The sequence below is a fragment of the Micromys minutus genome, assembly GCF_963924665.1.
Source record: "Micromys minutus genome assembly, chromosome: 12".
Taxonomy (NCBI): domain Eukaryota; kingdom Metazoa; phylum Chordata; class Mammalia; order Rodentia; family Muridae; genus Micromys; species Micromys minutus.
Window position 1 is genome coordinate 61,382,870 of NC_137981.1, and position 121,896 is coordinate 61,504,765.

At 42.2% G+C, this 121,896-nt stretch overlaps 2 protein-coding genes across 2 annotated transcripts in view; one reads left to right on the top strand and one right to left on the bottom strand.

The window, feature by feature from the left end:
* The window catches only part of SAP18 (Sin3A associated protein 18), a gene marked incomplete at its 5' end in the record, with an annotated part of 3,549 nt that extends 1,333 nt beyond the window's left edge, over positions 1-2,216 (bottom strand). Inside the window, 2 exons of the mRNA XM_080926414.1 lie at positions 1,869-1,978; positions 2,088-2,216. Of these exons, the coding sequence (XP_080782540.1) occupies positions 1,869-1,978; positions 2,088-2,216 (239 nt within the window). The remainder of the gene's footprint in view (positions 1-1,868; positions 1,979-2,087) is intronic.
* Positions 2,217-66,814: 64,598 nt separating this feature from the next.
* On the top strand, positions 66,815-121,415 carry LATS2 (large tumor suppressor kinase 2). The gene is made up of 8 exons (XM_080926209.1): positions 66,815-66,988; positions 79,289-79,828; positions 108,771-108,903; positions 110,577-111,871; positions 113,420-114,002; positions 114,572-114,754; positions 116,493-116,599; positions 119,282-121,415. Exons 2-8 carry the CDS (start codon positions 79,490-79,492, stop codon positions 119,762-119,764), a joined length of 3,123 nt encoding a protein of 1,040 aa, XP_080782335.1. The 5' UTR covers positions 66,815-66,988; positions 79,289-79,489; the 3' UTR covers positions 119,765-121,415.
* Positions 121,416-121,896: the final 481 nt, after the last annotated feature.

Consider the following 121,896-nt stretch of genomic DNA (forward strand, 5'->3'; position numbering starts at 1 on the left):
TGAATTCAATCCCTAAAACTCCCAAGTAATACTCCAAAAGATGTCCTCTAGCTGTGGCACTTACACAATGCACATACAACACAAAATAACGAAAAATTTTTTTTTTAATGATGGAATTCTTAAGCCAAGGACATGAAATTTTAAGACAAACTGCAATCATTCTGCAGTCCTTTTACAACTTAAGTCATTATTAACTTAAAAACAAGAACACTGATGCAACAGTATCAAGGAGAGAGCCATAGTACCCAGTGCATGTTTCTGTGAAGGTTAGAAATCTCCACACCACCATACTCAACACATGAAAAAAACACCTAGGAGGATTCCATTGTCCCCATTTTCTATTCCAGGTATTTCTCAATATTCCTGCAATAGAACTCAGTTTTTTCACACTCATAAGCACTGAGTTCAACTCCAAGCACCAACATAGCAGCTTACAGTCATCAGTTCCAGAGATCTGATACCCACTTCTGATCTCAGTAGGCACCAGACATTTATATGGTGCACACACAACATGAAGGTAAAACACCCATATACATAAAAAAAATTAAAATTTGAGAGATAAAATATTGAAAGACAAAAATAAAATATATAGTTCATTCACAATATGTATAATCCAAGCAAAATCTTATTTTTTCAGAACAGTATGTAGTTCACTGTGCAATCAAGTAAGTTGTAAAACTCCCAATAAAGTTACCTTCTTTTGTAATTTTGCAGCTAAATTTTACTTTGCCAGAATTCATATTCTTTTCTGCAATTAGCTCTGAAATTCTACATTTTGTCCCTAGTGAACTTCAATGCTGGCATAAACTGAGGTGAAATAACTCTGATTTTCTTTTGAGGCAGCTCTTAGAAAGATGTTACACAACTTTTAAACAAGTCTGGGTTGCCCTAGCAGAAGGGTGAGCTTTTACAGTCGAAAGTCCCACGAGCATATGCTGAAGGGTATGTACGGCAAACTATTTTTTTTTAAGTAAAAAACTTGATCATTCCAAGATTTTGATATCCATGTGGTTCTGGAACAGTCTCTACAAATAGGATGTAAGAAAAGTATTGGAAAACTTATGTGTTGGGAAACAATTTTAGTATTTGCAAAGTGGCTTACATTAAGCTGTTAACAGAGTCAATCACTAGCTCGTGATTCGGGTGGGGGCTTATTTTTGAGACAGGGACTCTTTGTATAGCTCCAGCTGACAAACTCAAGAGATACTCTGGCAATAAGAAATTACTGTTTGCTTAACAGGTGCAGAGTTCCGAGTTGTGAAGGGTGAGAAAAGGTTTTAGAAATAGATGTTGCATAACCTTCAAAAGCTTAAGTGGAAAATTTTGTGTTATATCTTCCCACCGCAACAAAAAAAAAAAAAATATATATATATATATATATATTAAAATTAGCCTTTGATGCTTTACTAAAGCCATTACAGAGTCAAACCGACAAAATATGAAGGACAAGCCTGTAACAGTCCTAGCTGAGTGGGCTGCAAGGTACTCAGAGATAAAAACACTTGAACAGCGTCCTCAGTGAGCGAACACCAAACGCTTTTAAACACCAAGTGCCAGAACAGAAAGGACTCGAGTTTGATGGTGCTTTTTAATATTTTGGTGCTATCAGACTTGAGGCTTCATATTGCCTACGATCTGAGCACATAACATACTCACTAGACAACTCCTAGTCATCTACCATCTTACTCTACGGCTTTTTAAACTACGTATCATGTTATACCAGGTGGCCATATGGTGAGGGCAACGCTGGTCAGTTCACTCTAACCCAACGTTTCATCCCCACTCCTAAAAGCATTACAAGGCGAGGAAGCCCGCCCTGTCTGTCCCTAAGGGCGCAGCCCGCAAGGCCCCGGTCCCGCGCGGCTCACCAGGTGTAGATCTGCAGCTCGCTCGAAGGCACGTTCCCGCGGGAGAACTCGTCCATTCGGTGGTGGCGGCCGTTGTTGGTGGTGAAGACCCTCAGCAAGAGCGGGCATGTCTGAGGAGAAGCAGGGAGTCAGCCTCGGGCGCGCCATTTGGCCTTCCCGCCCACCCGTCCGCAGGCCGCGCCCGCCCGCCCCTGCCCCGCAGCCGTCCGCAACCCGCACCTTCTCGCGGTCGATCGGCTTCTCCGGCTCCTTCTTAATTTCCTCCTGGGTAACGCGCGATTCCACCGCCATCTTCCTCCTTCGGCCCGGGAGACGCTCGCCCTGACCTCCGACCCCTGCAGCGAGCATGAGCTAGTCGTCTCTCGCGAGGAAAGGCACGAGGTTTTATAGTGGACGACTGGCTGGGCGGGGCGTCGCTCGGCGCAGGCGCACTTCCCAATGTGTGTGGAGACGCACGGGCGCATACGTGATACCCTGGGGAGAGGGGCGGGAGACACGCATGCGCAGTGGTCTATGGGCGTCTCAGGAAAAGTTCCTCGTCTTGTTTTCCTTACGTGTTCACTGCCCAAGTAAGCTTAACGTGACATTTTCATACGTAATGATGAAAATGTGTAGCGAACAGGAAAAACTTAAGAAAATTCATATGACATGTAAAAATATGAACAAGGTAGTCATAGTGATAATAAACCGACTGGGCTGGTAAGGAACTGCAAGGGCAGCAGCAAAATGATACCTTTTCTGTAGGTGATGGGGTGAAGCTGTCTGTTTTGGGGCTGCGAGGAACTGCAAACCCAGCGGCGTGGTGGTGCATGCCTTTTTTGGAGGAGAAGGAATGTTTATTTGCATGAAAAATTATTTGAGGAATGTTTTACTACACATAGATGCTTTTGAATTCAGTATTGGGCAGGATTCCAGTAATATGTCCATTGTAACCACAGAAGGTAATGGGGAGTCTGCACACACACAGACACATGACTCTTAGAGATAAATATTTTCGTAACCTAACAGAATAGTTTAGACGTATCAGACCTCATGGGAAGTTCTGCAACCTGGTAATACATGGATGCATATTCCAAAACAGGAGAGGGTGGGGTTCCTGGCACAGTTTGTATTTGAGGGTTTACAGTCAGACACTCCCAGGATGCCCGTCACTTTTTTTTTTTTTCAGGACATCACATGTTCTGGTGCCTTAAAGAAAAAAAAAAGTGTCTGCCTTATGAGGCAAGCTTGCTTGGGTCTGGGGTCCAGCCACCTTTGTCCTTTATGAGCCTTCAGGGTAACAATTACTTCAATTTCATCACAGCATCTATCGCTGCCATTTTGACTGCTTTCACTCCAGGCGGTGCATGCCTTTAACCCCGCACTCGGGAGGCAGAGACAGGTGAATCTCTGTGAGTTCAAGGTCAGCCTTGTCTACAGAGTGTCAGGATAGTCAGGGCTATGTAGAAAGAGAGCCTGTTTCAAAACAAAAACACGAAGTACCAGTGGGAAAGACAGATTGAAAAAAAATCTTCACAATATGCTATAGAGAATAAAACATAAACCCCATCGCTCCATTTTAAAGCAGTTGCTTTAAAAATGAAATCTAAAATAACAATACATATAAAAAGTTCTGAATCTCATTACTAGTCCAGAGAGCTTGCTAGACATCTGGTAACTGCTTTTAATAGATTGCTTTAAAAACAAATTGGATGTAGTATATCGACAAAAAGTAGAAACTGACCAAAGCAGCTGTTGGCCTTGGCACTTCTGTACTCTGGAAAGAAGGTAAGTGCGCGTGCGCGCGCGCACACACACACACACACACACACACACACTTTGGATTCTTTAGGGTTATTTTCTAGTCATTCCCTAGTCCTTACAATCCCCTTTTGCTATTTAGACTCTAGAGAAAATCTTTGCTAGGAGTATGTCCTGAGACATTATGGGATGCTGTCCACTTGCTGTTCTTACAAAGGACCAGTTTGCAGCACCTGTAACTCCAGTTCCAGAGGCTATAATGCCCTCTCTTGGCTTGCTTGCTTGGCACTACATGCATGCAGTGCACAGACATGCAAACAGCCAAATCACCCATACACACAATGTAAAAATAAACAGATTTTAAAGAATATAGAATGCTCATAACTTCAGACAGAGGCTGCTCCTGTAGAGAGGACCAGCAGGGCCTTACATCCTTTATCTAGGACCTCCTTCCCCAAACTGCTATGCTCCTAGTGGTTAACAAACAGGATTGGACAACACGATTAACTCTCTGCCTGAATTCCTGTTTTGTACCTTCACTAATCTGCTAAATTCAGAGGCCCTCTGCCTTGTAGAGACCTGTGCTTCTGCACCTTATAAGTTGTTTTTCTTACATCTGGGATGCTGCTGGATCCCCATCCCGCATCCTCTGCTGAGGAGCCAGATTACCTAAAATTCATCTCAGGATACCTGTCTGCCAAATCTGGAGTTGTCATTAGCCATAAGGTGGATCTCTGGGAATTTGAAGCCAGCCTGGTCTACAAAATGAGTTGTAGAATAGCTGGGACTACACAGACCTATCTTGAAGAAGGAAAGACACACACACACACACACAGAGAGAGAGAGAGAGAGAGAAGGAGGGAGGGAGGGAGGGAGGGAAAGAGAGAGAGAGAGAGAGAGAGAGAGAGAGAGAGAGAGAGAGAGAGAGAGAGTGACCAAAGAACAAAAGAAATAAAACAGAAAAAAAAAACCCCACAAACAACAAAATCCACACCTATGACTTTATAAAAAAAAAAAAAGGTCAAAGAGCTCAATTCGTAGAGTTTCTGCTTAGCATACTCTGGGCCCAAGGTTTGATCTCCAGCAATACAAAAACTAGGCATAGTTAGTTGCCTTTATTCCTTTATCTAAGCATTTGGGTGGTGAAGGCAGGAAGATCAAGAGTTCAAGTCGTCTTTGACTACAAAGTAAATTTGGCGCTATCCTAAGATATATGAGACACTGCTTCAGAACACAGAAGGGAAGAAGGACTATTCCAAGGGACAACAGCTAAATTACTTTACTAAATACAAGTAACAAGCAGACACACAGCAGAATGAGTAGCCACAGAAAGAGACCTTTTGAGACAAGGTGTAGCCATGTGGCATCAGGTGGCCAAAAACTTTCAGTGACCATCCTGTCCTTTAAATGGGGCTTAATGGACAATCCTAGTAGAAATGTGGAAGACTTTGTTGCTGAGTATGATTTGAACTGTGCAGACGGAGCCCAAGAAGTTTCAGTAAAGAAGAATTTCAGAATATGGCCTAGTGACTGATTTTGTGGTATTTTGGTGAAGGCTGTGGCTGCCTTTTGCCCTGTCTGAAGCATCTACCTGAGTCTAAAATAAAGAGATTTATATTAATTGCATTGACAAAGGCAGTCTCAAAAAAGCCCAGCAGAGACTTTGTTCTCTGGTTAAGTCTCATGAAGAGCATTTTGAACAAGTGTAGCAAGCTTAGAAAGGAAAAATATAAAATATATGGTTCAAATACGCAAGGTGCACCAGGAAGTGAAATAGAACTGAATCCTATGTTCTGGGAGATAACAGATTAAGGGATTTGGTGTCAAGATCCTAACCAGCTAAATTTGGATCCAGACATGGTGATACACGCCTTTAATCTCAGGAGACAAAGCCAAACAGATCTCTGAGGTCAAGAACACCCTGGGACAAAGCAGGTTCTAAGTGAAGAAAGCATAAATCCAGGCAAGGTGGTATATGCCAGAATTATAGGAGAAAGTGTCATGCAGATCTCTGAGTTCAAGGTTAATCTAAAAAGCAAATTCCAGGAAAGCCAAGCTTAGGCAAACAGGGAGTCAGAAAACAAAGCTGGTAATAGAATAAGGGGAGGCACGTTCCATCCCCAGAAAGCAGCAGAACATGGCAGCTTCAGTCATGAGGCTCTGGCTTTAGAGTCTAGAATAGAAAGGACCACTAGGACAATTGATGCTGGTTATCTGGAGCTAAGAAATTAGTTGTGATTAAGAAGAGACCAGCATCACTGAGGTGAAATCTTTTGGGAAGTGTTTTCTGAGAGCATAAAGAAGCTGTGTCCCAGAGATAACCAGAGTTGTACCTCCTGCAGCAGCTGTACTTGGTAATGTGTAAGAGTCACCCAGGTGGTACTCGTTGGATGGTCTGCACTCTCTTCTAGAAAAAAAACCCACAGCACCCAGAAGCTCTGGGTGTTTATAAGGTTGAACAAAAAAGTGAGGTTATTGCATTCAGCTGAAGAAAAAGGTAGGGTTTGTGGTGAACAGCTGGATCAAGGAGACAAGTTTAGCTAACCTTGGTAGGAGCAGGCTCTGTAGAGGGAACAGGTTGTAAGTATCTGGGGAGAGAAAAATATGGTGGACACTTTCTGCACACACTGTCAATGCTTGCATTTGGTCCCCCAAAGGAAGCACTGTCATTTGCCTCTGGGTTTCACCCAGGAGGAAGACTTTGCCAGTCCTCCATGGATCTCAGGTTCTTGGCATGGCCACGACTATTTCAACAACAAACTTTCACTTATGACATGACTCACCAGGCCCTGACCCTGCAACAGACTGATCCTCTTTTTATTTTTGTTTATTGTTAATGGGAGTATCAAGTACAGCATGCAGTTCAACCAACTTATTTTTTTTCTTCAGCCCTAAGTTCCTTTTATATCACTTTTATTCATTGAAAAAGTATTTTAAGATTTTTAAAAAATGGTTTATGGTTATGCATGTAAGTGTATGCCAGAGATGTTTGGGTCCTCTCAGGAGCCAGAAGAGGGCATCAGATCTACTGGGGCTGGAAGTGAAGTTATGACTCACTCAACAGGGCCTACGTCAGGTCCTCTGGCAAAGCAGGGAGATTTCATCACCTCTGGGCCATCTCTTCATCCTTTTCTTGCATATTTTTTTATGAAGTAAGGAATGGATAAAGATACATGCTTGTTCAGGGATACCCATGATACCCATGTTCAAAGAGCAGCACCAGGATTCTCACAAATTCAAGATGACATAGGAACTTCCTGGCCTGTCAGGGCTACATAGAAAGACCATTTCAAACCAACAACAAACAAAAATAAGAAAGAGAGAGAGAAACAAACAAACAAAAATCCTACAATTTTACAAAGAGGCCTAGTTGTTTGTCCCACAGGATTTTCAGCAGACAGACTTTCAGAGTACAGCCTGCCTAAGTGTTCCTTAGCGACTTTCCTTTCTTCCCTGAACCTGCTGGAAATTGGTTATTAGAGTAAAAGAAAAAGGGGCCAGATTTAAATTTGAACTTTGGGGCAAGAGATTGTCACATTCCCAGGTCATGTCTATTCACCTTCTTCTGTCCTGATGATCCACACCTGCCTCTGCATAGACAGGAGATACACAGTCCTAGTGGTCTAGGTCTTTTTGCCTCCTAGGTGCTGATATTGCTAGTGTGGACCACAGGGCAATGGTGTGGAGGTGATATGATAGGAGGCCCTTGGGTTAATCACTGAAGGCCCTGTCTTTGAAAAGATTAAAGTAATTCTTATCAGTGTCTTAAGGTTTCTCTTAGGGATGTTGTTTCAAAGCCTGGGCCTGCTGTCTGCTTTCATTACTTAGATATGCTTACTTGTTTCTAGACATGCTCTATGTCCAGTCCATCCATGACCAGTCATGTGATGAGATGAGCCCTGGGGGCCCTCACCAGAGCTGAGCTCAGGCCAGTACCAGGCCTTTGAACCTAAAACAATGAGTTATGTAAAGTTCTCTTTATAGCAGCCTCCCCAGGCACTCTGCCATGATTTTGGGGAGACAGAACAGATACTGATCTCATCCTTTAATTAAAAGAGTCCCTAGTATTCTTCAAAGACAACCAATAGTCTCGTTGTTATTGTCTTTAATAGCCACATTAATTTGCTGACTTAAGCATTTTTAAATTTTATTTATCTATTTTATACATGTGAGTACACCGTAGCCATCCTCAGACACACCAGAAGAGGGCATCAAATCACATTACAGATGGTTGTGAGCCACCATGTAGTTACTGGGAATTAAACTCAGGACCTAGGGAAGAGCAGTCAGTGCTTGTAACTGCTAAGCCACCTTGCCAGCCCCAACTTCAAGCATTTTAATGTGCTTATTTGGCCAATAGTCACTTCAACCTTATCCCAGAACTTCTTGACATCACCTTAAATCTCAACTTCCCTGTAACTAAGCATTAGGAGAAATTCCAGCTCATTCCTCCTACTTGGCCCAAGCCCTCCTGTCATAGAGAAATGCACAGGGAAGCACAAGGCAAGACCAGCCATATTGTAGCTCTGATATCCACAGTAGGTCCTGGTTCTGCTTGCTAACTACTTCAGGTTAGACAATTGGCAATCTCTCCCTCTCTTCCTCCTTCTTTCCCTCTCTCTTTCTTTTTCTGGCTTATTGAGACAGGGTTTCTCTGGGTAGCCCTGACTGTCCTGGAACTTGCTGTGTAGACCAGGCTGGCCTCAAACTCACAGAAGTCGGCTTGCTTTTGATTCCTGAGTGCTGGGACTAAAGCTGTGTAATGCCATTGCTGAACTAACTCTTTCTCTAATTTCCCCATAGTTTGTCTTCCAACCTCAGGCAGCTGCAGAGTTGATAATACCAGCAACAGTTGACTTCTGAACTTGTGTGTAACCGGAGATAATTGTATGCCATTACTATTGTCCCCCAATCTTGAAGCAACTGTGTGGAAAACTCTCATATTCTGAATTAATAGGGCCAGAAGTGCAACATGTTTATTTTGGGGAACAAATAATTTTCTTTTTCTTTCCTTTTTTTCTTTTTTTGTTTTTTTGTTTTTTTTTTTTTTTTACATTTCTCTCTGTCTTAGCTATGTCTGTGTGTGTTTGTGTGTGTATATGTGTGTCTGTGTGTATGTGTCTATGTCTGTGTGTGTATCTGTGTGTCTGTGTGTTTGTGTGTATCTGTGTGTGTGTCTATATGTGGTCTGTGTGTATGTGTTTGTGTGTGTGTGTCTATATGTGGTCTGTGTGTATGTGTGTGTGTCTGTGTGTCTAAGTGTGTGTCTGTGTGTGTGTCAGAAGTCAGAGAACAACTTACAAGAGTCTATCCTTTCCTATCATGTGATCCCTAGGGATTGAACTCAGATTGTCAGTCTTGGTGACAAACACCTTTACTCACTGAGCCATCTTGCTGGGCCTGGTTTCAGAAACATGGAATTTATGGAATTTTCATTTTGACTCACACCCTTCTTTCCTTCCCTCCTTCTTCCTCCCTCCCTTCCTCCCTCCCTTCTTCCCTTCCTTCCTTCCTTCCTTCCTTCCTTTCTTTCTTTCTTTCTTTCTTTCTTTCTTTCTTTCCTTCCATATATACACTATGTCTCCTGGCTGGCCAGGGATTTACACAGATTCTCTCCCTGTTGTCTCCACATCCACCACACCTGGCCACATGAACATCTTAATTAAGTTTTGTTGTTTTCAAGGCAGGACTTGCTTCTTAGCCCAGCCTTGCCTCAAACCCTCTGTCCCCAGCCTTACCTTCCAAACACTGAGATTACAGGTATTTGCTGCATTCCTACCCATGTTCTCTGAATAGCAAAATTTTGACTAACTTTACTAAGGCTGTCTGAGAAGATTTGGATCAGTGTGCTGACAGAGCATGACTGTGCAAGGCGCTCCTCTATTCACTTTAGATATTCTCCAAGGAAGCTCCCTGGTTCTAGGACACAGCCTCTTTCTGAGAGAAGCCCAGCCTGCTTGCCTCCCAAGCGGCCCTTTTCTGCCTTGAGGACACCTCAATGTCTGAGACCCTGGGAACTTTCAGCAGCCACCTTTTCTTTTTACCATAATGCTTAGAGGTGGCCTCTGCAAGGTCCAATTGGATACGGTATTGTTTTTGTTTTCCCAGAGTAGTTTGTTTTTGTTAATTTTCCATGTATTTATTTATGTGTGTGTATGTGCGCTATGGTGTATGCACATGGAAGTAAAAAATGAGCTTTCTGGGGTGGAAGGGGAGTTTTCTCTTCCCCTGTCCTGGAGATCAAATTCAAATAATTAAGTTATTACTTCTCTATTGCTATGATTAAACAACCAAGGCAACTGATTGAAGAAAGCATTTATTTGGGGTTATATTGAGGGATAAAAGCTCACATGGCAGAGCAACATGGTGGCAAGAAGCAGGCATGAGGCTGAAAAAGCAGAGGAACACTGTAACCATAAGCAAGAAGCAGAGATGGAAAACTTGAAATGGCCTGAGTCTTGAACTCTCAATGCTTACCCACACTGACACAGCTTAACAGCAGTTGGAATCACTGGGGGATGGGTCTCTGGACATGCTGCAGGGTCATTATCTTGGTCATACCTTAGTACCACTCATTCCCAATGTGGAGGATTGTGGCCCATAGGAGTGAAGAAAGTGCTGGCCGAGATTGCAAATGCCATTTATCCCAACATGTGAGAGGTAGGGGCAGGCTGACTTCTGCTGTTTCAAGGCAAGCCAGCTTTACATTACAAGTTTCAGACCAGGAAGAGCTACATAGTAAGACCCTGTCTTAAATGAAGCGAACACTTGCAAATTGGTGAAAACTATGTCTTTATTTTATCTAACTCTCTATTAAGACTGACTTTCTTTTTTGTGTAAATATCTTGGAAGCATCAACAGTTCCTTATCACCCATAGAAATTCTAGGTATTGTCCCATGACATTATAACTGTTGCCATCATTCCTGGAAAACTACCGACAGCCATTGCTGCTGCAGGCCACTGAACATGTCAGATCTGCTAGCAGAGCCTGGTGCATGCATATGTGATTATAAAATTTTTTAAATTTTCCTCTTTTCTTTTGAGACAAGAGCCTAGGTGTTGGAATATATACAGCCCAGTAGGTGTGGCCATTCTCCTGTCTCAGCCTCTTAAGTGCTGAGATTACAGGTACATGCCATCATATAGAACTAAAAATTTTCTCATTGTTGCTACTTAGTCATGAACCTATGACCTCCCATATCCAGTGCTATAGAGCTGCTTGCAATTTTGAAAAACACTGTGAGGGGAGTCCACAGGCTCTGCTGGTTGCTAACAGAGCTCATGGCTGGCTCAAAGGGTCCAGACTGGGACTCTACTGAGATTTACTCAGGAACTTGGGCACCTTGGAAAGCATGCCCAAGTCCTCTCCAGTCAGACTTCAAAATTATTCTGAAGTTGAAGGAGCTGAAGAGAAGGGGCTGAGGAGACCAGCTTGATAGAAATCAACACTTCTTGGAGGAGCTAGAGCAGGAGAGGAGGTCTGGCCAAGTCCTCTTCAGTCACGTCCTCTGGGTTCCGCAAACCTCCCATCTGTGTCTGGTGATTTGCTAATATTTCATTGATACATTTTGTTTTGAAAAACAGTTTTCAAATTCCTTAGTTTTGAAATGAGTCTCAGTGTTTTCAGTGGCATAAAAACAAAAGTAGATTTATTGCAGATGCATTGCATAGTTTTCAGTAAGACTCAATCTTGGCCCATTGTATAGAAAGTCACAGTGAACTTGGTTCCATGGCTGAAAAACCAACTAGAAGCTGCTCCAAGCTCAAGATTGCGGCGCGCTCCTCGACCAGTGAGGAAAGACGACCACCACCAGAGGATTCTTCTCAGATCACGCTTTATTGTGGGAGCCTCTTGATTGAAGGGGAGAGAAGGAAGCGAAGGGCCCCGAACTACCCTATTTGTCCGCTTATATAGGGAGAAGCGCATACGAGCTTGCCATGATTGGTTGTCACCAGTCTGCTGACACCAGAGGCCTCGGGATTGGCCGGAGATAGGTTATGTACTGCACATGTGCAGGGTGCAGCGCCTTAGCTGACAAGAGCATTACTATATATGGAGTTGTTTACCTCAAACCGTGAGGGAGCCAGCACCATCTTGTAATGGTGTCCGAGTTCGGCTCCCCACACAAGATGAGTAATGTGTTTAACTTAAAGAAGGAAGAGGAGGAGTAATGAAAGGGAATAAAGTAGCAATGAACATGGTTGACAAAATAACTCTGTAATAGGATGAAGCTTTTTTTGCCCAAGACTGGTGTAGCTGGATCTTGAATAGATCTGCTCCCAGCTTCCTGAGGAACCACTACACTGATTTCATTCCCACCAGCAATGGATGAGAGCTCTCTTTCCCCTACATGAGCTGTCATTTGTTTTATTGACCTTGGGCATTTTGACCATTTGAGACAGGGTTTCTGCTGTCCTAGAACTCCCTCTGTTTACCAGGCTGACCTTAGAAGCACAGATATCTGGCTGCCTCTGCCTCCTGAGTACTAAGATTAAAGCTGTTCACCACCACCTGGCTTAAACCATGTTTTAAAAAACTGGGTTGGTTATTTGTTCTCTTGGTGTCCAGTTTTGGTTTTGTTGTTGTTTTTCTTCACATATTTTAGATATTAACTCTGTAATGAGTATGTAATGGGAAAGATCTTTTCCAAATCTTTAGGTTTCCACTATGTCTAAATGACAGTGTCCTTTGCCTTACAGAAGCTTTTCAGTTCCATAAGGTCATGTTCATTAATTGTTGATCTTAGTGCTGTGCTAATGGTGCCCTGCTCAGAAAGTCTTCCTGTTCCAATGAGTTCAAAACTATGCCCCACTTTTACTTCTTTGAGATTCATGGTACTTAGCTTTATGATATGGTCCTTGATCCCTTTGGAATGTAAGTTTTGTGATATCTATGGATCTATTTACATTCTTCTACATCCAGTCATTTAGTTTGATCAGCACTATTTGTTGAAGATACTGCTTTTTATTGAGTGTATTTCTGGCTGCTTTTCAAAAAATCAGGTGTTTGTAATATGTGGACTTGTGTGTGAGTCTTCAGTTACATCTATCAACATGTCGGTGCCACACTGTGTTTACTGTCGCTCTGTAATACAACTTGCAATGGGGATAGTGTTGCCTCCAGCAGTTTTTTATTATTCAGGATTAGTTTTTTTATGGGCTAATTTTGTATCCTACTATTTTGCCAAAAGTGTTAATCAGCTACAGAGGTTTCCCTGCATCTGTGGGATCTACTTAATCACGGTAAAATTTTTAAGATGAATTCTTAGATTCTCTTCCCAAGTATTGTATTGAGAATTTTTACATTTATGCTCATAAGGGAAATTGGTCTGTAAAATTTTTTTTCTTGGATCTTTGTATGGCTTAGGTATCTGGGCAATTGTGGCCTCATAAAAATAATTATTTAGTACTCTTTTCTATTTCTATTTTGTAGAATAATTTGAGGAGTACTAGTAGGAATTCTTGGAAAATATGGTAGAATTCTGTGCTGAATCTATCTGGCCCTGAACTTTTTACAGTTGGAACATTTTCAATTTCTGCTCCTGTTTTACTAGAGGTTATGGCTCTGTTTAAATTGCTCATCTGATCTTGATTTAACTTTAGTAGGTTAAATATGCTAAAAATTTCTTCATCTCATTTAGGTTTTCCAGTTTGCTAGAGTACATTGTTTTAAAGTATTATACTAAAGTTCTCATGATTCCCTGGATTTCCTGGTGTCTGTTGTGATGCCCCGCTTCTTGTCTCTAATTTTATTAGTTTGGAACTTCTCTCTCCATCTTTTAGCTAATTTGGCCAACGGTTTATCAATCTTATTGATTTTCTCAAAAAACCAAGTCTTTGTTTCATTGAGTTCCTGGATTTGTTTATTTATTTGTTTGTTTCTATTTTATTGATTTCAGCTGTACGTTTGATTATTTCTCAGTGTTATTTCTTCTTTTTGATCTAGAGCTTTCAGGTGTGTCAGTAAATTACTAGAGATCTCTCCAAGCTTTTTTATGTAGGTGCTTAGTGTTATGAACTTGCATCTTAGAACCACCCTCACTGTGTCCCATGGGCTTAGGGATTCTGTGTTTTCATTTTCATTCAATTCTAAAAAGTTTTAAACTTCATTCTTAATTTCTGTCTTGGCCCATTTTTCACTCAGTAGAGGTATGCTCAACTTTCATGAGTTTTATTCTTTCTGTTTTTGTTGATATTTAGTTTTAATTCATGGTGGCCAGATAGGGTGCAGGGTATTGTTCCAATTTTTTTTATATCTGTTGAGATTTTTCTTGTATCCAAGTATGTGTGCAATTTTAGAGAAAGTTATGTGAGCTTCTGAGAAGAAAGTTTAGTCCTTTGTTTTGCAAGTGAAATGTTATGTAAATGTCTGATCCATTTGATTTATGATGTTGCTTAACACCAGCATTTCTCTGTTTAGTTTTGCCTGGATGGCCTATCTTTTGATAATAGTGGGGTACTGAAGTCACACGCTATCACTGTGTGAGGGTTGATAGGTGATTTTTAGCTGTAATAGTTCTTCTTTCATGAGTGCAGGTGCCTTGTGTTTGTTCCATAAATGTTTAAAATTGAAATATTCTCTTGGTGGATGTTTCTCTTGGTGGATATAGTGTGAATGAATATGTAGTATCTTCCCTGTCTCTTCTGATTAGTTCTGGTTTACAGTCTATTTTGGTTTTGCTTTATCAGATATTAACATAATATGTTCTTCCATCTTTTTTCCCCAGAGGTGATGTCTACCCTTGATGGGAAGTATATTTCTTGTATTCAGCAGAAAAATGGATCCAGTGTTCCAATTCAATCTATTAGTCTGTGTCTTTTTATTCTGAATTGAGACCATTAATATGAAATCTCATCAAAGAGCAGTGTTTACTAATTCCTGTTATGTTGTTGTGGTGGTGGTCTGGATTTTTTTCATGCTCTTTTGATTATTTGTCATCTGGGACTATTTATTCCTTGTGTTTTCTTGGCCTTCTGTAGATCTGGATTTGTAGACAAATGCTGCTTAAATTTGGTTTTGTGTAGAAATTTTCCTTCCCCATCTATTGTAATTAATTGTTTTGCTGAATAGTGTTCTGGGCTGGCATCTGTGGGCTCTTAGAGTTTGTAGAACATTTATTTTTCCAGGTCTTTCTGACTTTTATAATCTACACTTAGAAGTTGGGTTTTAGGGCTAAAGAGATAGCTCAGCAGTTAAGAGCACTGGCTTCTCCTCCACAGGACACAGCTGGCAGCTCACAACTATCTGTAATCCATCTCCAAGTGATTTGGCAGCTTCACACAGACATGCAGACAGACAAAACACCAATACACATAAAAAAGGAAGTTAGGTGATATTCTAATGGGTCTACCTTTACACATTACTTGGCATTTTGTGCTTTGATTATTATGTGTCATGGGGAATGTGTCTTCTTTTTTGGTCCAGTCTATTTGGTGTCACATATGCTTCTTGTACCTTAATAGACACCACTTTTTTTAGGTTAGGGGAATTTTTTCCTATAATTTTGTTGAAAATATTTTCTGTGCCTTTCACCTGGGTTTCTCCTCCTTCTATTCCTCATATTTACAAATCTGGTCCTTTTAGAGTATCCGAGATTTCCTGGATTATTTTTTAAGATTTATTTATTTAATGTATATGAGTACACTGTAGCTGTCTTCAGACACAACAGAAGAGAGCATCAGATCCCATTACAGACGGTTGTGGGCCACCATGTGGTTGTTGGGAATTGAACTCAGGACTTCTGGAAGAGCAGGCAGTATTCTTTTTTTTTTTCTTTAAATTATTTATTTATTTTATGTATGTTGAGTACACTGTAGCTGCCTCCAAATGCACCCAAAGAGGGCATCAGATCCCATTTCAGATGGTCATGAGCCACCATGTGGTTGCTGGGAATTGAACTCAGGACCTCTGGAAGAGCAGTGAGAGTTCTTAACCTCTGAGTCATCTCTCCAGCCCAGCAGGCAGTATTCTTAACCACTGAGCCATCTTTCCAGCCCTCCTGGATGTTTTGTGTTTGGAGTTTTCTAGAACTAACATTTTTATTTGATTGGGATATCCATTTTGTCTACCTTGTTCTCAATGCCTAAGATTCTGTCTTACATGTCTTGTACTTTGTTGGTGAGGCTTGCCTCTGAGACTTTGGTTTGACTTCCTAAAGTTATCATTTCCAGTTTTATCTCAGTTTGGGTTTTCTTTAGAAAGTCCATTTCTACTTCCACAGTTTGAATAACAATTTTCTTTATTTCATTCCACCTTTGTGTTCTCACTTCAGTGAAGGATGTAGTTGTCTTCTCTTTAAGGTCCTGGACATATTCATAAGAGATATTTTACAGTCCTGTGTTCCCCTTCAGCTATACTGCGTTTCTGGGGGCCTGCTCTGTTGTATGTGGTAGCTACTTCTTACAAAAAGAACCACACTGCAATTATTCTTCTGTGACTTGTTTGTTTTACTTTAGCATCATACACTTAATTTATGTGTGTTTAACTTTCTAAAAGTCAAATAATATTGCACTGTATGTGTCTTCCACATGATTGTTGTATGTTTGTTTTGAGACAGGGTCTGTGTATTCCTGGCTGTCCTGGACCTCACTCTATGGACCAATCTGGCCTCAAACTCACAGAGATCTGCCTGTCTCTGCCTCCTGAATATTGGAATTAAAGGTGTGTATCATCTTTATCTATTAATTTATCAGTGTATATTTAGGTTCTTTCTATATTTGGTTTGTATTTGTTTGGTTTTTGAGACAGGGTTTCTCTATGTATCCCTGGCTGTTCTGTACCTCAGGTTGGCCTTGAATTTACAAAAATATGCCTGCCTTTGCCTCCCAAGTGCTGAGATTAAAGGTATTCACCACCACGGCTGGCTCATACTTGGTTTGTATAAATATTCCTTCAATTAAAATAGGATGCAAATGTTTTTTCAAGATCCTGGTTTCAATCAATAGGTCTGCAAACTACTTAACTGTTTAAAAGAACAAATACTCAGAAAGACAAACACCACATATTCTCTTATAAGTGGATCTTAGGTTTTACTTCATACATACGTGTATATATGTATTTGTATGTGTGTGGGTGTCATAGTTATGGTTACTATCACTGTTAGAAGACACTATGTATATGACCAAAGCAACTTACAATATAAAGTATTTAATTGCTATAGTTTTAAAGGATTAGTCCATGAACATCATCAGGGGAAGCATGGCACTGTGCAGGCAGGCATAGTGCTGGGGCAGTGGCTGAGAATGCACATCTAACCTGTAAGCTGCAGGCAGAAAGAGTGAAACAGGGTCTATTGTAGACTTTTGAAACCTCAAAGATTGCTCTCAGCCCCCAGAACACACTTCTAAAAAGATCACACTTGAGCTGGAGAGATGGCTCAGTGGTTACGAACACTGGCTGCTCTTCCAGAGTCCCAAGTTCAATTTCCAGTAACCACATGGTAGCTCACAGCCAAGTGTAATGTGATCTGATCCCCTCTTCTAGTGTGTCTGAAGACAGCTACATTGTACTCACATGGTGGCTCACAACCTTCTATAACCTTCTATAATGTCATCCATTCTATAACTATTCTATAATGAAGATGTACATGCAGATAGAGCACTTATACATAAAATAAGTAAATAAATATAGAAGAAAAATCACACTTTCTCCAATAAGGCCTCTGTACTGGCTGGTTTTGTGTGTCAACTTGACACAAGCTGGAGTTACAACAGAGAAAGGAGCCTCAGTTGAGGAAATGCCTCCATGAGATCCAGCTGTAAGGCATTTTCTCAACTAGTGATCAAGTGGGGAGGGCCCAGCCCATTATGGGTGGTGCCATCCCTGGGCTGGTAGACCCGGGTTCTATAAGAAAGGCAGGCTGAGTGAGCCAGGGGAAGCAAGCCAGCAAGTGACATCCCTCCATGGCCTCTGCATCAGCTCCTGCTCCCTGACCTGCTTGGGTTCCAGTCCTGACTTCTTTTGGTGATAAACAGCAATGTGGGAGTGTAAACTGAATAAACCCTTTCCTCCCCAACTTGCTTCTTGGTCATGTTTGTGCAGGAATAGAAACCCTGACTAAGACAGCCTCACTTTCTAATTCTTTCCAAGAAATTCTATTAACAGGGAAGCAAGCACTCAAATATATGAGCCTATGGAGGCCATTCTCATTGAAGCCAACACATTCCACTCCCCCGATCCCCATAAGTTTGTAACCTTATCATAATGCAAAATGCATTCAGTCCAACTTCAAAAGTGTCCATTGTCTTTCACAATCTCAAGACTGCTTACAAGTCTATATAGTCTCTTCTAAGACTCAAGCTAATATTTTTAGGGTAACAACCTGTAAAGGAAAAAATTTAAAAAGCAGATAATGTCAACATACAATGGCAGAGAATATACAGAACCATTCCAAATATGAGGAAAGGGAGCACAATGAGAAAATATTGTACCAAAGCAATTCTGAAACCCAGCAGGGAATTCCAAATTCCACATCTCTATGTCTGATGTTAAAGGGCTTGTGAGATGGTTCTTCATATCTCCTAACTCCTTTCCAGCTTTGCTGACTGCTATATACTTCTCTTGTTTGGGATGGTTCCACATCCTCTGCAGCTTTCCTTGCCAGGTATCTCATGGCTCTGGCCTCTCCAATATCTTGGGGTCTCCAAGGCAATCTAGGATCCACCTTCACAGCTTCACATAGTGGTTTCTCTGAGACTCCCTCCATGCAAGGATTCCCTTTCCATATGCCCGGCCTCAGCAGCTTTCCTTAACCATAGAGGAAGATTCTCAGTCCTTTTACTCTGCTATCCTTGATAAAACTGGAACCCCATGACCAAAGCTGCCAAGTTTTGTTGCCTACAGGACAGAAATCTGGACCACTCTTTGGATTGCATTTTCATAAGCTTTCTTTTGTTTAGGCCTAGGAAATCTTCCAGGTATTTTCCTTCCTTCCTTCCTTCCTTCCTTCCTTCCTTCCTTCCTTCCTTCCTTCCTTCCTTCCTTCCCCTCTCTCCTCTCTCTCTCTCTCTCTCTCTCTCTCTCTCTCTCTCTCTCTCTCTCTCTTTCTCTCTCTCTCTTTCACAGGTTGCAGGATTAGCTGGGTAACGTCTTGCCCTGAGGTTACTGCTCCCTTTATTTCTTGTTAGTGTCAGGATTCTTTTTTTCTTTTTTTTTAGTTTCTGATCTTCTTGAGCACAGGAAAGAGCTTCATTACACTTTCCAATACTTTTTTTTTTCTCCCTAAACTCTGCATTTTGTATTCTGTTTGCCCTGCTTATACCTTTTCTTTGTCAGTCAGAATGAAAGCGATCACTGATAACCACACAATACAGTCAATACTAGGCTGTCTTAAAACCGCCTCTGCCAATGACACTACTCCAAGATTCTTCAACTTAGCTTCTGGTAGACTTTTTGGACAAGAACAAAAAACAGGCACATTTTTTCCCAAAATATTACAGGAATGAGCTCTACACTCGCTGTTACTGTTCTCTAATGAAACACCTTGAGCTGGGCCACCATACTCCACAAGGCCTTAGCATTATTGTCTTCCACACTCCTACTAGGATGGCTCTGCTTAAAGCATTTAACTGCTTTTCTAGTCCAGAGTCCCAAAGTCTTTTATAGTCCTCCAATAAACAGCATGGTCAGGCCTATCACAGCAATACCCAACTTCTTATACCAACTTCTGTCTTAGTTAGGGTTACTATTGCTGTTAAGAGACATCATGACCAAGGCAACTTATAAATAAAACATTTAATTGGGGGCTTGCTTACAGTGTCATTAGAGGGTCAGTCCATGAGCATCATAGCAGGGAACATGGGAGAAGGCAAACAGGAATGAGGCCAGAGCAGTAGCTGAGACTCACATTTGATCTGTTAGCTGCAGGGGGGGTTGGGGGGGAGAATGGGGGTATGTGGAGCCTTTGAAACTCCAAAATGTTAATTCCACAGTTGCAAGGAGAAAGACCACTGACCCAAATCCTGGCCAAATTAATTAAAGCAAGCTTTTTTATTCCTGTTACATGGGCTTCTCTCTCTAAGGTAGGGTTCAAGAGCTAAGCATTGGACATGAGGAAGATAAGGGTTTTTATTAGGAGTAGTTGGCATACAAATGGGGGATTTGGAAGGCTAACAGGCAGGGCAACAGAAGTTGGTCATAACAACCTCCTAAAACAAAGACATGTTTGCAAGATGGGCATAACAAGGTGGTCATATCAACGTGTTGAAACAAAGTTGTGATTTTCATTTCCTGGAACAGGCAGTCCAGAACCATGTTACAGGTGAGGCATAGCCCAATCTTGGAGAAACAAATTTAGACATGAATAGGGAGGAACCCAGTTTGTCTTTACTATATGACCAAGCTTTAGCTTTCAAGACCAAGAAGGAGGCAGGCTGGTTTATCATCCTCCTCCCCATGCTCATTGTCTTTTGTGCTCCTGTCAAATCCTTGATAGAGTCTTAGCATTTTTTAGCTGGAACAAAGTGTGTATGCATCAAAAGATGCATGACCCCTTCATGTTATACCTGTTTTGTTTGTATAGAATGAATAAGTCTTTACTTAGTCCTATTTCTTAGGGAGTTTCCTTTTCATAATATCCCAGCCTTCTATTGAGGAAAAGGAATGCTGTATTCTCCTCTGTAACTGCTTCTTAACTAAAATTAGGATGCCATTGTCAGGACCCCGGAAGGCAGGAATGTTAGTCAAGGGCCAAGAGGGGAATTAGGGCAAGGAGATTTTCATCAGAAGCTTCTTGTAAACTGACCCAACTGAAGAGACAGGGAGCAATATTGATTGGACTGCCCTACATCTGTTTTCAGCAAGTCCAGGGCTTTTTAGTTTTGTAGAACTACCTGGGGCTAGTGTGGAGTAGACTACTTTTGGAGCAGGTTGTACTCTGTGGCTGATGCTGGATGGTGTCTACTAGTCAAATAGAACTCTGTCGAGACAGATACAGACCAGGGACAGAAGTTAACATTACAGAACTTAAAGTAAATTTTTATTTGAAACCTCCCCCTCAGGAATAGGCAGTAGGCAGGGACGCTTAGGTTGTTGATTGACAGGAGCACTTATCTGAAGTCCATTTGACCTGTGAGAAGTGGTTCTAAGTCTTAAGGCTTATTTTTTGTTTTTGATTCCCTGAAGCTTACATTACCATTGTTTGTAATCTGTATTGAAATCCATATTGTAGAAAAAGCAGCTAACTGGTATCTGCAAAACAGCTGGAGTAAACTCATACCTTTGAGTCATAGCAAAAGCATGAACATTGGTTTTATTTTGTTTTTTGTCCTGAGAGCTGGATACATAAATTGGGCAAAGATGTTTATAGCATGATGAGAAGCATCTTTAAGTCCATATTTAAAAGGCAACTAGAAGAAATTTAAAATCTTGAGTTTATGACTAATAGTGTTTTACCAGCTTATTAAAACTTTATTAATCAGTGTTAAAATTTTGAGGTTCTGAAATCTCAGTATAACAATATCTAATTGTTTACAAATATAATAATAGAGGCAGAAAGAAATTTGAAATATTCTCGGAACAGTCATTGCTAAGCAACTTCCTTTGAATAAAGGAATAGTAAAAGTTACATTGAAACCTGTTTTGTGAGGCTTTCCCTCCTTAGACCTGGCTTGTGCTGCCTGAGTTTCCTCAGCTTGTTAGCCCACCCATCTTGTTCTCCGCTGCCTCACTAGGCCCATGCCTCACCTGTGGGCAACTGTAACCACAGGCTTTTCTATATCTGTCCCAGTTCCTGAGTAATGACCCAGAGACTATATTTCTTTATAATGCTTTGGCCTTACTGCTAGGCATTGTTTCTCACTGGCACACAGCTCAATTATCCCATTTATACTAATCTAAGTTCTGCCATATGGCTGAATCTCCCTACCTGACTCTTTCCCAGAGTTTCTCTTTGTGTCTGGAAGCCCCATCTTACGTATTCTGCCTTTTGCTATAGGCATAGGCTTTTTAAGTCAACCAGAGGTGGCTTAGGCAGGCAAGGAAGGACAGAGACACATCTTCACAGTATACAAAAGCATCACTCCAACAGGCAACAACATCAGGTCAGACTGAGGCTTTTTGGTCTGTAGATTTTCCCCTGTTCTTAGTCTCTTGAGGTAGCTCAGTTTTTTAGCAATAGCCTCTCTCAGGATGGTGTTTAATCGTTGTCTTCAGGTTCACTAATGTGACTACAGCACTGGAATGGTTGGAAGAATTATTCACTATCTTACCAGCCCCTTCCCCCAACCCCACCTCCACAGCCAGATTTGAGGTTTTGAAGGCTGTAGGCTTTTCCAGAAGGCACTGTAGTCCCTGGGTGGCACTCTACAGGGACTGCCACTGTCTTTGCCCTGTGAGGTGTCATGGCCATAGCATCTCCTCTCCAGCCTCCTCAAGTGACTCCATGAGCCAAATGCAGTAAAGACGGGGGAGATTAAAAAAAAAAAAAAAAAAAAGCCACCAATCCCTGAACTCCCCAAGCTCAGGATTTGAAATTCCACCAACCCTCACTCTGGAAATCTCTGCTCTAGAAAGCTCTGCTCCCTAAGAAATCTTATATAAGACTTGCCTACTGTTCCATTTGCTGCTTTTCCCTGTGGCAGAGGTAGCCATTCCTGGAATTTGTCCTCCCAATGTGAGGTTATTTGTGTGACATGATTTCCTGTAGCCGGAAGGCTTTTCACTGGAGCAGAACTGCTACACTATCCCTCTGGAAACCCCTTCCCAGCCGAACAGATCTGTAACCCTCTGTAGGGCAAACCTTTTTCTTCAGAGCAGCAACACAAACAAGCATGCCTGTCCAGGTTCCAGAAGTGACTTCTGAGTCTCCTCCCCACATAGGGGACTGCATGACTAAGGCTATGTTTGGGTAGCTTCTCTGCGTGGCATGTTTTAGTTTCTGGTCTTTCAATGTACCTTTTACTTTCTTTGTGGATTTCTTTATGTGTTTGGGATAAAGTCCATTTTTTTTTCTTATGCAGATCCTTTCCTTCACAGCTATCACACAGGAAGCCTCTGGTCTGCTATCTTACCTGGAAGCTGGATCTTTTAAAATGTGTATTCAATTTATTATACACAGTAATGGGTACAGGAGGGTATTACATTATGTGCTTTGGTTTATTCACTCACCTTCCTCTGCTAGTCCCTTCCTCTACCGGAAGAGTCATCCATCCATCTACTTTTATCTTTTAAATCTAGACTCTACATATGAGGAAAATGCTTTATCGGTCTGGTTTATGAGATTAGACATTTTTTTAAAATTCCAATTATTTATAATTAGCATGTAAAGTATGGCTTTCATTATTGCGTTTCCATAATCCTTTGTTTCATGGATTCCCTTCCACTTCTCTCTTCTGCTGTCTCTCCTCCTTGCCCTTAACAGCCCCTTACACTTTCACATAACATGGGTACTGTTACTCTTTCCTCTCTCTGCTTCTGTAAGAACTCCATTTCCCACTCTCCTGTGCCCATTTTTAGTTTCCTTACCTATACCTCTGGGTTATAGAGAATGAGAATGGCCCACATAGGCTCCATCAGTTTGTTTATTTCTTTGAGACAAGGTCTTACCATGTAACTCTGGTTGGCTGGCCTAGAACTTTCCATGTAAGCCCAGGCTGGCCTCAAACTCTTAGAGATCCACCTGCCTCTGTTTCCCAGGTGCTGCAATTAAAGGCTCACACCATTACACCCAGCTTTTTAGTGTCAGCCTTCAGGTTTTGATGACCTTAAGGGTCCTTTTTGTGATCCCTCCCCTGAACATGGATATTGGGATTTTTACCACATTGTATTTTTAAACATCTACAAATATATTTTATTTGTTAAATCCCTCCATATATTCATAACTTAGATGTTCTTTAAAAACCGATTGTTTTTAATTTTCTTTAAGTTGATTTTTCTCCCTAGGGCCCCAAATACATTTTAGTATTTTGAGTTTTCTTTATTGGCTTTAAAAAATAGCCTTCAGGGCTGGAGAGATGGCTCAGCGGTTAAGAGCACTGACTGCTCTTCCAGAAGTCCTGAGTTTGATTCCCAGCAACCACATGGTGATTCACAACCATCTGTAATGGGATCAGATGTCCTCTTCTGGTGTGTCTGAAGAGAACAACAAAAAATATAAGCCAGGACAGTCCCATTGTTCTGTAAATGTTTGCATCATAATGTGTTGGAAACACAATTCTTTCCTCATTTGGCATTCTTGGTTCTCTTTTTACAAATTGATTGATCACATATGGATGAGTTCGTTTCTGGGCTGCCTATTCTGTTCCATTCATCTATGTGACAGTAATAACAAAAGTTTAATACTAACATATGGTTTTAATTTCCACAGCTTTGAAATAGATTTTGAAACCAGCAACTGTGCTGCACCCGGTTAGTAACTGTCCAAGACTGTTGTCTGTTTGGGACCCTTTGTGATTCCAAATGACTCTGAAAGTTGTTTTTTTTTTTTTTTTATATATAACTGTAAGTTAGTATTGGGGCATTGACAGCGATTTCATTGATTTCATAGATTGCATTAGGAGTATGGACATTTTATCAATATTAAATCCAAGTCCATGAATATAGGTCTCTTTCCTGTTTTAAGCATCTAAGTCTTTCTCCTTACTTAAACACATTCCTAAGTACTTTAGTCTTTTTTATTTTAATTTTAATTTTTTTATTAAAGATTTACTTTAATTGTGAGTATATGTACATGCATGCAGGTACATACAGAGGCCCAGATCCTCAAATTCCCTGGATCTGGACTTAGAGATGGTTCCCAGTTGCCTGATGTGGGGTCTGAGAGCTGAACTTGGGTTCCCTGGAAGAGCTGTACATAGTCTAACTGCTGGGACATTTCTCTAGTTCCTTCTTGATGTTTTCCTAACTTTGTTTTCATCATTAGTGTGCAGAAATACAACTGAATTGTATGTTAATCTTGTCTTTTATGATTTCATCTTATCTTTTGCAACTTTAAAAATAATCTGGCTCTTCCTGTAAGTGGCCAGAGGTGACCTGTTAAGATGGTTCACTACTCCCTTGACCCAGAAAACCCTACAAAATCATGCAAATCCAGAGGTTCAAACCTTCATGTTCATTTTAAGAACACCCAGGAAACTGCCCAGGCCATCAAGGGTATGCATATCTGAAAAGCCACCAAGTATCTGAAGGATGTCACTTTCAAGAAGCAATATGTGTCATTCCGACATAATAATGGTGGAGTTGGTAGGTGCGCCCAGGCCAAACAGTGGGGCTGGACACAGGGATGATGGCCAAATAAGAGTGCTGAGTTTTTGCTGCACATGCTTAGGAATGCAGAGTAATGCTGAACTTAAGGGTTTAGATGTAGATTTTGTCATTGACCACATCCAGGTGAACCAGGCACCTAAGATGAGCTGGCGAACCTACAGAGCTCATGGCAGGATTAACCCATACATGAGCTCCCCCTGCCACACTGAGATGATCCTCACTGAGAAGAAACAGATTGTTCCAAAGCAAGAAGAAGAGGTTGCACAAAAGAAAAAGATATCCCAGAAGAAATTGAAGAAGCAAAAGCTCATGACACGGGAATAAATTCAGCATAAAATAAATGCAGATAAAGTAAAGGTCTTCTGGTGGTCTTTATAAGCAGAGTGTCTTAGATTATCTATTAATCAGCCCTGTTTGATGGGCCCTGTTGGGAGAGATGTGCTTTAACATGCGGAAGAACTTTTTATTAAGCAGTGAAATAGACTGTTAACAACCACATGACTGTAAATATGATTGTCTAGATTTATTAAATTAGCATTTACTGAGAAACTTATGCAGAAGATTACAGGTATAAAATCTGTTTCATCCACAAACGGATATATATAAGCTTGCCTTGGGAAAGGAATTCATTACAATTGATTTCTAATTAAGCTATAATATAGCTTAGGATATATTTCTGTTTTTTTTAGAAAGGACAATATTTCTGTGTTTCATTTATTTTGTTATAGTCCTGGTTGTCCTCCAACTTGGTTTGTAGACAGTCTGGTCTTAAACTATATCCGCCTGCCTCTACCTCCCAATTGCTGGAATTAAACTTGCATCACCACTAAAAAAAAAAAAAATCCGTAGTTTAGTTCTAACAGGGTGTGTGTGACTGTGACTGTGTGTGTGTTCAGAGTTTTCTAACAATTAAATCATGGTATCTACAAACAGATATCCTGGAATGTGGTTGATATACTCAGTGACATTCCATTGGAGAAAACAGATTTTTCCATTTCCAGGATGTATCAATTTGCAAATAGCTTCTGGGTTAGGGGTGCCTAGGTTAGGGTAACTTTATGTGCACCTCCCTTCTCAGTGGTGGTATGTTTGTCTGGTTTGAACCTGTGCAGGTCTTATGTGTGTTCCATGGCCTGGAATGTGATTGATACACTCAGTGAGATTCCTGCAAACATATTGGTTTTTTTTTTTTCCAATGTAGATGGGTTCTTTTCCTTACATATTTACTCTGACTAAAACTTCCATGTTGAATAGAGGTGGCAAGAGCAAGCAAGTGATGTGTTTATAAAAAGATAAAAAAGAGATATGCCCTGGTTTTTAGCACCAATGTTATGAAAAGATAAAACGAGTGAAGAGTGTGGATATGCTATATGGAGGTGTAGTGAGGTATGGGGGAAAGGGGTGCTTCTGGTGGACTCATGTTGGACATCCCTTCCCCCTGAGGGACCAGCCGCATGATGATATAGTATAGAATAGAGTTTATTCAGGGAAAGGTGAGGGGAGATAAGAGGGTAGTAGGGGCAGAAAGAGAGAGGAGAATAGGAGTAGAGGAGAAGAGGCCAGCCATGAGCACATGGAGAGAAAGGGAGAAAGGGAATGGGGAGAGAAGGGATAAAGGGGTAAGAGAGCAAGAGGGTAAGAGAGGCAAAAGAACAAGATAGAGGAGGAGGCAAGCAGCTCCTTTTATAGTGTCAGGCATACCTGTTGTTACCAGATATCTGTGGGGTAGAGCTTAGACGGTATGCTAACACATACCTCTCATTACTAATCATAAAATGAAGCCAGGTATTTTCTTCTAAGATGTTCACTGTTCACTTCCCATGTATGTATTACGTTGAGGTAATTTCACTTACTTTCATACAACTGGGAGTTTGATTCTATCAAATACTTTTTCTAAGCCTAGGGAAGGTTTTTGTTCTCTGTCTCCCCACTGTTCTCTCACCATGTTAACTGATTCTTTTCTGTACTGAAAAAGTCTAAGTAATTTTATGCCAAAGCACTGACTTTTCCAGAGGCAAAATCCACTTGGTGACAACGGTCCTTTCAGTGCTACCGAGTTCAGCTTGCCTGTGTTTGTTGAGTTGTGCTTGGCACTTACCAGTGACATTGGCTGAAGATTGTTTGTTTGGTTTGGTAGAGTCTTTGGCTTTAGTGTTGGGGTCATACTGACATCATAGAATGAACCTTAGAGTGTTCCTTCCTCTACAACTTTAGAGGGATCATTCTGAGAAATTTAAATGTAGTAGAGGGGGCTGGAGAGATGGCTTTGTGATTAGGTACACAGACTGCTCTGCCAAAGGACCCAAGTTCCGTTTCAAGCACCATCACAGTGACTTAAACCACCTGTAACTCCAGTTTTAAAGGATCAGATGCTCTACTCTGGCCTCCCTGGGCTCAAGTATGCATGTTGTACAGGCTCATACATGCTCATAAAAATAAAAAATAAACTAAAAATAATAAATGTGTCAGAATTCACCAGACAAGACATCTGCTTCTGGGCTTTTGTTGCTGTTGTGGGTATTTTATCACCAATTCAACCTCTTTATTCATTATAGATATGTTCAGATATTTTGTTTCTTCCTGGTTATTTCTTAGAAAACTGCATCTGCTGGAATTCCTCCTTCCTCCTGAAGTTATCTAATACTGGTGTAAATTGCAGAATGTTTTTATAATCTTTTTAATTTTTGTGGTATTGGCTATGACACTTTCGTTTCCATGTGTGGCTTTAGTTATTGGAGTCTGTGCTCTTTTTTTTTTTTTTTTTTTTTTTTTTTTTTTTTTTACTTAGTCTAGCAAAAGTCTAGCCAGCTTTACCTTTTCAGAATCTCTTAGCTCTGTTGATTTCTTCCTAATGATTGTTGATTTTGTATTTCTACTCAAATCTGTATTTCCTTCTAACTATCCTCTTCCTTGACTGATCATTCTAGCATGTGAGTGTACAGTCTATGTTAGTTCTGTGGTGTCAGCTAACACCACTACAATCATTTCTTAAAATTGTTTGTGCCACACCACATTAGTCTGACATTCTGTGTTTCTTCCCCCCCAGCAAAATATTTTTATTAATTATTTAGAAATTTTATACAATGCACCCTGATCACACTTGCTTCCCATTCCTCCCACTCTTGTGCCCTGCCCCTTAAAAACCCCACCAAGCTTGAATAGTGTTGCCCACACACTCACTGAAGTGTAGTCAAACTCTGAGTGGCCGGCCCCTATAAGAGAACTGTGTCATGTGCCATGCCCCAACCACCCTCCCCTGGAAGCCATCAACTGTGAAGAGCTATATTTATATTACTTCAGCATCTTTATATTACATTTTTAAAGGACCCTCTTCAATAACTTCCTGTCTGGACTATTTTTTGGAGTGTGAGGGAATAAGGGGTGTCACAAAAGCCTTCAGTGTCTCTCATCCTCAGGTATAAATACCACCACAAAGGAAGCTTCCCTGCCCACAGCTGTGGGAGGCAGCATGGCACACAGACTTTCACGTGGGTTCCAGCCGCAGCACAGATCATGGCCATCAGTACGGTCTCACATCAGCAGTCTACAGTATGGACAACAACATGGTTTCCAACAGCAGCACAGACCACTGACATCACCAAGCCTTCTGTCTGGAACACGGATCACGTACATTATTAACACGGCTTCTGATTGACATCAGCATGGTTCCAACATGGTATCGGTAGGAAGGATCACAGACACCATTGTGGCCTCTGGTGGCAGCACAGATCCCCAGCAGCAGCACAGTAGGAGACTCAATCCAGAAAATGAACCATCTTCATCCCTGACATCCTGCTCAGAGTCAGGCCTATCTTGCAGCTGGGCAGCCTGTCCAGGGGCAAGACCTTTGAGAGCTTCATCACGTTTGCAGCCTTCAGTCAGTGCCTGGTGCTCTTATCCCCACAGCAGGGGGAGCAATAGGAGCAGTAGCCGCAGCTGTGCCTTCATGCGGCAGGCCAAGCCTGATTCATCTGAAGCATGTTAAGACAATATTGATCAAACCTCTGTATCCCTTGAAGCTCAAAAAAAAAAAAAAAAAAAAAAAAAAGGAAGCTCAAAACTCTCTGTAACTCCAGTTCCAGGGGATCCAATGTTCTGTTCCGTATGCCCTGACAAGGTCACTACCACCAACTACTCCTTTAAAGCCAAGCCATCATGGTCCTAGTTTGCAGGAGGCTCCCATTGTGTGTTTCTATTTGTCTTGAGGTTCATTTTGTAGTTTCCCTTTAGATTTCCTCCTTTACCCATTGGTGCTTTGGGAGAGTGTTCATTTCCATACATTCAAGAGCTTGCCAGTTTCCTTCCATTGATTTCTAGTTGCATCCTATTTTGTCCAAAATATGTACTTGGTATGATCTCTGTTTTCTAAGATTGGTTAAAACTTGTTCTGTGATCTAACCTGTGAATATTGTGACCAGAATGATTTTGCCCATCTTGTCCTGATAATGAAGGGGAAGTATCTTAGTGTGCTTTCTGTATCTGTGATGAACACCATGACCAAAAGCAGTCTGGGGAGGAAAGGGTTTATTTAGTTCACAGATTACAGTCTATCCTCAGGAGAAGCTGAGGCAGAAACTGAAGCAAAGACAATGGAGGGATGCTGGGCAATCTAACCCCATCCTTTCCCAGGAAGAAGCTGTGGGTTACAATCTCCTGGTTATATGGAGCCATATTGAGGGTAGTGACTATGGTCACAGAATATGGTGAGTTTTCCTACTACTTTTGTATAAGTAGTTCTGCACTTGTTTAGGGTGCAGGAGTCTCTTACCTAGTTTCTAACTCCTCAAGAAGAGAAAATGTGTATTTAACATTGTTGGATGTCTATATCCAAGACAGAAAGAGTTCTGGTCTTTCTTTTCTGCTATCTTGCTGACATCATTGGTCTGATTAATTTCAATGAAATGATTTGGGAAAGCAGGTTAGATATGAACTTGGAACCTTGTTTGGCCACTGCCCTGCTGTGAGATGTTAGGCAAATCAAAAGCTTTATGCTTGGGGCTAGAGACATACCTTGAGTAGTACTCTTGTAGAGTATCTGGATTCAGTAGCCAGTACCCACTCGACAGCTTACAACTATCTGTAACTCCAGTGCCAGGGAATCCAAAGTCCTCTCTGGCTTCTGAAAGCACCCAGGGTTCTCCTGGTGTAATGTACACTGCAGGCAAACATTCATACACATAAATACAATCTTTTTAAAAGGCTTTGTGCTTAATTTTAATTTATGTCAGATGCTGTCCTGGCTAGTTTTATCTCAAGTTGACACAAGCTAGAGTCATTTGTAAAGAGGAACCCTCAACTGAGAAAATGTCCCTACCAGACTGTCCTGTGGGCAAGCCTGTGTTACATTATCTTACTTGGTGAATGATATGGAATGACTCAGTCCACTGTGGGTGGTGCTACCCTTGGGCTAGTCATCCCAGGTATTATATAAGAAAGCAGGCTGAGCCATGAGAAGCAAACCAGAAAGCAGCTTCTACCATGACTTCTGTATCAGTTTCTGCCTCCAGGTCCTGCCCTGACTTCCCTCAGTGATGGGCTGTTACCTGGAAGCATAAGCTGAAATAAAACATTTCCTTCAGAAGTTGCCTTTGGTCACAGCAATAAATACCTTATGACAGCTGGTATTTATCAGATTGGCCGTTCCATATGGTATCTCTGGAGCCATGATGAGAAAAATCCTTTAAGGAATTTACCATGGGAATTTATCCAACCTGAGTACAACTCCAGTTCCAGAGGCTTTGATGCACTCTTCTGACCTTCAAGGCAACAAGCACATGTGGTATACATACATACATGAAGACAAAACATTCACATAAAATAAATAGATCTAATTTTTTAAAAATTAAAAAACTAAAAATTTAAAAACCCAAATAAAATGAAACAACAACAATCACCATAAGGAAGCCAAGGGAAGTAATCTCTGAATGCATTCACTGATAACTATTAAACATAAAGGTTTCAGCTCATTAAGTCTGTCCTGCCACCTAGACTCCATTAACCTATTAAGGAAGGGGATGGAGAGAACTGAGTTCTTAGGTGTCTCTATCAACTTTCCATGAAAACAGTGAAACTGGTTTCATTAACTTAGACAAAGGGTTTGTGTAGCTCTCATTGTGTTCCATCCCAAACCAGAAATTGCACGCATTGAGCTGTTGCTGGGAGTGCTGGACAGCAGTGAGCAGAGACAAACTTCATGTCTTGTGGGCCAGGAAGCAGAGAGAAAGAGAAAGCAAGCGGCCAGGGTCTCGGGCTCCAGTGACCTGAGGACCTCTTATTAATCTCTACCTCCCACAGGGTCTACCATTTCTAAGGAGTGCCACCAATGGGTCTTAGAGTGTAGACCTTAGGGGGACAGTCAGCATCCAAACAATAGTGCTTGGCACAAGGACACACAGAAAGCACCAGGCTCTTTCAGTCCAAATTCCCAGAGCTGACTTCCATCCCAGTTCCTTTCATAAGCCCTTTTCCAATCTTTTAAAAACAGTTAAATGATGGTGGTGGTTGTGGCTTTATTGGTTTTTCAGGACAGGGTGTACCCCTGGCTTATCTGTAACTTGCTCCATAGACCAGGCTTGTCTAAACTAAGGGATGTCCCTGCCTCTGCCTCCTGAGTGCTGAGATTAAAGGAATGAGCCACCACACCCCACTTAAGTTTGTTTGTTCACTCACTCACTCACTCACTCATTCATTCAAGTGTGGAGAGAGCGCTTGCTCATGCTACAGTGTGAGCTTTGGGAACAGAAAACAACTTTCCACTGTTGGTTCTTTCCATCCTCCTTGTAGGTCCTGGATATGAAACTTGGGTTATCATGCTTGGTGCCAAGACCTTTACCAATTGAATCACCTCACCAACCTTTACCAAGCTTTTTTTCTTCTTCTTTACCAAGCTTTCAAAAAATTTCTTTGTTTTTTTTTAGTTTATTTTTTTATGATCAGAAAGGCAACACTGTTCTTGAAAGATAAAGAAATAGGCTGGAGATAAGGCCCAGAGGTTTAAAAACATTTGCTGTTGCATCCTGAGAACAGGAGTTTGTATTCTAGCTCCCAAGTGGCCCTCCAGCCTCCATACACTCACCACACACAATTTTAAAACTAAAAAAAACAACAACAACAACAAAAAAAAAAACCCACAATTGTCCTATTAAACCTTCCCATGGTGTTTACAAATGAGTCTAGCCCTCTGAAATCTTTCTTCTGCCTGTCTGTCTACCATCTGCCCATATGTCTACCCTGGGAAGCTTTAGTTCAGAGCATCCTATGTGGCCTTTAGCCTTCTGCTCACAGTTTTAGTTAACAGTTTTGTAGAGCTGGAAGGTTCTGTTTTCTGACATGTCCGTTGTCGCTACTGTCTCCGACGAGCAGAAAAGGAGCGATGACGCAGCGTTCTTCTCAAAGCGGTTTATTCAAGAACCTTACAGCATGCAAGTTAAAATCTTTTGTCTCCTCTTCTCTCTCATTCTCTCTCTTTCTCCCCACCCCCAACCACAGTCCCTTTTCTCCTCTCTCAACTCTACCTCCTCAGTCCATGTTGCATGGCTGCAGTTCATAGGTCTGAGTCATCGGTGCGCCTGCGCAGCTCTCATGGTGGGAGTGGCTAGTCTGGGGTGGGGTCAGAGGAAGTCAGGTGCTAGTCACAAGACTTGGCCGGAGTACAAAGCACCATCTTGGGACTGCTGCCACACCCGCTCTCCACAGTCCGTGTCACATCCTCTTCTCGCCTTGCTCTTGTTCACATTTTTAGCTAGAACCAACTGTGTTTCAGCCACATGAAATGCCCACAAAATACAAGGTGAAAGGTTCTGTTCACTTAAATAATTTTAACTGCTTCCAGAGAAGAATCTAGTTTTCCAAGGTGCTTTTTATAATATACTTCCTCACAAAGGAAAAAGTGAAAATCAGTAGCTGTCACAAAAACTGTGCAAGTGGCTCTTCTCGAGGGGCTAAAGGGTGTGTGAGAGTGGGGGTTCTTATTTCCTGTAATGGAGGCCCTGACTTCCTGTAATTGGGGTCCTGATTTCTTGTTATGGGGGTTCTTATTTCCTGTGGTTGGTTCCTGACTTCCTGTGATTGGGGTCCTCATTTATTGTGAATCTGATTCATTTCTGGCTTCAGACTTAAAATTCAGGCTCTATGAGGTTCCTACTTTCATACTCTCTTGATAGCAAACAGCTCTTCCCTATCACCTAGAACTTGAGGTCAATGGTCGTAAAGCTGCTCTGGAGCTTGCTGTGGGAACAGTTTATCTCTTGAAGCATCTTCTTTCCCAGGCTGCTGTCCCTTCCCCACATACCTTTCCTTAAAGAGAATGAAAGTTACTTGAAAACTGCCCTGCTTAGAAGCCAAAAAAGACCATACCATCCTTTTCTTTGTTTCTAAATGGGGTACTACCAGAGAACCAATGCAAAAATTGAAACTATTTAATATATTTTTCCACAGGGAAGGGGCCATGGTAGGCACAGAATGAGGAACTGTTGTTGGCATTCTCTCTACCTCTCCTCCTCTTCCACCTCCTCCTTCACCACCTCCTTCTCCCCTTCATCTCCTTCATCAGTAGTATCACAGCCAGCACCACGGTTGTCTGTGCTACCCTGCCTCTGGTACAGGTGTGGTAGGTTGCTCAAATTCATCTTAGATTTATTTCTCCCCAGAGAAAGATTAATGAGAGAACTTTCAACCCTATAATTCTGATCCCAGGATGTAATATCTTCTAACAGGATCCCCTTTAATTCCTTTAATCAACACAGACAAGCGTGCCATTAAATATACCTCAATGACCTTGTTAGGAACAGGTAGCAGAGCTAAGCTAGGCAAATTTCTTAGTCTTACATATTTTATGTGTCTTATTAACATACACTAATTATGCATAATGCTTTGTTATGATTTACATGTATTATTACATGTATATAGTGTATTTTTTGTCATATTCAACCTACCCCTGTGACTGTTTCCTACATCTGACTCCTGATAATCCCCACCCTCTAGCCCTCATTCTGTATTCATGTTCTTGGTATGTAAGACTCAATGAATTTCATTTGGGTTCTTTATAGAATGTGGGCACCTTACCAGTGGATACACACATAAGAAGCCTCTTGCACGCCCATCAATATTAACTATTTATAAACTTTGGATGAGGGTTAGCCCCACAAGTCCCTCCCTTCCACATGCCAGGATACTGATGGCCCCAGTCTTTTGCAGATCCTATGCATGCCATAGCAGCTACTATGAATTCACCAGTGTAAGAGACATGTCACACTTAGAAGTCAGTGCTCCCACTCTATGCTCTGGCTCTCATGTTTTTCTGCCTCTTCTTTCCCTTGGAAATGTTGATGTAGATGCCTCACTATAGCTATGTATTCAACAGTCATTGATTTTCAGCACTCTGACCAGTTATTAGTGTGCAGTACCAGAAATCACTGTGAAAAGAAGATTCTGGAGCACTTATGTGTGGACATCAACAGTTTGGATTAGGCAGGCACATTATTTTCATTTATTATGACAATGGCAGTGTTGTGCCAGGAAACGGTCCTGAACCCCCAAAAGACCACCAAGGAGCCAATTCCAAGGCAATTGCATTAGGGTCTCTTTATTCAAGCTCGAACGTGGGATCCCTGCCAACACAGCAGGGAGGTAGAGCCCTGAACCTAGTTTTAGGCAAGCATTTATAGAGGCAAGAAGTGGGTATCTAGCCTGATACACACATGATTGGGGAGCCATTATGGCCTTTAATATAATTGGTTGGTGATGGGAGTCTGATTTGTGGTTGTTAGAAAGTAAAGTGTCAGGGGCGGGTTTACAACCTGGAGGTACAGATTTGTTGGGGAATAATAACCTGGAAACTTGTTCTAAATGCAGTTGTTGTTGGGGGGTAACCTGGAAACTGGTGCTAGGTACCGGCCACCCTGTTAGTTAGCTCAAGTTCAATCTTAGGTCAGGTTCTCTATGATGGAGTCTGAACCCAAAAGATCCGGTCTCTCAGCAGGGGCTCTGTAGTACCTACAGTCTCTCCAGCCATGAGCTTTTTGACCGAGTTTACAGTATGCAACATGAGTTCCCACCCGTGCATGGGCATCCAATTTAACTAAAAGAGGTGTCCCCCACAATAGACTTGCTATGTTCAATCATCTTCATTCTACTAACTCTTCCATCCTAGGCCTTTTTCTGGTCTCCTGGGCTCTATGCACACACTCACTCCAGCATATATTCACATATAAGTTAGAATCTATGGTTTACACATGAGAAAGAACATTTAGTGTTTGTCTTTCTGAGTATGAGTTACCTCAATGTATTTTCCAGCTCCATTCACTTTCCTGCAAGTTCATTGCATGTCATTGCTTTTGGGAATAGAGCATCAATAAATGCGGCTGCACACATATCTCTGTGGCAGAATATGGAGCCTTTTGAGTGCATTCATAGAATTGGGGGAGCTGGGTCCCCTGCAAGTTCTAGTTTTCATGGTTGTTTTTTCAGGTTTTTGTTTGTTTATTCTATTATGCATTAATCCTTTTTAAGATATGTAACCCACAAAGGTTTTCTTCACTGTCTCTCCACTCCATTAACTCTTTCCTTTGCTATACAGAAGGCTTTCATTTCCTATGTGTACCACTTGTCAATTGTTAGCCATATTCCTGACTATAGGCATCACATCAGGAAGTTCACACTGGTGGTGACATCTTGAAGAGTCTTTCCTCCTTTTTCCTCTCGCAGTTTTGGAATCCCAAGTCTTATATTAAAGTCTTTGGTCCATTTGAAGTTTACTTTTTTGTGCAGAGTCAGAGATAAGGATCTAGTTTCATTATTCTACATTTAGGTACCCAGTTTTTACAATACCATTTTTTTGGAGAGGCTGTCTTCTCCGGTGTATATTTTGGAGAACTTTGTCAAAACTCAGGTGTTCATAGCTGTGTAGGCTTCAGTCTGGCCCTCCATTCCACTGACTACATAACCTTTCCTTCTTTCTTTTTTTCCTGCCAGTACCATTACTATGTTGTTGACTATGACTCCATTGATTAACTTAAAGCTAAGGGTGATGACAACTGGTGTTGCCTGATTAGCTCAGGGATTCTCTGAATGATGCCTGGGTTTTCTGTGCTTCCACATGAATTTTGTTCTTTCCTGTTTCTCAGCAGACTTGCGTTAGAATTTTGATGAGGCATAGCTTGCTTTTGTAAAAATGGCCACTTTCACGATGTTGATTTTTCTTATCCATGAGCATGAAAGCATCTTCCTCAATATTCTTCCTCAGCGTTTTAAAGTGTGTGTCATAGAAGTCATTTTTGGTTTTTGTTTGTTTTTCATAATTCAATTGTGGTTTTTATTTAATTTTCTCCCCCCACCCCAGCATAGTTTTTTTTTTAATCAATTATTTGGGGATTTCATACAAAGCACCCAGATCACATTCTTTTTTCCATTCTTCCCAGGCCCACCCTCAGCCTTGCACACTCCTCCTCCCCTCCAAAAAATAAGAAAAAAACCCCACCACGTCCAATTTGTATTGCCTATATACTCATGACAGCCTGGTCAAACACCCAGTGGCCAGTCAATTAAATAAAATTGAGTCCAGGGCTGAAGAGTTGGCTCAGTGGCTAAGAGCACAGGCTGCTCTTTCCAGAGGTCCCAAGTTCAACTCCCAACAACCATGCTCAGAACCATCTATAACAGAATCTGATGCCGTCTTCTGTGATGCAGGCACATAGAAAGAGCACTCATATACTACATAAATAAAACAAACGAAAAATACATTTAGCCAAGTATGATGATACAAACCTTTATTTAATCCCAGCACTCAGGAGGTAGAAGCAGGCAGATCACAGTTAGATCTATTTAGTAGTGAACTGGGCATCAAATACTGCCTCTCTCCTGCTCAGTGCACTCAGTAATACCTAATCCTTCTCTTCCCTCTAGGCCATGATGTTCATGGGACCACAGCTGACAGTCACCTGATGTACTTAATGTCCATATGCACCAGTCCAAAGTGACTGGTATTCCTCATATTGCCCCAATTTAAGCCTTTGTCTTAAAGGAATGAGTTGTTATATTACACAGTTGCTCTATCTCCACAGCTTTTAGGCTGATCCCATTGCCCCATATCCCACAGTCTCACAAGCCATACTGTGAGAGGGTCTCCCATTTGTTGTTTAGAAGTATCTTCCCATTTCAAGCAGTTCAAGGACAAAATATTCCATGATTACCATAATTTCCTGTATTGGACCATTATTAAGGCCTGGTCTGTATGTCATAGGCAGGATTTCCTTCCCTCTTTATTAAAGGCTAGCTTTTGTTTATACCTCACTCTTTTCCTCTTCATTGTTCAGGTCTGGAGACCCCAGGAGGGCTGTTTAGCAACAGTCTAATTTGTGCTCTTTCCTTCTTTTTGGTTTCAGACCTGGGACAAGGGACTGAAGTGCATATTTTATACACCAAAGCAGACCTGGCTTCCAGGTTCCCCCAGCATCTTTCAGTCCCTATCTGGCATACTCTGGCCCCAGCCCTGAACTTTCTAGCCCAGGGGCTGGGCTGCCCTTCCCTGAGAAGCTCCTCCCTATATGATCCAGACATTTTGGTCTTTCCCACTCTCTCTTCTCCTCCTCTCTCTTACCCCCCTCTCTTCTCCCCATGGCAACTTCCCTGGCCTTGGTCCTTGGGGCTAGTGAACTCACCCACCAGAAAGAAGCTTCCCAATAAACCTGCCTTTAATATTATCTAATCTGGTTTAAACTGGTTCATTTCACTGGCATCGGAGAAATAGCATATCACCTTTCCCCTGCCAGCCATAAGAAAGAGCAAGCCCAGCACCTCCATCTCCTTCCCCCACCATGCCCAATCCCTTTCCTGCTAATTTAGAGCTAGCGTAGAATATAGCATTCACATGTCCTCCTTACTCATGCATATTCTTTCAGGGCCAATAGCTCAGCCTGAGTTACTTACCATCCTATACCATCCACACTACTTTCAGATTGTAGTATAGTCTCTAGTTTGTTCATCATTCCATATTCATGTGTCAACCCCATTCAGCAGGAAGGTCCCTCAATGCATACCACATAAAGGAAGACACTCACCCCAGGATTTATGCAGCAGCTTTAGAGGGACATCTTCATTTGCAGTAGGCAGTGCAACTGCAGCAAGAGGGCATGACAGGCCACATCATGTGGAGGACAACACATTGGGATTATGCCCACGAATGGCGAACCCTCAGACAGCTTAGCTTTAGCTGCATGTCTTGTCACTCACAACAGAGACCACACAAGTGGTTTTCTTGAACTCATTGCCGCTCCTGCCAGGCCCTTTGCTCAGGTTACCAGGAGACCTGAACAAACAAGTGCTCACCCCAAACAGCGCACAGATAAGAAAAACAAAGAGTGACTGCACTCAAGTGCGGCTTGGTGAGCCAGTAAAACTGGGTTTTCTTACGGTAGCATGGGAAACTTTATGGGCAGTGATACACTGAAGAAAATGTCTTCTTCCAGCAACCATTAACTGTCTATAAAAAACCCTTGGTGAGGGAGGTCTCATGAGCTCCTCCCTCTTCCATTAAGGGAAAGGAACAATGCTATGCAGGAAGATCCCTTTCCAGCAATAACAGCTGCTGATGGCTCAAAAGTGCAATGGCCACCTCACACCTGGAGGACAGTGTGCCATAACACATCCTAAATGCTGGCAGTGCCCTCATGGCCTGGAGTTCCTAGATGGTTTAAAAAAAACGAGAACAGGAGCTGAGCACCAGCACTCCCAGCTGTGGAAGCACTGCAACCAGTTGTTATGCCATCCCTCTTCTGTAGTGTTTCTTCAACTGTGAGCCACAAGTCCTTCCCTCTGTAAGCTGCTTTTGTCAGGTGCCTAGTCACAGCAACAGCACTTCTACATAAACACTTTGTGTCTGTGTATTACTGCACACAGCATCTCTGGAAGCTTTCTGTCCAGCCTGTGATAATAAAGAAAGTGTCTCTCTGCCTATCTGAGAGCCACTCCGGGTCTTTACCTCCCTGCTACTTCTGCAAACCGAAGCTTGTATCTGGGAAGGCACAATGAAGGTGCCCATCCACCTTCACAAAATGCTGTATTGCCTATGCCGGTCCCAAATTCCTGATCCTTCAACCTCACTGTCCCAATTACCATGCCCAACTCTGTGTTGTTTCATCTTAATTGTGTATTTTGGTTGCTTAGAAGTGTTAAAATTGCATGCATTGACCATTCAATTAGAAAACTTCTGGAGGGGGGACAGCTGTGAAACCAAGCCCTGGTGGTTGAATATACTCTGTCTTTTCTCAACATTTGTCCTGTCATCAAGCACCAGGTAGTTAAGAGTGTCTTCAACTAAATGTCAGTTAATGATGCAGTCACAAAAACTCAGTACTTTGTATTTACCCATTGCAGTTCAGTGAAGCAGATGGTACTTTTGATAACACAATAGAAATAAGATACTCGGGTGAAATTATAGTTCTCTGGGGGATAATTTGGGGATGTGATTTTAAAAATGTGTTTCCAGGCCCATGGACCTGTGTTTGAATGACTAGAGCTGTCCCAACACTGACCTCCACATGAGGTCTGTGTGGCTTGCTGGTGTTTTCTGTGCAGTAGCCCCATTTGAATTTTGAGTTCCAACCAAGCCCTCAATTACTGTTGGATGCCCTCTGGGTGCTTGAACCTTTGTATTTTGCTCTGAGCTTCTTGGTGGGTTGCTCTATAAAAAGCAGCTGTCCTCATTTTGTTTCTGTGTGGGACTCCCCCTCTTCTCCCTTCAGCTTATTCCATTCATTCTGTTCCAGCTCAATGGATGCCTCTGGCTGACATTCAGTCCTCTCCAAACTGACTCAATGACTAAACACCTACAGAAACAAAGTCTTACACCAGCAGAGGGCTCTGGCCATTGCCAGAAAGATAGCAACTGTGCACACAGGACCTCAGTGGCTCTTGTTTTTCTCAGTGGACTCAGAAACGCAGGTTTAAATATGAAACCCAGTTCCAAGGGAGGAGAAACATGCATGATAATGGAGCCTGTGCACCCATGTTTTGTTAGCTCTGCTTTTTTGATAACTTGTAGGTAATGACTGCATTGCAAATTAATATCCAGTGAATAATCCATTGCAAATAGCTGCCAGGGAATTCTGGGGGCCTTACTCGTCATGCCAGTATGTGTCTTCAGTCAGCCCATTTGGCACAGACCATGATGCCCATTAGATAGGAGGGCTGTTTCCTGGAAGAAAAAGGGCAAATTCCTCTCAGCATTCCTTGTGGTGTGAGAAATGGCTTCTCAAAAGGAAGGAATTGCAATCATCTGACCAGTTTGCTTCACCCAGAGTCTCAATTTCTTGACATTCTGCAAGCTTTTCAATGACACATACTATGAGCATGTGAACTGGGGAAGTTGATGCTGCCTGAAGCATTCTGTAAACACTGTGCTGTGGTGACGTCTGCCCTAAAGGGCTTATGCCCTGCACTGCCATCTGAAGTTGAGTTCCCACATATGTGGGCCATTTTAATTAATTAATGTAACTTAGGCTGGCCCTGAACTCACAATCTTCCTGCATTGACCTCCTCAGTCCAGAGATTATATGCCTACATTATCAGGCCTGGCTTGGACTCTTAGCAAAGCACAAGACAAGCACAAGGCTTGCTTGCCTTTGATCAGTTCAGCTAATTATACAGTGAATATAAACACAAACCTACCAAGGAAGGAAGGAAGTAGAGAGAGGGGGGATGGAGAGAGAAAAGGAGGGGAGGGAGGAAGGGAAAAAGGAAAAGAAGGGAGGAAAAAGGAAAGGAAGGGAGGGAGGAGGGAGAAAGAGAGGAAAAAGAAAAGGAAGGGAGGGAGTCACATGTTATGGGTTCCCAACAGTTCAAATTATGTATTTCTAGTCTAACCTGTGAATCCTGCTTCTTCTCTCTGCATACTAGTTACCTGTGAACCAGAACCCTAAATTTCAGATCCTCTACAACAGGGTTCTACTCTTGCCAAACAAAATACTTGTCAGGACTTTAAATGATTTAAAATTAATTCCACAGCTGCAATTGTGATGTTCAGTTGGTGGTGTTCTTTTCTAAGGCCTGGGAAATTCCATCCAAAGTCCCCAGGTTCTTTTAGCTTTCCTTGGCATCTACAGCTTGTAGGATTTAATATAGCTTAATAGATTTATTAAAAAAAAAAAACTATTCAAAAGCTACAGGACATTTGTTGTAACTGTGTGCTTTACTTAAAAATTACCAAAATTGCCTTTTTTTAGAGGCTTTGTTCATAACTTCCAAGAACATGAAGCTCTGGGCTGTAATTGGCAGCACATGGGCCATTGCCTTTTGTACAATTCCATTTCCTCCTTCAAATTTGGTGCTAATAATTTGATTCATTAGACTGATAATTCACGGAAAGTTTCCAACCTTCCTTCTAGAATGTTCTTTCCACTCTTAATGCTAAGCTTCTCTTGGATAAAAGGTTTACTCAATACCTACTTTCCACCAGAGGCTTCAGGCATATTATGTCACTTGACCTCTTGACATTAGAGACAGCTGTGGATCTCTGCTTTACAGATGAGAAAAACAACATCCTTAAAGTTAAGAACCGTGGTCACCATTCCACCACTAGCTGGTTATGTTGGCTCCAAAGCAGGAGTGGGTGGCATCTAGAAAGATGCCTAGATCTAGACATGCAGATGCCTCTCAGACTAGAGGTCATATGACTCTATCCAAGGTCTATACATATAATCTTCATTTTATGTATATGAGTTCTCTATCTGCATGTACACCTGCATGCCAGAAGAGGGCATCAGATCATATTATAGATGGTTGTGAGGAGACAATATGTAGTTGTTGGGAACTGAACTCAGGATCCCTGGAGAAGCAGCCAGTATTCTTAACTGCTGAGTCATCTCTCTAGTCCAAGGAGGGAAGGTTTAAAGGTGAGATAAATGAGGTTTTTTTTTTTGTTTTTGTTTTTGTTTTTGAGAAAAGATTATTAAAAACAAAACCCATACATGTGGAAGGCAAAGGTGCTGTTGTACACATGAATCCTGATATTCAAAAAGCTGGGGCAGGAAGATTACCCTAAATTTGGAGCCAGTGTGGGCTACAATTTGACACTTTTGTTGTAAAAAGCCTAACCCAAACAAACAAAAATCCACATGGAAAACAAAAACTTCTAACCCAGCATTCTTGGGCACCTAACCTGACCATGAGCCCATGCTATGCTACCGGCCTTAATGATCCTTCAGCAGCCTCTTCAACATATCGCATCACGTTCAACTCTGTTGTCAATTCTGGTGACCTTGCCATCATCAAGGTTCATTTCTATCCCTGTCCAAAAAGAGCAAGCTCCTGCCTAGCCTCATAGCAGGTCCTGGCTGGAGGCAGGGACCCAAGAGGGGCAGCAGCACCCACAGCACCAAGCTCTTACAGTTGGCCTCAAACTGGATGCAAGACTCAAGCAGCAGGCTGGCAGAGGGAAAGGCCCATTCACACCTGCTGGGCTTCCTAGTGTTTCCATTTGTCCATTCCCTTTGTTCATTATGCTGACTTGTGTTACAGTAAATATTAAATTGAATCTGGCTTAACCCTATTGGCCCCCACAGTCTCACTCCTCAAGGCGCCACTTAATATAGAGCCGTGTGCACAGACTCTGTCACTCAGTCCACAAGTTACATTCTCCAAGAGATCCCCTTCCCAGGTGGTTCACTCCACCCACCCTGGTGCTTCTGCCCCAGCGTGCTTCTTTATCCTATCATCCAACACAAACATGACTCTAAGGTTTATATATTCAATTCTCAATCCACAAACCCTTCATACAATAAGATTACATCCAATGAACAAAGATACAAACCGTCCTTCCATATAAAAGACCTATAAAATCCTTAAAATATTCATAGCTACTTAATGCCAATTAACTCCACCTGGATCCAGCTCATCCTTCTAGAGCTCCATCTTGATCTCCCCTCTTCTCTCTCTCCTCTCCCAATTTCCTCCCTTTTCTCTGCCTACCTCTTCCTGTCCAATCATGTAATGCCTTAACAAAATCTACAGGCTTGGCCCATGGTCCTGGAGAAGGTGCACCACCCACTTTTTCTCTGACATTAGGTAGTTCTTATCTTTGCTGCTTTCCCAGACAAGGTGTGCTGGGATCAATTGAGTTTGAGGGATGGAGAAAATAACATTCCAGGAAACATGCAAATGCCTTCAGAAAGATGGCAGGTATGGTGTACATCACCCCCAGATGGGCAGGTGTTGTATGTAGTCTGGTTTATACATGTGTAGGTTTTTGTTTGTTTGTTGGTGTGTGTGTGTGTTTGTGTGTGTGTAGTGTGTCTTGTATGCTGGTGCCTGCAGAGGTGGGAGAAAAGTGCTGGATCCACTGAGCTGCAGTAAGCACTCTTAAACGATTGGCCATTTCTTTGCCTCCTGTTCATGTTCTTACTCAGATCATTAGAGCCTGAGTAATTTATAAAGACATTTATTTTCCACAAGTGTTGAAAATCCACAGAGTACCAGCATCTGTTCAGTGTGTCTTGTTGCATCCGTCATGGAGAAGGGGAATTACAGTAGCCTGCTGTACTTCACACAAGGTAGAGGAACCTGGAGGAAAACAACACAAAGACCAAAAAAACATGAATTGAGAAATTGCCTACAGGTAGGATGTGATTATACAGCAAGGTGGGTCCAGCCTATCATTGGATGAGAAGGAGGTGTAGGCAGGGAAAAGTCTAGGAAGGAGAGAGGAGGAGGAACAGCAAGAGAATCAAGATAGAGCCGGCGAAAGAGGATTTAGATCAAGGTGATCTTAATTGGCAATAGGTAGATTTGAATATTTTCAAGGGTTTCTATAGGTCAATTTGTCTTATCTAGGTGGGCAGTTTATATCTTTATCAACTGGTTGTAAGCGAATTGTGTGGATGGATTGTGGGTTGTGAATTTAACACTTAAATCTATTTGATAAATTATTGATTGTTGAATCATGATTTTACTGGGCTGTGGAGAATGTGAGCAAAGTTCCCAACTGAGAGACAGCTGGGAGAGGGTGGCCCATGAACCTCCTGGGTCTGAGAGTACTTGGAGACAGCATGGGGCCACTGAGATAAAGATAATCCACAGTGCCATGTGGCCCTAATGATGCCAGCACTAGTGAGGGATAAAGGTTACTTTATTTTTATTTACTGCAACACCTACATCAGATTAGCATTATGCAAGTATGTGAGGACATCTTTTTTCCTTCCTTCCTTCCTTTTTCTGGTTTTTCAATACTTGGTTTCTCTGTGTAGCCTTGGCTGCCCTAGAACTCACCCTGTAGCTAGTTTGGCCTCAAACTCATAAATCTACCTACTTCTGCCTCCTGAGTGCTGGGATTAAAGGTATGTGCCACCACAGCCCAGCTTTTTTCTAAAAGGTTTATTTATTTAATATGTATGAGTGTTTTGCCTGCAATTATGTCTGTATATCACCTGTATGCCTGGTGCCAACAAAGGCTGGGAAAGGGCATCTGATCCTCTGGGACTGGAGTTCCAGATGCTGTGAGCCATTATGTGGGTACTAGGAATAGAACTTGGGTCCTCTTCTAGAAAAGCCAGTGCTCTTAACCAGTGATCTGTCTCTCCAGCCTTGTGGGGCATCTTCTTGATTAATGATTGAGGTGGGAGGACCCAATTCACAGTGCATTGCCATCCTTGAGCACAGGACCCTGGCTTCTACATGCAAACAGGCCGAAGTGAGCCTTGACAGGCAGGCCAGTGAGCCGTGCTCCTCCATGGCTGCTGTTTCAGTTCCTGCCCTGAGTCCCTTACCAGATTTCCTTCATCATGGACTGTAAACTATATAAAAAACCAAAAACAAATAAACAAACAAAAACAAAAAACAAAAAAACAAAAACAAAAAACCTTTCCTCCCTAAATGGCTTTTGGGTTATTGTAGCAATGGAAAGTAAATGAATACCCCTGTAGATACAAGATTCTCTTCCTCTTCTCATTAAGCCAAGGGACTTGGCTCTTTTTTCCTTATCTAAATCTAATCAGTTTTCAAAGACCCCACCATTAAATGCCATCGCCAGATGCTTTGGGGATTAAGTTTCCAGAAATGAGCTTTTGTAAAGATGCATCCAAATCACAGCAACAGGGGACCTGGGGCTTAATTAACATAAGGCTTAATCCTGCCCTTGAAGGTTGGTCTCTTTACTTAGTGAGGGCCTAGAGTGATGGTCTAGCAGATCAGACTGAATTTGGCTTCTATATGTGCCCTATTTCTTCAGTGTAGTGATTTTCACAGGGAAAAAAAAAGTTGGTTTTTTTGTTTTGTTTTTCAACTTTGTAAATTAGTAAGAACCTGAGTTTAGTTACTGGGCACCTCCTGGGCTATATGGTAATGTAGATGATGCTAGAGAAACAAGAGTCATTGATCTCCTTTCTGCTCTGTCTCCCCTGCCACACTGTGTTGATCTTGCCTCCTCAATGACTCTATTCCATTCATAGTTTTTCTACACCTGCTGTTACTGCTCTGGAGCAAAGGTTGGCAATTTTTTTTTCTGTAAAGAACAGACAGCAAATATTTAAAGTTTTATAGGCCATATATGTTGCAATAGTATTTGCTGTAAAGAGAAAGCAGCCATGGGAGACACAAGATTGAATGTTCATGGCGGTATTCCAGTTATTGCTTACATCATAGGCACTGCAGTATGGATTGCACATCCTGATCATGGGTCATGAAATGCTTCTCTTCTTTTGAATTCCTTTCCCAGTAACTTATAAATCTTAACATAATTCTTAGCCCATATGCTATATAAAACAGACAATGGACCACACTTGCTCCACTCACCCTCGTAATGGGTGGACCTGTATTCTTCCAAAGTGCATATGTTGGCATCCAAACCCTTAAAACCTCAAAATATCACCTTATTTAAAGATAGGGTCTGTACAGATGAAGTCAAATGGAAGCCATCAGGGCAGCTCTGATCAAGCATGATCAGTGTCCTAATACAAAGCAGGATGCAGACATGCATAGAGGGACATTTAGAGAAACACAGGAGGTGGCCATAGACATGGAAAAGACTACCCAAGTGTTAAGGTTTGAATAGGATGGCCTCCATAGATTTATGTGCTTGAATGCTTGTGTGGGGCCCTAAAGACACAAAAATGGCTGAAGTCATACACAGGGACTTTCCAGTCATCCCAAGGCTGTGAGATATAGCCACCTGGCCCTCTAGAAAGCCCTAGATAGGGTCCTGACAAGTGTCATAATTAGCTCATGCTTAAAACACCCAATTCTGAGAAACAAAAACAAGGATGAAAACCCACAGAATTTGCTGACTGACAGCCACAATGTCTCATGGAAAAGATCCAAATATACATCATCATCAGCCTAAACCCCCTCATCCAAAGACTCCAAAGGTCACTGTAATCCACCAATGTGACATCACCACCCTATGCTGTCCTCAGAACTGTATTAAAAGTATGTACTTTGAAATCTCAGGGTTGTCTCTGTCCCACTTGCAGAACAACCCCAAGTATACTGGACTTATCAATTAAACCTCTTGCCTATTGCATCAGTCTCAGTCTATCTGTGTCTCTGTGGGAGTGATTGTTAGGCCATTCGGGCCCTACACTTGGCCACAGAGAGTAGCATTCTTAGGGGGTGTGGCTTTATTGGAGTAGGGGTAGCCTTGTTGGAGGAAATGTGTCACTAGGAGTGGGGTTTGAGGTCTCCCTAGCTCATGCTATACCCAGTGTAACACACAATCTCTTTATGCTGACTGTAGATCAAGTTGTAGAACTTTCAGCTCTTTCTCCAGTACCATGTCTGCCTGCATGCTGCCATGCTTCCCACCATGATGATAATGGACTGAACCTCTGAAACTGGAAACCAGCTCCAATGAAATGCTTTCCTTTATAAGAGTTGCCATGGTCATGATGTCTCTTTACAGCAATAGAAACCTAGCCAATACACCAAGACTATGTGGAGTAGAATAGGCAAAAGTAGATTCTCTTCAGCTTGTCAGCACCATCTTCTCCACATCTTGATGTTGGATCTTCAGCCTGTGTGAATTTGAGGGAAGTTGGTTTCTGTTGCTCCAGTGACTCTGTTTGTGGTACAGATGATCTTAATCTGTGATGGGATAATGTGCCCAAAACACCAAGAGCTGAAAATACCAAGAAGTGGCAAGTGCATTTAATATTGTAAGACACTAAACACAGCAGCTCAATCACACAGCAGTTATAGTACTAGCTGTTCTCATTGGTGATTTCAGAGCTGACCTGGAGCCCCAGGTATTTATCAGTACCCTAGACTTTGCTTATGTTAGAAGTACATTTTCACTTATGTACTAAGTGTGGCCTGGCTTGTGAGTTTCAGGCTCAGTGCTGAGATCAAGCATTGTGGTGAACATCAAACACACCCTCTCTTCACAGAACACACACTTTATGAGATGAACTAGACCTACCAGATCTAGGACAAATAATCAGAAAGAAAAAAATACGGTGAGAAGCAACACTGAGTGCCACACACACACACACACACACACACACACACACAGAAGCAAAAAGAAAAAACTACCACAGGAATCATGGAGGGTTCATTCAATGGTCTTTGGCATACAGCAGCATGTACATCATGGCACATATGTGGAGGAGCTTGGTTCATTTCCCAACAGCAGGGAAAAAGACACGGAGGAGGCATTGGAGCTCCTGTTCCCTTCTCTTTGCTTCTGGTGATAGATTTTTTTTTAAAGTTGTTTTGTGTTTCATTTTTCGTTTTTACAGGCTCTCTTGTAGCTCAGGCTAGTCTTGAACTCACTATGTAGTTAAGGCTGACCTTGAACTCCTGATTCTCATGCCTCTGCTTTCTAAGTGCTGGGATTACAGGTGTGCCCACTGTGTCCAGCTTTGTAGTTGATGGTGGTTGTGGTCTGTTTATTCAGGGTCTCCATTACCCAGACCTTGAATTTCTGGGCTCAAGGGCTCCTCTGGCATTTGTAACTTGGGTAGCTAGGGACCACATGCACACACTACCACCTCTTTAGCTTTTGACCACAAAGCTATGTCATCTCTTCTACCCACTCTGTTTACTTCTTATCCCCAAGGCTCTAACATCCTCCCTACTCTCTCACCAGTCCATTCTCTGCATGCCTTAAATACCAGCTTTCCTCCTGACTTTGTCTCAGCCCCTTTCCCTTTCTAAGTAGTTTTATTTCAAATTCTGATCCTTCCTCTCACCTCTGTCCTTTTAAAAGGTATTAGTTCTGGGGCATTAGCCAAGCTCCAACTCTTCCTGGCCTTCAATTATCCATAATCAAATACAATCTGCAACAACTGCTTCCCTTTGCTCTGGAATCTGGCAGCTAGAGCCTCACAGGCCTGCTTCCACTTCTGCCCAGGGGTCGACTTATCATAATCTCTTCATGGCTTTCTTCTGGCCATGTTGTTTTTTGAGCATCTAATGATAACACACTTCATTTTTTCTTTTTCTGACATGGTGTCTGGTAGATAAAACAAAACAGCTGGTGGTTAAAGTAACAGTTAACAATCAAAGAACAACTCGATCATAGTTCTTTTTGTATTCAGAGTTAAAATTAGATCACAAAACCGGTTCCTTTATAATCAATTACATAGTTAAATATTTTTGGTTGATTTAGGTTAGCTGGATTCTCACAAATGACTCAGAAATGTTACAGAAATTGGTAGTGATAAGTCAAAAGCCTTGGACTTATTCTTCATAAAGTTTACCAATATTTGATACAAAATAGTGCATTAAAATTTTTATCAGGTATGGCATCACACATCTACTAGCAAGTAGAGGGGGTGTGGCTTGGGGGAACAAGAGATCAGGCTCATCTATGTGAGATCCTCTCTCAAAAATACATGCATAAACAAATTGTTTTAATGAGCCAGCTGAAGCTACCTGCAAGTAACACCAGTATCTGAGAGACTGAGACAGGCTGTTTGGGCCCAGAAGTTTGAGCCCAGAGTGGGCTAGAGCTATTATTTCATTGTTTTATGTTTTTGTTGGTTTATTTCTGAAACTAGATTTCACTATATAATCTTAACTGGCCTGAAGCTCACTATGCAGGCCAAGTTGGCCTGGAATTCACACTGATCTTCCTGCCATTGCCTTCCAGGTGATGGGATTAAAGGCATGTTCCTTCAAACCTAGCCCGTTTCTTTCTTTAAATTTCATGTATTTAAATTTAAATTATGTATGTCAGTGCACCTCTTTTATGTCTGGTGCCTGAAGAGACCCGACACTGGTATCAGATCCCCCAGAACTGGAGTTATAGCCAGCTGGGAGCCTTCAGGTAGGTAGATTCCCTGGAAGATCAGCCATTGCTCTTGCCACAGTGCCAAATCTCTGGCCTGTTTTGTGGTTTTGTTTGTTATTTAGATAGGACCTCACTGGCCAAAAAATCACTCGGTAGACCAAGGTGGCCTTGAACTCACAGAGATCCTCCTGCTTCTGCCTGCCAGTGCTGGGATTAAAGGTATGCACCCCACCCTTGAATCTTGTTTTACATTTTTTTTGTTGTTATTGTTGTTTGTTTTTTTAAGATTTATTTTATGTATGTGAGTACATTGTCTTTAGACACACCAGAAGAGGGCATCAGATCCCATTACAGATGGCTGTGAGCCACCATGTGGTTGCTGGGAACTGAATTCAGGACCTCTAGAAGAGCAGTCAATATAACCTTAACTGCTGAGCCATCTCTTTAGCCCCTTGTTTTATGTTTTTTAACAGGTTTTAAAAACTCACAAATGTAAAATATCGCCTTTTCAGTGAAACTTTTCCAGATACAGATCTGGTTGTGACTCAGAAGTTGCAGGCATCCATAAATATAAGGAATATTCAAGTAAAGTCAATCAGTACCAGGGGAATGCAAAGGGGGATATATTAGGAGACTGTCTCCCTTATTAACTCTGTGTCTTACTAATATGAACTGTCAAAAGAATTGTTTAAAACAGAATTTGATTCCATCCTTGGAGCTTTCCTGGGAACAAGTCTCACCTCATTGAGCAATGTTCATTTATGTAATTCCATGTGTTATCACTCATCTGAGAAACAGAGAGGCTATTATGAAAATAAGAACACCTGAGCATGACTGGAGGCATCTGGACAAGCAGGTTTGCAAGGTCCTGAGCTGTCCCAGCTTCACATAGGAAACTTGTATACATATTCTAGGGCAGTCTCTCTCCATAATAGCTAGAGGTAAAGCTATTAGAAATTTAAAATCAGGGAAGAGTTCATAGTTAAAAACTGCAAGACAAGCTTGAGAGCTGATATCCTAGGGATTTAACCCTGATATGCAAACTGTTTCATGGCTGAGAAAAATACTTAACTGTGGCTAAGGGCCTCAGTGGGACAGTTCTTGAAAGGCCCTGGGTTAAGATGCTAATTGGTGTTGTTTTGGGTTTTTTTTGGTTGTTTGTTTTCTTTTTGTCTTAGTTAAGGTTTTACTGCTGTGAACAGACATCATGACCAAGGTAACTCTTTATAAGGACAACATTTAATAGGGGCTGGCTTACAGGTTCAGAGGTTCCGTCTATTATCATCAAGGTGGGAGCATGGCAGCATCCAGGTAGGTATGGTGCAAGAGGAACTGAGAGTTCTATATCTTCATCTGAAGGATTCCAGGAGAATACTGGCTTCCAGGCAGCTAGAATAAGGGTCTTAAAGCCCACACTCACAGTGACACACCTACTCCGACAGGGCCATACCTTCTAATAATGCCATTCCCTGAGCTGAGCATATAAAGTCATCACAGTTTTTAATTTTAAAAAAAATGTTTATTTATTTATTTTATGCAAATGAGTACACTGTAGCAAGAGGGCATCAGATTCCATTACAGATGGTTGTGAGCCACCATGTGGTTGCTGGGAACTGAGCTCAGGACCTCTGGAAAATGGCTCTTAACCTCTGAGCTATCTCTCCAGCCCTGTATTGGCTTTCCTAAAAAAATTTTTTCACATTTATTTGTCTGTCTGTCTGTCACTGTGTGTGCCCAATACTGCAATCCGTTCTCTCTTATCCATCATGTGGATTCCAGGACTGAACTCAGGTCACCAGGCTTGCTGTTAGCCCCCTTATCTGCTGAGGTATATACCAGTTCTTTTTTTGTTTTCATTTTTAAAGTTACCATCTTACTCCCTAAAAGGCAGAGGATGACCTTGAATCCAGTGCCTCTTGCTTTTCTGTCCCATGTGTTGGGGTTACCAGCCTAAGCCATCACACCAACAGCCAAACTTAAAAGGAGACCATTACCCAACGAAGAAAAGGGGGAGAGAGGAAAAGCCAAGAAAAGAGTAAAAATGTTTTCCATTTCTACACTACCTTCTGTTTGTCCAAACATGGGGAGTGTCTCCATCAAGCAATTCTCTGCAGATGGAATGCCCTATAAATACTTCCTATTGTCACTGGGGTTAAGAGATTCTGCAGTTTGAAGGCTGGCCTGTTTTAGATGCCATTGGTTTACAACCATCTGCAACTCCAGTCCCAGGGGATCTGTTGTCCTCTTCAGGCCTCAATGGGCATTGCATGTAAATGGTATATAGATATACATGCAGGCAAAACCCCCATACATATAGAATAAAAGTAAACAAGCTGGGTATGGTGGCACACACCTTTAATCCTTATACTGGGGAGGCAGAGGCAAGTGGCTCTCTGGGAGTTTGAGGCCAGCTTGGTCAACAGAGTAAGTTTCAGGATTGCCAGGACTATACAGAAAAACCTGAAACAGAAAAATAAATAAATAAATAAATAAATAACTTTCTTAAAAGTTTTAAAAAGGAGCTCAAGGCTTCATAGAAACATATCAGCCAAATAGCAAAGGGGTATGGTTAACTCTCTTCTCAAAGCTCTTTGAACCAAAGTAGCCAAAGATGAACAGAAAAGGAGTTCCCTGGAGCTGACTCACAAACATATAGTATTTCATCATGCATTCATACAGGCGTCTTGATATAATCTAAGCTGGCCTGAAACTCTCAGTCTCTTCACCTCTGTACCACCACACTTGAGCAGAAATGGCTCATGCTTCAACATTGATGTTTGACACAGTAAAGATGGCTTTAAAGTATATTTGATGAGCTTGTCAGTTAGGAGGTTCTTTATAGTTTCCTGTTGTGTTAATGAGAAACAACACATATGGGGAAAAACCAACTCCTAAGGAGACATATCAGTGTGGTGTGACTTTTTCCAGGGCTTCCTCGATCTGATCTGATCCTGCTCTACATTTTCATGACGGTCTAGAGAGAACCAGCTTTGCAATAAGACAGATCCAATGAGTCTCCATCACACTGGTAACAAATAAGAAGACAAGAATGTGCCTGAAGGCCAGACCCTGTTCTCCAGACACCCACGGCATGAAGGAGGCTGAGTCAATAATCAAGATTTTTGCACTCAGAGACAACACAAGCAGGGTGTCAGTCTTGGGGACATTCTCCTTGGGTGGACCCTAAACTTTCCTATCTTTACTTCAGGAGCCTCACTGGAGAGTGGATGCTCAGCCCCAGACAGGTCTATGACAAATGTCTCTGCTTTGACTGAAATTAAGAGAGGGCTCTTGTGCTCTTCTCTTACTCCCTCTGCAGACATTTCTTCTTCCAGTCACACTCCTCCTCTCTTCAGACATTGCTGGGGACAGCTTAGTGCCACAATACCTGCCTAGCACCTGTGAGGCCCTGGCTTCCACCTTCAGCAACACAACAACAAGCCAAGAACACTACAAGAGCAAAGGGGTTAATTTGGCTTGTTTCTGTATTTATAAGTACATTGTAATCATGACTTCTCATGATTACTGAAGAGAGCCTTGTAATTCAGTGCTCCTTAGCTCTGCAGTTAAATCTACCTAGATTCAAATCTCAGCTCTTTGATCCTAGGCAAATTACCTGGCTCTCTGTACTTCAGGGTCTTTTTCTATCAGAAAAGGTTAATAACATGGTTCCTCTAAAGACTGAATGAGACAAAGTGTATGTCTACACCATCACTCTAGGCTATAATACAGCACACACAAATAACATATCAATCTATACATGGTAATTTTGTCACTAAAGATGATGCTGTGCTCAATTGGCCTTGTGTCCTTTCTTTCTCTCCTCAGCTACACATGACATGTAAGTGTACTTATTTTGCTATTTTTAAGGTTTGTTTATTATTTATATGAGTATACTGTAGATGTCTTCAGACACACCAGAAGAGGACATGGGATCCCATCACAAATGGTTGTAACCCACTATGTGGTTGCTGGGAATTGAACTCAGGACCTCTGGAAGAGCAGTCAGTGTTCTTAACTACTCAGTTATCTCGCCATCTCCTCATTTTGCTAATTTTAATTTTTTTTTTGTTGTTGTTGGCTATCCTACTATCGATGTATTAAAAGTTATAAGACAGAGGCACTCGGAACATCCACCACCAGGAAGAGCGAAGGCCCAGACACATAGGACTGGCAAGAACTAGGTGAGAACTGATTCTGACTAGGCAAGGGGCAGAGAGATCTCAGCGGAGCAAGTGGAAAGTGTGTGCCTGCCCGGCTTGATCCAGGGACCCAGGAACACAGGCACAATTCAACCTACCAAAGCAACAATAGTAGGAAACAGCAACCACTATTCCTTAATATCTATTAACATAAATGGACTCAACTCCCCAATAAAAAGATATAGGCTATCAGACTGGATACATAAACAAAACCCAGCATTTTGCTGCATACAGGAAACTCATCTCAGAGACAAAGACAGACACTATCTCAGAATAAAAGGTTGGGAAAAAACCTTCCAAGCAAATGGCCCCAAGAAGCAGGCTGGAGTGGCCATTATAATATCAAATAAAGTAGATTTCAACCAAAAGTTATCAAAAAAGATAAGGAAGGACACTTTTTACTCATTACAGGGGAAATCTGTCAGGAGGAACTCTCAATCCTTAACATATATGCTCCAAATACAAAAACACCCATATTCATAAAAGAAACCCTACTAAAGCTCAAAAAATACATTTTACTCCACACAATAATAGTGAGAGACTTTAATACCCCACTCTCACCAATGGACAGATCATGGAAACAGAAACTGAACAAGGATGCTGTAAAACTAACAGAGACTATGAACCAACTGGAATTAATAGATATCTACAGAACATATCATCCTAAAACAAAAGAATAGATCTTCTCAGCACAAAATGGCACCTTCTCGAAAACTGACCACATAATTGGACACAGAATGAGCCTTAATCGATACAAGAAGATTGAAATACTCCCATGCATCCTTTCAGATCACCATGGTCTAAGGCTGGTCTTTAATAACAACAAAGACAACAAAAAGCCCATATACACATGGAAACTAAACAATGCTCTATTAAACGATAGCAAGGTCAAAGAAGAAATAAAGAAAGAAATTAAGGATTTTCTAGAATTCAATGAAAATGAAAGCACAACATACCCAAACCTATGGGATGCAATGAAAGCTGTACTGAGAGGAAAACTCATAGCTCTGAGTGCTTCCAAAAAGAAACTGGAGAGAGCATACACTAGCAACCTGACAGCATAGTTGAAAGCTCTAGAACAAAAGGAAGTAGATAGACCCAAGAGGAGTAGACAGCAAGAAATAATCAAACTTAGGGCAGAAATAGACTAAATAGAAACAAAAAGAACCATTGAAAGAATCAACAAAACCAAGAGCTGGTTCTTTGAGAAAATTAACAAGATTGATAAACCCTTAGCCAGACTAACTAGAGGGCAAAGAGAGAGTATCCAAATTAACAAAATCAGAAAGGAAAGTGGAGAAATAACGACTGAAACTGAGGAAATTCAAGAAATCATCAGATCCTACTACAAAAGCCTATACTCAACAAAGCTGGAAAATCTGGAGGAAATGGATGAATTCCTAGACAGATACAAGATACTAAAGTTAAACCAGGACCAGGTAAACCATCTAAATAATCCCATAACACCTAAAGAAATAGAAGCAGTCATCAAAAGCCTCCCAACCAAAAAAAAGCCCAGGTCCAGATGGGTTCAGTGCAGAGTTTTATCAGACATTTATTGATGACATAATACAAATACTCTCCAAACTATTCCAAAAATAGAATCCAAGGGAACACTACCTAACTCATTTTTTGAGGCTACAATAACCCTCGTTCCTAAACCACACAAAGACCCTACAAAGATAGAGAACTTCAGACAAATCTCACTTATGAACATTGATGCAAAAATACTCAACAAAATCCTTGCAAACCAAATCCAAGAACACATCAAAACGATCATTCACCATGATCAAGTAGGCTTCATCCCTGGGATGCAGGGATGGTTTAATATAAGGAAATCTATCAATGTAATCCACCATATAAACAAACTCAAAGAAAAAAACCACATGATCATCTCACTAGATGCTGAGAAAGCATTTGACAAAATCCAACACCCCTTCATGTTAAAAGTCTTGGAAAGAACAGGAATCCAAGGCCCATACCTAAACATAATAAAAGCAATATACAGCAAACCAACAGCCAACATCAAACTTAACAGTGGGAAACTTGAAGCAATCCCACTAGAATCAGGGAATCGACAAGGCTGCCCACTCTCCCCCTACATATTCAACATAGTACTGGAAGTCCTGGCTGGAGCAATTAGACAGCAAAAGGAAATCAAAGGGGTACAAATTGGAAAGGAAGAAGTAAAAACATCACTATTTGCAGATGACATGATAGTGTACTGAAGCAACCCCACAACTTCCACCAGAGAACTCCTACAGCTGATAAACAAGTTCAGCAAAGTGGCTGGATATAAAATTAACACAAACAAATCAGTATCCTTCCTATATTCAAAGGACAAACACGTGGAGAAAGAAATTATGGAAAAGATACCCTTCACAATAGTCACAAACAATATGAAATACCTTGGTGTGACTCTAACTAAGCAAGTGAAGGACCTGTATGACAAGAACTTCAAACCTCTAAAGAAGGAAATCAAGGAAGATCTCAGAAAATGGAAAGATCTCCCATGCTCATGGATTGGAAGGATCAACATTTTAAAAATGGCCATTTTACCAAAAGCAATCTACAGATTCAATGCAATCCCCATAAAAATTCCAACCCAGTTCTTCATTGAGTTGGAAAGGGCAATGTGCAATTTCATCTGGAGTAACAAAAGACCTAGAATAGCGAAATCCATCCTCAACAAGAAAACATCTGCAGGAATCACTGCCCCTGACCTCAAGCTATATTCAAGGCTATTGTGCTGAAAACTGCATGATACTAGTACAGAAATAGGCACGTGGATCAATGGAATAGAATAGAAGATCCAGAAATGAGCCCTCACGTATATGGTCACCTGATTTTTGACTAAGGAGCTGTAAACATGCAATGGAAAAAGAACAGCCTATTCAACAAATGGTGTTGGTCCAACTGGCACTCAGCATGCAGAAGAATGAAAATAGACCCTTTTTTATCTCCTTGTACAAAGCTCAAGTGCAAGTGGATCAAAGATCTCCACATTAAACCAGGTACACCGAAACTATTAGATGAGAAAGTAGGGAAAACCTTAGAACTCCCAGGCACAGGAGAAAATTTCCTGAACAGAACACCAATGTCTCGAGCTCTAAGGTCAAAGATTGACAAATGGGATTTAATGAGATTGCAAAGTTTCTGTAAGGCTAAAGACACTGTCAAGAAAACAAAATGGCAGCCAACAGAGTGGGAAAAGATCTTTACCAACCCCACATCAGATAGAGGCCTAATATCCAAGGTATACAAAGAACTCAAAAAGCTAGACACCAGAGAATTAAACAACCCTATTAAAAAATGGGGTACAGACTTAAACAAAAAGTTCTCAATTGAGGAATATCGAATGGCTGAGAAACATCTAAGGAAGTGCTCAACATCCTTAGCCATCAGGGAAATGCAAATCAAAACAACCCTGAGATTCCACCTCACACCAGTCAGATTGGCCAAGATCCAAAACTCAGATGACAACAGATGCTGGCGAGGATGTGGAGAAAGAGGAACACTTCTCCACTGCTGGTGGGGTTGTAAACTGATACAACCACTCTGGAAATCAGTCTGGCGGTTCCTCAGAAAAATGGACATAGTCCTACCTGAAGACTCAGTTATTCCACTTCTGGGCATTTACCCCAGAGACGCTCCAACACACAACAAAGATACATGCACCACAATGTTCATTGCAGCTCTATTATTTATAATAGCCAGAAGCTGGAAAGAACCCAGATGTCCTTCAGTAGATGAATGGATACAAAAATTGTGGTACATTTACACAATGGAGTACTACTCAGCTATCAGAAACAATGACTTAACGAAATTCTTAAGAAAATGGATACATCTAGAGAATATCCTGAGTGAGATAACCCAGTCACAAAAGAACAGACATAATATGCAGTCACTGATAATGGGATAATAACTCCAGAAAGCTCTGAACACCCCAGAAACAACTCACAGACTGTGTGAAGTTCAACAACACCAAAAAAGAATATATTTAAATTAAAATAGAACTGTTTCACATCCCCCTTTCCTCCCTACAGCCCCTCCTAGTCTCTCTCCTATCCCCTCAAATTAATAGCCTCTTTTCCTCTATTATTGTTACATATATACATATATGTATGTATATGTACCCACAAATACTTAATTACAACCTTAAAAATGTATTTGAAAAAAAAGAAAAAAGAAAAAAGAAAAAACAAAAACAAAAACAACAAAAAAAGAAAATGGATACATCTAGAGAGTAGCATCCTGAGTGAGAAAAAAAAAAGTTATAAGACAAAATATCACCTAGAATCACTACATTCACTTACTATACTTTATTATTATTATTATTATTATTATTATTATTATTATTATTATTATTTTAAAGATAAGGTCTCACTGGCCTTAAAGTTGGACCAGAATTCGTGATGTAGCTGAGGATGAATTAACCTTCTGATCCTCTGGCTGACATCTTATAAGCACTGGGACTATAGGTACACACCATAATGCTTTGTTTGATTGGCTGTCAATTAGTTTCCTCATTAAAGCCCTACTTTGGACGTTTGTTTCCAATTTGTTTCTAGTTTCAAAATGCATGTATTTTAAAACACTTTAAAAATTAAAGGCATATATAGTGCACCATTACCTCTGTGTCTCACAACCACCTGAAACTCTAATTCTAAGAGATCCAATGCCCTTTTCTGGGTTCCATGGGTACCTGGCTCACATGTGGTGCACAAACCTATATTCAAGCAAAATACTCATATACAAAAATAAATCTAAAAGAAAATTTAAGTGTTGATAGTTTACCTTCAGCTTTCTAATATAAGCAGCAAGCACTGTAGATTAAGTTAAAACACTTGTTTTCCTTCCTCAGTTCAATTTCCATTCCTTCTAAATAGGCGAACATGGATGTGGTATGTAAGAGTTCACACTTATACAAAGTATGAGGTGAGTACAGGTTCTAAAGCCTGTGTTTATTTGCAGATATGGTGTTATAATGTATGCATGGCTTCAAAATTTGCTTTTGTTCACCCCACATTGCATTCTGTCTGCAAGCATTTGTCCTTTGGCAAAAATAAAGCCAGCTTCTTAGTATATACCACTGTGTGACTTTTCCCTTTCTGTTCCTGTACTCAAGCTGTTCTTGGCTTTTCACTGTAAATACTGCTGTAACAGTCACCACTACTGCAAAAAGTTCTTGTATGTTTGTTTGTCTTCAGAGACAGGGTTTCTCTGGGTGGCCCTGGTTGTTCTAGAATTAACTCTGTAGGGGCTGGAGAGATGGCTCAACGGTTAAAAGCACTGACTGTTCTTTCAGAGGTCCCAACAACCACATGGTGGCTCACAGCCATCTGTTATGGGATCTGCTGTCATCTTCTGGTGTGTCTGAAGATTATACATAAATAAATCTTTAAAAAAAATCAACTCTGTAGATCAGCCTGCCTCTGCCTCCCCAGGACTGGAATTAAAGGCCTGCACCACTGTCTGGCAAAAAAAAGAAAAAGAAAAAAGAAAAAGGAAAAGGAAAAAAAGTTGTTCTGTTCTTTGTCTAAAACGATTTAATTTATTTTTATTTATGTGTGTCTGTGCTAAGCACATGCACATGTGTTTGTGCATAAACCACAGAAGACAGAACAAGGCATTGGATCCCTTGGCACTGGAGTAAAGAGGCATTCTTGAGGTTTCGGCTGGAAGTATAGCAAGTGCTTTGACTGCTAAGCCACTTCTCCAATACAAAAAACTGATTAAATATTTTCTATATGAATGGAAAGAGTCTATTTGTATTAGTAAGCAACTTAAAGGAAGTAAAGAGGTGATTCGCTTTAGAGGTCTGTGTCTGTGGTCAGCTGGCTTTGCTCTCTTGGTGAGATAATGCTGCTCCCTTCACAGGCACACATGGAAGCAAGACAAGGAAGGGTCCCAACATCCTCTCCAAAGGCACACACTTCCCCTATGCTTCACTTTCTAAAGGTCCCATCTACCAACTCCCAATAGGCTTCAGGTTGGAAGTTAAATCTTTAGTACATGTACTTTTGAGAGATATTTTCAATCTAAACAACACTGCCACTTTATAGCATTTTTCATTTGACAAAAGCTTCTACCCACACTGTTTCTCTGTGGAACCATGGTTGTCCTGGAATTCTCTCTCTAACCAGGTTGACCTTGAACTCAGAGATCACCTGCCTCAGCCTCCAGAGAGCTGTGATTATAAGGTGTGCACCACTAACTGGCTTCCCTAACATTTTTTTAGACTTTAAACACACAGTAAAGGGTGCCAGCATGCTTCGAGATGGGGGAGGAAGTTCACAGATGAGTGCCAGACTCCTCTTATAGAGTATTACTTGATGCCTTATTTTCCTTCACTGTGTGTAGAAAGGCATTTGTGACTGCTTGCTCCTACAGTTATTGGGAATTTGACGTTACCAGGACAAAAGTAAGCTCAAGGCATGAATCTAACTTTGGCTTAGTGTTGGGGACTCTGGAAATAGTCACAGATTAAGAACATTTACATTTTCAGTAATGCAAAGCTTAGAGCAGGCTCCTGGGAAGCATGTGTGGTAGTCTTTTTGTCTTGGTCATCCTGACTAGCCTCTAGAAAGGTTTTTATAGGATTTTGTTTATTGCCTTGCTTGTACCTTGACCTAGAATTAATCTTATTATTCTGCATGTACTTAAAGTGGTATAAAAACAGATTGGGAAATAATAAACCTGATTCAGCCTCAGAACTGAATGGAATCATGTTTTAATATAGTCTTATTGTCTTTTTTCTTTTCTTTTTTTAAAAATTGCTTTTTAAGATTTGTTTTATTTATATGGGCACGCTGTAGCTGTCTTCAGACACACCAGAAGAGGGCATCAGATCCCATTACGGGTGGTTGTGAGCCACCATGTGGTTGCTGGGAATTAAACTCAGGACCTCTACAAGAGCAGTCGGTGCTCTTAACCATTGAGCCATTTCTCCAGTCCATCTTCTTTTCTTTTCAATCCTTACTCCTGCCTAGAGAACCTGATAACTGGCTGAGCTGGTTTGGTCAAATGGTGCCTCAGCATTGGAGCTCCAGTAAGCATAATACATTGAAGGACACTGCAGGAATTGGAGGCACGTGCAAAAAAAATTAAGATTTGGGCCAGTGGTGAATAAACTTTGTAAAAAAGGACAATGTAATGGTAAAATGTTTTCTTGTGTATATGTATTTAGAGATATGCTAACAATACAGAAGAGCAAAGATAATTCTCATAGATGCTTTAAGTCTTTGTATACAGATTAGAGATAGTTTAGTCCTTAGACTTGAGAGAGAATCGGTTTGAGAAAAGCAGTCCTCCCTGCCTATCTGGTGATGTTTTGGTGAAAGGAAGGAAAATGCATATACATCTAGTTTAGTTCTCTTCCATCTGTCTATTGTCTATTTTTCAGTTTGTTGTTTGATTGTTGTTCTGTTTCATGTTAAAAAGGAAAAAGTGGTTAAAATTTTATCTGCTCGTTGTTCACCCTTTGATTTAGTTTTAACTCATTTCAAAGAAGAAAAAGGAGAAGAAGAAGAAGAAGAAGAAAAAGAAGAGGAGGAAGAGGAGGGAGAGGAGGAGGAGGAGGAGGAGGAGGAGGAGGAGGAGGAGGAGGAGGAGAAGAAGAAAAGAAGGCGGCAGTCTCAATTGGCCTTTGGAGTCCTGCACCTGTAGTTGTAGTTGGGTGTCTAGCTCAGCTGGAGAAGCCCTGATAGAAGATGATTGTCTGCACAAGCTGCTCTTAAAGGAGCCAGCAGCCTCTCAGCTTCTATTGTAAGAGAGCTGATGGCTGTATCTCCCATAAAAATCTCTGTGATTTTTGTTTATTGGTTTCTACAGGTGACAAGGTGTTCCTCTTGAAATTACAGCTAGAAAAAGTAAGAATTTTGTCTGGTTTAAATATATAAGATGTGTGGCCACTTCATGTTTGTTTTTGACTGGTTTTCAATGTATAAATATGCTCTGCATGTGTTGGTTACAGATTATTGACTTACAAGTTATTGAGTATGATTAAAAACTTGTAAAATTGGTAGCAGAAAGTTTGCTTAAAACTGGTAACACAAGTTTGGAGTCAATTCTGGACAACAGCATGTGGCATGAACCCACCAAGGAAAACAGGTTTCTAAAATACCTCTAAATTGGGTTATATTTCATGTAATAAGATAGGATTTAGGGAAGTGTCTGGTGAGGTATTGGAGGTTGCACCATCATGCATTCTTATGCAGGAATTAGCAGCCAAACTTTGTAGCTTGTAGCATGGAGGTGATGCACTTGATGTTGATTTGATGAGATTGAATTGTTTGTTGGAGGTTGAGTTTTGTTTTCTGGAGTTGTGGTTGTGTTCTGGTATTAGAAGGGAAACTTGAAGATTGTGGTTAAACTGCTATTGTTCCATTGGCTGCAGTTTGTAGTTTGATCACCAGCTTAGGATTTTAACTCACACATATTTGTAATTAAGAAAGATTGTTTTTATACTATTCCTTTGCATCTTCATGATTGTAAAAGGTTTGCATTTAGCATGTCTGCTTGTAATTCTAAAGAACCCTTGAAGCAATAGATATCACTGGAAAGTTTTGCCTCAAGGAATGGCTAATAGCCCTCTATTATGTCAAAAATTTGTTGCAGCTTCAATACAAAAAGTAAAATTTAAAATCCTTCAGTGTATATTATTATGGATATTTTATTTGTTGATCCCGCTGAAGGAGTTTTACTATAAGCCTTTGCTCTTAAACAACAAGCTTTAAAATTTTGGAGTGGTTGTTGCTTCAGAAAAGGTTTAAAGGCAGTGTCTTTTCAAAAAAATCGGGCCATCAGCTATATCCTAAACAAATTGTAGCATAAAAAATTCAAATAATGAAAGATAATTTACCTACCTTAAGGCATTTTCAAACGTTAAGAGATATTAACTGGCTAAGACCTCACCTTAAGCTCACTACCGGAGAGCTTAAGCCTTTATTTGATATTCTTAAGGGGGATACAAATCCTAATTCCCCTCAACAGTTAACTGGTGAGGGATGAATACCTTTGTAGAAAGTAGAGGAAGCTATTATCTAACAACAGATACAATATATAGTCTATGATCAATTGTTGGCTGTTCCCACCCACAGCAGTCCTTTGGCAAAACGGACCATTAATGTGGATTCATCTCTTTGTCTCCAAGTAAAGTTTTAACACCCTATCATGACGTGGTTGCTGTGTTAACACAGAATTGTAGGTTAGAATCACCACAGTATTTTGGAGAGAATATCTCTAAAAAACTGATGAAACATTTGTTTCTTATTTCAAACAGCAATTAAATTGGTTAGTGCAGAATAATGATATTTTGTCTATTGCATGTGCAAACTTTTCAGGCAAAATTGATAATCATTATCCAAAAGAAAAGTTGTTAAATTTTTCTCTATGCACACTTTTGTATTCCCTGTAAATTTATGCATAAAGCCCATAGAAAATGTGCTTACTATATTTATCTAATGAGAAGGTAGCATATGTAACTGGATTACATGTTTATTCTCTTGAGTTTCATTTCCCCTGCTTCAGCACAAATTATTGAATTACATGCTGTAGCCACTGTTTTTGAAATGTTGAAAAATTAAGCTTTCAGTTTGTATACTGATAGCCAATATATGGTGTGCAATTGCTTGAAATTGTTCCTTTTTTAGCCAGTGTTAATTCTCAAATTTTACAATTATTTATACAAATATAACTCAAGAGAATGTATTGTCCCATACTTTATAGGATATTTAAGAGCTCATACTGAAACCCTTAGTGACAGCAATGCCACAGCAGATTTCTATACTAGGCAGATTATAATCTCATTCTTTATATTATCAAAATAGTAATATCTTGAGACAACAATTTGGTATTTCTAGAAAATGTGCATGTCAAATTGTAAAGACTTATGTTCAATGCCCTCAATTTCTTCCTGTACCACATAATTGTGTTAATCCTCCAGGATTTATACCTAATCAATTATGGAAAATGGATGTTACTCATATTTCTGATTTTGGAAAGTTAAAATATGTACATGTGACTACTGACACCTTTTCAAACTTTCTAGTTGCAACTGCTTTAACAGGAGAAGCAACTAAAAGAGAAATTACTCATTGCCTATGGTTTTTTTTTTTTTTTATGCCTGGTGTATCATATCAGATTAAAGCAGATAACAAAACTGGCTATTTCAGTCAAGCATCTGAGATGCTCTGTCAACAATTTAACGACCCATATTACTGGGATTCCTCAAGGACATGGTATTATTAAACATGTATTGTGGAACTTTAAAACAATATCTTCATAAAATAAAAAAGGGGAAGTTATACCCCGGTACAAAACAATTAATTAAATCATGCTCTTTTTATTTTAAAACTTAAAAATCTGGATGACAAGGAACTCTCTGATGAGTGCCTATGGCACCCTACAACTAGGCATGCTTATACCAACATAAAATGAAAGGATACACCTACTAGCATATGGCATGGTCCTGCTCAGGTATTTAATATGGGGAAGAGGACATGTTTGTGCTTTTCCCACAGGTTGCTGCAGGAGCATGCTAGCTGCCAGAGTGATTGGTGAGACATGCTGATGCTGGGACAAAGAATGATGCTGACTATGAGCTTGATGAGAGCCCTGACAATGGTGACTGGGAAGCTGTACTGGACATCTGTTCCTCACCCACCTTTGTTTGCCTTTAACCCAGATTGGACAAGCTGTCTTGCCTCAAGCTTTTAGATATTGAGGGATAAGAACATGGAGACTGTGGAAACTGACTTAGAAAAATTAATCAAATAGAGAAGTTGTAATGACTCATCTCTTTCCTTTAATGTGACCAGTTATTCTGACTTAATCACAGACTGGTCTAGAAAGCAGTTCAATATTAGAAATAATGGTCTTTATTTGGAAGACTGGTTCTGGACATTTTCAGAGACATTTAAAAATTCACAATTGTCTTGTATGAAGTTACATTTGCAGTGGGTAAAATTGTGACAGAATCTGAACTTTGGACAAATGTTAGTGCATGTATTAAGGCTCCTAATATTTTACTAATTGGTCATGTTAAAATTACTTTTGTTTCTTCTACAGTAAGAAACAAAATTCAATGTAAGTTGTATAAACTGTATACTTTCTAATTGTGTTAATGGTGTTTGTTATGGTGGTTTATCACCCAGCTATTGTTCTATTGCCTGTGAGTATTACAGGGCCCTGGTATTCTGAGAGAGGCCTGCAAATACTACAGGAAGTGATCCAGGCTTTATGTAGAAGCAAGAAGGTAGTGGGCTTGATTATTGCTGGAATAGCAGCTTTAAGTGCATGGATAGCACCATTGCTTCTGCAATTGCTTTGCCACAAGAAGTCAAGACAGCTACTTTTGTTAATCATTTAGCAAAAAAAAAAAAAAAAAAAAAAAGTTACTAATGTTTTAGGTAGTTAAGAGGATTTAGATAGGTGTTTAGAACCATGGATTGATGCTCTTTATACTATTTAAATTATTGGGGAAGAGGTTCAGAGTTTAAGAGTAAGAAGCCATCTCAAGTGTCATGTTAAATACCAGTAGATTTGTGTTACTTCTAAACTTTACAATGATAGTCTCTATAATTGGGAAAAGGTTCAGAGACACTTGCAGGGTATTTGGCATAATTCTAACACCTCTCTAGATGTTTTAACCTTGTATACTGAGATAATGAATTTAAAGAATGCTGCCCTGCTGAGCTTTGGTGCTGGATATTGCTGATAAAATTATTTGTGGCCTGCAGTCAGTATTTCCATCTTTGTCAAACTTCAAGAATGACATATATAGTTTGATCATGCTAGCCCTTCTTGTCCTGGGAATACTTTTATTCCTGCCCAATGTGATAAAGTATGCCTTAACAACATCAATATATTGGCTGCCAAAATACATGGCTTGAAATTAAAAATGGACCCCCATACAAAGTTATTAACTTAACAGACTATTAGTCCACGACAGGTACATTTCTGTACAGTACTTTACCAACCTAAGACAGAAGTGCATTGCTTTTGAAAATGCATATTCCAGAATGGGTAAGAAAGGCATTTTTGTCAGAACAACCTAAGACAGATGCAGTCTTGTTTATAAAATAAATAATGGGGGAATGTAGAGAGCCACTTGCTCCTACACTTGGTGGGAATTTGTCTTTACCAGGACAAAAGAAGTAAACTCAAGGCATGAATCTAACTTTTGCCCAGGGCATAGGCTCAGATTAAGAACATTTACATTTGAGTTAATGCAAAGCTCAGAGCAGTCTCAGAAGCCTGTGTGGATGTCCTTTTGTCTTGGTCATCCTAATTAGCCCCTAGAAAAGTGTTCACAGGATTTTGTTTACTACCTTGCTTGTTCCTTGACCCATGTACTTAAAGTAGTATAAAAGCAGATTGGAAAATAATAAACCTATTTCAGCCTCAGAACTGGCTGGAGTCATGTTTTAATGTATTAATATTAATATAATAATATTAATGTAAAAATTGTCTTTTTTTTCTCTTCAATCCTCACTCCTGCCCTGGAGAACCCGTTGACTGGCTGAGCTGGCTTTGTCAACTGTGCAAGACGTCAGTGTAGTACACATGGTCAGGCTGACTATAGAAATGAGGCTAATCTGCAGGAGGCTTAATTATTAAAGTTCAAAGGACAAAGAAATGAGAACTCTGAGAAGATTCTCTGGAGAACCTTAAGGGAATTGAGAGAAGTGGGGGGTTAGGGTTGTGTGTGTGAGAGGCAGTTCAGGACTAAAGGCTGGTGAGGCAGTTAAAACAGTCCCAACAAGGGTTCCTCTGATAATACAGCCTGAATTTGGCACAGAAGAGAAGGCTTGAGTTCTTTCTTCAGTACGAAAATAAAACTGGTACAAATGATCTTCACTCTTGTGAATTTCTTCCGGAATTGAAACTTCAAATGTCACGTTTGTTAATTAAAGACGAAACTGGGTTGATTTTTAAGACTATTAGTCCTCACCATCACTTACCACAGACCGTAGGTGGTGAGATGTGTGATGTTAGACAGCCAATAGTAAATGGAGGACTTGGCTTCCATGCTGTTATTTCTCAGAGTCTGTCCCTGGACCAAATCCCCAAATGCAGAATAAAGAAGTGGCCAAGTGTAAATGCCAGGCTCCCTGGTTTGTTCCTGCACCACTGATATGTTTTATAAAAACATAAGGCACTTTCCTAAAACATGCCCGGTGAGGGAGCTGGTTATCCTGGGTCCTGTTAGGCTCTGGCTGTCAGGCATCCGGGTTTATTATTTGATGCCCAGGTCTCAACAGACAGCTACACTTTCAGTAGCTGGCCCCGGGGCCTGTTAACTTACTTTTCTCACTGACTGGTATGAGGCGTTTGGGAAAACCGGCGCTCCCGAACTGCTGACTTCCGACGCGAGCCCAGCGCTGGGCAGGTGGTGTCCCGGCCAGGCGGCACAGGAAGCGGCCGGCGGGGCGGAGCGGGCGGCCAGGAGCAAGGCCGCGGGCGCCCCGCCCGGGCTGGTATGCGGCCGGGAGTGACGCGGGAGGAGGGGTCACGTGACGCCCGTGGAATGCCAACAATGTAGCGAATGTCCCGCTCCGGTCTGCGCTTCGGAACCGCGGCGTGAGCGCTCCGAGAAGATGGAGCCGCCGCCGCCGCCAGCGCCGCCGCCGCTTCCTTGCGCTCCCCCGACCCTCCGGGGTCAGCAGCCACTGCAGTCACCGGCGCCCGGTCTCCCGGCGCGCGAGGTCCCGGAGCCGCGGGCCAGGACGCCGCCGAGGGTGTAGAGCGCTCCCGGAGGTGAGGGGCCGCGGCCGGGAAGTTTGTCCGGACAGGGCTCCGCCCGGTCCCACAGGCGAGCGGCTTTACAGGGCACCGACAGCCCGTCGGGTGGGTCCCGGGCGGGTGCGGGGCAGCGAGTGGCGGCGACGGGGCGGCTTTGTTGTGCTCGGGCGGCGGCGTCCGGAGGCCCAGACCCCGCGTCCCGCGGCGTCGACCCCGCCCAGCCTGGGCCTCCGTGCGCCGCGCGTCCACCACGCGCGCTCGCGGCTTCGCGAGCTGTACCTGAGACCCTCGGCGGCGCGGTGCACGTCCGGTGCCCTGTCCCGGGCCGCGCCGTCCGGCGGTCGGTGCGGGGCGGTTGCGTAACACTTCTGTCGAGCTGACTTCTCCTGGGCCGGCCTCCGCGGCCTGAGTCTGTAGCGCCAGTCCCCAGCCCTGGTCACGCACGCACAACTCTGGTCTGCGTGGCGGGGTCTCACCCGGGCGACCTTTGCACCAAGAGGCGTGCTGGTTGTCCCTGGGTGTAAATATATGCTTGTGAATGTGAACAGGAGAGAACGGGACGTGCAGATTTTGTTGACAAAAAAGTTTGAGTGAGGGCTGGAGAGATGGCTCAATGGTTAAGAGCACTGACTACTCTTCCAGAGGTCCTGAGTTCAAATCCCACAACCACATGGTAGCTCACAACCATCTGTAATGAGATTTCATGCCCTCTTCTGTGCGTCTGAAGACAGCAACAGTGTACTTATATATAATAAGTAAATCTTTAAAAAAAAAAAAGACATCTTTTTAAAAAGTTTGAGGGAGGACGCCTTTAAATTTCTCCTGCTTACCTGTAATATAGCCGTTTATTATGGAATTTGTACCAAATCTTGCTCCGTAGTTTTAGTTTAACCTCAGGTTAGGTTTGTAAATGATGCTCACCAGTTTTGAGTGCTAAATCTGGAGACAAGGCTACTTTTTGTGACCTCCCCCCCCCCATTTTAGCAACTGTTGTAATAAGGCATTAACAAAAAATCTTTCAGCACAGGAATGCAGACGCTGCTTAGAAAGCCTGTTTTAACTTAACTATAATTAACAAGACATTACAGTATTCAGCCTCTCGTAAAAAGTTTGTCTGGTTATCCAGGTATAGAAAACTGTTGAACGAATTCACCATGGCTGCTTAACTTTTCCCACATTTCAAAATGTCAGTGTCATATGGTACCAACAGAGGCTGCTGTGCAGAATTGGAATAGAATTAGAAAATCCGAAGTTTTGAACTGAGAGTTATTCTTGAGCCTTGCCATCTAGTTGGAATTGAATAAGTGTAAATTGGAGCTGTCTGTATTTCCTTAGTGAATCATGGCTTTGGTGGGAGGGACTTTCAATGGTGGGAGGGACTTTCAGTGGTGGGCGGGGAACACGCTTACAATAAAGTGCCTTGTTATTTTAAATGCTGTGTTGTAAATAGCCTGCCCTAGGCTCTTAAAACTCACTGGAGAGTGGAATGGAGGTTGGAGCTGGTAAATCCACACTAAACTATGAAAGCTATTGGGGAGCCATGTGGGCTAGGGTAAGTCGGGGATGAGAATGTTGTGTTTTTATCTGGAAAACTAGACCAACACAATGTTTTGTAATTATTTCATGCTTGTAATAACGTGAAACTTTTCAGCAATATTCCATACTATTTAAAGATAGTATGTTTGAAGGACTACAGAATATACATTTAATACATTTATATTGTCTGTGCTGTAAATGTGTTTTACAAATGGTTGATGTGTTCCAGTCCACAGAAGGAGCATGTTGGCTTTGTGGAAGCTGTAGAAACTCCCAGAAATCTCGGTCCTTGTAAAAAGCCCATTGCTTGGGGTGTTGTCTGGAGTAGCTGGAGATCAGGGAAGTTAAAGGCATAACTGTTGTGTCCTCTGAGGGGCACCCCTAGATTTTTAGGACCTGCTTGTGCTGCTAATATCCCTGAATGTTTTTTAACTGCTCTCTCAATGCTTTTAAGCCAAATGTTACTTGATTTATTGTTTCATCTTGAAGCTTTAATAAAACAGTAATGTTGAAAATAAAGATAATTGGTGGAGATGCTAAAATTAGGAGGGAAATTTGGCACTTCTTAATGCTTGCCATTCACTTGGCATGTTCGTTATGTTGGTTAATGTCTAGACTGTGTCGACTTAATTGTGAGAGTGGTAGATTTTTTTTTTTTTTGTAAAGTTAATTAACAAGTACTTTTTGTTTGTGTGCCAATATTTGACATACATAAGATTTTTTTGGAGGAAGAATGAAAAGTGTCATATTTCATAGCAGGACTTTGCATTTCTTATTAGCCCTGATTGCTAAGATACCTTTGCAGACTCTAAAGATCTGTAAATCAGGGTGGCACAGACCTTGAAGAATGGGAGTTGGTTTTGACTGCAGTAGACCTGGGTTTAGAATATGAACCCCCCCCCCCCCCAAGTTATCTGAAGTAGGAATGCTGAGGGCTAACACTTTCCATTACTAATTAACTCCATTCTACCTCCTGAGGCTTTCTCCTGTTTTATTTTATTTATTTCGTAAACATTAAGAGTCCCCCAGACAGCATCTGTCCCCTCCCCAGCATTGTCTGACTGCCTGAATACATTCTTCACTCTTGTGTGTTCAAGCTTTTCCACGGAAGTTGGAGACTCCCAAGGGTCCTCCATCAGCTAACCCTTCAGCTTTTCCCGTTGGTGTAGAATGTGGTCTTAGACCTGAAATAATCATGCCCTTGCATTAAAACAGGCAGGCAAGCACACATGAATGTTTGTGCTCGGTTGAACCCCTCTGGGGTTCTTTGATAGAATGTACATTATGGGGAACTTAGGGGGAGGGTTCTGAGGAAGCAAAGCTTGCTCAGATGTGGAATGCTGATGGAGGTGGTCTGTCCTATCCTCTTCAGCTACTTGCTCTTAGATTCAACAGGGACTGTTCATCTACTGTGGCCACTGCACATAGATTCACCAAGGTCTTATGGTGACTTGATTATTGGACAGAGGGGAAACAGTGTTTTCCTGAATCTCTAGGAAGAGAGTAACTGCTTTCCTTGGGGAGACCCTCCTTATGAAGGGCAGTCTTAGCCTCTGACTTTCTGAGGTAGGCAGGATTGGGGTGGTACATCTGTGTGGTGGTATATAAATCTGATATTTAGTGTCTGACTCAAGGCCTGGCCTCTGTGCTTGATTTAGTTTCATCTTTGCTAGTTACTTATAGTGGGAATGTAATTTTAATAATAAGTGGAGATTTTGGTCTAAGAAATGCTGTTTTAAAATATGTTCTCCCTCCCCCTCAAAAACCCAAATAAACAAATGAAGAAAAATGGGGGAGCATCGAGCAAACATTTGCCATTCCAGTGCAGGGGGGCTAAGGCAGGTGGACTGTGTATTTTGAGGCCAGCCTGGGCCACATAGACTATGTCACAAACAAGGCTGGTAACATAGCCCAAATCTAATGACCTTAGTTTGAGTTCCTAGAACCTACATGATAGAAGGAAAGAACTTACTACTGTAGGTTGTCCTCTGATCTTCTCAGGTATGCTGTGACATTCATACATACAATCAAATATAAGCAAACAACAACAAAAATCCACTAAAATAGAGCCAACATGTACAGGTTTTAGCTGGTTTACTAGTTGATGTTTGATGTGTGTTTGGCAGCCTGTGAGGGATTGGCAAGTGTGAGGAGAAACCGTTGAGAGTGAGAATTCCTGTCTGCTAGCATTCTCCTGGATCTGGGAGGACTGGAACTGGGTTTGGTAGGAAGCATGGAAGGACTGCTTAAAATGCTGTGCTCAGTTGTTGGTGGCCGTCCAGCTCAGCAGAGGGTTTGGTAATGGCTCTCATTTAGCAGTAAAGTGGTTTTGTTTCTTGATGTTGCAGATTTTTTGTTTGTTTGGGGTCTTTGTTTTGCTTTGCTTTGAGGTAGGGATTTATTGGGAAGCCCTTACTGGTTTGGAACTCGCTTTAAACCAGGCTGGCCTCCTGAAGGCTGCTATTACAGGTGTGAGTTTCTTAGTTGTTTCTGGTTTTCAGTTTCTTTTTTTTTTTTTTTTTTCCTATTTTATTTTATTTTATTTATTTTATTTTATGTGAGTACAGTGTTGCTGCCTTCAGACACACTAGAAGAGGTCATTACAGAGGTTGTGAGCCACCATGTGGTTGTTGGAAATTGAACTCAGGACCTCTGGAAGAGCAGTCAGTGCTCTTAACTGCTGAGCCATCTCTCCAGCCCCCTGGTTTTCAGTTTTAATGTCTTCTTTACTCTAAAATACATTTAAATTAGCTGTTAATGCCAAAACAATTCAAAAGCTGGATTTACTTATTTGATATTCCCAAGGGTCATATGTATAAACTTATTGATGAGGGAAAAAAATTCCCATCTGTCAGGTCTTGTTAAAATGGTGTGGGAGTAGCTCAGTGTAGCTCATCCCCAGCTGTAGTCTTCATTGACTGCTGAGTATTTCCATGAAAATTTTCATTTAAAAGTTTTAAGATTTGGTTATAAAACCAAGGTTTAATCTTCAAACTAAACCTTAAAGTACAAGGTCTCTGAGCTGAGACAAGAGCTTTTCTTTTTTATGACACTGAAATTATGCTTCTTTCTAGATGATTCTGTCAAGGACCAGGGACCCTAGTAGGTGCTGTTTAACATAACCTGTTAAAAAAAAAAACAGTACCTGGGGTGTTCTAGGACCAGCACTTCTTACAAAATGTTGGGGAGAAATTAGAGAAAAATCAAAATACTGAAGAAAACCAGGTGGTAGCTTTATGAAGTGTCACTGAAGAATCCTCTTTGCCTGCCTGTGCTACAAATTGTTCATGAGTCTGGAAAGGGCAGGCGGAACCAAAACCCTTGCTGTTGTTCCTGGCCCCTAGCTCAGCTCGATTCTGAGCTAGTTTCACTCTGACATAGAAGGGTCTTGACTTTTTCTGCTCTGGTCAACAAGGTCTCATAGATAGCACAGGCTGACTACAAACTCAGGGTAGTCAAGGATTCTTAACTCCTGCTATTTCCATGCACCCAACTTCATGGAGTTGGCTTTGTTTGTTTGTTTGTTTGTTTGTTTGTGGAGGGGTAGATTGTGTAGTAGGAGTTGCCCTGGCTGGAACTCAGGATCTCCTGCTTGTTGGTGGGTGCTGTTACATACACTGAGCCACACTGCCAGTCCCTTGGCTACTTTTATGACTGGAGTGTTTGCAGAACATATGGGGGCGTTGTGTGAAAGACCTCCCTTGGTGGTTCAGTGTCTGAGTTAGAGTGATAGAGGGGTAGGATGGTGTGTGAGCCATTCCTGGGGTTTAGACTCCAGTCAGAGTGGGACTCAGTATCTAGGTCTAGGAACCATGGTTTAGAAAGAGAACTATTATCCGTGTTTGTGTGGGAGGGGAGGGGGAGATTGTTTGCAGGTATGTACAGTTTATTTCCATGACATCGAATGTATTCTCATCACTGTGGCAAGCAGCATTTGTCTATTACCGAAGACTTTCTCATGGACATCAGGCCATCACTTCCTGTTTTCTTGCTTCTGATTAATCTCTGTTCTGTTTCTGGATTTGCTTACTCTAGGTATGCAATGTGAGCAGAGGGGTACTTAATGTATTTTGTGAGCAACTACTTCATTCAACACCATGTCTCTAAGGTTATCTATCTATCTACTTTGTGGCCTGTAATGGTACTTCCATGTTAAAACTGAGCGCTAGGGCGTGGACATGTGAGGCTGTATGATGGTCTTGTGAGAACTGTCCTTAGCCAATTTTTGTTTTGCTTGTTTTTTTTGTTTTGTTTTGTTTTTGAGACAAAGTCACAGTATGTATCTCTGGCTGGCCTGGAACTTGCTGTGTAGACTAGGCTAGCTGGCCTTGGACTCACAGAGATACATTTGCTTCTACCTCTGAGATCAAAGGGGTGTGCTTCCATGCCTGGCCCTACTCAGTCACATTTTGTTTGGCCATTGGAGTCATACTCAGAGACAGGACATTGCTGTGGATGGAGCGTTCTCCTTGCACAGCCCAGTTCACTGTACTTTACAGCATCTGCTAAGGACGTGGGAGGACCACTTTTGAACAGGTGTTTCCCAGCTATATATGACCATATGTCAGTCTGAAGGGGGTAAGCAGAGTGCTCCTGCCTGTCTCATACACTGCTTGCAGAAAAGCCCACTGGTCCATCTTATAGGCAGGTAGGTGTGGAAGTGACAATTGGTCCCTTAGGTTGCTGTCCTGTGGAGTAAGCCACTTCTCAGTGAGTTTGTTCTCAGTGGAGTATGGGTTTTTGCCATTTAGAAGTGATGAAGACCTGGTGCTTTGAACTTGTATGGGATTGCAGAATATACTCTGCCCTGGCTGTTGGGCTATGGTTACTTCCAGAGGCTGAGCCACTTGCTCAGATGTGTGCAGCCTGGTGCCTGGCTGCAGGTCTGTGTCCAGTGGGCTTAGGATACAACTGGATTGACAGTTTCCCTTGGACTTTTCTTCTCCTCAGACTATCACCCTGACTGACACACCTGCTTGTGTTCAGTGTGGCATCTTTTCTGCTATCCATGCTGAATTTGGGCTGGTTCTTGTCCCCTGGCCTGATTAAAACCTTTTTCCTACTCATTGTGAACCCTTAGATGTGTTTTCACTGTAATACATGATAGCCCTGTCCTGTGAACATTACTAATTCCTATCTTTATCTTCTAGCCTATGCTAGAGCCCAAGGGGGTTTTAGTTTTGTTTCCCCCCCCCCCCCTTTTTTTTTTTTTTTTTACAACAGGTTTTTGGCTGTCTTAGAACTCGCTCTATAGAGATCTGCTTATTTCTGCCTCTCTAGAGTTGATATTGAAGACATGCATCACCATGCCTGGTTTTTTGTCAAATTTTTATTAACATATTTTATGCTGGTCTTAAATAAAATTATCTGTCTCTCATCTTAAAGTTTAAGCTGCACAGTCACAGGCTGGTCATTTTTTAATACCTAGTGAAAGAGACACCTTGTATAGGTGTTCAGTTTGTACATTGGTCCAAAGTCCTACAGGTATGAGATTCATATCACAAATATAATCATTCATTTGAGAGTATGTTTAGCATGTTTGAAGACTCTGGGCTACTCTCCGAGGACCTGGACAGCAACTAGTCACCATCCTTGATAGTATCATGAATTCTCTGCAGAGTATACATGATTACCCTCTTCTGGGACATGTGCTGAGACTATTCCTGTTTTTCCAGTGCCTGGAAGTTGGTCTAATTTCTACTATCTCTTTGATTTAAACTCCCTGCCTGACTTTGTGCTGGGTTATAGCATGTGGTGTCAGAGTTGGCTGATAGGCAAGAGCTGATGTGTAATAGAGATGAAGTGCATCCTGTTCCTTCCTCACAAAAGTGTCACAGCAGCTGCCATGGGCTTGCCAGGGCTGGAGGAAAGCTTTGATGTGGAAAGCAAGGTCTTGAAGCAGACTACTTATTCCTCCTCACTATAGACTGAGCTTGTGCCAGCGTGACCTGAAAGCCACCATGCTTTAGGTCTTGGATCTGCACAGGAGATGAGTACCTAGCAGTGAGTGATGGCTGCTGCCACACATGGCATGGATGAGTGAGCAAGAAGCAAAACAGAATCCAGAGGCGATATAATCCTACAGTAAAAGGACAAAAGCTGGTCAAGCTGTCTGCTGTGAACAGACATCATGACCAAGGCAACTCTAATAAGGACAATTTTAATTGGGGTTGGCTTACAGGTTTAGAGGTTCAGTCCATTATCCTCAAGGTGGGAGCATAGCAGTATCTAGGCAGCGATGTTGCAGGAGGAGCTGAGAGTTCATCTTCATCTGAAGGCTGCTAGTGGAAGCCTGACTTCCAGGTAGCTAGGATGAGGGTCTTAAAGCCCATACCCACAGTGACACACCTACTCCAACAAGGCCACACCTCCAAATAGTGCCACTCCCTGGGCCTAGCATATACAAACCGTCACACTGATCCTAGGTATTAGGTTTGGGCAGCGGGTGTTAGTGGCATGCTGCCTGATGTAGCTGCTACTTCTGAGCATGTGAGCTTCTTGTGAATGCTGTCAGCCTAATGATGTATGCAGTAGGAAAAGATTGACCATGGTCCCCAGTCCTTCTGTTCCTCCTGACTTCAGTAGCCTCTATTTCAGAACAAATTTCAGGGAAGGTTTGAGCCCACCAGGGCCTCCTTTGTGCCCTGTGACTGAGCTTTGGCACTGGGATGGGCAAGAAATATGGATTAACATAAATTATGGTTTAATAGAACCTTGTGTGGCTGCTTTCTTCATAACTGTTTCCTTGCCTAGCTGTGAAAGTAGTCTCTGTAGTCTGCTAGCATCCTTTGGTGGTAAACTCTGCTGTCACAGACCATACCTTCCTAGAGGAATGTTCCAGAAAGAACTTCTCTGTCCTGATGACCCTGTGGCATGTGTGAATAGATAGCTACAGGCTGATTAAATGCCTGAGATTTTTATAGTCGCTACTGTGTCTTTAAGTCCAGACCACTAGAGCCCTTCTCTGTTCACATCCCAGCTTCTGTGGACTGGAGTGCTGCACTGGCTAGGCAGCCTCTGGATTCCTGGCCAGGACCCTGTTTCTAACCCAGCTTGTGCACATTTGCCCAAGGCTATTCTAAATGGAGTCCTGCTGCCTTTGGTTTGTTTCCAGTCTCCATGCAGGAGACTGCATTCTTCCCTCCAGCTGGAATTCTACTTCTACCCCCTCCTCAGGCAGACTCCTTATCTATTCAGTTTCTCTGACCTTCCCCTTCATCCTCCTCCGGTCCTGTGCCCTGGATTCCCCTCCTTGGGGAGTGGGGGGAGTCTTCTCTGCAGCTCATTTGCTTACTTACCTTCTGCCTCACTTCATTGTAAATTGCTGAAGAGGAGGTTCTTAGTCACTCTGTCAGTGCCTGAGACTTAATAGGCATTCGACCCATGTCTGTAATCTAAGCTATGGAGAGGCTGAGTCAGGAGGATTGTGTGTTTCAGGCTTCCCTTGGCTATATAGCAAGGCCTTACTCAAAAATGATGCCACTAGGTGTACATACATAGATGCAGACTACTCATTCTCTCAAAATAAAGACTCCTTCTCCACTTACAGAGTACACGGGGTAGGTACAGAGTGGGGGGTGGGATGAATGCATAATGTCAGGTGTCTTTCTTAAACTGCCATTTGTTATAAAGACAGGTGGTGTTAGTTTTAATTGTCAACTTGACACAACCGAGTATCACATGGGAAAGTCTTAATGAGGGGTTGCTTGATTAGTTTGGCTTGTGGGCCTATCTGCAGGAATCAGTTTTGATTGTATTTATTGAAGCAAAAGACTCACGTGGGCCATGCCATTCTCAGGATCCTGGGCGGTTTCTGTGTAGAGAGTGAGTAGGAATGTGTGTGTTTATTCTTGCTACATTTGACAAGTACCTGCTGTGTGATGTCCCATAATGAGGGACTGTAACCTGGAATTGTGAGGCAAGCAGAACCTTCCTCCCCTAATTGCTTATTGTCAGGTGTTTATTAAAGGTGTGTTCACAGTTCTAATTTTTGAAAGAAAGGGAAGAAAGTGTAAGCTTTAGAAACTGATTTTATGTGAATTCTGAGTGGAAAGGTAGTAATTCTTTGCAGGTTCCTAGCCGAGTGAGTGACTCCCAGGACTCTCCATACACGCTTTGCAGGCCCTTAGAAACCATCCTGTTTTTGTTGGAATGTGAGCTTATGGTTTTAGAAACCCAGGTCTTTCAGAACAGATGATCAGTCCAGGAAGTTCCTAGAAGTGAGTGTGGTTGCAATTTGCCCCATTTTACATCAATTAAGCAAAGCTCTAGGCTTCTGGGCTGTAGCCAACCTGGGCCTAGGAGCTCAGCTGCCTGATCTCATAGCTCACTATCTGTATTGCCTTACACAACTTCAGTGACTCAGAGTAGTAGAAACCATATATTAAAATGTAGATTTCACATTGTGAACTTTAGTTTTTTGTCACTTGTACTGAGAGTGGGTCTTTAAAACAGTGAAGAACCTGTCCCCATATACAGCACAGTCAATGTGATGTCATTTCTAATATCTCCTGTTGTGTGTGGTTATATGACAGCATGTAAGTTAATTCATATATAGCTTAGGGCAGTGTCTAGCCTGAAGTTAGTACTGGATAATGTTACCTGTATTTTTGTTCCATGTGAAGAAGTCTTTGAAGCAGGGTCTTGTTTTGTGGTTATGGGGTTTTTTACTGGAACTAGAAGTCCCAATTCTTTGCCTATTTTTAGAGGGTGCTCTTTTGGGGGTCAGTTTTTCTGTGTGTTTTTGAAACTCCAAAGTATATCATTTGAAGTGGGATTTTTGTGCTCTTCAGAGTAAGAGGGAATCAGAGGGAAGAGTGTAAAAGACTGCTCTGATCTGGGGCATGTCAGCCTTTCTATTCTACAGAGGGCACTATGCAGGTAAAGACTGTGTGAGTGGCAAGGGCACAGGGAAGGGTGCCAGCATCTCACTGTTGGAAGTATAGATATTTCTTGGTTCGTGACTGGGTTACCTCTTGATAAATGCATAATAAAGTGGAAATATTGAAAGTAGAAAATACATGCAATGCATAAAACCCACAGCTTGCAGCTCAGCATCACAGCATGCTGCAGACTATCAGGCTTTCTTCTTGTCATCTCAGGGCAGCTGGTACTGTGGACATGGACGAGCATCATTAGAGCATCTGACCACACCTGATAGCCCAGGGAAAAGTCCAAGTGCACATTCTGAGGATACTGTCCCCCGAGTGCCTTTTCTTCTGCTTTATGAGAGTTGAGGACTCCTAAGCATGACTTTGGTTTTGGTTTTGGTTTTTGTTTTTTTTGGGGGGGGGAGAAAAAGTTTATTTTCAAAGTCAAATCATAATTTTATGAACTTGTCCTTTAGGATGGATACTCAGTGTTTGATTTGGACAGTGTCTGCTCTGAACTTAATTGAGAAAACACAAATTAACTCTTTTGTTTTTAAAGATTGGAAAGTAATTTGCTATTTGGTCTAATCACACAAGAGACTTTTCTTTTGCATAAATGAGGGGTTTGCACTTAATCAGGGGTTTCTTAGGATTGATAAAGTCAAAAAAAGTCTTCGGGTTAAAAAAGGTTGGGGAGTAAATCTTGTACTATATCTTAATATCTCTTAAAGAACAACAACAGGAAATTAGTAGCTGTAATCTTTTCAGCTATAAAAACCAAATACAACAGATTTACTATAGTTCACAAGCATATCAGTTACATTGATTCTCTGGCACTTAAGCACAAGGGCAACCTTTTAAAACCTTGAAAATTAGGCCATAAGATTAAAAAAAAAGAAACCAAAAAAACCAAAAACAGTTCATGATCTGACATTCAGCAAATTCACCTAAAAATAGTTTATCACAAACACAACTCCCTACTTCAAGCAAGCTTTATATAGGTGAGGCCAGATCACTTTAGTAGCTTTGTGGGATGCTATTCTATAAAAAATGTTCTTAGAAAGTTAATCACCAGTATGTTTTTGGAGATTTGGTACATCTCTGGGTAAATGCCTATCTACTGCATTTAAGAAATGACCACTGACTTTGCCTCATCCTAATGACTAAGCATAACTTTGAGTAGAACAATTTCTAGTACTTGCTCACTCTTTTTAAAGTTGTATTTATTTCATATGCATGAGAACTTTGCAGAGTGACTGGTGCCTGAAGATGGTCTCAGATTTCCTGAACTGGAGTTAAATGGTGGTTGTGGTCTACCCTTTGGGTGCTAGGCATTGAATCCTGGCCCTCTGGAAGAGTGACATGTGATCTTAACTGCTGAGCTAGTTCTCCAGCCTTGTTATGTTCATTCTCAGGGTATTGTGTGGAACACTTTCAACTTTAGTAGAGAATACCTTCAATATGGTGAGTTTTGGATGTTTTATTCAGAAAAATTGGGGAGGGCTTCATCAAAAAATATGAAGGACCACAGTCCCAGGTGGGTGAAGGAAGATGTTGGGTAAAGCCACAGGCTTAGGGGACAGTGGTGTGGATCAGGAATTGGTTGATATTAGGGACAAACCAGAAATCTACTTGGTGTGTTTAACCCTAAATCCCAGGCTGTGGTTTTCAGAATTATATGACAGTGATCTTGGCAGTTGTTGAGACACTTGGCTGTGGACTTCCTGTTACAGGGAAATTCTTGGGACAGCTCCAGAGCCAAGTAGCACATGATACTTCTGAAAAGCAATACACTTTTTCTTTACTCTCTAGGTGGAATATTTCCAAAATCACCATGTATTTCTGGAAAGTATCTTTAACATTATGTGAAATCCACAAATGAACACTTTTGTCCCGTTTTCTTTTTCAGCGAGTGATGGTCTTCAAAATGAAAACTCTGGAAAATTTTAGGTTCTTTTTAGGAACTACAGAAATGGAAGGACAAACAGTTTTTGAAAGGAAGTTGTTCTGAAGCATGTTTACAATTCACTGACACTATTGACTGCTCTTTTTAAAATAATAAGACACTTTGAGAAGATTGTATTTATGGTAAAAGGAAACTGGACTAACAATGAGGCCAAAGACTTTTCCTGCCACAACTTACTCTGGAAATAGCCGGCAGCGATTGCAAGAGATTCGAGAGGGGCTGAAGCAGCCGTCCAAGTCTTCCAACCAGGGGCTGCTGGTGGGACCAAACAGTGACACTTCCCTGGATGCCAAAGTCCTGGGGAACAAAGATGCCTCCAGGCAGCAGCAGATGCGAGCCACCCCAAAGTTTGGACCTTATCAAAAAGCACTCAGGGAAATCCGATATTCCCTCCTGCCTTTTGCCAATGAGTCAGGCACTTCAGCGGCTGCAGAGGTGAACCGGCAGATGCTTCAGGAGTTGGTGAATGCAGGATGTGACCAGGTGGGTCTGGGTGTCAGCATCCTTCAGCAGCTCTGTGCAAGCTCTGAACTGATCTCACACTGCCCTTTTTTGTGTCCCTTAGCTGGTGGCTGCCTTCTCTCCAAGGGTCTTAGGCACTTTTCCTTATTGAAATTGTTCCTTGCTGTAACTTTTTCATTCCGCTGTGGGTTTGTTTGTGTGTATTTGTATGGAACCCAGGGCCCTGTGCATGCTAAGCATACGCTTCCTTACTCAGCTGTGCCTTCTTCCAGATCTATTCTTAGCCCTCTCCTTGGGACCTGCTTGGGATTATTCTCAGCTTCTGTGGGCAAGAGACTGGCTTCTCTTACCTTGTTTTTGGTTTGTATATCTATTTCCTTCCTGGAGGAGTGCTATTTATATTTAACCTGCATGAACCAGTCTCTGTTTTCTATTGATTGTGTTTTCTTAAAATTTTATTTGTGGACAGTTCTATGCCTGTCCTTATCCTGATTTCTTATTTATTATTAAAGACAAAGTTTCATGTAGCTCATTCTGGCCTTGAGTTCCTGATTCTTCTGCCTGTCCGCCCCCCCCCCCCCCCCCAAGACTTACTGGGATAGAAGTGTACTGCTGTAGCCAGGTGTTTTCTCCTATTTCAAAAAATAGGGAGTATACTGTTACAGAGAATATAGCCATGTTCAGAAAGCCAGAGACTTGGGAATCATCAAAATGTGGTTGCTCAAAACCAGTGTCTCCATTGGTGGAACATGAAGCATCTGTTACATGGCAGCATGTTACTCAGAACGGAGCATTTAGGACACTGTCATAGTGTGCACATCTGACTGTATCACAGTTGTAGAATGGGCTAACCCACGCCACCCTTTACTTCCAAAGGGAACGTCAGTCCTCTCGTAGTTACAGCTACAGAACTTATAGGACTGACTGCTGTGGTAATTAATGTGTTTGTGAAACATTCCACATTTTGTAGTGGCTTCTCTGACATGTGGGGATATATGTCACAGTTAACTTGGCTCTTGCAGGCATTATTCAGTGGAGTTACCTTTGTACAGAAGAACATTTTGAGTGATGTATAGCACTGGAGGCTGACAGTAGCCGCTGACCTGTTTTATTGTGAGAGTTTGAAGTTAAATATGCTGCCAAGTTCTGCTCCCTAACAGAACATGGTGGTTTAAAAATAGAGAAGGAACAACTCTGGGGAGACAGCAGAGTGAGGTGGAGGAGCAGGCTTTCAGGCTAACAGGAAATCTTAAGATCCACTCCTACTGTAAATCAGTTGCAAGCAAAAGAGGCATCCAGAACCTAAAATGTAAGAGAAACAAGTCAAACAAACAATCCAGAGTACAGGTGCCATCTTATTAAAGTAAAATCCATTAGTGATAATTGCAGAGCAAGAATGAATTGAGTGCTTCTTTAATACAGTGTTTAATACAGTGAAATGCAAATACAGGGAAGCCAAGGCATGTTGCCTGCAAGGCTCATCCATGTTAATTTATGTTAATTGCTAGCAGAAAGGACTCCCTTTTACCAAAATCAATGCTCCTGAAATAATTCAGTCAGTTTGCAGTCTACTGTTACTTTAAAACTTAAAACAGCTGCACCCCCCTCCATCTTCAGCTCAGACAAGAGTGCATTTGCTTTTAGAAGGTTCTGGTAGGAAAGTCATACTGTGAACATAGGCAGCAAGAGGAGAGGACTGACAGTTCCCTGGAGCTGTGTGTGGGTGGACTGAAGCTGTGTTATATCTGTCTAATAGGGGAAGTGCACCTTGCACCTTCTCAGGCCTGGAAAACGTTAGATGCACTCTTTAGGTGCAACTTGATCCTTCCCTAGTTTGACTTAAAGTTCCTGTAATGTAGCAGAGTGGCCATAGTACCATGTATCCCTGTGGGGCATAGTGGTGGTAGCCCATGATTTTTCCACACACACTATTTCTTTTTGAGCCAGGTTCTTGCCAGACTGGTTTTGAACTCCAGAGCTCAAGTGAACCTCCTGTCTTGCTTTACCGTGCTTAACTCACAAGTAATATCTTAGCACCTGTGCATACACACATGCTTTTTTATGACTAGTTGAAAATATTTACTTGACTACCTAAAATGGTCATTTTCTTTTAAATGTCATATTAAGGTAAAATTTGCATTTTAAATGTGCACAAGTTATAAATTTACAGTCCCATTAATTTTATACATTAATTACACTCCTGTCTAGCATGTTAGGGTACTTTTGTAATTAAACCTTTTAAAATGGAAGTATCTGGAAAAAGTGAAAGATCTTAGGATATTTTCAACATAACAATGTAAAGTGTTTGCCACATGATATACTGTGTACATAATATGTGTAACTTTTACAAATAAAACACATGAAGCCTGTGATAGGCAAGTAACTAGGTTAATGTTATAGAAGGAGCTAGATGTTCTTTAGCTAGAGATTGAGGCCTTGGAAGGTGAGGTTCCAATTACACAATCACACTCTGCAGCTTTGGTTACATGTGGGTAGCATTTCTCTGTGGGACTTGTATTCTCCGCTTGAGTTGTAGTAGGTGACAGACAGGTGGGACACTTGTATGGTGAGGGTTACAGACTTGTTGGGAGACTGGCATAGCATGCACATGGCATACAGAGGTGTTGCTTGGAGACAGGAGGGTCTTCCTTATGGTACACATGTAGAGGTGCTGCTGGGTGACAGGCAGAGCACCTTCATGGGGGTCAAGTGTTAGGTGCCATGGCTAAGATTCAGGGGTGCTGCTGGGATAGTAGACAGCTTCTGCATCCTTTATGTGGGATATTTTTTTGGTTTCCTGTTCTCAGGGAGCCTGGGGTGTTTTGGAGCCTGAGGTCTTACTGTAGCTCCTGGTGCAGACCCATGGCTCCTGGCACTCTCTGAATAACACCTTCCTCAGGTTGTGTCCCCTAGGAAAAGATGTAGATGAGAAATTTCTTCCAGATAGTAGTACTAGGACATGGCTTTGCCTCCCTTGAGGAATACTGTTTTCTCTCTGGACCCCGAATCTGACCTGGTTTGTGCTTATCTAACCAGCCTGTAGTCTGTGACTCCGTGTACTTAACAGTTCTTTGGTCCTGGGTTTCTGTGTCAACTGTAGTTTTTCTAACCTACCCCATATGTACTCAAGTAATTCAGGTCTTTCATGGAACCAGGGCAGAGAGAATGTAAACAAATTGACTTTCTTCACTGCACAGGCAGTGGTCAGGATGTGCCTTAATGCAGGCGGCTTCCTGACAATGGGCCCATTGCATCCTGAGCTGTATGCTCTGGGAAATTAGCAAAGGAAGTCAGACATTCTTAAGCCATCAAGGGAAGAATGTGAAATTTCCTCAGTAAGTCTTTGGCAGCACTACAAAGGGACACAGCCTCCATGTACTAGGGGCTCACCTAGGAGTGAGTGAGTTGTTTGTAACATGTCCTACATGCTGTGTAAGATAGGCTGTAGGCCCTGTTTTAAGCTATAGTGAGTTGAGGAAAGTCAGAAAGAGCTCAACCTACAGAGCACTTGCCAGTGGCAGATCTTGAGGACTCCAGCTGAGTGGTGGCTCAGAGTTCTGGTTTGACATGTGATGCTTGTCTGTTTTCTGTGTGATGTAACTTCTCCCTCTTGTTCCCTTATATCCTGATGAGGGTGTGGGTTATCAAAATGCCTCTTTTGGCATTTGCTGGCAGAGGGCACAGCCTTGCAAGCACTGGTATCCATCCTCAATGCTCTAGCTGCAGCTCTGGTCCTTTGCATGCTCCAACAGCCCATTCTCTACCAGGGACAGATTTTCTATCTGTTTACTTATTTGAGGCATTTCAGGGTTGTATTTTGTATTTGTATTCTTGAAGGGATCTTGGTGTCTATCAAGCTTGTTTTGTTTCAGCAGTAGCCTCTTCTAGAAGTCCCCATGTAAATTTGAGGTATTCTGTTTAGCTCTCTATAATAATTTGTTTCCGACTTATAGGGGACTTGATTCGGGAGGACTGTGACTGCAGGCTGTGGTACTGTTGTTTCACTTCCCCTGCTCTGAGGCCTGGCTTTCAAGAGTCCTTCCAGTGCTTCCCAGCTTCCCAGCTGCTGGTTAATATTTGCCAAAGCAGATGTGACTCACATACTGGTCTAGGCAAAAGCATCTATCACCTCCCCCATCACCAAATGAGGGATAGTTCATAATCCACAAAGCAGATCTTTATGAAGTGTATCTGACCAACATGAAGAGATCCAGAGAGCTAGATGTGTTGTGCACACCTGTAAGGCAGTGCTAAGTTTGAGTCTTCCCTGGACTTTGTAGGGAAACCCTGTCTAAAGCAAGGAAAGAGAAATGGGAGGAAAGAATGTGCAGAAGGCAAAGCCAAGCTGCTTTTTTTCCTCTTTTTTCTTTTTTCTGGAAAGAGACCCACCTTTCAACTTGAACCTCCCCTGAAATCCTAGTAAGTGGGGAGGGAAGGAGGAAGCTTGTTTCAGTTTGTACTGCTAGTGACAGGAAATGGCTGACAATGGGCTTTGGGTGGGACAGCTGTTTGTCTCACTATCTTCTCCTCCTCTTCCTTTCCCTCCTCCTCCTACTCTTCTTCCTTCTCCATCTCCTTCAGTGGCTTTCACATCATTTGGCCCTGCCAAAAGGTAAACCACATACTTTGTGAAAAAGGATTTCTTTAAAGAGGATTTCAGGGTAGCTCTGTGACAGAGTATGTGCCTAGCATATGCAAGGTCCTACTCCCAGCATCTCATAAAGCCCAAAAAGTAAATAAATAAAATGACTTTGAGGAGATACAAAGAGTTTCTACCTCTCTGTCATTCCTGCTCTTAAGTCTTCTCCATACTAAATAAGGTATGTCCCTTTGTGGCCCTTTAGCACAAGAGTTATATCTTGTATAAGACAAAGAGTTGATTGCCTGCCATCCATCCCAGTCCAAGCCAGGCCCAACCTTGCCTTTAGCTTTGGAGATTAGATAGATTCATGGCACCATGGCTTTAGAAATATTATTTGTAATTTTATGGACATGGATATGACTACTCTAACATTTTAGGTTTAAAATTGGGCAATGTTTTCCTAGTTTAAAAAAGCATGTATTAAGCAGTATATGAATGTACTAGACATGGCTTCTTTAAAAAAAAAAAAAAAACAACAACAACAACAACAAAAAATAGGCTTTTGTTGTATGTAGTAGTTTGTGACCAGCTCTCTTTTAGCACCCTTGGGTCTTTTCACATCTGGAAACATTCCCCACCATCCTCAGAAAGGCCCTAGAGAACCTGTAGCCTTAGGCTATCCTGTGCCCTTTGTCCTTCTCTGGTCCTATGGATTTTGTTCTCAGACTTCCTGGTGCTGTTCCTGCACCCCCAGGCTGTCTTCAGGCAGTGTTTCAAAAGACCCTTTCCCACAACCTCCATTTAAATTAGATTCCTTTTTTCTCGAATCACTCTGTAATTCATTCTGAGCATTTATCAGTGCTCGTTGCTAAGTGGTAGAGCACTGTAAGCCACAGCCCAAGAAGCAACAGATTTTTTCTTAGCCACCAGTTTCAGGAACTCAGAGCCAAGGAAACACAAAGATATACCCTAGAAGCAAGTCAAGGGGAAGACATTTCAACATGAACATTTTCATGTCATTTAATACCATTTTAAAACAAGACTTTTAAAGCTTGCATTGTAGTCTGTTGCTCACATAATTGTCACTTATTTTATCATAAAAAGCTGGAATGATCATCTTCTTCATGAATCTGAATGGATGATTCTATGAGCTGAGCTGATTTCCTTAGTGTAAATATTAGGAGTGGAATTACTAGGGAATGAGCGTATTCTTCACGAATCTGAAAGTTGATTCTCCAAGAGCTGAGCTGATTTCCGTAGTGTAAATGTTAGGAGTGGGATTACTAGGGTAAATGGCATTTTTATAGTTTTTACTTGTATTGATGGATTAGTAGTTACTCTTAGGCATTTGAGTCCTGCTCACCTGGACTAAGAAACAGCACTGGGCTAGTTGTTGTTTATGCTTGATCCTGGTTTGGTTATGTGCAAGCAACATAAGTAGGTGGCAGTTGTTAGAGGCTCCCATTGAGTATCAGAGGCTGACCTGCTCCTGTTCACTTATGAAGGAACCTCTCTTTTCTTTCCAGTAGCTACATTTGTGATGGTGAAAGCCTTAGCTGACTTTAGAACCCCACTCTTTGTCAATTTAAATTTTTGAAAGAGCTGGCGATGGTGAGGGAGGGAGATGGGTAAGACCTGCTTGTTGGGGAGAAGCCAGCAAGACACTCTGGAACCAATCTTTCCCTTCCCTGCTGCAGCAACCAGGGTCCAGAGGTTGATCCTCACAGCCCCTCACTAAGCCTCCATTTTAAGCAGCCTTTTTCCCAGATCCCAGACTTCATTACAAATGCTAGCATTTTCTCTTTGTGCCACAGTGTGAAGATTGCTGGCAATCATAAATAGATTTACTTGAAGCCCATTTTGTTACCTGGAAGTTTTCTGTCACAATTATGTAGTGGTCAGCTTGACTTCTAGGTTCTAGCACAAATGTAGCTCAGACTAGGAATCGTAGCAGCCTGGCAGGAAGGATCTTGGGGGAAAGCTCTAAATTCCAGTCTTGGGTTTATACTGCCTGCCAGAGACTTTTAAAGCCTTTCTGTTGCCAGCAAACCATTTTGAGGATCTAGAGTAGGGAAGGGGCTGGAGAGATGACACAATCAAGAGCACTGGCTGATTTTCTAGAGGACTAGATTTGATTCCCAGCATCCATAAGGCAGCTCACAACTATCTGTATGTAACTCCAGTTCCAGGGAACCCAACTGCTTCTGGCATCCTCGGGCACTGCATGCACAGTGCATAGACAAGCATGCAGGCAAAGTGTTAAGATGTCAAGTGTTCCTTATGTCTTTACTGGGGTGAAGGAAACTCTTGGAGACTTTGCTTTTTGACCCATGTCCCTCAGTTCAGTGCTGCTCTAGCACCCAGCCTCTCTGTGTTGGGAACAAGGTGCTCAGTCGTAGTGAGAATTCTGGAATTTTGGTTTCTTTAAAAATCACAGAAATACTTTAAGAATATGTTTTTGCTTTAATCCCAGGTGTGTAGTATGGGGCTGCTTCAGACTGTCCACAGCAGCTGATTATGAGTTGCCTTTTTGCTCTAGCAGGGGCATGATTTTGCCAGCTGCAGATAGTTTCTGCATTTGTGTGAGATTTGAAATTATGGGAACTTTTAAGAAAGTATATAAATGCTAGGGCCCCAGAATTGGTGCTGGGGTAGGATATAGGTAATTGGTTGTTGGTGGTCATGGCTTCTTAAATAGGCACGCACAAAGAAGAAACAACTAGAAGAAATTAAATATTCTCATGGTGAAGTTTGAACTTGCCCCCAAGGAATTTGATGTCCATAATCAGCAGAAATTAGTCTATGACAAAGTTGTCCCCTTTCTGACCCCTGACTTTGCTCAGGGATCTCTTTCCTTTTCTCTCTATACTTGTTTCTCTCTTACCTAGAGTTAAGGGGCTGAAAGGGTAGAAGAAAAGGGGTGGACAAGGGTGGAAGAGAAGAATCCACAAAGTAACAAAGACAGGCAATGATGTTTCAAGTGTCAGAGGCAGACAGACTGTAGAAGAAGCACCAGCTGGCCATGTCACTGCTGGTAATAGATTCCCAGCCCCAGGACTTACTACCATAGATAGAAAAGGGCCGCTGGAGTAGGCAGGATGTGATTGTCATGTAAGTAAGGCCCATGATACCCGGGTGTCATCCTTTGCAAGTGTTTTCATCCAGAATCACAGACAGGAGTGGGTTGGAGCAGCAAGAGCTTCCACTCTGTTGGCTCTTTCTTCTAGAGCTCTTCCCTTCATAGGCTAGGACCTGGGAGCTAAGGCCATCAACCAGCACAAGGTCAACTCCTAACAAAACTCAGTCAGGAAGAAAGAGAATGGGGCACTTATTAGGAGTCTGTAGTTTAATTCTGGCATTGTCACTAGAGAGAATAAATCTCTGGATTGAGTTAAATACTCTTGCATCATGAGCTGTCTTGAGTAGAAAAGAGTACCTTCTTGCCTGGTGGCTGGCACATGGCTGGAGCTTGTTGGAATATGGTGGCAAAACCCAATGCCATCTGCCATATTTTGTTAAATACAACGATTGTTATCCTCTGACCAGCTTTCAGGGTTCTGGTCCCTTTTTCTTTGAAATCACATGAATATTTCTTCAAACCCAAGATCTGTGGATTGGATGGGTGTACATTTGCCTGGTTAAAATATGAGAAGAATTATTAATCGTATAGACATAAAAGTTGTTTTGTACAAAAATAAGCAATTAACAAAAAAATTTATCCCAGCCAGCAAGTAAACATTCAGTGTAAATTTGACATAATGTCATTTGGTTTATAAAAGCTTTTATTCAACAAAAGAACCTTGGCTGGTGACAAGGTTCTTTTGACATCTAGGAAGGAGTTCCCAAGAATGTGACAGAGTAGAACAGAGTGAACCCTGTGTCAGCTGTCTCTTAGTGTCTTAGAGGTGGCTTCAGGAAGTTTTGTGGTTCTGTTGCCTTCCCTCTTTGCCTCCTGCCTTCTGTTCAGCCTTGCTGTTGCTTCCTGGTTTTCTGTTTTACTTTGGAAAAGTTCAGGCAAGCAGCAGTAGCTTTTCCCCAGCTGGAATGAGCCAGTGAGTCTTGGTGGGATGGTTTCTGGTTGGCCCTGTTCACATCACAGCTCTGCCTTTGGGCTTCTCAGGAGTAAAGGGCCAAGAACAGAAGCCCGCCCCTCTTTCAGACACCAGTAATGATTTCAGGGCCCTTCTCCAGACAGGAGGCTCTGCCACCTCTGCCTCTCTCTCTAGTGCCTTTCCCTTCTTGAAAGTCCCTTTTGCCCCCTTACCTTCTCTGGCCCAGGAAAGTCTTGGGCAGTCTTCTTGGCTTTGGATACACTACTTGATTTTGGCACTGCTCTCTATTCCAGCTGCTGTGTTAGTGGGTGCATTCCTCAGTACCTGCTGCTTTTTTAAAAGTGCTTTCAACCATTTGTCACTGTAGATCTCTGCATCTAGAATTTCTGTACCTTGACCCAGTGACTCTTCCAGCAAGCTTTCAAATGTGGCATCCAGCACCTCATAGGGTACTTGGTGTCTCTCTTCCTTCTTCTGTCTGATCCCAGTTACCCAGTAGACTGGATTATTACTTCTGTTCCTGGTTCAGTCCTCACTCTTCAAATGGGTCTGCCCTTTTCACCATTTCACCAAGCTGTGTGACCTTACCCTTGCTGGCTTTCCTCATACTGTCATTCCAGCCAGAGTGCAACCCACTACTTGAGCCATAAAGCCACACACTCACTGTCCTGTGGTCTCTGTGGTCATTTGCTCAGTGTAGGCTGGGTTCAGTAAAGGCCAGCCCCTCAGCTTTCTGAATCCCTGTTTGTGTGAGAGCTGTGCATTGGGATCCTGGTAGTTCCCCTCTACAATGGATCACTTCAGCCCAGTTTGTGCACAGTTGCTAAACTGCGTAGTACTGGAGCTATGGAGCTGTGTAGGGGGGAGGGGAGGGAGCTGATCAGGGATAGGGGAGAAGAGGGAAATGAGGACAGACCTTTTCCGTTTATTACAACATAATATCCTAAGGTAGGAAAATTGAGCCATCATCAGCCCATCACCATAGTAACACATGTTACTTGGTTATGTGAATTTATAACTTAGCATAGTGAGGCTTCATGCATCCTTCAGCTAGAGTTTTACACAGTCTTCCCTCTACTTTCTGTTCTGTCTGTCTCTGAGAGTTTTAAAAACAAGACTTCAGTTGAGGTATAGTATCTAGGTATTTTAAGACCAAACACTGGCCTGATGTCATTATGAACACTAATTTAAGATACTATTCTCTAAGTGACAAAAGAAAGCAAGACTGTGGGCTAGGGAGATGGCTCTATGGTTTAGGTGCTTGTGTGCAAGTATGTAGATCTGCGTTTGAATCCCCAGTACCCACATAAAGCTGAAAGTTCAGAGTCAGCCAGGGCTACATCATTCAAAAGCCACCATTTCATCACCAACAAATCTTAGTATTTGTTTGAGAGATTAAAAATGCTTTTCGGGGCTGGAGAGATGGCTCAGTGGTTAAGAGTGCCAATTGCTCTTCCAGAGGTCCTGAGTTCAATTCCTAGCAATCACATGGTAGTTTACAACCATCTATAATGGGATCTGATGCCCTCTTCTGTTGTGTCTGAAGATAGCTACAGTATATTCAAATGCAAAAAATAAATAATTCTGGGTATGGTGGCACATAATTTGTGATCCTAGCTCCTTAAAGTTTGAGATCAGCCTGAGATACATATTGAAGATCCTATAACCAAAAAAAACAAAAACAAACAAACAAAAAAAAAAACAAAAAAATAAAACCAAAAATGAGTAGTACTTCAGAGGCAGAGGCAAGCAAACCTTTGTGAGTTTAAGACCAACCTGGTCTACATAGTGACTTCCAGGGTAGCCATGGCTGCTGAAAAATGTTATTTAAAAATTAATGTAAAAATACAAAATAATTTTCTTTGTATGGTTCATGTTTAAAGACCTTACACTGGTTATAATAGTAAGCAGTTATTTGCCATCACTTTATACGAGGCATGGGCTCTGATGTTTAAGGTGCACGAAGAAGGACCCTGAGATAGCTCAGTAAGAACACTGTGGCCAAGCCTAGTGACCTGAATTTGGTTCCCCAGGACCCACATAGTAGGAGAGAACTGACTTCCACAAGGTTTCCTCTGATATCCACGTGTTGTACATACACATTCACAAAACATTTTAAAAACATGAAGAGGCTGGGTTGACAGCAAAGCCTGTTTCACATTGGGATTAAGGAATTTCCCCTTGGTTGCAGTTTTGTTTTAATACCAAGGCTATTATGTAACACAGGCTGGCCTTGAACTCACAGAGAGAGACCTGCCTCAGCCTCTCATGTGCTGGGATGAAAAGCCTGTATCAGAAGTAAGTCTTCATAAGGAAAGGTCTTGGTGAGAAAAATTTTGAATGGGTCAACTAGTAAGTATAACCATTACAAGGTCTCCATGATTAGCCCAGGTCCCATGAATACCAGAATCAGAGGTTACTTAAGTCTCTTATACAAAGTGGCAGAGTATAGACATGAACTATAGTCCCCCTGCAGACTCAGGCCATATATAATGGCTCTTAAAATCTATCACCATAATGCTGTGGGAGTGCACGTGTTATACTGGGATTGAACCCGGGATCTTGGGCATTATGCTGGTGTTCTACCACTGAGCTACCTCGGCTCTGCACAGTTGTTACATTGTCTTATTTAGTGAGTAACAAGGGAAAACACCACAGGTCTTCATGAATCCAATTTTTTTTTTTTAGTCAGCATATTCATTATACAAAGCTCCATGACATTTCTGTATATGTACTTTGGTCATGTTTTCCTTCACTAGCCTTTCTTTCCTCTTCATCCCTCCCTACCCCTATACTCCTTCTAATTTCTTGTCTTATATTCATATTTTTATTTTAAAATTTAGTATATAATCTGCATGTAATGTGTGTGTGGTGTGTATGTGTACATTTGTACTTTTTGTGAATGCAGGCAGTATGGACAAGCATGTGCCCCAGCATGTGTGTTAGAGGGCAGAGGACATTCTTGGGTATTAGGGTATTAGTCCTCATTGTCCCTTGTTTTAAGCAGGTTTCTTTATTTTCTAGATACTTATACCCGCTGCATGTCCATTCCTGGAGATTCTCCTGTCTGTCCCCCTCCCATCTCACAAGCAGCAGCACTGGGATTATAGGCTTACAGGCTGCTACAGCTTTGCAAGTTCTAGGAATTCAGGCTCGGACCCTCCTGCTTGGAGCCATCTTCTGAGCCTCTTAATGTTCATAATACTAAGGCTAGGTTCTGCACATGAGAGCAAACATGACACTTGGCTTCCTGAACTTGACTAATTTTGCTCCATGGATGACCTCAAATTGCACCCACCATTTTGGTTTTTTGTCATTTTTTACAAATGTCACTTTGTCCTTCAATATGTCCTAATGAAACTCCTTTGAGCTTACCTTTGTGTTTTCTTTATTTGTTGATGGGTATTTAGACTGGTTCCATAACTTGGTTTTTGTGAATAGTGCCTCAGTGAGCACAGATGTGTATTTCTGTGTGTGTGACTTAGTCTCCTGCAGGTAAACTCAGCAACAGTAGGGCTGAATAATAGAGCAGTTCTGTTTGTAACTTTTTGGGGGAATTTTCACACTTACTTCCAAAGGATCTGTATAAGTATGTCACACAGCTTGGTTCTCTTTCTTGATCTCCCCACTGGCATTTGTCTTTGTTGTCTTTATGGTACCCATCCTGATGGGGTGAAGCGGACTAGAGAGCGCACTCTCATTTCCTTGGTGATTCTGGTGGTGACCGTGTTTTATGTGTGTATCTACTATCTGTACTTTGGAAAATGTTCAGTCTACTTCCTCCTTTTGATTATTTGGTTTTGCAAGTTTTTATATTTTTGTTTTACTTCTTTACAGATTCTAGAAAGTTCCTGTCAGATGTCTAGCTAGCAAAGTTATTTTTTCCATGTTGTAAGCTGTCTGTTCAGAAGATTCTTGCCTATGTCTACATCTTAAGCTGTTTTATCCTAGCAATACTGAAGTCTTAATTCTTCCATTAAGGCCTCTGATCTTTTTTTACTTTCGCAGAATAAAAGGTAGGGGTCTAGCTTCATTCTTCTGTGTATGGATATTCACTTTCCCAGCTGTCTTTTCTCCAGCATATTTTTGGAACACCTTTATTGAGATCAGATAGTTGTAACTATATGGATGACTTTTCCTCTGAGGTAAGTCCTTTATTTTCTTGTATTGGCCCATGTACCTGTTTTTTAACTAGTACTGTTGCAGAGTGAGCAGTATTGCCCACATTTCGGGTGGGTCTTCCCATTTCAGTCAGTCCATCCAATCCAGAAGTTCCCTCAAAGACATGTCTGAGAGTTGTTTCCATGACAGTTCTAAACTCCATCAAGGTCACAGTGAACTGCACACCACACCAGTGTTGTATATAGGACATGGTGTCTGTGGTTTTTCTCTAATATGCCCTAGTCTCTCTGAGTGCTGGCACAAAACTGTGTTTTTTTTGGTCCTTATCCTTGGAAAGCTGCACTTGATAGTGACAGGCAAGACCAGCAGGTAGGACTTCCCCCTGATAATACAGCTATTTGAATTTTTGTGGAGTTGTCTGTGGGAAGTTTCCCAGTTTCTCTTTGTGATGTTCACTGTTCCTTGCGCTGGCTCAAAAGTGGCAGCCTTTCAGTGTAGGTCCCTGGGAGCTACCTTGGGTAGCTCAGCCTCTCTGTAGGCTGCTGCTGTTTTCTAGGCATTAGATGGGGACAAATTTAAAGAAACTTCATTACAGATGAGAAATGAAAGTACAAAGGGGAAGCAACTTTATTTTTGCAAACTTCTGGTTTTCAAAACCAGATTGTCTGGTTTTTGATAAGATACTTTTTTGTAGTCCCTTGACTCTGCATAGAAGTACAATTTATAAGTTGGGTGTCTTAGGTTTTTCCATTGCTGTGAAGAGACACCATGACCATTGCAACTCTTATAAAAGAAAGCATTTAATTGGGGCTGGCTTACAGTTTCAGAGGGTTAGTCCACTAATGTCTTACTGGGAAGTATGGAAGCATGCAGACAGATATGGTTCTGAAGGAGCTGAACATTCTATATCTTAACCCACAGACTGCAAGGAGAAACTGTGTACCACACTGGGTGGTCTTGAGCATATCTGACCTCAAAGCCAGCCTCTACAGTGACATACTTCCTCCAACAAGGCTATACCTCCAACAAGACTACATCTCTTAATAGTGCTACTCCCTATGGAAAAGCATTCAAACACACGGGTCTGTGCGGGCCATTGCTATCCAACTCCATATTGGGAATTAGTAAAGCCAAAGTTAACTTGCTTATCATCTTATGACAGCAGTTTGTCGGGACTTCTGAAGTTGTAGTGAATGGTGTGCACATTGTTGTTATGATGCAGTCTACAGTGCTCACTGTTCTTGATGGTGTGTGGCTGTTTCCCTCAGTTCCATCTCAGGAATTGTGCCTCTGAGGATCAAATATCCAGTATGTTCTAGAGTTTTGGTCCCTTCTGTGTCTGGCATGGCAGATCCTCAGGGCAACCACAAAGCTGCCCAAACCTATCTAGCTCTCCCCCAGGCACTGTGGCTTCTTTCCATGCCTGTTTTTTCTTCTGTGCCACTGACTTGGACTGTCTTGGCATGTGGATAAAGGAAGGAAAGTGTTTCTTTTCAGCCACTTAGCAATCTGAACTTCAGTCTCTGCAGAGAATTGGTTCCAAGACTCCTATGAATACCAAACTCCATTGGCATTTAAGTCCTTTGTATAAAATTGTAGTAATAGGGTGAGGTGGGATATGCCTGTAATTCCAGCTCTCAGGAGGGTTGAATATTTGAAGGAAGCCTGCACTATGTGACAATACTGTATCTTAAAAACAAGAAGGCAAAACAGCAGAGTGCTTACATAGTATCTGTACAGAACCTATTCACATGCCCCTGTGCAGTTTAGTCTTCCAACAGTATTTAATGTCTTTGTTCATATAAGTACTGCACATATTGTTAGATTGTATCACTTAGAGAATGGGAATAACAGCAGTAGTGTGGATGGGGTAGTACAGGTCAATTCAGTTTTGAATTTTGTTTTTGACAGGTTATAGTCCAGGCTGATCCCATTTCAAAATTCTTCTACCTCAGCTTCCTGAGAATTGAGATCACAGGCTTGGCCATCGCACCCAGATATTTTTAAATATTTTTGTATATGTGTATGATGTGTGTGTGTGTGTAGGGGTGTGTGCCATGCATGTTCATGTGGAAGTTATAGGCAAATGTCAGGTGTCTTCAGTCACTACACTAATTTTTTGGAATCGGTCTCTCACTGAATCTGGAGATCACTGACAGGATAGGCTGTTTGTTCAGCAGACTCTGATCCCCATTTCTGCACCAAGCACTGGCTTCACAAGCATGTGCTACTGGTCTTAACATTTTATATGGATATGACACAGCCGTTGAGGCCTGCTAGGGCCATGAAGCACAGGGTTGCACACTAACAGCACTGCTGTGAAACCTTCCTAGTAGATGGTTTCATTGTAGAGATTACCAGGCACAGTCTCTCTTCCAAGGCACTTCATCCTGTCATAGGAGGTCCATAAGCTCATGCTTGATTATTAGGTCAGAATTCATCTAAAGCACCCATGGTGGCCGCAGGCCTTCAAAGGACTGGCTTAACAATGGTCTGATGTTTTCAGTGGCTAGAATGTTCCAGCACTGGACTTTGTCTCATATAAATGTTCTGGCATGACAAAATACTCTCCTGCTGCTACTAAGCTGTATGAGAATAGTAAAGAATGCCATTGGATCTTGGAAGTGCTCATCTGTGGTGGTTTCAATGAGAGTGGCCCTCTTAGGCTTATATGTTGGAGTGCTTGGTCCATAGTTGATGCTTGTGTGTGGTAGTTTAAATAAAAATGTCTTCCATAGTCTTGTGTATTTGAACACTTGGTCCCTAGTTTCTGTTAAGGTCAAGACATGGATCCTTGCTGAATGGATGAAAATATCATTTTAAGAGTTTTTAGCCTTATCCCTATTTCCAGGTGCCCTCTGCTTTCTTCTGCCATTATAGTCTCCTTGGCACTGTAATCCAAAATGAGATCTTTTCTTCTATAAGTCACTTTGGTCATGGTGTTAATCATAGCAACAGGACAGAAAAGGACATACCAGCGAGTAAATAGATCATTCCAATATAAACACAACAGGCATCCATAAGTGGTGAAGGCCAGGGACATTAACAGATAAAGCCATCTTTTGTGTGGCACCCCTAGGTGCCCAGGTACTTCTTGTGACCCAGGAGCCACTTTTTCCTTTTATGTTTTTTGTTTGTTTGTTTTGTTTTGTGTTTTTCAAGACAACTCTGTGTAGCTTTGACTGTCCTGTAACTCACTCTGTAGACCAGGTCAACCTGACTTTGCCTCCCAAGTGCTGGGATTAACGGTGTGAGCCACTACTGCCCAGCGACTTTGTTCTCTTTTAATAGGCTTTTCCTCAAGCACATTAACTACTGCCTAGGTGGATGGGGATAAACTTACAACCCAGGTGCTACTGATCACCCAACAGTCCCTCTGTCCATGCACCTCTCTATCTGATAGGTCTGACCTAGCTAAGCAGGCAAGTACTAAGAGTCACAAGATCCTCTAGCATTAAAATAGAGTATTGTGTGCAGAGAGATTGTCTTCTACCAGTGCTATTCTCAAGGACCCAGAAAAGAGCCTTATACTGTTTATTTGTGTGTGTGTGTGTGTGTGTGTGTGTGTTTGCTTTTTTTGAAACAAGAGCATACTATGTAGTTCTCCTGCCTCTTTATTGATGGTATTATAGATGTGAAGTGCCCTACCCAGTTTGATTAGTGGGTTTGCATGAAAGAAATATAAATAAATACAGTACAGAGGCTCTACCATTGAACTATAACTTCAGCCCAAGATACAGCTGAGAAAAGTCACTCACTCACTGGAAAAGATGTCTTTCCTTGAACTGGCTATTTTATGATGAAATCAGTACTTAGAACAACTTTCCCACTCACCTCCCATCCAGGTTTCTGGATCTAGTGCTGATGCAGTTCTTGTTTCGGTAATTTTGTTTGTTTCAAACAGGTTTCCATGATTGCCCAGGCATAGCTGAACTCTGAATCATTGTGCCTTAACCTCTTGAGTGCAGGGGTTGTATGTGTGATACCATTCCTGGCTCTTGCCACTTTGAAATGTGGCTTGTAATGCTCATTTCCAAGGCTGCTGGTGGGGTTTATAGCCTGTTGCAGCAACCAGCCCCTTACAGTCTTGCCCATCCTATAGGCCTCTCATTCTGCCATTTTCTTCGTAAGTTTTCGAGGGCTTGGTATTCTCTGCTCAATGACTGTCTAGCAAAAGTATAGGACAGATTTTCTAAAATAATAGTAAGATAGCACTAAATTGGAAATTTCCTAGAAGAGTTGGACACTTTAGTTAACAATAAGAAATATAGTACTCTGTTCTGTGTTTTTTGGCTTTGTTTTGAGGTTTGAATTTGACAACAGCCAGTTATACCCCTGGATCTTCCAGACCCAGAAAAAAATGCACAATAAATGTTAAAGTTCCTGGAGCATAGTAAAGACTAACTACCAGTAGCAGAGACTGGACCGCTCTGCCATCATTCCTCACAGGGAGTATCTTCTGTTGAGAAGAGCATTCTCAGAAGATGCTGTCCACTTGGACAGTTGCCATATAAGCTTTCATCTTAACTGTCCTCCTTTAATGTGAATGTGTGTAGTGGCCACATTAAAAATATGAGTCTCAGAGTTGGGAAATGGCTCAGTCAGTAAAATGCTTGTTGAGCATGCATTAGGACCTGAGTTCAGATTTCAAGCATCTGTGTAAAAATTGAAGCATGGCAGTATGTACGTGTAATACAAGCTCCTGGGAATTCCTGGCCAACCAGTCTAGCTTAAATTAGCCAGTTCCAGGCCAGTAAAAAATATGGTAAACTGCAAAAGAGGAAGAGAAGATGCCCAGTATCAATTTCTGTTCTACACACACACACATACACACACACACACACACACACACACACACACACACACACACATCCCAAAACAAACAAGACATACACCCACAATGCCCTGTTAGGAGACAGCAAAGTGACAAAGTGCAGATTTCATGTATGTCTAAGCCCTTGGGAGAGGCCAGCAGGAGATGCAGGGACTGGGATTCTGACTGAGCCAGAGCTCAGTCATGCTGACTGACTGGGGCTTGTGAAGAGGAGCAGATGCTTCAAAAAGTAGGTAAGAGTCAGAAGAGGCAGAGAGAGCCTCCTGGGTCTGGCCTGCTTGATGCTTCACCAGTGTGCATTTCTGTAGAACTTGTCACATAGCCATTGTTGTATGACACATTTTTAAAACTAATTTTACAAAAGCTTTCTAGAGCCCAGTGATTTGTGGTGTTCCTGTTTCAAGTGTCTTGAAGAACTTTGCTTATCAAAGATGCTGGGTTGCTGGCAATTTTTTTTTATCCATAAGCAAAAACTTGGTTTTTTTTTTGTTTTTTTTGTTTTTTTTTTTAAATGACTGTCTTGAATTGCATCTATAAGATAAGCATAAATTCTTAGAGATCATTTGTGAGGAGAAAAATATAATATAGCTTGCAAGAGCAGTTTCTATAGAACATCTTAGAGGAGAGAGTAGCAGAGGAGCAGACCCAAGAGTAAAGTCTTTTACGATTCTGAGTCAGGGGGAGCAGTACTTGCCTACCTACTACTTGGAGCTAACCATGCAGTGGTGAACCGAGCAGGGGTACACTGTAGTGGCTGGCATTGCTCCCTTTTTTTCTCCCTCCCTCCTTCCCACTTGTAACTGACAGTGGCCATAAACTCAGTTTCTGGCCCAAAGAGCTGACAGGACAGGGGAGAGTAGGGCTTGGAACTCACAGCCCAGGTTTTTACTGTCACTGCAGGACCAGCTGGTGCTGACCCAATGGCAGGTAATGTTGCCAGTGTTTATTTAAAAAAAAGTGGTAAGAGTAACAGAACATTTTCTTGTGTGTGTGTGTGTGTGTGTGTGTGTGTGTGTGTGTGTGTGTGTAAATCTGTACATGTGGAAGCCAGAGGACAGCTTTTCTTCAGGCCTCATCCTCCTTTTTGTTGTTACTGTTGAAATTGTCTGCTCACTGTCCTGAAACTTGCCAGTGGGTCATGCTGGCCAGGCAGTGAGCTCGGGTCAGTTGTCTGTTCACCCCTGGGCTGGAATATCAAGTCTGTGACTCTACACCTTACTTTACTAGGAGTGCTGGGATTGTTGGTTTGTGTGGTGTTTGTGAGGATTTTGCCTGAGTGTATGTGCATCACCTGTGTGCCTGCAGTAGTCATCAGATCTTGCTACTGAGAGCAGATGCCCTGGAATTGAGTTACAGACAGTTGAGCCTCTAAGTGGGTACTGGGAATCAAACAGAAGTCCTCTCCCAAGAGCAGCCAGTGCTCCTAACCACTGATCTGTCTCTCGTGCCCGTTTCAAAGCCCTTAAAAAAGAAGTGTTTTGTGGCATGTGTTGCAGGGCTATGCTCTTCACAACTCTTCCCACATGCTCACTTCTCATCTAGACCGTTCACTCATCTTGTGCGTTGGCTTGTTATTCTAGGGACAAACAATACCTGCCTTATACAGTAAGACTTTGTGATCTACCTTCTTCATTGTGTGGTAGCAATTAGTCTGTAATGATGGATGTGGCCAACTCTTCTTTGCTGGTGAACTGTGAACTATGTTGTGATACCTGCATCACTGCCCTTCTTCTCTTTATACTGAAGAATGTATAAGTGGTCTAGTTTCCATTGTAGACAGGAGAGGTATACAGTCTGTCTCTGCTTGTGTGGGGCAGTCACCAAGAGTGGCCATGTTATCTTGGGCTGTGGGATTTGAGTATCTTTAATTTTGGGCCAGTTCTCCTTGTTCCCTTGTGTCTGTGCAGGCATTGCTCCTGTTTTGTGGAATGAAATTCCATGTTTACTAATGGCATTCAATTTCTTTGACTATTTGAGTTTGGGTTTTGTATGTTGAGGTCCTGGAACTGAATTCAGGGTCTTTTATTTTCTAGGACAGGCATTCTGTCACTGAACTCCCTCATTCATACTTTACCTGTGTGAACCTAGGAAACAACTACTCACACTGAGATTCAGTCTCTTGATTTGGAAAGATAAATGTCCACAATTTAGAGTAAAAAGCATAGAGACTATGCTTACAGCTCCTGGTACTTGTTGCTGTTTTTGTTGTTATTGTTGTTGTGATTGATGGTGGTGGTTTTTCAAGACCAGGCTTCTCTGGGTAGCCATGGCTGTTCTGAAGCTTGTTCTGTAGATCAGTCTGACTTTGAACTTACAGAGATTTGGCTGCTTGTGTCTCCTGAGTGCTTTGCTCAGTTCCTGGGTCTAAGCATGCCTTAGTCTTGTTGTTCTGAGGGTTGCTGTCACCCAATGGGAGAGACCCTAATTGTCTAAAGTAACAGACTAGGCAAAGAGTTTGGTTGGTTGGAACTGGCAAGACCCTTCTGATTAGAGGAGACCCCAAAAGAGTCTCACCTTCCTGAACAGAGGAGGCCTCAACAGAGTCTCGGGAGAATTGTCTAGACCTGTAGTTCAGGGCAGTGACTGGACACGGCATCTGGATACAGTGGTAAGACACCGTGTCTTTGGTGTCACACAGCCTATTTGTACAGCTGTCCCACCTCCACTCTCCTGGATAACTCACAGAGTAGTGAGGTTGTTCATTTTAGTTGAGGCTACAGAAGCACAGCTCTCACCTCAAAGGAAGTTAAAAAACAAAACAAACAAACAACAACAACAAAAAACATGTATTCTAGAGCCAGAATGAGAGTGACCGTGGCCCTGGAGCAGAGGTTTCGGTTCCCTCCAAGTACATGTGCAGCTTGGTAATGGTGGCATGAAGATTTCTGGTAACCAAATAAAGTCAAAATAAACCAAGGAACAGGAAGGTCTCAGCTGTTGACCTCAGATGCCATCTGATGGCATTCTTAGTTTTTGGATTAGTGGAAGTTAGAGGTCTATTTGTACATTCCAAGGGGATTTACATCAAGGGGAGTTATAGATAGTGCAGGGTATGGCAGGAAGCTAAGTGGCTTTTAAGGGAACGGGTCAGGATAGGGGACAGGTAAGAAGGGACTTGAGTTCCAACAGCAGCAGAGACTACTTGTGTGTGCAGTGGAGGGGTGCTAATGGCACCTTAACTAATAAGCCTTATTTCCTGAAAATAATACAGAACTCTCAGGAGAGTCTCATCTCACCACCCAGGAATCCTTGTCCCTGTTCTTGTGTCCTCTCTCCACATGTGAAAACCCTCAGTGTGGTTTGGATGAAAAACTAGTGGCTCTAATTCATATTGTGGTGGCTGTTGCCATGAGGAAATCTGCAGGCAGAGCTATGTGGGATGATCCTCTTGATAATTTTGTACGAAAGTTCTTTTTATCCTGGTTCACATGCACCCATCACATCAATCTCAGTCCCCTTTTACCTTAATTTCTGTTTTTTGTATTTTGTGTTTACATGCATGAATTCAGGCATGTGTCACATTGTGTATCATGTCACAGTGCACATATGCAGGTCAGGACAACTTTTGGAAGTTGGTCTCTGATGCCTTGTCAAGAGATTGAACTCTGGGGATTAAACTCTGGTTATCAGATCTATGCACTAGCATATCTACTTGCTGAGCCATCTCACTGCCCCAGGTCCATTGTTTAAAAAGCCACTAACCTATCTGTGCTAGGAGTGGGCTCTAACTGCTTCTCCCTCTTTAGAACCCACCATAGAGGTCAGGGCGTTTTCCTTCCCAGTGCTGTGTGAAGTCCCTTAATATCTTTTAGGACAAAGCTTGTAGAGCCACCTCCTGGTTCCTGCCTGGTCCAACCCCATCTCATATGCTGGGCTCTGCTTCTCATGTCTCCCTAAGTTGTTGTTAGGTTTTCTCTTGTTGGAAAACATGGTTGTCTGCATACTTGGAGGGTGGTTTCTAGAACTTTCCTCTGCACTCCTTTTTTATAGATCTGTCTTGCCTGTGCCTGGGATGTACCTCTCCAGTGCTGGCTGTAAAATGCTTCCTGCTGATCTCTGAGCCTGAATGTTGATTCTGGCCTTCCCACCCCACACTACTTTTTTTTTTTTTTTTTTTGGTGGGGGGGTTATTTCCACTGAAAGTAAGGTTCATGATCACTCACTCCATAGATTTCCTATGTTTTGTGGGAGGAGGAGGGGTTCTTGGGGTGAGTCACACACATTAGCTTATAGAGTATCTGAGGCCTTAAAAGTAGAGATGTTTTGGTTAGATGGATAAGCAAGGGAGGTAGATTCCATTGGGTGAGACTGGTGTCTTCTCAGGCAAGTTGGTGTCACCTGGGACTGTTAGAGCTGAGGACTTCTTGCTTGCAGCTGTAAGAGAGAGGAGCTGGCTGCCTGCACTCATGCTCACTCCTAAGTGCCACTGCTGTTTAGACCATGGCAATGATTCTTTAGGAAATGCTGCTACTGTTAAAGATCAGTTCCCTCTCTTCATCTAAGTAGTTTTTGTAAGTGCCTTTTCTATGTTCTGTCAATTTTTACTTTTTCAAGATTGAAGTGCATTTTTCACAAAGATTGGACAATAATAGAGTTTGACAATACCTTTAAAAAATATAACACTGACTCTGAGGTAAATATTAACTCGGGTAATACTTTAAAGCTCATAAAGAAACAGACTGTGAATACCTCAGGGCTGTTTACTGGTAGAGTGGTAGAAAGCTAGACTGGACTACACAGCTTCTGACTTCACTAGTGCATCATCAGTGGTCAGCATTGGGGTACTCTCTCATTCATTAGCAATCTAACTCATTACCATTAAGAAAATATTTTGATCTTTTGGTTTTTCCTTTTTTTCTTTTTTTTGAGACAGGGTTTTACTATGTAGCTGTCCCGAAATTCACTATGGAGACCAGGCTGCCTCTATCTCACAAAGATCTGCCTGCCTCTGCCTCAAGAATTACTGGGATTAAAGGAATGGGCTACTGTACCTGGTAGATGAAAATATTTTAACCTGAAGAGCAAATTTGAGTTTATCCAGGTAAAAACTTAGGAGATAAAATCATTCAAAATGTATGTATCTTCCAAATTATAGATAGAGACAGCAGTGGTTATTAGTTATTGGCACCATGGAATGAACCATACTATGGCTTAAATATAATAGTGATTCATTATTGCTTATGATTCTAGTTTGGCTAGGCCCTGCTGAGCAATTCTGCTCTCTGTGGTTTCTGTTTGCTGAACTTCCTGGAGGAGCTCAGTCCCAACTGCCCTGCTGGTACTGGACATAGACAATAGCTCCACTCATATAGGTCAACACTGCAGTATGCTTGCTGGGCCAACTGGGTGTCTAGCTATATGGATCCAAGGAGAGGAAACAGAAGCAGCCAGGCTTTGTGAGGGGAAGCCCAGAACTGATATTGCACTGGTAATGAATAGACTTCATGCCAGCCTATTGTTTGGAGTAAATAGAAAGCCCTTGGCTTATGAAGACAGTGGGGGGTGGGGAGGAATTGTGGGTGCTCATGTTTGGTCACTAACATAGCCTGGAACAGAAGAATAGAAACTTAGATCTACAACCCCTGAAGTGTGTGTGTAGCTGTGCAAAAACTAATAGGGATTGTGGATAAATTTCTATCAGCTAAAGCTCTAGGTTCTTATATTTGTCTATGGTGGCTGAGGTTTTCTTTATTTTGTCAAACATCTCTGGATGTTTATAGAGTTGAAAGGAACTTTGGGATACTTGTCTCATACTCATCCAATTCACTTTTAATCTGGAGAATTTTGAGGATCTATAATTAGGAGATAAAAATAGCACATGCAGTTTTTATTATATTGAGATTTGATGTAAGCAAATGTTCTTATCTTTAACAAAAAATTCATTACTTCAAATTGAAAACAATTAAGCTGATTTATGTTACTCTTTTCTAATTAAGCTCTGTTTGCAAGACTGCTGGGTTGGTACACCCTTGTTCACATTGATCTTCTGCAAATACCTGTTGATAGAATTGCAATTGTGGGGCTTCTGCATGCCTGTGCTGCAGGTACCTGAGAGTACACAAATAATTAGCCTTTCCCACTACTAGAAACTCAGGCTCTTTGTAACTCTTCCTTCACTGCTCCTCTTTGAGGAGCAGATAGACTGTGACAGATATCATTACAGAGATAGGCCTTTTAACTATGATTCATTAAAGTAGCCTGAAAGTAAATTTCAAGAAGAAACATTTTAATAATTTTTAAGTTACTTAGTATATGTCTTAGGGTGATGTGTACATGTGTGAAGACAGCCTACCTAAGCTGTTCTCCTACTGCGTGGGTTCTTGGGACCAAACTCAGGTGGTCAGTCTTGGTGGCATACTGAGAAATCTTACTAGCATAACTTTTTTTATTCTTTTTTTTTTTTTTTTTTTTGCAGCTTTAGTTTGTGTGCATGTTTTGTTTGCCTGTGTGTCTGTGCACCACATAGTCCCTGGTGTTGGAAGAGAGTCTCAGAACTCCCTAGAACTGAGATCACTGGTGGGTGCTGAGAAGTTAACCCGGTCCTCTACAAGAGCAACAAGTGCTCTTACTTTTTGTTCTTAAAAATAATTGCTTGAAAGTATTTTGGGGGGGGGGGGGATTATTTTTTTAATAAAACCTTATTTTGGTGCTGACAAGCTAGAAGATGCTGGTTTTTGTTTTAGTGTTTAATCATTGGCAAGGCTGACAGTTTTCTCCTGTTGGTTTAGTTTTAGAACAAAATTTCTTCATCATTCCCCACTAAGTTACTTTTGAAAATATATTTTCTTCAGCAACGCTCAGCATATAACCTAGGGGCTAAAGAAAATTTTAAGGTGAGTGAGCTGCACCTTCCTCAGCAGACTCAAAGACTGGGCTCAGCTCCTATCTGGTGCACAGGTGTGAAGTAGTAACTTCTTTTTCTGTCTTGTCTACCCATTGAAAATGCCAAGGCTGCTTCTGTTTCTCCCCTATGCTTCTGGCTTTCTGGAACACCTTCTCAGAGCCCTGCTGAGCCTTTAGGCTCTTTATAAAGCACAAAGGCTGGGAAGAAGGATGGGTACCCTGAGTTTCACCCAGTCCCCTGGGACCGTGTTTCTGATAGAGCTAACAATTGTCAATGGGAGGCTCTGAAACACTGTACCCCTGTGCTTCCAGAAGGTTGCTGGAAGCAATTTCGGGAAAGGCAACAGTCAGCCTGAGAAGGACAGTGGGTGGAGCAGGAGGCCTTGGCCACTACATAAGCCTCTCTGGCATCCCTCTTCTCCACCCCAGCCTGGGGAGCCACATGCTTCTTCCTTTTCTTTGTTCTCTCCAAGAAATGAAATTCTTTAGGCTTAGAAACAATGGTCACCATAGCCTGCAGACCCAGCCCCTTCAGCCAATCAATCGCTCTCACCCTTGGACTAAAATCACAAGTTGTATGAGAGATCCAGTGACTGGCACTGGAAGACCTAGCAAGGCCAGAGCACTCCATTTCTAGTTTTTTAGCCAAACCTCAGAGTTGGAATGATAAAGCATGGGATATGGCTTTGCTAATGTTTGAAAAATGCTTCCTCATCAGGAAGGGTGGGAGAGGATCTGCACAGGAAATTCTTTCCTTCATACATAATAAATTGTCACTGGATTTAAATAACTCACAGTCATAATGGATGCTAGTAAAACCATATAAAGTGTAAATGTTATAGCAACTGTAAGCCTAGTTCCTGCTTGCCTCTGAGCTGGGTGAACCTGTAAGAAGAGATTGGATCCCACAGCAATCCCACAGGTTATGTGCGCACCAAGAACGTGTAGGGAAGTGAGCCACAAAGGAAGAGTAAGGTCACTGGCATTTCCAGCATGGTGGGAGCCTCTAGTTGGTTGGTTCCTGGCCTGTGGGTAGGCAGGCTGACACGGAGGGCCTCCCAGCCTGTGGTGAGCTTGGACAGAGATGATGTGAATGATACAGCTGCAGCAGAGAAAATTTCTTCAAATGTAGAGCAGTCTTAAGCATCCAGAGGGCAGCTGAGCCTGGTGCCTAGGACCTGGTGCACAGCAACCAGGGACTGGACCTTGCTGGGGCTGTACAAGAAGGGCATGAAGAAATGGCACACAGCCAGACACATAGAAACAGAAAAGCTAGCATGGGCAGGTCTGGGCTCTCAGATGGAGAACTGTGGAGTGTTTGTTGTATGCAGTTGAACAGAAAGGTTATTGCAAACAGCTGAACAAGGAGGTGGGTTATTGGTACAGATAAGAAGGCAACAGGTTTAGCTAATATCAGTAGGAGCCAACTCTATAGGGGAGCAGTGTTCAGGTAGTCTTCATAGGGATGGGAGGAGCTTTGGTGAAAATTCTCTGTACACACTATCAACATCCACACATGGATCCAGGGGGAAGGGTTTGCCAGCTCCACAAACCTATCCTGGGCTTGAAGTAACCCAGAGAAAACCAGAGATAAGTATTAAGGCCTGGTGAGGGGAGCGTAACACATTGTTTATGTAATTATGGTTAAAAGGATAAAATATGACGTATTAGGCATTTGATACCAAATGTGCATAAATTCCACAACTCATCTTTATATTTTCTGCCAGAGACACATAAGATGCTTCTGAGAAGTATAGCAGCTGATGTTGAAATGGTCCTGGGACACAGGGACACCACTGACCCACTCAATCCCAGAGTAGCTCTAGGTAGACTCATTCCTCAAATAAGCAGACATACTCAGAGCAGGTAGAAGATTTGAGAAAGCTGCACAGGTGCTAGGCAGTAGTAGAGTGTGTGTACACATGTGTGCACAAGTGTGTGCACAAGTGTGTGCACACACATGCACTGAGTAACTTGCCTCTCTATCTAAGCTCAGAACTATCTCTTGAATTGATCAGACAGTTCTAGATCAGGACTCCACACTGGCTCAATGTTCTGAGAAAGGAAAGGAAGAAGCCAGGTTACTCTGTTGGGTTTCAGCCACACTAAGTCCTCAGGAGACCTCCTGCAATGCCCCATTGTAACTCTACATGTATTGTTCTTGACACTGAGATCCATGCTCCTGGTAGACTTAGAAATAGATTCTGGACTTCTTTAGCTCTTAACTAAAGAACTGAAGGAGGATGGGAATGGAGTTTAGTAGTAGAGCATTGCCAGCATGTGTGTGGGCCTGGGTCCCATCTCCAGCACTGCTAAAGCAAACACCCATAAGTATTTGGATATGTGCAGGAGCATATGTGAGAGTTAGCATTTAGAGACTACAGATTTACTAAATATGTAGTAATGGGCAGATAAACAAAGGACAGAACTGAAGGTATTATTTATAAGCATGCTGGTTCATGAATGTCACTTGGTCTTATGATTTAAATCATGCCTGCCATTCCAAGTCTTCACCCAAGGTTTAGGTAGACTCCTCCTGGCTGGCTAGGTCCCTAGATCAGCATGGGAAGCTCACAGATCTTGAAGTCAGTGGGGAATTTGGCTTCATATGCAGGTGGCAAGTTTTTTTCTGGTGCATTTGCTTCCCTGGCTATTGGCAGATCCTGAATGAAAGGAGCTTAGGCAGGTAACTTACCCTAAAGAGCCAGTTCACACAAAGCAGCTGGACTGTTAGTGCCAAATGGCCTGTGGTTAGGGGTAGCTCCACTTGGCACGTTTTTAATGGAACAAAAGACTCCAGGCGGCGAGCTGAGATTTGGTCTTGAGAATATGTAGACATGACTTCATTGCATAGCTTAGCCGTGAAGTAGGGAAGGTGAGGTGTCATCACCAGGCTGCAGGTGAGGTGGAAAGTGCTTCATGTCTGAGCTCCACTGCCTTCCTGCCTGGCAGTTTCAGGTGGTGAATGCTGGTCCTTCTGTCAAGCAAAGTGTTGCCTCGTAGAATCCCCACCACTGTTTTCCAGCCTGCTCTTCAGCTTTCATGTCTGCCCATCCTCTTTGTGATGGTACCTCAGACCTCTGTTCATCCTGCTTCCTTTCACCTTGCAATCTTACTAACTCCCAGATCTGGCCATGACTTTATGGTGTGTCCTATCACTCAACTCTCAAGCAGCCAGGAACAGAGAACACAATTTGATGATTGATAGTTAGTTCTAGGCACTGTGAAGTCGGTGAATGAAGCTGGGAGGGATGTGGGGCTTTAAACTCTGCCAGATTTCTCAAAGGTACCTACCCCTCCCCCACCAGTCAGGGTTTCTCTGTGTAGCCCTGGCTGGCCTAGAACTTGTTCTGTAGACTGTGTTTGCCTGGAACTCAAAGAGATCTGCCTCCCAAATGCTGGGATTAAAGGTGTGCCCCACCCATAGCTCCTTTCTGGTTAGCCCATCAGCTTTGTCTCCACTTGGATTCTTCATCTTTTCCAAATACATCTATTCTTGAAAGGATCTATGCCATGCATGAAGGGAGCCATCTCTTCAGCTGATGGTTATGTCACTGTCCTTTCTTGTTGGGTGTTCACTCTGCAAACACTTGTAAGTGACAGAGCTGTGTAGATATGGATAGAGAACTGCTGTAGATAGCAGAGGACATTATCAACAGCAGGCGTTCAGCAAACATCCCTGCGCCCATCCATGCTTCTCACTGATTCCTGAGTTAGCATAGAGGTGAGGTTGGGAGCAAGGCCAGTTTCCCACTGCCCTACTTCTTTAAGGTAACATGTCTACCTTAGTTCATTCTGATCCATCAATCCAATCACTAAAGTTATTTTTATTTACTGCAACACCTCCTTCCTTCCTTCCTTCCTTCCTTCCTTCCTTCCTTCCTTCCTTCCTTCCTTCCTCCCTCCCTCCCTCCCTCCCTCCCTCCCTCCCTCCCTCCCTCCCTCTTTCCTTCCTTCCTTCCTTCCTTCCTTCCTTCCATCCTTCCTTCCTTCCTTCCTTCCATCCTTCCTTCCTTCCTTCCTTCCTTCCATCCTTCCTTTCTTCCTTCCTTCCTTCCTTCCTTCCATCCTTCCTTCCTTCCTTCCATCCTTCCTTCCTTCCTTCCTTCCTTCCTTCCTTCCTTCCTTCCTTCCTTCCTTCCTTCCTTCCTTCCTTCCTTCCTTCACACCTGCATCCTACATGCCTGAAGAGGGCATCAGATCTTACTATAGATGGTTGTTAGCCACCATGTGGTTGCTAGGAATTGAACTCAGGTCCTCTGGAAGAACAGTGTGCTTAGCCGCTGTGCCATCTTGCCAGTCTCATCACTAAAGTTCTTTAAAGAGCCTGAGTCTCTTTCAGACTACCAGAGACCCTGCACCTTCTTGACATAAGCTCTTGTGTCAGGTTCCATGGTATAATATGTGCAGATGATCACAGTGGTCATCTGCAGCACCAGACATAGCCTCAGCAGCCACAAAGGTTAGTCACAGGTGGCTTTGTGATAATGAAGATGTTGACGATTGTGACACCCCTTGCTTCCTTCCTAGGAGATGGCTGGCAGAGCACTCAAGCAGACAGGCAGTAGGAGTATTGAAGCTGCCTTGGAATACATCAGTAAAATGGGCTACCTGGACCCCAGGAATGAGCAGATTGTTCGAGTCATCAAGCAGACCTCCCCAGGTGAGGCTAGCTGTACCATAGGAAATGGTTGTGGCTTGAGAGCTGGAGGCCTGCACAGAGAACCAGATCTAGTCAACCCTGGAATTTAACCTAGGTGCTCATATGACCCCCCTGATCTCCCTTTACTGTCTAGAGAGTTTGTGTGTCTGCTGCCCTTTTCTATCTTTCAGGGAAAATGAGTTAAGAGTAAGTTTTTAAAACCTTTTTTGGGCTTAGGAAGGGTCTTTGAAAAGAGAGGCTTATCAATTCCAAAAAGACATTTTTCCCCCCTCACATTCAATAGCAAGCAGCTCTCAAGGCCTGCAGCTGTGAGCAGTGTGTCAGCTTTGGATGGGATAGGAGATACTTCCCTGACTGTTTTGATGTTCCTCTTCAGAGATGGATTAGATGGTCTGTGGTTCCTGGGGGATGATAATGGATTTATGTCATCCCTGCTCGGTGGTAAAGTCTTCCCAGGGTGAATGGGGACATTACAAGGGCTTTCTAAACGTTTGCATTGTGATAGGGATGTGCAGTTCTAGTTTCTTAAGGAAAGAAATTTCCCTCACCAGCTTCTGGCTGGTTCTGGAGTCTGTCCTGGAGAATGGTGCTGCAGGGAACAGGCCCAGTTCTTTAGCCACTGCATTTCTACTTGTTTTTGGTGTGTTGTGCTATCAACCTTTGCTCAGCCCAGGCAGCACAAAGCCCTCCATCAGCTGTAACTCCTGCTCAGTGCCAAGGCTGGTGGGTTATTTCTGTCAGGTGTGTGTTATGGGTGGGTTGAGGCTTAGCCCTACGAGTGGATAAGACACTGCCTTTGGACTTCAGGGTCCTGTGCCAGATCAAGCAGAGCAGAGGAGTCTGTGTAGGAAATGAAAGGAGCCTTTGTCCTTTCCAGGCATCTACTTTAAATGAAGAGAGAGTTTCAAAATGGAGAAGTCAGGAATAAGGAAGCAGCAGTGATCTGTGTCTGGGTGTTGGTTAAGAAAGGGACCCTTTGTGAGTTTTGTTTTTTTTTTTTTTTAAGGATTTAAAAAAGATTTTTATTTTATTTTTAATGGGAATGGTGCACTTGACTGCAATATTTTGCAGGGGCAGAAGCCCCCTAAATCTGGAGTCACAGGCAGTTGGGAGCTACCTGGCAATCGCTAGGAACCAAACTCAGGTTCTCTGGACTTCTAACTTCCTGAGACATTCTCCAAATCCTCTGGTTTTGTCCTTAATAATGTAGGGTATTTATCACTTTGTTTGTCCTTAATAAAGACAGAAACCCAACAGGGCTTTAATTTGGAAAATAGATGAAAGGAAAATGAATATTTGGACAGTGGGTACAATTCTGCCCTTTGTCAGGAAAAGTAGACTTTCCAAACATGACAGTAAGTAAAGTAACTTGGTCCTCCCAACTAACTGCATGTTGTAGAGAAAACAATATTGGCTGTCCAGTCCCCTAGCATGGCTGGAGACTGACAGTAGGTGCTGTGTCACCTAAGGCACATAAACTTACCCTATGTGTGACCTTCAGCCCATTTTAGTGTGACCAGTTTCTGCTGGGGCAGGACACATCGTGTCAGGAATCTTGAGTAGAAGACCTTATGCATTTGCCCAGCCCCAAAGAAAAGGCTAGTTTGAGGATCAACCTGCAAGTAGCAGCCCAACTGTGCTCTGAGGCTAACTTCTCATTCTTTCCTCTCTAGGAAAGGGCCCGGTGCCTACCCCAGTGACTCGGCGGCCCAGTTTTGAGGGCACAGGGGAAGCATTCCCATCCTACCACCAGCTGGGGGGTACAAGCTATGAGGGCACCGCTGCACTGGAAGAGATGCCACGGCAATATTTAGACTTCCTTTTCCCCGGGGTCAACACCCACAGTGCCCCAGCTCATCAGCATCCTCCCAAAGGCTACAGCGCAGCAGTGGAGGCAGGTCCACACTTTCCAGGCACACACTATGGTCGTGCTCATCTACTATCGGAGCAGCCTGGGTATGGGGTGCAGCGCAGCCCCTCCTTCCAGAACAAGACATCACCAGACACCTATTCTGGCCTGGCCAGGGCCCAGGGTGGCCCTCCCACTAGTCTGACCGTCCCTGCCCATGCTGGGCTGTACACCACCTCACACCACAAGCCAGCGGCTGCAGCACCTGGGGCCCACCCATTACACATGTTAGGCTCCCGGGGCCCCATGTTCACTGGGGACAGCTCTACACAGGCTGTTCTGGCACCATCCAGGAACAGCCTCAATGCTGACTTATATGAGCTGGGCTCCTCTGTGCCCTGGTCTGCAGCACCTCTGGCACGCCGTGACTCGCTGCAGAAGCAGAGTCTAGAGGTCTCCCGGCAGCATGTGACTTTCCGGGCTGGGCCCAGCAGGACCAACTCCTTCAGCAGCCCACAACCCGAGCCCTCACTGCCTGCCCCCAACACAGTCACTGCTGTGACGGCTGCACATATCCTTCACCCTGTGAAGAGTGTGCGGGTGCTTAGGCCTGAGCCCCAAACAGCTGTGGGGCCCTCACACCCCGCCTGGGTGCCTGCACCCACAGCACCTGCCACCGAGGGCATGGAGACAAAGGAGGGCAGTACAGGCACACATCCGCTGGATATGGACTATAGTGGCTCCGAGCGCAGGTGCCCACCACCTCCTTACCCAAAGCACTTGCTGCTGCCTAGTAAGTCTGAGCAGTACAGCGTAGATGTGGACAGTTTGTGTACAAGTATGGAGCAGAGTCTGCGAGGGAGCACTGAGCAAGACAGGAATGACAAGAGCCACAAAGGTGCGAAGGGAGACAAAGCTGGTAGGGACAAAAAGCAGATCCAGACCTCCCCCGTGCCTGTCCGAAAGAATAGCAGGGATGAAGAGAAGAGAGAGTCTCGCATCAAGAGTTATTCCCCATATGCCTTCAAATTCTTCATGGAACAACATGTGGAGAATGTCATCAAGACCTACCAGCAGAAGGTCAGCCGGAGACTACAGCTGGAGCAGGAAATGGCCAAAGTAATTTCTCACCTCCTTCTTCCTATGTTCCCAGCTCCCCTCTCCACTGTAGGAGCCACATACCTTCATCACATGCCCTTCTCTTAGACCTGGGCGTAAACCAGACATATGGAGAAACCTCAGTGTGTGGGCTCCCTTCTCCTTCCCTCAACCTCAGAAAAATCTGAGGATCCTGCCTAAGAACTAAATCAGCACATTGATTAGTGTGCTGTGTCCTTACTCTTAAGGAAAGCACATCAAGGATTACCTTCTGTTAATATTTTAAAAGGATGAAGAAAGTTTTCATAATTAGATATTTTAGTGAAAAATACAAAATCATTGGTTTACTAATCCAAATTAGTAAACAATGTTTTTGGTTTGCTTCTTTGAGACAGTGTCTTTATTCGTAGCCCCCGTTGGACTGGGTTCTCCCAGTTCTGCCCTAGATTCTAGTGCCAGGGTTATGAGTGTTCCCAGTACCTAGCTCAGGATGAAGTTGTTATTTTGGGTTTTTTTTTTTTTTAACTCTTTACTCTTAAAGATTTGTTTGTTTGTTTTGTTTGTTTGTTTATTTATTTATTTATTTATTTATTTATTTATTTATTTATTGTGAGTACAATGTAGCTGTATTCAGACACACCAGAAGAGGGCATCAGATCTCATTACAGATGGTTGTGAGCCACCATGTGGTTGCTGGGATTTGAACTCAGGATCTCTGAAAGGGCAGTCGGTCAGTCCTCCCCCCCCCTTTTTTTTTACTCTTGTTACTGGTTTTCTGTTAATCCTTTTACTCTGTGTGTGTGCACTGTTTCATTTTATTTTAGATTTTTTTTTTCATGTGTATGCGGATTTTGTCTGCATATGCGTCAGTACACTCTCTCTGTGAAGGCCAGGAGAGGGCATTGGATCCAGAGTCATAGGCAGTTGTGTGCTGCCTTGTGGGTTGGAAATAGATGAGGATGGAACTAGATCCTCTGGAAGAGAAGAACCACCAGCCAGTGCTCCTAACCACAGAGCCATTTCTCCAATGTAAATGTTAAACATTTTGTAATTGACACTGTAAAGTACTAGAGAAGGTAATTTTCATGACATTTTAAATTTACATTATAGTATATTTACATCACATAAATTAATTATTTCAGATTTTAAGACTTAAGTTTGTGTTCTCATTTTCTGTTGTTCCAGAGTCATTGCTTGGTATCTGTTTTCCCATTCTTTGAACTACTGAAATACTAACTACATTATGGATTCTAGGAATGTTTTCCACAGATTTTTTTTTTTTTTTTTTTGAAGTAGTAGTAGTTTTCCTTGGTTTTTAGAATGTAAGTCACCTAGAGAAAGATTTTTCTTTGGATTCCATATTTGCATGTATGTGGATAATGTTATATATAGAGGTAATTGTCTACATTCATATATAGAGATCAAGGCTGGCTAGTGTTTCATGTGTAGTCTGGTAGACCTAGTCTGTTCCTTCTGAAGAGTACTCACTGCTCGAAGGTATCCCTGCCTCATACACTCGGCTGCTGTGGGGTTCATATAACATGACCTTTTGATTTCCCTTGTGTGCAGGCTGGACTCTGTGAGGCTGAGCAGGAGCAGATGAGGAAGATACTCTACCAGAAGGAGTCTAACTACAACAGACTAAAGAGGGCCAAGATGGACAAGTCCATGTTTGTAAAAATCAAAACTCTGGGCATTGGTGCCTTTGGAGAAGTATGCCTTGCCTGTAAGGTGGATACTCATGCTCTGTATGCCATGAAGACTCTGAGGAAAAAAGATGTCCTGAACCGGAATCAAGTGGCCCATGTCAAGGCTGAGAGGGACATCTTGGCTGAAGCAGACAATGAGTGGGTGGTCAAACTCTACTATTCCTTCCAGGACAAGGACAGCCTGTACTTTGTGATGGACTACATACCTGGTGGGGATATGATGAGCCTGCTGATCCGGATGGAGGTCTTTCCTGAACACCTGGCCCGTTTCTACATTGCGGAGTTGACTCTAGCCATTGAGAGTGTCCACAAGATGGGCTTCATCCACAGGGACATCAAGCCTGACAACATCTTGATTGACCTGGATGGTCATATTAAACTGACTGATTTTGGCCTCTGCACTGGATTCAGGTGGACTCACAATTCCAAGTACTACCAGAAAGGTACTGCTTTAGACCTACTGTGTACAACACACACACACACACACACACACACACACACACACACACACACACACACACAGGGAGGGAGGGAGGGAGGGAGGGAGAGACAGACAGAGACAAAGACAGAGAGAGCCACTTCAGATAGCTGTATAGTCCTCATGGATTTCTCATTTTAAAATGATCTGTTGCTTTGTTATTGTAATTTGGTGTGACTTACTTCCCTTCATAAAGGAGTGTGATAGGACGTGCATGAGGGCGTTTTCTTTGTTAGTGGACTTTCTTACTGTATTTTCTTGACCACTAAATGCTTTGATTAAAACAAAGAAACAAAAAGCCCATCACACTACCCTATTAAACCTTGAAAAATAAATCTCAAGGTTACTAGTGTAGTTGTTCAGTAGAAGATACCTGACTGACAAGTAGAAGGCCCTGGGTTCATCAGTGGAGAGGAATTTGTGCTGATAGGAATAGACCATAATCATGTTTCTGTTTTAAGCTATGGGTTTGCTGCAGTGTTGAATATTAAAATTCATGCTTTTTTCTGTCATTTTACATTTTCCCTGGTAAAGGGAACCACATCAGACAGGACAGCATGGAGCCTGGTGACCTCTGGGACGATGTTTCTAATTGTCGTTGTGGAGACAGGTTAAAGACCCTGGAGCAGAGAGTACAGAAGCAGCACCAGAGGTGCCTGGCACATTCTCTGGTTGGGACACCAAATTACATCGCTCCTGAGGTGCTTCTCCGCAAAGGTATACTAGTCCACTGACCCTTTTAGCTCACTGCCCAATTTTGTGGTTCAATGTGTATTCTTATTATGTTTGCACCTACCTAAGCCTGCGAGCTTACTGGTTTCTCCAGCAAGAAGGCTCCATCATCTTACTTCTGTTCTGGAAGAGCCTTTGCTTCACCATGATTAAGCTGATATTTTCTCACCTTCTACCCAGGGACCTTGGGTTATGGGCTTTTTACTCATCCAAGGGAATGACTCTCAAACTAACTGCCTTTTTCAGGGTCAGCTCAGGGCTAGAAAGATGGTTCACTGGTTGCCCCTGTATATAACACAGGTTTAATTTCCTTAAGGGAATACCTACAATATTGTTCATAACTATCTAACTCCAGTTCCAGGGGATACAATGCTCTCTCTGGCCCTGACAGGCACTGCATGCACATGGTACACACACAAAAATACACATAAAAATAAATTAATTAACTTAAAAAAAATACAGAATGAACTGATGAAATTGTGGGTCTCTAGGACCACTGTCTTCCCTGGCCCATCATTTCCAAGCTCTGCTTATTTCTCTCTTGTCTAGTCTGGGTTACTCTGTGTCTGACACAGAAATTAATTCTCCCTGTTTAGCCCAAAATCTTAATGGGCATCAGATTACTGGTTGTTGGTGAAGTTGGTTTTCTGGATAGATGGTCTGGACTATCTGCTTCAGGACTGGAGGAACCCCAAGGGCATCTTTGTGGTCTGTAGTGACATTGAGTGTTAGCTTGACCTTGTAGTTAATCCAGACATAGTCTTTTTGTTCATATTGTACTGATGTCTTTAGACCTAGACCAACCTGGTTCAGGTTTTCTGTCAGCATGGTGGTCTGACACAGGCTATTGATCCTCTCAGCTCATATACACAAAGGTGTCTGTCTTCTGAGAGTTTATACATGCTGATTCTGGTGCCCAGGAGTTCTGTAGGAACCATGGGCTGGGGTTATAATGCAGTCGTCAGTGCTAGGAGGGGCTGATGAAGACAGAGTCCAAAGCTTTAACCAGCTGCTCCTGTTCCAGGGTTTACTAACAAGTGGCTGAGACGTGGGGCCCAGAAGGAACAGTGGGAGAGCATCAAAGATAAATGCACCTGTTCCACGGCCTCCCGTAGACAGCCTGATGACCACAGGTGGGAGCTCTGGGAGGACACTTGGTGAGCTGTTCAGTTGTCCACTGCCATAGTGGCTACCTACTTTTTTGTTTATTTTTGTTTTTGAGACAGTCTCTCTACCTAGTCTCCATGTTCTTCACCATCATTTTAAACTGATTTATAAACTACCTTATGAAGCTATCTGCTTTCTGCACCTGCCACATAACCAGTGAGTAGAGCATTGCTCAGCCTGAGTTCAATCCCTGAGATTCATATGGTGGAAGGAAGGAATAACTTACACAAATTGTCCTTTGACCCACAACATATGGCACACATGCCCACTCAAAATCATATGAAACATTAATTGCTAAGTCTTGTCTTCTTACTATAAAAGTATCCTGTGTTTATGACGACCAGTGATTACAAATAAAATCTAATTGTCTGGCCTGTGATATCTATTAGCACCTTCGTGTGAGCCCATTGTAGCTGCCAGGCTGAGCCCCCTGCCTGAGGACATGCTTTTAGTAGTACAGAGCTACCTTTGAGCCTTCTCACTCCATCCTCATCAATCTAAACACTCAGGACCTGAGGGAGCTTGTATGACTGACTGGGGGATTGTTGTCTTTCAGGGTATACACAGCTCTGTGACTGGTGGAGTGTTGGTGTGATTCTTTTTGAGATGCTGGTTGGGCAGCCACCTTTCTTGGCACCTACCCCCACAGAAACCCAGTTGAAGGTAAGCTTCATAACATGTTATTATGTTATGTGTGTGTCCATATAAGAGAGCGTGCCTTTCCAGAGCCCTCAGATAGTTTTGGAACTCTTACTCCATGTAGAATAGAAATGGCAGTTATTTATAGTGGGGTTTTCCAAAGAATCCAAACAAAGAATCTCTTATTTTTACTATACTTTTGAATTTCTGATAATAAAACAACAAGGCTGGACATGAATTTTACTGTATTTGTACACCTGTAATTTTATGTAATTTTATGTAAACTGTAGCTATCTCTCTGCCCTCTTCTTATTTCCAAGCAAGACACAATGAGATTCGGTGACAGCAGTGGTCAGCTCCCTGCCTACTCCTCCCTGCAGAGAACAGTCACCCCTATGGCCTGAGAAGCCTGGTGCTTATTCAGATTCTGTGTCACTGTGCTGTAATGACCAGCTAGGTAGTCAGTCTAATTTTGTGTATTCCCTATACTCACTGAAAACAATTGGATCTATCAGTTAGCCCCTCAGTAGTTCATTTTAGATTCACAGGTACTTGCTGAGTTTTTATTCAGAGTTGAGCTGAAAATCTGAACTCTTTGGTTAGTGGATTTACAATTCTAGAGAGATATTTTTGCCTTTGCTCTTTAATCCAGATCAATCTATGATGGAGCATAAGAAACATTGAATCAACTGGGTGGTGGTGGTACATACCTCTAATCACAGCACTCAGGAGGTAGAGGCAGATGGATCTTTGAGTTCAAGGTTCCCCTGGTCTACAGAGTACAGAGCAAGTTCTAGGACAGCCAGGGCTATACAGAGAAACACTGGGGGGGGGGGGGCTTTAAGAAAAAACTCAGATGAACTAAACTATACTATTGGTTTTTGCATTTTCTGCTTACTAGTTAAATTGCTGAGCCAGTCACTAATTGCTTACGCGATAGTAAGCCAGATTATTTTTTTACTGTAGTAAAACAGATGACATGAAATTTATATTCAGCTGTTTTGAAGTGTGTGATCTGTTGGCCTTAAGTGTGTTCATAGGAATGTGCAAACCATTTCTGGATGTTTTCATCTCACATAGAAACTTTGTATAATTAAACAACTGCTCCACCCCTCTCCCCAGCTGTTTGTAACCTGCCTCAGAAGTTGACTGGGTGCCTCCCAGATGTGGACTGGTGCTCTTTTCTATTTTACCTGATCTCTTTCACTTAGCATGCCTTCCTCAAGGTTCATCCTACTTGTGTGTGTGTGTGTGTGTGTGTGTGTGTGTGTGTGTGTATTTTCTTCCTCTTAAGACTGAATTGCAGCTTTTAAAATATGTGCCCCTTGCTTTGATTATCCATTCACCAGGTGGTGGGTGTCTGGATGTTTCCTGCCCTTTGGCTATTGTGAGTGATGCTGCTGTGCACATCACACAGGGGCCTAAGCCCCGTTTCAAGCCCTTCTCACATTACATAAAATAGTGTGGTTGTTGTTAACAGTTTGGCAGTGTATTTACTCCTGATTTGTTTTGTTTTTCTGAGACAGTCTCACCATATATAACTCAATCTAGCTACTGTCTCAATTGTGAGATTACACATTTGAACCATTCACTCTACTGGTGTACACATGCTTCATTTTATTCTCATCTTTGCCACCATTACTAGTGTGCATCTGCCTTGGCCTCTGGAGTGATGGGATTGCAGATATGCATTAGCACATTCAGCCCAACCCCCCTTTTTGGAATAGCCATTATCCTCATAGGTGGGTGTAGGGTAGGGTGTCACTACAACTTTCATCAATGATCATTGGTGATACTGAGCATACGTTCCTGTACTCATTTACCATTTGCGCGCTTCCTTTTTTAAAAATTTATTTATTTATTATATATAAGTACACTATAGCTATCTTCAGATACACCAGAAGAAGGCACCGAATCATTATAGATGGTTCTGATGTGGTTGCTGGGAATTGAACTCAGGACCTCTGGAAGAGCAGTCAGTGATCTTAACCACTGAGCCATCTCTCCGGCCCTTGTGTGCTTTCTTTACACATTCTAGATGCTAAGTCCTTTACAGTCTATTTGATGGGTAGCATCTTCACTTAGTAACTTGAGTTGGTAAAGTCCCAGCTGTGTGCCCTTGACTGATCTGGAACTCACATATAGACCAGACTGGCCTTGAGCTTTGTAGCTGGCCTTGCCCTGTTTCTGAAGTGCTAAGGGTTCTAGGCATGTACCACCAAACGTGGCACAACAGTTTATAATTTTCATAAAATCCAATGTATTCTTTCTTTTCCTGCTGGTGTCTTGGTATCCAGGAAAACCTAGGTCACATTTTATAGTTTTACCCCTCTAAAACATTTACTGTAGATCAAACCCTCAGTCAGCAATCAGCTATACTATCTAGTTCCACACTAGGCCGAAGCCTGATTGCAGACAACCTTAGGTTTTTTTATTCCTGGTACATAGGGCTTCATGACAGATATTTTTAATGACCACCCAAATGAATTAAGGCCAACTGGGCTCAGTTACCTCAAGGAAAGAAAAATCCCAAGGCGATCCTCTAGCCTCAGTAAATACCAAATTGAGCACTGTGGTGGCCCAACAAAATCCCTTTGCCTTAGCTGAAGATGTGAGAGACTCACACTTTCTTGTATCTGAGGTTGAAGCTATGCAGGCTCAAGACCTAGGTAGCCTGAGCTCTAACAACGGCTCTGCTACCCACAGGTGATCAACTGGGAGAACACGCTGCACATCCCTACGCAGGTGAAGCTCAGCGCTGAGGCCCGAGACCTCATCACTAAGCTATGCTGTGCTGCTGAGTGCCGCTTGGGCAGGGATGGGGCAGATGACCTCAAGGCGCACCCGTTCTTCAGCACCATCGACTTTTCCCGTGACATCCGAAAGCAGCCTGCGCCCTACGTCCCCACCATCAGCCACCCCATGGACACCTCTAATTTTGACCCGGTGGATGAAGAAAGCCCCTGGCATGAAGCCAGTGGAGAAAGTGCCAAGGCCTGGGACACACTGGCATCCCCTAACAGCAAGCATCCAGAACACGCCTTCTATGAGTTCACCTTCCGAAGGTTCTTTGATGACAATGGCTATCCCTTCCGGTGCCCGAAGCCTTCAGAGCCGGCTGAGAGTGCAGACCCAGGGGATTCAGAGTTAGGAGGTGCAGCCGAGGGCTGCCAGCCTGTGTATGTGTAAGTGGCCCATGGCCTAGTTAATCACAACTTGAGGAAACCCCAAAGGAGATATTTTTCAAAAGACAAACTCATGCTTGGAAATCCTTCATTTTTAGTTCTGGCTAATGGGCAACAGGAAGGGTCACCTTGACTTCAAATTAGCCCTTTGAGGACCTTCACTGCATTAAAACAATATTTTTAATAATTTAGTACAGTATGGAAAGAGCACTTATTTTATGGATACCCCTTTTTTTCTTACTAAATTATAAGGACTGACTTTGACAAACCGTGCTGCTGTTATTTCCATTTGTGTTGTATCTGATAGCACTTGTCTACATTTAAAAAAGGAAGAGCTGAAGACCATGTGGTAAGAAGTCTGTGCAATAAGAGAGAGTGAGACGGAGCTCTGCTCCAAGTTTCGAGCACCGTTTAATCTACACAGTGGCTTTGTTTTGTATTTTCCCACATTTCAAATTGTGATGTAATGTTTAGAAGCTGCTTTTGTGTTTTTTCTTTTCGTATTATAGTTCCTAGAAAGAGTGAGCACAGAGATGATGGGTGTGACTCTGGTGTCTGATGTGGAGAGTACTGCATGAGCAGAGTTTTTTAGTATAAAGTTACCATATCTTGCCATTCACAGCAGGTCCTGTGAATACATTTTTAAATGAGATATTCTAGACAGTGTGCTGATAATGTGTTGTGTGGGTGATGATTGTAGCCCTTATGTTAAAGAAATGCATATGTATAACTGAAGTGTGATTTTTTTTTTAAATGTGTGTGTCTTGGATATGACTGGGTTCTTTGGGAGGCAAATGCAAACATTTGTCATATATAAAATACATCAAAAGGGATTAAGTCAGCTATGCCAAAACATTGGACATAGTTGTAGTGTTTTGTCCATTTCTCTAGTCCAGTGTGCTATCAGGCTTGGTGTGTGGAGAGCCAGAGCTGGGACCCTGCTACTTCATTTTTTTTCATGGATAGGGTTCCCATAGAAAAGGGTGATGTAAGGCTTGTCCTTCCTGTTTCTCAGTCAACCAGGAGGTTTAGTGAAACTCAGTTCTCTGTGTCTCTTTCAGAAGTGAGGTATCTGTCACATCTCAATGTGGCTTAATCAATGTTTTTCTAACTTTGTAAAAAGAAAAAAGATTCTTCGAAGTGACATTGGAGTACAAAAACAAGCCATACTTTTTTTTCTTAGACATATAGGTGTGTATATAACTATAGATAAACACACAAAATATTTCTTATTTCAAATTAGTACGCTTCCTACTTAAAGTGATTTATATTTGAGTACATTCAATTTCTTTTGCTTTTTAAAGAATGGAATGCATCACATTTTCATTATACTATTCCACATATTTTCATTGAGGTTCTTAGCACAGTATATCCGTTACTTAGTATGTATCTAGGCAGAAATACAAATTTATCTATGTCTAAGAAACATTCCCATGTCCTGGTTTACATTTGTATGAATGGTATATTCTGAAGTCTGCTGTGCTTGTATTGTGACTTACAGTATTCCTGCTATTTTGTAGTAATGCCGTAATATTTACAGCGCTCTGACCTAGTTTGATGTGGTAGGTTCTTTCTCAGGAACTCAATTTAACTGTTATTTATTGATATATCATTGCCTTTGAAAGCTTCTACTGGCACAATTTATTATTAAAACTTTAAACCCCAGTTTCTTCATTTGTGGTGTTTTGTTAGATTTGTAAGAATATCTGTGTAGGGTTTTGAATGGATTGAAATTCAAATACAGATGGCAGGTGATAAAATCAAGGGTGAACAGCTGCAGCTCCACCTTCATTGTCATGACAACCATGGAAGAGGGACACCTCAAGGGTTTGAATATGTGGTGTCCCCTTAAGCTATTGGTGCTGTGAAGAGTAACCTTAAACCAGGGATTAACCCTTGCTGGATTCATTCACTGTATTGAAGGTGGTAGAAAGTAGGTGAGGTATAATAGGAAGCTACATCCCCTGGGCATGCATGCCATGCTCTGGCCCTTTCTAGCTCTGCTTTCTGTCCATTGTAGGGTGAGTTGTTTTGTTGAATGAACAGCCTCACCTCAGGCCCACACATGGGATGTCCTGACCACAGGTGGAAATCTCTGTATCCATAGACCAAGATAAATCTTCCATTCTCTAAATC

What these genes read in the sequence shown, in the direction of transcription:
- LATS2 (XM_080926209.1), top strand. Translation starts at nt 79,490, where the DNA reads ATGAGGCCAAAGACTTTTCCTGCCACAACTTACTCTGGAAATAGCCGG. An exon ending in TGAATGCAGGATGTGACCAG is followed by an intron (nt 79,829 to 108,770) that starts GTGGGTCTGGGT and finishes CTTCCTTCCTAG; the next exon opens with GAGATGGCTGGCAGAGCACT. An exon ending in CATCAAGCAGACCTCCCCAG is followed by an intron (nt 108,904 to 110,576) that starts GTGAGGCTAGCT and finishes TTTCCTCTCTAG; the next exon opens with GAAAGGGCCCGGTGCCTACC.